Below are 135525 nucleotides of genomic sequence, written 5' to 3'. Positions count from 1 at the left end.
ACGACATGCCTCGCAGCAGTCCCAGCCTCTGGAAAAATACTTTCTGTGTCTGTAGATCTCCCTATGCTGACATTTTGTATAAACGAAATTATACAACCTGTGGCCTTCCGTGACTGGCCTCTTTCGTGCAGAATGGTTTTTAAGGTTCATCACGTTGTAGCAGCTGTCAGTACGTCATTCCTTCTTACAGCATGATAATATTCCTTTATATAAATGTACCATATTTTGTTTATCAATTGATGAGCATTTGGGCTGTTTCCACTTTGGGGCTACTATGAATAATGCTACTATGAACATTCACATACCAGTTTTTGTGTGGACATAGATTCCAGTCCTCTTTGGTGGATATCGAAGAGTAGAAACGCCGATCATAGGGAAACGCTAACATTCCAAGGACCCGCTGAGCTGTTTGCCCCGGGGGCTGCCCCCTTTCACATCCACACCACCGACGGTGCACGAGGGCTCCACCTTCCCCACATCCTCGCCGACACTTGCTGTTGCCTTTCTTTTCATCTTAACCATCCTATTGGGTATGACGCAGTATCTCACTGCAGTTTTGACTTGCATTTCGCTATTGTTGAGCATGTTTTCATGTGCTTGATGGAGAAATTCATACAGTCTTTGTTGGAGAAATTTCTATTGGACCTTCTTTGCCTGTTTTCTGTATTTTCCATTTTCTTATGAATGCTTTTCATGTCTTTCTTCATTTCTTTTTACCTTTCTCAAAGTGTTTTCCTTTACGTTTGTCCACTCTTTTGTTCCCTCTGGTGTAATCTTAGTTTCCCCGAATAGTTTTCTTTTTATTGCTTATTCTTTTCTAAGTTTTTCTAATACTGATTTCTACTTTTTTCATATATTGTATCATTTTCTTACCATCTTTAAGTTTGTTTTGCAGTATTAGGCTTTTTCGTCCAAGATGGCTCGTTAATCCTCGGATCCCAGCATCCTTGCTCAGTGGAGTCCCTGCCCACGTTAAAATGAGGTGGACTCGTGTGATCAGTAACACCGGGGGACGTTACAGTGTTGACTCCTGGTCACAGGTACAAAGGGACTGCAGCCTCCCCCCGCTTGGTTTCTTGGTGCGCTCGTCCTGGGGGAGGCCAGCCGCCTTGCTGTGAGGACACTCGACCATGATGCGGAGGGGTCCGCGCAGTGAACCTGACTTGCCCCCAGTGAGCCAGTTGCCTTGGAAGGAGGTCTCGAGCCCCAGTCCAGCCTTCAGATGATGGCGACCCAGGCAAACATTGACCACACGGGGGACCCCAAGCCTGAGCTTCCCAAATGAGCCCCTAAGGGCCAGCCCACAGCAAGCATGACAGACGGTGGCTGGGTGTGTTGTCATGACCACCGTGTGGTGGGTGGTTCCTGTTGCAGCAAAGGAAACCCATGCAGTCGGCTGCGCGGGCGTCCTTCTCGTGTCTGTCCTTGTCTGCGGGGCTGCTGTGCTACGCCTGGCCCTCTCTGTTCCTGGAGTGTCTCTGTGCAGGTTTCTCGTGTCTGTTCTTGTCTGCGGGGCTGCTGTGCTACGCCTGGCCCTCTCTTTTCCTGGAGTGTCTCTGTGCAGGGTCGGGAGCTGACGACACGCCATTTCTGTTGCTCACTTTTATGTTAACCGGGTTCCCTGTGCTTTGGAGCCGGATGTGGTTCAGACGTATTTCCAGCTCACGACCCTCGAGCTCCCCCTGGTGCTGATGTTGGGAAGTGCTCCACCCGCGGCGGCAGCTCCGACGTTCCTGCCCTTCCTCGGCCTGGACTTCTTCCTACTTCCCTGTGCTTCCCAGTTTGGGTCTATTCCCAGCACTCTCTCCTCTGAGAGCTCATGGGCCGGCCCGACTCTGCTGGTCCCCTAACGAACGCACCCCACTGCTGTGTCAACCCCTCCCGGCATTCGCTGCTGCTTCCACGGTGGCTCCTGAGCATTTGAGGAAGTTCTCGCTTGGACTTTGGCTTCTCAGGCCCGCCGCATGCCCAGCTGCTTCCCCCCGCTTCCTCCTGCTCCAAGGCCACAGGTCTCCACTCTGCTGGCGGGGGTTTCCTGCCACCAACAGAGGGATGCCCTGACGCCTGGCTTCTTGCAGATGGTGTCCGAGCACTTTGGTTTTGCTGTCCTGGTGGATTTGTGGGTTTGTGGGGTTTGGGGAGAGCTAAATCCTACGCCACTTCTAACACATCCTTCCCCAAGTCCAGGACGTTAGAATGTTTCAATGCCTTAGAGCAACAAGCATCACCTATGAGCCAGGAATCCAGGCTATAGTGGTAATGGACTGTTGTCTTGGGAAAAAAAAAAAATTAAGGAAATAAAATGCTTGTAAACCACATTGACGTCTTCTTTTTTTGGCTGCATTGGGTCCGTTGCTCCACGTGGGCTTTCCCTAGTTGCGGCGAGCGGGGGCTACTCTTCGTTGCGGTGTGTGGGATTCCCATTGCGGTGGCTTCTCTTGTTGCGAAGCATGGGCTCTAGGCACGCGGGCTTCAGTAGTTGTGGCACGCGGGCTCAGTTGTGGTTCACGGTAGGCTCAGTAGTTGTGGCGCATGGGCTTAGTTGCTCCGCGGCACATGGGATCTTCCCGGAACAGGGCTCAAACCCGTGTCCCCTGCATTGGCAGGCGGATTCTTAACCACTGCACCACCAGAGAAATCCTTGACTTCTTATACTATGTGTATGTATAAAGTTGGTAGAAGTTAGAACTTTAAAAAAACAGCTGACTCTTGGATCTATGTAGGTGTGTAAATTTGATAAAAATGAAAACTTTAAAAAAATTAAAGAGAACTGCAAACATAAGCAAGGTACACGAGACTATCAAAAATTATCAGACAGATTTTTTTTTTTTTTTTTTTTTTTTTTTTGCGGTACGCGGGCCTCTCACTGCCGTGGCCTCTCCCGTCGCGGAGTACAGGCTCCGGACGCGCAGGCTCAGCGGCCATGGCTCACGGGCCCAGCCGCTCCGCGGCACGTGGGATCCTCCCGGACCGGGGCACGAACCCGTGTCCCCTGCATCGGCAGGCGGACTCCCAACCACTGCGCCACCAGGGAAGACCCGGGAAGCCCCTAGACAGGTTTTTTAAAAGACTGTTATAGACTTTCAACTTATGTATCGTCACTGAAATCTGAAACTTGATTGATCGGTTTAACAGCAGATCTGATGTAGATGCAGAAGGAATGGTGAACCGGTGGACAGTCCGAGAAGGCCCCCCAGGATCCAGCAGAGAGAGGAGGGGTCACAGAAGGGAGAACGCGAAGGCGCGGCGCTTCTGACTGCTTCTCCGAAAGGCAAACACATGCATAATGGGGAGAAGCAACAGGCAAGGGGCCGTGGCTGGGGACTTTCCAGAGCTGATGAACTATTGGAACCCAATAATCCTGAGCAGGATAAAGGTGCACTAACTAGATCCCTCATGATGAACCTGCAGGAGCCCCATTAGAAGGAGGGGCCGCGGACCAGGGTGGTGGCGGGAGCCGTGGTTGCGACAGAGATCTAGGGAGCAGACAAGCCCCTCCGCATGTGAGGGTCAGGAGCGAGGCCTGGTTTGGAGCTCCCCCAAAGTGTTGGGGTGATTTATTGGGATGGAAAAGCCTGCAGGGGGAAGGGGACGGGGCGGAGAGAGGGTCACGGGCTCTCTTCTGGCCTCGGCAAGCTGTGCTTCCCCTCGGGCTTATACGGGGAGAGCGGAGGGAGGGTGGAGGCCTGGCAGAGCTCAGGAGAGGGACCCAGGGTGGAGGGACCCCTGGGGTCAGCAGCAGGCAGGCAGTCTTCACAGACGGGCAGGATGCAGCCACCCACATGTAAAGGGACAGAGAAAAGAGAAGCGGCCCAGGACCACAGCCCGGGCACTCGGGTCTTTGGAGGCGGGACAGGGACTGAGATGCTGCAGCCAGGGAATAAGAGGATGTTCTGGATGGAACTGTGTCCCCCCAAATCCACATGTTGGAGCCCTAGCCTCTAGTGTGACTCTATTTGGAGACAGTGTCTTTGGGAGGTCATAAAGGTTAAATGAGGTCGCGGGAGTTGGGCCCTAATCCAACAGGACAGTGACCTCACAAGAAGGGGAAGACACCAGGGGCACAGGTGCAGAGGCAAGACCTTGTGAGGACACTGAGGGAGGCAGAGGGGAGAAACCAACCTGCCGGCACCTTGACCTTGGGCTTCCAGCCTCCGGGCCTGTAAGGCGTTCATTTCTGCTGTGTGAACCCCAGCCTCCGGGCCTGTGAGGCGTTCATTTCTGCTTTGTGAACCCCAGCCTCCGGGCCTGTGAGGCGTTCATTTCTGCTGTGTGACCCCAGCCTCCGGTATTCTGTTGTGGCCGCCCGAGCAGGGGACAGAGGGGAACCATGACCGTGTGGGCCGGCACCCACAAAGGCGGGAGAGGAACCGGTCTACAGCCTGCAGAAAACCCCCAAACGACTCCTCAAGGAACGGCGGGGGCAGGGAGGCGCAGCCTCAAATCCATATTCAGGAAAGAAGCATCTTCCCGGCTCCCGCAGGTGCTGCTGAGAGGCGGACGTGCCGGGACAGCCTCCACCCCACGGGGCAGCTGCGTTTCCCAAAAGTGGCCGCACAGTGTCTCCCGCCCCATGTGTCCTCCTAGCACCTGGTCCGGAAGGAGAGTCCCCTCCCCTTGAATCTGGGCAGGCCTTGGCAACAGCAGGGGTGATGCTGCATGGCGTGGAAGCCCCTCCCCGTGCTCTGCAGGGAAGGCCGCTCTTGGACCGGCAGACCCTTGCTCACGTGTGAGTGGACCACCAGAAGCGGATCCTCCAGCTGCCAGTAGAGCCACCCTGGCCGTTGCCATGTGGACAGAGATGAGGCGACCCTGCTCACTGCAGATCTGTGAATCAGAGAAGCGGTCACTGTTGTTTAAGTTTGAGGACAGTTTGTTCCGCAGTAACAGATGCACTTTGCCTGTGGCCGGGCAGCCCGCGGCAGGACTGGTTACTCTGCAGAGACCCAGGCACCCCTGGGTCCTGGTGCTGGCGTCGGGATGCCCCGTTTCTCTGTCAACAGTATCCTGGTTTGGGGCTTCCCTGGTGGCGCAGTGGTTGAGAGTCCGCCTGCCGATTCAGGGGACACGGGTTCGTGCCCTGCTCCAGGAAGATCCCACATGCCGCGGAGCGGCTGGGCCCGTGAGCCATGGCCGCTGAGCCTGTGCGTCCGGAGCCTGTGCTCCGCAACGGGAGAGGCCACAATAGTGAGAGGCCCGCGTACCGCAAAAAAAAAAAAAAAAAAAAAAGTCTCTCAGCAAATTAGGAATAGAGGCAAAGGAAACATTCTCAACTTGGTAAGTTCACTGAAAACCCAGCACAGGGCATGTCTTAGGGCCTATTCTGTGCAGCACTGAATGGTGGATACAGGGCACTATGATTTGCACCATCCATAGAACTTTCCAGCAGGAGAGCAAACCTTAGTGTTTGCAAATTTAAAGTCATTTAAGAGGTCTGGTGCCCTGGGATGGGATGCAGACAGTGACAAGAGAATCTAGCCATTATTACAAATGTATGAAACAACCTCTTGGAAGCCCGTGGAAGAGAAAGATGCTAACCTAAGTAACCTGGGGAATGAGCGGAAACCGGAAAACTAAAGCCTGTGAAACTTACAGAAGTACGTGAGCACGGTTGTTTCCCACGGGGGTACAATTCTGAAACCACTCACCACGGACACTGGAGTGTAATGATGAAGTAAGTGGGAGGTGGGTGGGGCCAGTGTCTCACTGGTGGGTGGGAACTTTCAGGAGAGCAAGGGGAGGAGTTCAGAGCGACCGGGGATTTGAGGTGGAGATGCCTATAGGAACTCACGTGTAGCTCAATAGGGATGCAGGTGGGCGCACATGGACACACGTGCAGACATGCGTTTATGTACACGGGTTAGTACACACACGTATTCCCTGGCTCTGTCAGCCGAGAGGGCCAAGAAGCAGCAACACCCCAGGAGCAACCAGCACGCCCAGGGCCCAGACCTTGCTTTCTACCAGGATTCTCCAGTAAGAGGAACCAGGGCTCCCTGGAGCAATGGCTGATCCTAGGGCTGGGCCAGAGAAAATTCCAGGGAACCTGCAGCTTCTTGTCGTGCCAGAAAGTGAGAAAGTGTCAACAAATAAGCACGTCAAAGACAAGGGAGCCACCCAAAGGGCTCAGTGGCCGAGATGGGGACAATTTGAACTAAAATAAATAGCACTGGATTCTAATCCAAAGTATAAAATAAGTATGCAAAGGGCATAGCCATATATGGCTATACGTGATTAAATACATAATTGAAGAAAAGAGGGAAAACTCCCTGTGTAACCAAGCAGTACCTTATGGGGCCTCCCCAGGACAGGCCTACCCACCCCCGCAATGCCCTCTGCCTGCTTCCTTTCTTTTTGATAAATTTATTTATTTATTTATTTAATTTTTTTTTGGCTGCGTTGGGTCTTCGTTGCTGCGTGCGGGCTTTCTCTAGTTGCGGCGAGCAGGGGCTACTCTTCATTGTGGTGCATGGGCTCTAGGAGCACGGGCTTCAGTAGTTGTGGCACACAAGCTCAGTAGCTGTGGCTCGCGGGCTCTAGAGCGCAGGCTCAGTAGTTGTGGCGCATGGGCTTAGTTGCTCCGCAGCATGTGGGATCTTCCTGGACCAGGGCTCAAACCCGTGTCCCCTGCACTGGCAGGAGGATTCTTAACCACTGAGCCACCAAGGAAGCCCCTCTGCCTGCTTCTTGTTTGTAGAAAAACTTTAGCCTCCTGGGCCTTCCCCAAGTTCCAAAGAACAAATTTAATCAAAGAAATGAGAAAATACAGAAAAAAAAAGGAAACAAGACAAAATAATAATAGTTTAGCCATTAAGCAAAGTCAAGGGCTTTTAGTTCCTCCTCAAGGGCAATACGTACTATTCTGAGCCACGTCCTGTGAGCTGTTTTGCAGATACTGAAACCCCCACCAGGTGGAAGAAGTTAACTGTATGCTGCCCAAAAGCACGTAGACCCCTGGAACCAGAAGGACCGGGGACCAGAGATTTAAGGCTCGGATAACGTTCCAATCACAACTGAGATGTGACAGCTACTTAAAGCCACATAATGGAGACAAGCATCTCTAAAAATAGAAGAGTACCCCCTCCCCAGCACGTAGCCCCTTCCTCTTTTCCCTGTATAATCTCCAAGCAAAACCCGGGGATGGGGGGGACTTGGTTCTTTGGGACGTGAGTCGACCTTCTCCCCAGGATTGCCAGCTTCCTCAGTAAATCTGTCTTTCCTTTTACCCAACACTTGTCTCTCAGTTTTGGATTCCTGAGCGACGAGCCACTGACCCTGAGTTGGCTAACACCTGCAGAAGAATTCCAAATAGTTTATGCAGATGCTCAGGGAAGTGGAGGGTGACTCCCCAGCCCTCAGGTGTGGGCTGCAGGGTGACCTCCCTCCAGAGGACAGTGTGCCAAGTGGGGAAAGAGTCACTCAGCAGAGGAGACACCTGGCAAGCACACCTCAGCCAGGTGGTCAGGATCGATGTCCAGCATGACACGTCACGGTAACACTGAGTCCTCTTGGAAAGAAGTGATGGAAGCAGCACATCTGTGCTCTTCTTCCCCCAACCTGTGACGCCAGTGTAACCACGAGGAGAACATCAGACACACCCCAGTCGAGGGACGTTCTACAGATACCTGCCCAGTTCTCCTCGAAACCACCCACAGCAAGGGCAAGTGTAAGAACCGTCTCCACGCAAAGAACCCTGAGACCACACGATGACCAGTGGAATGTGGGGTCTGCACGGGGTCCTGGATGGAAGAACACATTCGTATAAACTAAGGAAATCTGAATAAAGCAGACTTTAGTTGACAGTAACCCGTCGAGGACTTCCCTGATGGCGCGGTGCTTAAGAATCCACCTGCCAATGCAGGGGACACAGGTTCGAGCCCTGGTCGGGGAAGATCCCACATGCCATGGAGCAACTAAGCGCGTGCGCCACAACTACTGAGCCTGCGCTCTAGAGCCCGCGACCCACAACTGCTGAGCCCATGTGCCACAACTACTGAAGGCCGTGCGCCTAGAGCCTGTGCTCTGCAAAAGGAGAAGCCGCCGCAATGAGAAGACCGCGCACTGCAATGAAGAGTAGCCCCCGCTCACCACAACTAGAGAAAGTCCGCGTGCAGCAATGAAGACCCAATCAATGCAGACAATAATTAATTAATTAATTGATTAATTTTTAAAAAGTAACGTATGGATATTGGTTCAGTGGTCGTGACAAAGGTCTCCCTAACGTGAGGTGTGAACATTAGCGGCATTCGTACAGGGTAGACGGGAATCCTGTACTATTTTTGCACGTTTTCTGTAAATCTAAAACTCTTCTAAAGTAAACAGGCTGTTTTTTTTCTTTTTTGTTCTTGCAGCGCAGCTTGTGGGATCTTAGTTCCCCGACCAGGGATCAAACCCAGGCCCCCATCAGTGGAACTGCAGAGTCTTAACCACTGACCACCAGGGAAGTCCCAAACAGGCTATTTTTAAAGTACATTTAGTACAGAATCTTTTAGACCCATTCCCTCCAAAAGCCAGAACAAGGAACGAAGAAGGAAGTGGGGAGCCGGGCCCTTCCCCGCTGCCCTCAACCCCCATCTCCAACCAGGGCTCCCCCCTGGCTGAGCTGGTGAGAAGTTGGAGGGTCCTCAGTCCACAGACAGTCTTTCCAGCCAGGCTCCCAGGCCAAGGCCAAGGCCAGAGGCTGGAGTGGGCAGGACAAGGGCAGCCAGCCGCCCAGCCCTACTCAGCTAGTAGGTTATGCAGGACTTTCAGCTTAAGTTCAGAGGAGATGGACAGATTCTCTTTTCATACATTTACCTGGTTTTAGAGTCAAGGTTGATTCTAGCCTCATGACACAAGCTGGGCCACCTTGCTTGTGGTTCTTTTGTCTTCTCTTTTCTGAAACAATTTGTCCAGGAAAGGAATTAACCGATCCTTTAAAGTTCGGTAGAATCCCCTGTACAACCACCTGGGCCCAGGTGTGTGTTTTGGCGGGGGCAGGGGGTGGGAGTCTGACTACCGTTTCCATTTCCTTAGTACTTGTTAGTATTTAAGCTCTCTATTTCCTCTCGTGCCAACTTTAGCGTTTCACATTTTTCAAGGAGTTTACCCGCTTCCGTCTAGGTTTTCAGATCTATCCTCTGAGATGACGGTACTGCGCACAGCCTTCCTCTAATTGGGAACCTTTTCAGATCTATCCTCTGAGATGACGGTACTGCGCACAGCCTTCCTCTAATTTAGAACCTATTGTTTTTTATAAGCTTCTTTCTAAGGACTGCACAGCTGGGCCTTGCAAATCTTGGCACTTGGTGCAAACATTATTTAATCCTAAGAATGGACAATTTCCTGTTGGACGCAGCGGTCCTGAAGCAGACGTAAGTGTGGTCGCGTGTGAGACATGGGATGTGCCGTGACTCACCTATCCTCCCAGCAACTCTGTAAAGTTGGACCTTTATCGCCCCTGTTTTACAGATGTGGAAACTGAGGCATAGAGTAGTGCCGTGCCTTGCCAAGGCTGTGCAAGTGCATTAGCCGACCCCCGGTGGTGGGGGCGGGTGTTAGCCTTTTCCACAGCCCCTCTGGGGAAGCCTGCAGATTCCCTTCCCAGAACTCGATTTGTAGATACATAAAATAAAACACATAGAGTTGCAGAGGAAATCACTTACACGGAAACACGGTTGCCAAAATAACACAAAATGTAATTTCTTACACGGTAAGGAAGGAGCCTTCCCACTAAGGTATTAGGGGAGACCCAGAGGCCAGTCTCATGACCATCAGCGCTGAAACATCACCCTAAGGGCCGCTGAGCCCCTGCGGCGGCTGGACCGTGACAGGGCGTTCGGGGCTTCCTCCATCCTCCCAGGCAGGCACGGACGTCCCGAATTCCGCCCCCAGTGCGTTCCAGCTCGGGCATTTGGTGTAGTTTACACCCGAGTGCTGTGAATACAGGGCTCCTCTTCCTTTAGTCCTGAATGTTCTCGGAGGACCTTAATCTGAACGAAGGCGTGGGATAACCCTCCTTCCCACATGCCTTGTGGGGGAGGAGGGACGTCCTCCTGGATTCCTTTCACTCCCCGCTGAGTACTTCCTCCAAAGAGGTTTTCCCTGCGGGCCTCTGTGGAGCAAACTTCCTGCGTCTTTGTGGCCTGAGAACATTTTCTTTCCCCCTCGAGTCTGGCTGTGGTTTGACTACAGGCTCGGGTCCAACTCTGCCAACACTGTTCCGCTTCTCGCACCCAGAATTGCTGTTGAGACCCTGGGTAGCAGCCTGACTTGTGCTGTTTGGTGGGGAATCTTCTTCTCCGTTTTTTGGAAACATCTAGAATTTTCTTTTTGTCTCCAGTATGTGGAAACAAAAACATGCCAGATGCCCTTACCTCTCCCGTCCACATCTGAGCCCGTGAATTCTCCCAGCACAGATTCTGAAAAGGTCTCCTCCTTAGGTTTTCAAATGCTCCCTCCCACCTACCACCCCAGAACTCCTGTGTCCCAGGACTGGCATCTCCGCTTTGTCCCCTGCGTCCCTCAGCTTTTCTTGCATATTTTCAGTCTCATCTCACCACGGTTTCCTGCTGCCCTCGGCGGCTTTCTTGGCCCTACAGCCCGCTCGTGGGTTCAGCTGTATCCATCCCGCTATTTGTCTTACCTGTCGTGCGACGTATTTCGACAATCGCGGTTGTCAAACCCAATATTTCCGCTAGGTTCTTTCTTTCTCAATTCGCTGCTCGCTTCTCATCATTGCTCTCCTCCTTTAGCCACGTAAGTAGATCTATCCCATCTGCTCCACTTTAATCTCATGCTTAAGTCACATTCCTGGTCCACCTGTTCCGATCATAGCGCCTGACACTGTGGGTGTTGTTGGGTAGCTGGCGTCCCTTCTGGGGTCGTGTTCCTGGTGAGAACTCACGTTCTGGTTCTGGTTCTGCAGGGCTGCACCTGCTGCTTTAGTCCCCAGAGCCCAAAGGAGGACGAGTGATGTGCCGCCCTGTGGCGTTGTGATTTACCATGGAAATATATACATATTTAATCTTAATCCCCGTTTCTGGCATTTTTAGGGCTCCTAAAACCCTCGGCATTTCCTAAGTGAACAGGGTGGTCAAGGTGTCGTCTGTTGTATGGAGGTGGCTTTGGAAGCGCCTGAGGGTGGGGACTGGTTGCCAGGAGAACCAATCACGTGATGACCGGGGTGGAACTGTCAGTCCCCACCCACCCCACCCCCCATCCCTGATCTCCGGGGAGGGGAGAGGGGCTGGAGGTGGAATCAACCATCAGTGGCCAATGTTTTAATCAATGGCACCCATGCCCGAAGCCTCCACGAGACAAAAGGACAAGGTTCGGAGGGCTTCCTGGCTGGTGAACCTGTGGAGAATCGGGGAGAGTGGCTCATTCGGAGGGAGCCTGGAAGCTCCTTGCATTTTCCCCACACCTCGCCCCAGGTGTCTCAGCACCTGGCTGTTCCTGAGTTATGTCCTTTTATAACAAACTGGTGATCTAGTGAGTAAACTGTTTCCCTGAGTTCTATGAGCAGCTCTAGCAAATTAATGGAACCCAAGGAGGGGGTCGTGGGAACCTCTGGTGTAGCCACGCGGTCACAACCTGGACTCGAGACTGGGGTCTGAGGTGGAGGGAGGCGGCAGTCCTGTGGGGCTGAGCCTTTAACCTGTAGGATCCGACACTGTTTCCAGGTCCAGAATCGAGTTGAATTGTAGGACAACTGGGTGGTGTGGAGAAGTTGTTTGGTGTGGGGAAGAAACTCACATGGGAATTGATGTCAGAATCATACTCCCCCCATACCTGTTCTTCCAGGAAGCCCTCCGTCGGCACCTGGCCTTCCCCCCCCACCCAAGTGCTCCCTCCCACCAGCACGTGTAGGTGCACCTGCCACGCGCACCCTGCAGCCTGGCCGTGGCTGCCCCCTACCGCGTCCACCCCATTGAAGACGACCTCGATCCCAGGGGTTTCCCTGGGGTCTTGCTGGGTTTTTACGGTTCCCTAGATCCATCATTGCCTGCCCTCTGTGGTTTCCCGGGGTGGACGGGGGAGGAGCCCATACTGACCATGAATCCAGACAGGATGGGGAAGACAGGCCCCTGGGGGTACCTGCATGGGGAAGACTGTGGACCCCCAAATCCACGAACCCCCTCCTGTGCTGTCTGAAGCTTCGCCAGGTGACGATGTCTTAGCCTCTGCAGAGCAGGCACCTGTGGCTGGTTAAAGGGAGACCTGCCCGGAAAGGATAGCGCGGATGAGGGCATCCTCCCCACCGTGGGGCAGGGCATGGGGAGAGAGAAAGGGGTCCGCTGAGGGGGTCTAATGCCCAGGGGGGCTGGGCCACCCCGTCCCAACACACACGTGTGCACGGACACACACACACACACACACACACACACACACACAACCTTCACACCGCCCTCGTGCTCCCGTCGCTGGGGGGCATTTTCCACAGTGTGATTAGCGGGGAGATCTGCGGGGGAATCCAGGGCAGGGAGGGGCCAAGGTACTCATTAGGCTCAATAAACAAATAGGAACCCAAGCGCTTAACAGAGGGCGCGTTCACTTCTCGGTGCGCCCAGAGCAGTAATCCTGCCGCGGGCAGGTGCGTTCGCTCTCAGGCCCGGTTCCGGGCTCCCCCCAGAATCAGGCCCCGCCTCCGAGGCCAGCACGGCTTGGGGGCTGTGCAGAAGAGCAGCCTGGGCTTGGAAGGACTGAGCCGGCAGAACTGCGGGGGTCGCGCCTGGCGACACCTGGTGGGGGAGGTGAGGAGCCCAGGACTCCGCCTGCAGGAACCACCCCAGCAGGGCAGCGGAGCACGGCCACCTGCCCCGCGGGCCCTGGCCCGGTGCCCGAGTGTTGTGCCCCCCAACTTCACTGGTGAAGCTCCACCCCCAGTGTGACTGTATTTGGAGACGGGGTCTATGAGGTCGGAAGGGTGGGTCCCGATTCCACAGGGCTGGCGTCCTCCCTCATAAGAAGAGGAACAGACACCAAGCTCGAAATCTCTCCCCCGTGTGCACGGTGAGAACGCAGCCGCCTGCCACCCAAGGAAGGAGGTCTTCCCAGAGAAATAAACGGCTGTGGACTAAGCCACGCAGTCTGTGAGGTTTTGGCAGACACGTCCCCGAGGCCAGCTGCAGCCCCCGGAACCCGGCACTGCGCTCCGCCCCCAGACTAAGCTCCTCTCCCCCGAGTCGGCCCACCCTGCCTGCCACAGGGCGTGCGGCAGGTTAGAGGCGCCGCCCGCCCGAAGCCGTGCAGCCCCGGCTGGGTCCAGGGAGCAGCTGACACTTGGCCGGCAGCTCAGAAGGAAGTGCCCCGCCCCCCCCCACCCCAGGAATGCAGCGTTGCTCCTCTCCCGCCTCCAATGCAGGGCAGAAGACGCCTCTGGTACAAAGGTCTTCTGTCCCTCTGGCCAGGTGACCCCAAGCTGACACGGGAGCCGGGGGGTGGGGGGGGTAGCCTCGGGCCGGGCGGGCCCCTCCCGCTGCAGAGCCCCCCCCCACCCGCTCCCCAGGCCAGGCCTCTTTCCCGCAGCCGCCCGCCCGGCCGCAGGGCCCGGAGGTGGGGAGGATGTGGACACGCCTCCCTGAGGACCGGCTGCAAACACAGCTCCTCTGATCCGTGTTTACCCACGGTTCGTCTTAGGCCAGAAAGAAGCCCCGGGGTTTCAGAGGAGGTGGAAACATGCCTTGTTCCGGGTGAGGGTTACACGGGCTGTTTATTTCTCAAAACTCATCAAACTGCACACTTTGGTCTACACATTCTACTGTATGTAACTCACGCTTCAAAAACACAGAATCAAAAAATAGTCATTATTTAAAAACTCAGAAAACACAGACAACCAGAAGATACTAAACAACTGCGCCCTGAGTCCACGACTGCGCGAGCAGGTGCGCGGGCCCCTCCCCCAACCCCGCGGCGACGTGCCCACGAAGGCTTCAGACCACACGCGGACTCGGACCCTGCACACTTCTATCAACAGTGAAGCCCGAGCGTGTTTCCACCACATCTGCCACCATACTTTTAACGACTACACGACTTCACACTCTGCATAACCCAACATTTGTTTTCAACAAGTTACCAATTGTTCTACAGTTTTTCTTTCAACATTCGAAGTAGTACTGACGCAAACACCCTGGCGGCTTGATATCTGAGCACATTCGAAAGTCTTGCCTTGAGATGAAGTCCCAGGATTGGTATGCTGGGACAAAAGACACTCGCATTTTTTTTATGTATTTATTTTATTGGGACTTCCCTGATGAAGCAATAGTTAAGAGTCCGCCTACCAATGCAGGGGACACGGGTTCAAGCCCTGGTCTGGAAAGATCCCACATGTCGTGGAGCAGCTAAGCCAGTGCGCCACAACTACTGAGCCTGAGCTCTAGAGCCTGCGAACCACAACTACTGAGCCCGTGTGCTACAACTACTGAAGCTCGCACACCTAGAGCCCGTGCTCCGCAACAGGAGAAGCCACCGCACTAAGTAGCCTGTGCACCTCAACGAAGAGTAGCCCCCGCTCGCAGCAACTAGAGAAAGCCCGTGCGCAGCAACGAAGACCCAATGCAGCCAAAAATATATAAATAAAATCTATTAAAAATGTTTGTATTTATTTAGTTGCGCTGGGTCTTAGTTGAGGCAGGCGCGCTCCTCAGTTGCGGCATGCATGTGGGATCTAGTTCCCTGACCAGGGATCGAACCCGGGCCCCCGGCGCTGGGAGAACCACTGCGCCACCAGGGAAGCCCCGGCACCTGCATTTCAAAGGTTTCTTTTTTCGTTAAACACCAGCCGGGAAGCAGAGGCTTGGACAGGGTTTTTTGTGTTTTGTTGTGGTTGTTGTTGTTTCTGATCTCTCATTAGATCTTTACAATCCGAAGGAGGCTGAGCCTAGAGGGAGCATCCGGAACAATCCACTTTGGATTTGAGGCGAAATGACAGACAGGAAGCAGACCAGAACGGAGATAACAAGTGCAAAAATAATTACTGGACATCCACTTCTGAGGAGGAAAGGGTGGATCCCACACGGAAGGCAGTCCTGAAGACAGCCGCTGAGAGCGGCCGGACACATTACAAAAATCCTGCTGCGGAGGTCAGAGAGCTGTGGCGCCCTGACGACTTAAGGAGCCGACACTCTGGGGACGGGAGAGCTGTCCAGATGCGCAGATGGCTCACAGCCGTCTTGTCCCCTGGGGACACATCGGTCTGGGCGCCGGGCCGAGGACTGGGCCTGGCCCCAGAAGCTGCAGAGAAGAGGAATCAGCAAAAGTTTTGCACAGTCCCAGGAGCAAAAGTGGCCAAAGTAGAGAATTCAGGGGCCTTAAACACACCGCTGGCCTCCCACCCCCACTACAAAACGTTTGTAAGGTCGTGGTGCTGCATTCGGCAGGAGGCTGACCTGCAAGCTCTCAGGTGAATCTCTGAAGAGACCAGTCCCCAAACCAGACAAGCCCCTTCCTGCCCCGGGTCATTCTTGATCCGGCTGCGGGATCTGCCCTCCTCCAGCCCTGTGACTGCCTGAGGGTTTGCTCCCAGTAGCGGCCAGGTGGCTCCAACGGGACCAACTCTTGCACAGATAACAACTACAATTGCTGGACACAAAGACAACTGTCTGACAGCACTGGAGAGCAGCCAGGACCAGACAGAGGCTGTAGGGGATGGACACAGGGGAGAAGGGAACAGCTGGGGTTCCCGTGTTCCGAGGGCAGCCCCATCTGGGCCGCACAGGGTAGCTAAAACCATGATGAAACATACGGTCTTACTGACGTGAAGAACCAGAGGACAGAGTTTGGGGTGACTAGAGCAGCTAGAAAGTGAGGGGAAATCCCAGAAAAGAGAGAGCCACAGGACTTCCCTGGTGGCGCAGTGGTTAAGAATCCGCCTGCCATTGCAGGGGACACGGGTTCGTGCCCTGGCCTGGGAAGATCCCACATGCCACGGAGCAATTAAGCCCGTGCGCCACAACTACTGAGCCTGTGCTCTAGAGCCCGCAAGCCACAACTACTGCAGCCCGTGTGCCTAGAGCCCGTGCTCCGCAGCAAGAGAAGCCACTGCAATGAGAAGCCCATGCACTGCAACAAAGAGTAGCCCCCACTCTCCCGCACGCAGCAACGAAGACCCAACGCAGCCAAAAATAAATTAATTAATTTTTTTAAAAAAAGAGAGAGAGCGCCACAGACAGGAAGCCCCAAATACTCCACAATAAACTCGTCTCAAACCTCTGGCTGGTCTGTGAGCTGTGCTCGCACAGGACGGATTCCAAACAGCTCTGCAAACAGAACAGAGATTTTACCCACCAACCACCACGGGGGCGACGGTGTGTATGGTTCGAGTTCAGTCGAGTTAACCACGGAATAAAACAAAGAAATTAATCTTAAAGAGAACACAGCAGAATCCAGAGTCCCTACAACAATGTGCAGGGGAGAAAACCACGAAACCAATGCGCATGCGAAGAAGCAGGACAGTGTGGCTAGACTCAAGGAAGAGAACTGATGGAAGCCAGGAGACAAAGGAATACACCACCAAGGTGCTGAAAGGAAAGAAAACAGCCAACCTAAAATTCTGCACCCTTCAAAAATATCCTTCCAAGATGAAAATGAAATCAAGACTTCAGAGAAAGAGAGCTCCCTGGTGGCACAGTGGTTAAGACTCCGCGCTCCCAGTGCAGGGCTTCCGGGTCAATCCCTGGTCAGGGAACTAGATTCCACATGCTGCAACTAAGAGTTCACCTGCCACAACTAAGCAGCCCACGTGCCGCAACTAAGACCTGGCACAGCCAAATAAAAATAAATAAATAAATAAATATTTAAAAAAAAACAAACCTGAGAAAATTTAAAAAAATAAAAAGACCTCAGGGCTTCCCTGGTGGCGCAGTGGTTGAGAGTCCACCTGCTGATGCAGGGGACACGGGTTCGTGCCCCGGTCCGGGAAGATCCCACATGCCGCAGAGCGGCTGGGCCCGTGAGCCATGGCCGCTGAGCCTGCGCGTCCGGAGCCTGTGCTCCGCAGCGGGAGAGGCCACAACAGTGAGAGGCCCGCGTACTGCAAAAAAAAAAAAAAAAAAAAAAAAAAAAAAAAAAAAAACTTCAGAGAAACAAAAACTAAAACTATTCATCTTTGCCAGATCTGCATTGAAAGGAATATTAAAGGAAATTTACTTAGGCAAAAGGAAAAGGATCCCAGAGGTAAACATGAAAATGTAGGAAAAAATAAACAATACCAAAAAGGATAAAATTTGTGGGTAAATTGAAATGAATATAGACTGCAAAACAATACTCATAATATCGTTTTCTTTTTTTTAATAAATTTGTTTATTTATTTATTTGGCTGTGTTGGGTTTTCATTGCTGCGTGCAGGCTTTTCTCCAGTTGCAGCGAGTGTCGTTGTGGTGCGCGGGCTTCTCACTGCGGTAGCTTCTCCTGTTGTGGAGCATGGGCTGTAGGCACGTGGGCTTCAGTAGTTGTGGCATGCGGTCTCAGTAGTTGTGGCTCATGGGCTCTAGAGCGCAGGCTCAGTAGTTGTGGGCCACGGGCTTAACTGCTCCGCGGCATGTGGGATCTTCCCGGACCAGGGCTCGAACCCATGTCCCCTGCATTGGCAGGCAGATTCTTAACCACTGTGCCACCAGGGAAGTCCCTCATAATATCTTATAGAATTTAAAAATATAAGTAAAGCTACATGCATAACAATAAAGGTGGGGGATATCTGCAATACACGTGCAGCAAACCACCAAAGACTTAATGTCCAGAACATACACATATATAAAGAACATCTACAAAGCAACAAGTAAAGGACAGACAACTCCATAGAAAAATGGGTGAAAAGACCTGAACGGACACTTCACAGAAGAGGAGAGTCAAGAGATCAGTAAACATACAAAAAGTGACCCAATATCATTAACTGTCATGGAAATGCAAATTAAAATCACAATGGAATATCCCAAACCCACAGAGTGGTCAAGGTGATATAGATGAAAACTTCCAATTACAGTAAGTCCCCTACATACAAACAAGTTCCTTTCCGAGAGCACATTCATAAGTCCAATTTGTTCGTAAGTCCAACCAAGTTAGCCTGGGTATGCAACTAACACAATCGGCTATATAGTACTGTACTGCAATAGGTTTATAATACTTTTCACACAAATAATACCTAAAAAACAAACACAAAAACATTTTTAATCTTACAGTAGAGTACCTTGAAAAGTACAGTAGTACAGCACAACAGCGGGCATACTGGGGCACGTTCGCGTCTTTTAAAGTTCTCAACTTGAAGGCTCGTACGTAGGGGACTTACTGTATGGGCAAGGATGTGGAGTAAGAACTCATGATCACTGGTGACAGGAAAAGCCGGTGTGACCACTTAGGAAAACTGCACCTACACAGACACACACCTAAGATTTACCCAACAGAAAGGTCCAGACCAAAGACAGGTGCCTGAGTGTTCAGAGCGACAAAAGAGGCCAAGCTGGAACCCCTGCAGTGTCCATCAGCCTTCAAACGAGATGCCGGGGGGGGGGGGGGGGGGGGGGGGACAAATCCGGGGCCATGCACGGGGAAACAGCATTCGGCAAGGAGGCCAAGAGCGACACCCCCACACCTGGTTCTGAGTCCAGTAAAGGGAAAGCAACCGAACCTGAAACTCATGGCCCTCCCTGGGTGGGGTGCTGATGGGAGGAGGGGTGAGGGGCGCTCTGAGGGGGGCTGGGATGGTCCCCTTGATCTGCATGTGGTTACGGGTGTGTTCAGGGTGTGTGAAAATGCATGGGGCCCTGCTTACGTCGGAGCACTTTCCTGTGCGCCTATTACACGCGGAAGCAGAGGGAGGCGTGTGTGTGGCCAGAAGCCCGGAGGTGCCTCCCCTCCTGCTCCTGGGGGCTCAGTACCTCTGGATCGCTGTCCATTCCGTGGCTACATAAACATAAGGACGCCCAGATTTTAAAGCATGACTATGGAAAGCATGCAGATCTTTCAGGGACCCGTCTCCTTTGTTGTCATAAAATATATTTGAAATTCAGCAACCCCTTCTATTTAAATGCAAATACAGTCTGACATTTTAGAGTAAAGCGCTATAGTATTAGCCCAAGCTGCTCTGCAGCTATTTCCAACCCTCTTCCCTCTGTGTAATTGTGAAGCAAGATGTCTGGGTTAGGGTGGGGCAACTGAACGATGGTTACCTCTTAGTGCTGGGATGTCAACTGACTTTTGCAGACTTCCTTTTCCGTCATTTTTTGCATTAATAGATATTTTAATAATCAGCATTTTTCAAGATGATGAAACTGCTCTTTTGTGCCCCTGGTTTAGCCACTCCTAGCTGGGCAACCTTGAGGAGGTTCCTTAACCTCTCTGAGCCTCTCTGTTTACAACTTTAAAATGTAGACAATAATATTACCGAGTTCATAGATTTTTGTAAGAATTATATTAGATCATTTTCCAAAGCACCCATAGAGTGGGAGAGGCCCCGTACGGCGCCGCAGCAGCGGCTGCTGTTGCCAGGCGCGAACAGGGGATAAAACAACAAACGGACTCAGCCTTTGCTGCAAGGAGATTCTAGACCAGCAGCGCGAGATGGGGGCAAACACCCACGCCCAGCCCAGTCAACCCCCTGCTGCCTTGGGGGTGGCCAGCGAGCAGCTGTGAGGGGCAGAGAAACGGGGCCAGGAGGGAATGGAGAGGTGGGCCAGGGCCGGGGGTGTGAGGGGCGGCAGGCCTCCTGAGGGGCCCGAGACCACACAGAGACAGCATCCCACCCCAGGGGCACGGGGCACTCAGTGCTGGGCAGGGCCCCAAGACCAGAAAGTCAGGAATACCTGCACCCAGATTCTCCCAGCCTGAGAGCGAGGTGGGGGTCCTGGACTTCTCTTTACTGTAGCTGCAACACTCCTCAACGGTGACGCTATGCTTCTGCTCACCTGGTATAACCAGCACTAACCCTGTGCCCAGCACATGGCAGCCTTTCAATAAATGTTCGGGGGCTTCCCTGGTGGCGCAGTGGTTGAGAGTCCGCCTGCCGATGCGGGGGACACGGGTTCGTGCCCCGGTCCAGGAAGATCCCACGTGCCGCGGAGCGGCTGGGCCCGTGAGCCATGGCCGCTGAGCCTGCGCGTCCGGGAGCCTGTGCTCCGCAACGGGAGAGGCCACGGCAGTGAGAGGCCCGCGTACCGCAAAAAAAATAAATTAAATAAAAAAATAAATAGAAAAAATGTTCAGTAGATGGTTGGATGGTGGGTGGATGGATGGATGAATAGACAGAAGAATAGATGGATGGATGGGTGTTGGGTTCTGTACAGGTTTTAACACTAACCAGCCGTAGGTATCTCGTGACAGAGCGAGGACAGGAGCAGAGGAAGCGCTTGCTGGTGGGAAGACCCCTAGCTCTCACACATCTCACTCTCTCTGGCACCGTCCTTTTCAGCTTCTGTATGTGTAAACGGGAAGGCTCTGTCGTGCCCCAGACAAGAGGAAGCCAGGGTGCCAGGGCATAGGCTGCGTGCTCCTGACACGGGGAGGCGGGTAACGTGACTTGCCGGCAGCCTTCAAAGCCCCGCTGAGATCCCTGACTTCCCAGCCTCGACCTTCACACAAAGGTGACCAGGACCAAGGAGCTGCTCCCAGACAGCCGCCCACGCCCGTGGCCATGGCCAAGCCCGCCAATGTCACCCTGCAGCCCTTCAGAGGCCTCGTCAGCCCTGGTGTCCGGGAGGACACACCTCTCCCGCCTCGGGGTCGGGAGCCACGGAACCGAGTCTTTCCACCTGTCGGGAAGGACCCGTGCCAGGTGCATCTTGCTACCAGCTACGCCTCCCTCTTTTGGAGAGCTGCCCCCCATAAACCAGGCATTGAAGAAAAGGTCCCCCATTCACAGCACCTTGTCTCTCCTCCCCCAGGCCACCCCAGACTGCCCAAGGGTGGGGTGGGACCCAGGCTGTCCTGAGAGTCCATCCCCAGGGTTCTTCCTCCGAGGGCCCCAGGCAAGGAATAGCGGGCGGCAGCTACAGGAGGACGTGGCACCAGCCTGACTGGGGCACCAGTCGGGTGGGGGAGGACGACGCTGACGGGGCAAAGCTGAGCCAGGGGATGGAGGGGTCCTCCCGACCCACGCACCCCTGCCCTTGTGACTCCCGTCCGTCAACTCCTCTTTCTCTCCTCCACCAGGTTGGGGTTCTGACCCTGGCAACCAAAAGGCTCTTGACTACTTCCGCATCCCTGGACAGGGACCACAAACGGTCCCCGGCGCTGCCCCTCCCCAGGACTGGGCCCAGCCCAGCAGCGCCTCTCCCGGCCTCTGGGGTCGCTGACACCATTCCCACCTGGTGGCTTCCTGCTGACTCTGACCCGCCTCAGGTGCAGCAAGGACCATGATGAACGTCCTCTGCCCGCCAGTCCCGTTTCAGACGGGAAACCTGAAGCTCAGAAAGGTGAATACATCTAGGAAGGGGCGCCCCACCCACGTCTGCTCGAGGGGGCGCACAGCGCAGGGCAGGCTGAAGCTCGGCTCTCAGGCGTCAGCATCTATATCAGCTCTCACCGGACAGAGGTCTCGCTGCTGAAATACGCCGAACGCTCCACACCTTAGAACCCCCTGATCCAGCCCAGCTCCTGTTTTTGCAGCCGCGGAGAGACCTGCAGTGAGACCAGGGGTCCAGGAGCCCCTTCCCCTCTCAGGCCTCAGCTGCCCCGTCTGCACATACCATGGCAAGGGGAATCTGTCATCATTTCAGGAGCCTAAGGGGGTGCCCCAGTCAGAAAGAGCATCCCTTCCACCCACCCAGCCCCACGGGGAGGGGCTGCCACAGAGGCCAGAGGAGGGGCTGCAGAGTCACCCCACTCATACCCAGCCCCCACCTGCAGAGCGGCCAGGGCGGTGGTCTCAGGGACGTGTTGAATGGGAGGCTTGGGGCTGCTCAAAGGCTCTGAGTCAAGGCTTCCCAGCCCGGGGGAGGGGGGACATCGGGTCAGGGGTGGGGGCAGGGCAGTTGGCACCCTGCACCGGGCTGGGCTCAGGAGAGCCCTGCAGGCTCTGGGGTCCCTGGTGAGGGAGTCCCCAAAAAGACCCTTCACGGGAGCGCCTGGCGTGGCCTGGGTTTGCTATGCTGAGCATCAGACATCCGTCCCTGTTGACTTGCGGGGTCCCTCTGGGGGCTGAGGCAGAGCTGCTTTGGGGAAGAGCCTCCGGGGACAGACAGGGAAGAAAGGTCCGAGGTGCGGCCCCTCCCCCTCCCCCTGCCCCCTGCCCCCTCCCCCTGCCCTCTGCCCTCTCCTCTCCGCGCCCCCGCATCTCCTCCTCCTCCTCCTCTTCCCGAGGAGCCAGATGGTGGTGGAAGCGGCCTCTCATTTTCCGGAGCATGACTCAGATGCAGCTGCCTTCTCAGCCCCACACACCAGCCTGCAGCCTGCCCTCCCCCACCCCAGCAGGGGCCCAGGGGCTCCCAGGCCCCCCCAGACTCCACCTGGGGGCCGCAGGGCGGAGGAGCTGGAAAATCTCCGCCAGGACCCCCACCCCAGGCCCGGGGGCGGGGAAGGGCTGCGTGTCCCCCCCAACCTGGGCTGACCCTGCGGAGGCCTCTCCCGCCCCCCTCACCCTCTGGCACCAGCACCCTACGCCCAGGCAGTAGGGAGACGGGCATGTTCTGGGCCCCCCTAGGTGTCTGAGGCAGGGGGAGAGGCTTGGGGAGCGGGGCAGTGGAGGGGGCCGGACTGGCCCAGGTGCCTGGGCTGAGCTCCGGTACTCAGGGACACTGCCCTGGCCCGGCGGAGGGCTGAGGGGAGGGCCTCGGGGAGTCCCAAGCCAGGACTAGAGAAGCTCCAGACGCAGGAAGTCTGACCTGCAGGGGTCCACGCGGAAGCAGGCAGGCTGGCCTCCTCCCGGGAGAATGTGGGTCAGAGGGGAGCAGGCGTCACCCAGGAATCCCCTCGGGTCATTACCTGCTCTGAGCTCAGGACAGCGTCCCCTCCCCCCACCAAGTCCTCTCCCTGGAAGCCCCCAAAGACACTCTTGGGTGGGAACCCGGAAACCTCTGGGCCACCACTGAGACCTCCGGCAGCTCAGGGCCCTTCCAGGGCAGGGCTGGGCCTCGTCTCATTTGCCCACCTGGCTGCCCCCTGCACGCTCTGGGGCCCTGGGTACCGGCCCACATCCATCAATGAGCTGAACCACGAAGCCAGGCCACACTGAGCCACCCAGAGAAAGCCAGAGAAAAACCCAGCTCCCAGGGTCCCGGGCCTGGTATGTTTCTGTCGCTCTGATGGCTTTAAGTCCAGGACCTGCCAAGGGCTGGGGGAGAGCCGGCCACCCCTGCAGGGGTTTCTGGCCTTTCTCTAGGCGGTCACGGGGTGAGCGGGGACTGAGGCCCCAGGGGAAGGCGGCACCCTAGTCTCTCCCAAGTATCCCCATCCTTTGTAAATTGCCCGCTGTCCCCAGAGTCCTCAGCTTACTTCAGCCTCAGTGAATACCAAGGGCCTGGCAGCCTCCACCGCTGGGCACCTGCGTCTGTTCCTCAGCCCCCCCCCGCCCCCGCCCCCGCCGGAAAACTGACCTCTCAACAGGCTCCCACACGTGCACTCACGTCTAACCCCACCAGGCCTGCCAGCACGGCCCCTGCGTCACAGCCTCGCCTGGCCCCGCCCCCCACCGTCTGTCCCTACGCCAGGGGCTCTTTCACACCATAAGTCAGGGTGCCCCACGCCCACCCCTGCTTAAACCCCTTTGCCTCCTTCCCCGATCTCAGAGTAAAACCTACTCTCCTCGCCCTGCGCCTGCCTGATATTCGCACTGGTTCTTGCCCCTCCCTCCCCCTGGTGTGTCCAAAGGAACTTTCCCTGCCCCCAACAAAGTGGCCCAGCACCCCCACCCCTGGACTTCGGCCAGGTCACTGAAGGGCTGCTGGCAGCTCAGCCCCATCTCCCACCCACACCTCATGACACTCAGCTCCATGTGGCTCAGAGGACCCCATTCAAGCCTCCGTAGCCCCAGGCGGGGGACCCCCAGCTCCAAGCAGCAGAAACAGGATCTGGGCCCAGGCTGTCTGGCTACAGGGTTCCTGGGCTGGACCATTGGGCCACACTGCCCACTGCCCACAGGGGTGTACCTGGCCTCCAGCAGGGTCCTCCCTACACAGGCCACGACAGGCTCTGAGCTCTGGAATTTGGCCTGTGGGCGGCGCACAGGGCCCTGCTGGGCAGTGGCGAGGCTGCACCCATCCCCCAGGGCCTCTGCACGCCCCCAACCTAGGCGGAGCCTGCCCCTCCCCCAACTCGCCCCTCCCCCCTCAGCTGCTGTTCCAGGGGATGCAGGCCTGAGGCAGCGGCTTCAGGAGAAGGGCGTGGCCACTTCTTTGCCAACACGAGGTGGCGGGGTGGGCGGGCGGGGGCTGAAGCGCCCAGGCTCTGTTAGCTGGGATCAGCAGGGACCCCTGGCCACGACTGAACCAACCACACCGTTGCCCCTTCCCAGAGCCCTGGAGGCCTCTCCCGGGGAAAACGTACACACACACAAGGCCCACCCTGGGCGGGAGGTGGGGCCGGCCCAGCGACAGCCCAGCCCGTGGAAGAGGAACCGGGGACAGTGAGGTGGGGTCTCCCGGGGAGGAGCTCTCTGGGCTCATCAGCCACATGCCCCCCAACCCATACCCAGCTATCTGCCCATCACCCAGCGCCCTCCGAGCCAGGCCCCGTGCTGGGCACAGGAGCAAATGAGGAAACGGAGCTGTGCCTTGGGAGGTGCGAGGTGGGAGGGCAGCACGTGGGGGTGGGGGGATCCACAGACGCATCGCGGGAAGAAATAGCGCTGGGGTTAGGGCCTCCCGAAAGCTACAGCAGGCAGGGGGCATCTTGCTGCCTCTCCTCCGCCCCTTACCGGCTGGTGACTCCGGCTCTTAAGAATGTATTCAGTGTTCAATTAGGAAACTGATCCAATTTAAAATGCGAAAAAGAAAATCCCTTGAGAGCCATCAAGAGAAAGCTTGTCCCTCGCCTTCGTGGCACCAGATGCGGTGCTAGTTGCGCCCCAGCTGGGCTCGCGTGGCCTGGGGAGGGTCGGGTAGGACTCATTGTAGAGGGGCCCCGGCTTAGCACCCGGCACCCCGCGCGCCCCGACGTGCGCGCCCGCGGAGCCTCCCACCCCAGGGCGCGCAGGGAACAACCCGCGTCCCTAACCGCCTTGGAGTTACCGCCTGCTCCAGGTAGTGCTCAGTCCCCGCGCCGCTCCTCAAATTAGAACTTGATTTCTAGTTAATTTCAAGAAAAAAAAAATATGGCCAAGGTAATTAAGGAACTGATGGATGAAAGGAAACGGTGACGCCTCCCAGGACGGCCACAGAGGGCCTCCCTGGGGAGGGGAGGGGCGGGGTGCCGAGCCGCGGGAGGCTGGAGGACGCGCAGGGCACGGAGAGCCTGGCGGGGGCCTGAGCTGCACCGCGGAGTGCGGCCAGTCCGGGGCCCATTCTGAGGCACCCCGCAGAGACAGAGTGGGGGGAGCTGGGGGTGAGGTAGGGGCTGGAGCTCACTCGTACCTCCCACACCCCCACACACCGGACACTCCAGGGCCGCCTGCACCCTGACTCTCAGCCACAGCCCGCCTGGAACTCACAGTCCAATCAGGGACACGGATGACGGACGCCCACACGGGCCTGTGCAAGGAGAGCAGAGGTCAAAGTTTCCTGGGAGAGAGGGGAACACAGTGATTCCTCCTGGGGCTGGAAGGGCGTGGAGAGGTGGAGCGTCCCCGTGGAGGGGGTCCTTGCGCAGGGCCAGCGGAAGTTCCCGGGGAGTGGGGGTGGGGGACGAGGGCAGTGGGCGGCAGCCCGTGCAGAGCCCACGGCCTGTGCAGAGCCCACGGCCTGTGCAGAGGGACTGGAAAGATCGCGAGGTCTTGGGCTAGGAATCGGCAAGCCAGGCCGGTGTATGCGGAAGAACCATATTCGGGTTTGGGTTTGGGGGTTATTTTTAACCCTTAAACCTCCCCACTGGGCTGGAGGAGAAAAGGAGAGTTGTGATGGGGTCAGGAAGATGCTGAGGAGGAGACAGCGAGGGGGTGGGGGCGGGAGGGGGTGGGGTAGAGCCCTGTCCTGGGCGCTGAGGGAGTGGAGCCCCCTCCTCCATCCCCGCCTGAAATCTGTGAACTCTTCCTCCCCGGGAAAGCTCAGATGCCAGCGGGTTCTTTTCCACACAGGAGAAGAGGCTGGGAGCCTAATTCAAGGATGGCTGGGAGCCGAATGGAACCGGTTATCCTGGGAGGAGCAGGGGACTGCCGCGAGGGGGGGCCTGGAGGCCGGAGCCCGGAGCCCGGAGGGGTAGGACGCAGCGAGGCAAGTGCGCCAGGACAAAACCTCCAAGACCTGGGAGGCCCAGGCTTGGCGCTGCGCCTCTGAGAGACACAGCCCAGTGGCCAAAACCAGCATCAAGGATTCCGGCCTTGATTTCCACCTCTCAGCAAACACCAGGGGGGACCCGGTTCTTCAGCCTAAATGCCCTGTCCCCTCCCTTCCCCCCAAGTCACCTCTGCCCCTCAGCCCTCTGCCCAGAGCCCTGCCTCTCTAGAGGGGAGAGGGAAGACCCACCTTCTGAGTTTGCAGCCTCAAGGCCAAGGGCAAGGTGAGTCGAAAACTGCTACGTGGACGGAGACACTGGGTTTGGGGCAGGGTGGGTCTCAGGCACCTCCCCACCGTCGAAGCCCTAAGGAGGCCCCTGGGATTCCAGCGGGTGTGCCTGCCGGCAACCACCCCTGCCCCCTGCAGCGCTCCCAGAGCCAGGGCTGCACGGCCCTGGTTTCTTGCCTCTTTTCCTGCAGAACCTTTATCTTGAGCTAAAGATGCTTCCCCACGCCCCATATAAAGAAGTCAACACTGAGCTGCTGTGTGCCCCCGTCACACTGGGTTATCTCTGCAGAACCAAGGAGAAAACCACAGTCCCAACTAGACGTTCGCTGGGTAACTGAGGCAACGAAGGGAGTCCAGGAGGCGAGGGACAGTCCAAGTCTTGGTGGGTCAGCGGAGGCCCCAGGCCAGCCCCTCTCTGCTCTGCAGGCTGCATCTCTGGGCATGGCCCCAGCACTCCCCAGGGATGGCCACCCACTGCCAAGGGGACTGCAGGACTACTGGCCCAGCCGGCTCAGAGAGGCACCAGAGGGGAGGTGGCCATGGACACAGAGAGCAGGAGCCCAGAGGTCGGCCCGCTCTGCCGACACCCCCGCCCCTCTGCCTCGTGGCTTCCTTGGCTGGACGGGCCCGCAGATGCGGGGAGGTCCACGCGGGAGCCCATGGGCCTCTTGCTGCGACGCGAGGCGGGAGCCACACAACATCTCGGCCAGCCCCAGGGCGCAGCGGTTCTGGTCTATAGAGTCGCCACAAACACTGAATATTGGAGAACTGAGCCATTGCCCAAGGGGGAGCCCAGGGTCAGGGTCCCACCAGCCTCGGACCACATTCTTTCAGCCAGTTGATACGTAAGCTGCTTCTGCATATTCTTGTGTTCTTGTTTAAAGACACTGTATTTGTTACGACTGTGTTGTTCATGAGTGTTGAACCCGCGGCGGCTGCCCTGTAGCTCACGTGGACAGGATGCCCCTCGGACACAGGTGTTTTCTCTGTGAGGCACGTCCAACCTCCCTGTGCTAAGAGCCACTGGACACGCTTCAGGGCTATGCTGGGGGCCACTTTAAACGGGGAAATCTCCTCCCGAAAAAGCACAAAAATGTGGAAAACTGAACACTAAATTGGCCGTGTTTGCAGCATGCGATTAAACGAGAAGGCACAGAGCATCGCCTCGTCCGACCTCAGCTGGGGACTCACAGAGTTTTTGCCGGTCTACACATGTCAGCAAAAGACTGCAAAACAAGTAGTGATTTTTAGGGTCACAAACAGATTTTAGCGAGTAGGCAAGTTCCCAAATACAGATCTGCAAATGATGAGATCTCCTGAGTGTGTGACTGCTACCCAGAGGAAGAGGCTGGAGGTTACTGACCCACCCGAGCCTCTGACTGACCGGCCCACCCACTGTCCCTTCTGAGAATCTGGTCCCGGGTCCCACCTCCCCTCTCCAGACCAGGGATGGGCCCTGACTGACGTCACCTCTGGCCACGAGGGGGTGTTGAGGCTACAGTGGCCAAAGCTGCTGGGCTACAGAGGAAAGGCGCTGAAGGAGAGACAGGGATGCTGAGAAGAGCGGGGCCCAGGGCCGGAGCCTGCAGCTTGGGCCGCACTACAGCCCACCTTTCTGGAGGTGACCAGCGTGGTCAGGTTCCTGTCAACAAGAGCAGAAGCAGAACGGTTGCCCGAGGTGCCGTAGCTGCTCTGTAGCAGAGCTAGGTACCCCAGGTCTTACTCACCAGATAGACCTAGTCCTGCAGTGGATGAGTGGATGGATGGATGAGTGAGTGAGTGGGTGCGTGGAAGGAAGGATGGGAAGATGGATGGGTGGATGGTGGGTGAGTGGATGGGTGGGTGGGTAGGTGGATGGGTGGGTAGGTGGATGGATGGGTGGTAGATGGGTAGGTGGACGGGTGAATAGGTAGATGGGTGGTTAGGTAGGTAGGTGGGTGGGTGGGTGAATGGATGGGGGGCACAGTTCTGCTGACTTCATTCTGTAGCAGTATCAGGGGTCACATCAGGGCACCCCAACAGGATAAAAAAGGAAAAACATTTCAAAAGGCAAATACTGCAAAGCATCCTGGGAGCTGAACTGACACAGGAAATGAAACCCAAGGCCAGGTGGCTGCTTGGGGTCCCGGGTGGGCCCCAGGCTCCCCTCTTGGCCCACGAGTGCCCGCCCACTACACTCAGGTCTGTCCTGGCATCAAACATGGGGCTGGAAGGCCTCTGTCTCTGAGAAATTCCCGTGCCTGCGGGGCTGCTCCCAGCGCTCACGCGTCAGCGCCCGAAGCCTGCGCTGCTCCCTCCTCCGGATCTGTTTTCTGCATCCCAGCGGGAGGCAGTGACAGGCTCTCCGCAGGCTCACTGTGGCCCAAGCACGGTGCCGTGGGTGCGCGCTCTCTGCGGGTCAGTCTCAGGCCTGCGCGAGGGCCACCGTGGGTGTATGCTGGAGGGGGCCGGGTGCGGTGAACGGACCGGACCCTCAGGTAAGGCCACGCAGGACACCCGCCAGACCAGGACAGCCGGGACTGTGCCCACCTGCCCCAGGCTGGAGCACAAGGCAGAAAGCCCTGGGCAGGAGCCAGCTCTGGGGGCGAGAGAGCTTCCCTCTTTTCCATCAGGGGAGGGGTCCTCATGCCTGAGTGTGCCACAGAAGGGCTGACCCAGTGGCCAAGCCATAGATCCCTGGCCAAAGCCAGGCCTCCCGCTTCAGCGACTTGGGGAGGCCCAGGGTTCTGCCTGCTCCCCGCCCCCGATGGTAAGGGCTGGGGGCACAGGGCACCGGAGGCCCCGCTCCACACTGCTCTCCCAGCTGGGTCACCCTCCCCAGCCCAGCCTGAAGGCTGGAAAGTCACTCCCCACCTTCCCCCCCTGCACTTCTCCATCCGCTGGATCCACAGACACACCCACTGACCACAGCCGGCTGCAGCCAGGAGCCAGGTTGGGGAAGCAGTGAGTCAGCGACTGGTGTCACCCCCAGAGGTGCCCACTGCCGGGATCCAGGAGGGCATGGAGGGGCCTGAAATCCAGCTCGGGGAGGATAGGAAGGCTTCCAGGAGGAAGCCACACCTGCTCCACGGGAGGGTCGAGGAGAGGGGCCGGGAGCCAGTAGGGGCGCTGGCCAGCCCTCCAGGCAGAGGCAGGCCCGGCCCTTAGAGAAAGGACTGGCGCATTCCAAGAACAGCAGAGTCCCGGCAGCGTCCCGTCAGGGAGCGGCCTCCACATTCACACGTCCCCTGGCTGGAGGGTGTCCGGGAGCCAGCGCACCCTCCTTGGCGGCTCACCTGGGCGTGCCCAGCCCTCAGGGGCCCTCGTTCCACACCGGCCTGTTGCCAGAAGCTGCTCCTTCACTGGGGCCGAGCCAAGGAGACTTCAGGCGCTGTACACGCTGCTCTTATCCCCAGCCGACAGGGGCAGGCTGGGGGCCGAGGGGTATGGTTGGCCCCAGGGAGAAGCGGGAGCAAGGTTGTGGAGCCGCCTGGACCTGGCGCTGCGCCCTCTGCCCTGAACGGCCCATCATGAGCCCTCTCCACCCACACTACCCCCACCATGGTCCAGACACTGCAGGTCTCGGGAGAGATTTGGCAGGACAAAACCACAGTGGAGACACTTCACCACGTGTGCTCATCTCACCTGGTTACCTTTAGGCGTAATTGTCAGTCTGTTTTACAAATGGGGGAGCAGTGGAGCCCAGGGAGGGGGCGGACAGTGAGGGCTGAGGTGGGGAGACCACTTCCAGATGTTTCCCAGGACGCCCCCACCCCTTCCCCGCTCTGTGTGTCTCACTCCCCAGCGCCACCTCGGCCCACGAACAGCGAAACTGGCAGGGCCGGGAACCTGTCGAGCCGCGGCGGAGGCGGCCCGGGTATTTATAGCCGCGGGGAGATTCCCTCTGCGCCCCGGCCCAACTGGCAAGAGCGGGCGGGGCCTCTCCCGGCGCCCCCCCCCCGCAGACTCCGCCCCGGCCGACGCCCGCTCCCCACGTGGCCGCCGGCGGGCGGGGCTGGGCGGTGCCTCTTCTTCCTCCCGCGCGCCCAGCGGTGCCGGAGCCCTAGCTGTGCGGAGCCCCGCAGTGGGCCGGCAGTCCGCGGCTCCTGACTCGACGCGGACCGAGCACTGGCCTAATATACCCGCTCTCCGCCGCCGTCCCCTCCCGGTAAGTCGGCTACCTCTGGGCCGGCCAGGAGCCGCGGGGAAACTGAGTCCGGGCCATGGGGGCGCTTGGGGTCGGGGAGTGGGGTTGGGGGAGCGGCGTGTGCGCCCGGGGTGGCGCCCAGCAGCCCCGCGCCCAGGGCGGCGGGATCCCGGCTCCCAGGCGGGGACCCTGCGGCGCCCCGGCCCCGACGGTTCGCGCCCCACCCCGGACTGCCGGCCCCGGTGCGGAGACGCCGCCCGAGCGCGCGCTGCCCTCGAGTGGTGGGGCCGAGGGTCGGCCGGGCCTCTGCCCTGTCCGGTGCCGGCAGAATTTACCCGCCTCGCGGCTGCTACATCCTGACCATGAATCAGCCACAGTTGGGGAAATAAACTTCAACTTCAAGTGGCACCACAAGGCATGCGGCGGCCTGCGGCCCCGCCTGGGCTGCTGGGTCTGTAGCGGCCTGGATGCAGGTGGGCGCACACGGGGCCCTGGCACCCCCATAGGCAGGCCTTGGGGGAGCGAGCCCCCGTCACTACTCCGGGTTCCTCCAGGATGGGGCTGGTAGTCTGGCCCCGTGCTGCTCCGGTCCCACTCCTGGGCCCCTTTCCTGGGGAGGAACCCGGGAGGGACCGTAGCCTCAGGAGGGAATCCGCGCTTCCACCAACACTGGCTGCTCCTGGGGAGGCACGTAGGGAGACTTGCCTGTCTGGCCTCCTGAGCCTCTGTGACCCAGGCCCCAGGCTGCATGGTGGCCGGCCTCAGTTGTGACCGCAGCTTTAGTGCCCCACCCCAGCTGGACACACACACCAGGAGTCAGGGCACCTAAGGTGGCCATGACCCCGCCGCAGCTGGGAATCAGGAACGAGGCCAGAGGTCAGGCACACCCACGAAGGAGCTGGAGTTGCGAAGTCCCCTCCCCACCAGCCCCGCCCCCTTCTCCCTCTGGCAGTGGGAACCGACCAGGACTCTGGCCTTCTCTGGGCCTCAGTCTCCCCACCTGCACCCTGAAGGGTGGGGACAGTTGCTCAGGCGTGAACCTCCTCTGTCGCCCAGCGGTGAAGGAGTTGGGGACCCAGAACAAAGCCCCAGACCCCGTCATGGTGCTTCCCAGGGTGGCGGGCTCTGGGTGGGGCACGCTGCGGCCCTCTTGTAGCAGCTGTGGGTGGGCGTCTGGTTCCAGGTCTGGAGTCTGAGACTTCACACTGTCCCCACTCCTCTCCAGGCCGGCATCAACCTTCTGCTCAAAGGGCCAGGTTGGTGCGGTAGACCCGTCCCGACCGCTGCCCAGGCCCACCCTCCCGTCTCTTCCACAAGAGTTCCTGGCCCCCAGCTCGGGGCTGACAGGTCATCGGGGCGGGTGGGCAGGCGGAGGGGGCACTGCCGGGGGGCGTGAACCCAGGTGACCAGGTGGGGCTGCCCCTCCCGTGACCCATCAGGCCGCAAGTCCTTTGAGGCTCCGCTCATCGGCGGCAAAGAGTTAACCGTCAGGTGGGGGCCCCCGCTTTGTGGAGGTGCTGACAGGCTGTCGGAGCTAATTGCATACACCTCACATTTGGGACCTGGAAGCTGTACCCTGAATAGATTCCATTGGCCTTTCGTCAAAGTGCAGTTGTTTTCCAGGTTGGAAAAGTTAGTGGTTTGTGGAACCGCAGGAGGGATGGATGGTAACTGGTTGATGATGGGCCGCCGCCCTGGGTGCAGGTGTGACCAGCTGGCCTGGCCTGGACCCTGGCGGGGGGCTTTCCCTGAAGTGAGCTCGAGCCCCTGGCTTGTGAGGGCACCCAGAGGAGGAACCCCGAGGCGAGGTCCCCCCACGGTCTGAGGGTCTGTGGGCTGAATGAAGGAAGGAGAGGAGGGCCGAGTGAACCAGCCTGCCGCGTTCCCACCGTGATCTCTGACCCTCACGCCGTCCTGGGTAAGGGTGGGTCTTGGGATTCTTGTCTGTTTCACGGGGAAGAGGAGACTGAGACACGGGGTGGTTCGGGGACAGAACCAGTGCTGTGCTCCTGGCAAGAGATGTCCGTGAAGCCCCCGCTGTGTGCGTCAGGCTCATGCTCCCCTCGCCGCTGTGGTGGCCGGAGCGTGGCATCCACCACGCTGGGCGTGCGGGACGTGCTGCCCCGGGGGCCGGGGGAGAACTGGCCGGCCCCCGGGGAGCACTTGGAGGCCAGGGCTGTCCCCCTGCCCCTTATCACCGCCGCAGTTCCCACAGGAAGAGCAAGCACATGGGTGCAGCAGCCTCTGGGTTCCAGGCCTGATGCCCTAGGAGTTAGGAGAGTTTTGTCCTGGCCAAGCAGCGCCCCCTGCCCCTGGCCCCCAATGCGGGGAGGGGGTGCCGGCCCACCCTCAGGGCACCCACCTGTGTGAGTGCAGAGCAGAGCAGCCAACGCGGATGGACAGCTGCCCTGGAGCCCGGGAGCCGCCGGCCCATCAGGGCGGTGGACCCTCCTGGCAGTGGCCGGGGGCGGGAGGGGCGGAAGCAGTCGCAGGTGGGTGACTGACGAAAAGGCCCCTCTCCCTGGGCTGTCCGAAGCAGAAGGGCAAGGGCCAAGGCCGCTTTTTTCTTCCGCCTGCCCGGGCTGCCCGCCCCATCGTTCTTCTGCCTGCCCGGCCTGCCCACCCCATCGTTCTTCTTCTGCCTGCCTGGCCGGCCCCGTCACAGCCCTCTGCCCCAATGCAGCTTTCCCAGCGGCACCTCCCGGGTGCCCTGGGCAGCGGCCGCTGCTCACAGGCTGCCAGAGCGTCCTCAGCCCCCCCCATCCTGTGAGCTGGGCCCAGTGGGAAGGGAGGGGGAGGGCAGGCTGGAGGACCACCGGCTCCCAGGAGGTTGTGCCCGGGCCCACCCGCTCGGGAAGGTGGAGGCCTCCCTGGTAAGGGGTGCAAGGCCAGCGCTGCTGGAGGCCGGCTGGCCGGGGCCATGGAGCGAAGCCCCGCCTGGGTGGGAGGCGCACGCCTGGGGAGGTGGAGGCTGTTTCTGCTTCCTGTTTTGCAGGTGGCGCCGCCGAGGCCTAGCATCGAAGGGGAGCGCTGCGGCTAGGGGGTGCAGTGGGCCGGGGGCGAGGGGCGGGGCCGCGTCACAGCCCTGGGCGTGGCTTCCCTGCGTTTCCTCTGAGACCCCGCTCGGCTGTGAGCAGAGGCCGGCCCCAGCCCCCGCTGTGCCACGCAGTGCTTCCCCCACTCCACGCGCGTCACGCCGTCCCCGCAGACCCAGCGGGTGGGGCAGGGGCTTCTCCATCCCTGAGCTTGACCTTGGTCCTCGCCAGGTGCTGGTGGATGTGGGCGTGAGTGCCAGCATGGGCCCTGCCCAGCTGGGTGAGAGGGCCTCAGTCTCCCCGTCCGGCCTGGTCCCGGTCCTCTGGGGCCCTGGGATGTGGCCTCGGTGTGCAGCCTGCCTCTCCCACCATCCATGTCCCCGAGCCCGTGTCCCCATTTTTGCTCCAAGTATGTACAGCTCGGCACTGCCGCCTGCGCGCCACAGCCGGGAAACCGACATCTGCTCTTCACCCAGCCCCGGGGTGGGGAGGGGGTGCTGCCCGTCCCCCTTCCCGGCCTGGCTCCGCCGCCCCACGTGCACAGGCGTGAGTGGCCTGAGAACGCCAGCCCCGTGTGCCCAGATCGGATGCTGCCCGCTTTGGGGACATCCATGGCCCCTGCCTGGTGTTTCCAGGCTATCGACGCAGGGGCCGGGCCAGGCCGTGCAGCTGGAGGCAGAGCCGTCGGTGCCGCCTGTGGCAGGGGGCAGAGCGATGGGAGGGACGGCCGGGACGAAGGCCCAGGGGTAGGACCTGGGAGGTCGCCTCCGAGAGGAGTAGGGGAGCCGCCTGGGAGGGGCCTTACTGGCCAGGCAGGCCCGGCGCCTGTGCAAACCGTACTGGCCCAGCCGACCCACGGTCCCTGGACAACATTCTGGCCATTTTGCAGACGAGAAAACCAAGTCCAGGATGGGCCTGGCCCCTCGGTGCCCGGCAGGGAACAGCACACAGCGTCTTGTGCCCGATGCCCAGGGTCCCACTTGCCCGGTAGGGCCGGGCTCCTGGCACGGGCTCTCGGGGGTGGGTGGCCCAGGGTCCCACTTGCCCGGTAGGGCCGGGCTCCTGGCACGGGCTCTCGGGGGTGGGTGGCCCAGGGTCCCACTTGCCCGGTAGGGCCGGGCTCCTGGCACGGGCTCTCGGGGGTGGGTGGCCCAGGGTCCCACTTGCCCGGTAGGGCCGGGCTCCTGGCACGGGCTCTCGGGGGTGGGTGGCCCAGGGTCCCACTTGCCCGGTAGGGCTGGGCTCCTGGCACGGGCTCTCGGGGGTGGGTGGCCCAGGGATGCTGAGCGGGACTGGAGAAGGGGCACGCGCCGTTCCAGCTCAGTGTCGGCCACGGCAGCCTGGCCGAGGTGACGTCACGCACAGTGGACTGGTAGGCAGCGGGGCACAGCGCTTCCTGGCAGTTACGGGCCCGCTTTGCAGGTGGCATCCGTGGATCTGTCGGCAGACTGGGGCGGGGAGGTGGCACCAACATGCTCGTCCCTGTGTGAGGACAGAATCCAGGGCCCAGCAGGTCCTGTGTGTTGCCCAAGGGACACGGCCAGTCAGCAGCAGAGCCTGGTCTCAGCTAGAACTTGAGCTGTCCCCTGCCCCCAGGCCCTGGCTGCAGCCCGTGGCAGTGCCAGGCTGTGCAGGCTGGGCCCCTCCCTGCCAGTCTGCTGCTTTGTTCTCCCTACTCTGGGCAGGCAGCCTGGAATGGGGACGTAGGACAGGCGGGGGTGGGTGGGTGGGGGCCCCCTGGGGCAGGCAGTGGGTGGCCTTCATGTCCTACCCCAAGACCCTGAGGCCTAGACAAGCACAGGGCGATCAGGGCCTGAAGCTGGCCTACCCCTTCCCTTCCCTGGACACCAAGGGTCCTCCTCCCTGCTGGGAGAGGCCTTTCCTGAGGGCAGCAGGGGGCTGGGGGGAGGGACACGGGGCTTCCTGGAGGAGGCTGCTCTGAGCTCTGTCTGGTCTTGGGGGAGAGAACCCATGCAGAGGAGACGCTGGTGGCGAGCCTGAGGTCTGCGTGCGGCCCAGCGGAGCCCTGCAGGTGGAAGCTGTGGCCAGACGCCGCCTTGCCACCCGCGGGGCCACCAGGTTCCTCGCCCTCGCTCACTCCCTGACCGCAGGTCTGCACCCATCACTTCCCTCAAGTGTTCGTTGTCAGAGCTGACTCACCGCCAGAAGGCGGCAGTGGCCTCTGTCACCGTTGGCCCCTGAGCCGGTCCCCTCCCTCCCGGCCTGGGATCCCCCAGAACCTGGACCAGAGCCCTGAGACTGGCAGAGGTGGCCAGGCCCTCTGGGCGCTCCCCATTGGCTCTGCCTGTGTGCAGCTGGGGAGGCCGAGGCCCAGAGACCAGGTGACAGCAAGAGGCGAGGACAGACCCGGTTCCTGTGAGCCTTCAGGGCAGTTGGAAGCAAAAGCCTGGCTTCCTGGTGTGGGTACCTCCACCCTTCCTGTCCTCTCCCTGCATCCGAGCTGGCTCATCCCCAGGGAATAGGGCTCCCAGATCACCCCCAGCCCCTTACCAGAAGCCCAGACACCCACAAGGCCCAGCTCAGGGCTGCACTGCAGGGACCCTCCTCCCAGTGAGCCCAGGTAGGGCGGCACCACCTGCCCCAGCTCCGGCTGCTTTTCCTGTTCACCCGAGTCAGTTCCCTGCTCCAGGACCCTCCCTGTGTGGCTCCCACCAGCTTCTGCTCCTAACAAGGAGGGTGTGAGCCTGCCACGTCGGTCATGACTCCAACCTGGTCCAGATCCCTGGGCACGGTGGGCCACCCGGGCCCCCGGCCCTTCTGCACTAACTAACCGTACAGAAGACCCAGCTCCCAGGTCCATCCCTTCACCCCTGGTGCCCCGAGCTGGGGGCGGGCCTGCTCGAAGCCCAGCTCCCTCTGTGAGATGCTGCTGGTCTCTTTCTGTCATGTTGCTTGCTCTGTCCCTTTCTAATCATGAAAATGACCATATTCACCGTGGATGCATCATCTCTTAGCGTTTGGCACGTGTCTCGTGCGACACGTCACATTTCACGTGGCTGGAATCCCACACAGTGCGCCTGGCACCCTGGTTGTCACCTCTGGGTTTTAATTTGGTGCTGCCGCGAATGTCTTGGCGCCCACCCACCTCCCAGCGGGCCCCTCTGTCCCGCTGCTGGATGCAGTGAGGGCTCCGGAGGCAGGGGCCTCACACCCCATCCTGGAGACGGCAGGTGGGGCAGGCAGGAGGGCTCCTTGGACGGGAGACGGGCCAGGGACCCGTGAGGACCCTGCGCACTCCACGCCCAGGTACGGGCAGGCGATGGGTGGACGCGCAGTTCCTTCCCGGGGGCCCACTGTGCACAGGACCCCCTACCGGGGATGAGCCCACGGGAGGTGACCCACACAGTTGAGTTGAGGCACCCTGAGGGCTCGGGGCCTGGTGAAGATGACACAGGAGCCGAGATTCTGGAAAGGAGGGGTAATGGGGTCACAGCAGGGCAGCCTCAGCTCCCCCTCCTACCCAGCAGGGCCCGGGCTGCCCCTGAGCTCCAGGAGCTGCCAGGAATGTAATCCAAGAGTTGCCAGGCAGTGGAAAAATTTGGGTTCTTGTAGGAGCTAAAAATACAGTGTGGCAGCCCCTGCCTTCCAGTTCCGGAACCCCCCTCTTGCCGTTTTACGCCCACCCCGGGGGAAGACGAGCTAACTCTTTGCACCCGCCCCCGCCCTCGCTGGCTCTGGGCCCAGAAGCACCCCAGCCCGTTTGCTGATGCTGGCAGGGCTACCCCAAAGCTGTCTCCCCAGCCTCAGGCAGCCAGTCCCCCTCACCGGCACCTTCCTTAGCCCTGGCCCCCGCTCCGGCCCCAGAGCCCCTCCTCTGCCAGCCCTTGCAGGGACTGAGGAACAGAAGGCCTCACCCACCTCCACAAGGTGCCAAGTGCTTACCCCGAGTCTGGGCTTCCCCACCCTACCATGCTGCTCAAAGTCCAGTGGATCCGTGCAGGGCCTCCCAGCAGCCGTGCCCAGGACACAGCTCAGCGCCCAGTGCCTGCCTGGACCAGCTCGCCCTCTCTGGCTCAGTTTCTCCATCTGCAGGGGCTGGTCTGGGAGGCCAGCTTTGACCCTGCCCCCGCCGTAGGCACGCACTCAGGTTGATGACCGCCAGGCAGGGGCGGTGGCTTCCCGAGAGTGCCCCGCTACCCAGGCATGAGGGTGCCCAGGTGGAGGTACCAGGCTGGCCGGGTGCAGGAGGAGGGCCAGACGGGCGTCTGACGAAGTGGCATCTGTGTGGGCTGGGCAAGTGCCCATGAGCAGGACACCCGGATCGGTGGGCTGACCCTGGGAAAGCTCAGAGGGAGACCCTACCTTCTGGAGTCCCCGTCCGAAGGGGAAGGCATGACCCGGTCCAAGTGGAAACTCCACGTTAATGGAAGGAAAAAGGTGAACGTTAAGGATCAGCCGGCAGCATCCCACTGACGTCAGCCTCAGGGTCTCTCTGCAAAGGGTCACTGCCCCTGTAGCTTCGGTGCAGGGGTGGGGCGGACTGCTTGGAGGACAGAGGGGGGTGCTTCAGTCGCCAAGGGACGGGGGCTGGCCTGAGCCACTTGAACTTGAACCCCTGGGAGCCCCAGGTGGTCGTGCTCTTCTTAAGCCTGCCGCGCTGGCTGCATAAAACGGTCTGCCCTTCCAAATTCCCGTGCTGGCCCTGCTCTGGGCAGGCTGGCCACACCCCTCATCTGGGGGGGACCCCCCCCCGCAGAACTGGGAACACATTCCTGAGCTTGGGGCCCCGCCTTGACTAGACTACACTGGCTTGGTCCCCGTGGCCCCGCCAGGTCTCGGCGCCTGGACTGGCTGCGCGGTGGGCCAGGGCTGAGCGGGGCCCGAGGGCAGAGAGGCAGGCATCCACGGACAGGACGACAAGAGCCGGGAGAGCCTGCGCGCTCGCTCTGCCCACCGGGTGCAGCCCTCTGAGACACTTCACAGATGGAGAACAGAGGGGCAGAGTAACTTCCCTGGGCGCACAGCCGGTGAGCCCAGGAAGGAGGCAGCAGCCTTCCACCACGCTCCCTCCCACGCAGCGTCCCGGGTGTTGTCAGGAAGGGCCGTCCCCACAGCCTGTGCTCCTGAGGGCAGTAAAGGTTGATTTCCTCCGGTGCTCGCTTTGGAAGCGCTCAGCCACCGCCCGGACGGGAACAGGCAAAGGCTGTTTATTCCAGGCTGCTGCGGCCAGGGAGTCGTCTGCTGGCTGGTTACTACAGACCTAGAATGTTCCATACACACATAGCCATCTACATGCGTGTTATATAATATATGTTAATACGTTAAAATATCTTCTGTGTACAGAAAGCTTCTTTACAGGAAAAAGGGGGCCTCGGTCGTGATGGGGGCTGCGGGACTGGGAAGCTGGACGGCCCATAAGACACGGGGCGTCCACATGATGGCTGGGGGCACGTCCGGTTTTCTCCGGTTGGTCCTCAGTCAGAAGCGAGAACAAAGACCATGGACGCCGTGGGTTACGGATCAAGTCCCGGCCGTGGGGGGTGTCACAGGGCGGCTGTAGGGCTTCCTGGGCTGTCGCTAGAGATGGAGGTCTGACTTCCTGCAGCTCTGGCGCGGAGGGAGCTGCTTCCTGGGCTGGTTCCTGTGATGGTGGCTGGGTGTCGCGGGCTGGTGGCTGCAGCTGTGGCTCAGAGTTCCGTGTTTATATATGGTCTGGTCGTGGTCCATTTATGTATTCAGTCTTTATCCTGAAAAGCAGTTGGAACATTTCTAGGAGGATGTCCTTGGCCCAGGGCCTGACAGCCCTGGACGATGTTGGGCACCCTGGTGGGCATCACAGAGGGAGAGAAGCCACCCCACCTAAGCCTCTGGGTCACTAGCTGAGCTTGCTCTCCCAGCTGGATGCCCTGTGCTCACTGGGCCGTGGCCAGCCGAGCCCTGCGCACCGTCGCTGCCCCACGCGGCGCCTGGGGCAGAGCTCGGTGCCAGGGCACGTGGCGTAGGATCCTTCGTGGGCAGGTGGCGGGCAGGGCTGGTCCCCTGCCTTGCTTCCGCTCCCGCAGACCCAGGGCTCCCGTGGGGGGCGTCTTTCAGGACAGCAAGCCTGTGGGCCCGGGGATTGGGTGTGCACTGGGAGGACGGGGCAGCACCGGGAAGGGTGGCTCTGGTGACATGGGCTGCCTCTGCTTCCAGGGACCCCTGGGGCTCTTGGCTGGCGAGGACACTGGGAGGCCAGAGCGCTGGCCTGGGAGAGTTCGCGCTCTGTCCACTCAGCCTGTGCCAGGCAGCCAGGGACTCGGGCCAGTGGAGGCGGGGCGGGAAGGGAGGGTGGGTTCTGGGTCCTCCTTAAGCGGCAGCACCCGCGGCGGGTGGCAGTGTGTGCGGAGGTCCGTCTGCCGCGCTCTCCGTGTGCTGGTGGGAGCGGCCCCCTCCCCTCCACCGAGAGGCTGCCTGGGAGGGATCGGGGCCACAGCTGGTACCGGGCAGCTCCGTGGTCAGCAGTGATGAGAAGCCAGGAGAGTGTGAGGGGCAGCCGGTGGCAAGGCCCAGAATCGATGGGCCGAGGCAGCCGGAAGGTCCTGAGAATCTGGGTGAGTGCCTGGGGGTCTGAGGCGGCCGGGCCTGGGAGGGTGCAGTCACGGGGCGGGCCCCGGCTTTTCCAGCCGGCCTGGCCCAGCACAGGACCCAGGCCGTGGGGGCCCCTGGGGGAGGGCTGAGGGGCACCCCACAGGCCCCTCGCCTCCCACCCCTCAGGATGCTGCCAGCAGCCCGGCGCTGGTGCAGATGAGGGAACAGGCTCGGCCAGGGGCTGCTGGGAGCGTCAGAGCTAGGGGCACTTGGGGGTCAGCCCCCTCTCCCCCCGGCCAGGCTGCTTCCTGGAAGGACCCCGTGGGTCCCGCAGGGCAGGTGGGCAGGGGGAGGATGAAGGGTGGGGGGGGGGTGCTGGACTCCTGGTGCGGACCCCCTGCAGACAGAGGAGGGGCGAGGAGGCCCAAGACCCTCACCCAGGCGGAGGGGGAGCAGGACCTCCGAGAGAGACAGCAGCGAGCGCTGGGGCCGCGAGCCCCGCCGGGGACAGGCCCCTGGGCTCCTGGCCCCATTCAGCCTGTCTCCTGTGACCTCAGGTGGCCCCGCGGGTCTCCCCTCTAAGCTACCAGGGCCAGCAGCCCTTTGGGTGACGCTGCACTGGACATCCAGCATCTCGAGGGCCTCAGGCCGCCCTCCGGGGTCCAACCTCAGCTCTGCCATTTCCATCTCTGGGGCCGTGGGCACGTGATCTGGTTCCCCTGGGTGCCGCCTCCGTGTCCGCTCCTGTGAAGTGGGGGCGTACTGTGCCCGCCTGCCGGGTGGTGGAGGCCAAGGGTCGGGGTGGGCAGTGCTGGCACCAGGCCCTGGGCATGAGGCACAGTGGTGTTGCCGTGCCCTGCCCCTGAGGCCTCCCTCCACGCTGCCCTTCTCACACGCTAAATATAAGACCCAAGCCATACATGGTCGCAGAAGAGCCTGGACTGCCCCTGATCTCTGGGGGCCAGCCCCAGGGTCTGTGGCTGGGGACAGCGTCACAGCCCAGGGCCCCAGGGAGGGGCCTCGGTGGCTGTGGTGACCTGTCCCGCTGTTCCGTTTGGGGAAGGGCACGTCTGGGGGTCGTTCTGGGCTGGGCCACCCCTCGGCCGCCGGGGGATGTTCTCTGGGCTGCGATCATACCTCCTGCAGTTGCATCCGGGTCAGTCTCCGAGAGCCACAGGCCTGGGGGACGCCGGTCTTCCACTGCACGCAGACTGACAGAGTGAGGCCCACAGAAACTGGGGCCTGGCAGGGCTGCTCCCCACAGGGCCCTGGCCTTGCCCCGAATTGGGTGGGCGGTGGACATGACCCTCGAGTCAGCCCCCCTCCCCAGGCACATTCCCGATGCTGTGGGCAGGCTAGAAATGACCAGGGTCTGGAATTGTCCCCGCCCACCCTATTGTCCCCATCTGATTCTGTCCACTGGGCAGGGGAAGCACCCTGGGGGCCAGATAAGGGAGCCCCGGAGACCCCATTTTTGCTGCCTGATCACCGCTGGGTCAGTGGTATTCCTGCCAGTGTAGCCTTCTGGGGTCCTGGTGCCTTCAGTGAGGACAGCGGTGCTGCCTCCTTGGTTGCCGTGATGATCGAGACCGGGATGGGTGTAAACAGAGCCTGGCACAGGGGAAGCCCGTGGGCAGTGGCAGCCCTGGTGGGATGAGGGTTTGCCAGTAGTGTGTCCCCCGGGCAGGCCTGGGCATCAGCAAGGAACGCAATGAGTCCCAGTTGGCAGGTAGAGGCCTGGAGCAGGGGACGTTGCCTCCACTGACCAGCCAGGGGCCAAGCTGGGCTGTGGCTCTCCTCCGGGCCTGGGGCCGCGCTCCGGGCTGACACCCCTCTCCTCTGGCCCCGCAGTTCAGCAAGATGTCGGTGAAGGAGGGCGCGCAGCGCAAGTGGGCAGCGCTGAAGGAGAAGCTGGGGCCTCAGGACTCGGACCCCACGGAGGCCAACCTGGAGAGCGCTGAGCCCGAGCTGTGCATCCGGCTGCTGCAGGTGCCCTCCGTGGTCAACTACTCGGGGCTGCGCAAGCGGCTGGAGAGCAGCGACGGGGGCTGGATGGTGCAGTTCCTGGAGCAGAGCGGCCTGGACCTCCTGCTCGAGGCCCTGGCGCGCCTGTCGGGCCGCGGTGTGGCCCGCATCGCCGACGCCCTGCTGCAGCTCACCTGCATCAGCTGCGTGCGCGCCGTCATGAACTCCCAGGAGGGCATCCAGTACATCCTCAGCAACCAGGCCTACGTGCGCCAGCTCTCCCAGGGTGAGGCTTCGGGCTGGGGAAGGCGGTGGGAGGGCTGGGGCACAGGAAGAAAGAGCTTGGCCCAGCAGCCAGGGAGGACTTCCTGGAGGAGGAACCAGTTTCCCATCTTCCCAAGTCTGAAGCCTCCAGGTCACCTTGGAGCCGTGATCCTCTACCAGCTGTACCTAGTTGCCCCCTCTGTTCTGTGCCTTTGCCCTGCTTTTCCACCTAGCCCTGTGCTAGTTTGGGCCCTGCCCCCTCCCCGGTCTCTGGCCTCCGGGCCCCTGTCCACACCGTGGCAGCTGGAGTCACCTGGGTCAGAAACACACGTCCACCTGAGGGGCCCGCTTCCACTCTGCCGGGCTCCGAGCTCCTCGGCCTCAGCCCTTCAGGTCTGCGGCCCCTGCCAACGGCGTTGTCCTCCACCGCCACCCCCCTCCCCGCCCCCATCCCTGCTCTGGCCACCTGGGGCTTCTCCTTCCCCAGCCGCCGGTCTCCCCGTCTCCACCCCCTGCTCAGGCTGCTGTGCCCTCGTGTCCTGCCCGCCCTTCAAGTTCTGGCTCACTGTCACCTCTTTCAGGAAGTCTCCCCGGACTGCAGCCAACTCAGTCCTTGGGAGAGACCGCAAGCGGCCCTTGGTGGACAGTGGTCACTGCGTGCTCTTTGCCTACCAGGCTGTGCTGCTCCCACGATGCTCGGGGCTCCGGGCCGGGCAGGGCCTGTGTGGGCGAGCGAACCAGAGACCACCCGGCCCAGGCCCGGCTGTTGCTGTCTATAGAGTCCTTTGTGCCTCAGTCTCAGCAGGGCCAGCCGAGAGACACCCCCAAAACTTTCCCAGCTCCGGGAATGCAGTGGGAGGCAGGGGTACATGGGGACAAGCAGGCATCGCAGGCTGTGTCTGCTGTAAACACAGTTGGTCTAAGTTTGGAGAAAACACGGGCTCAGCCCTGGGAGGGCTGCCAATGTTGGCCTTGGGCCCGGAGCCCACGGGGGCCCCCTTAGACCTGAGGGCCAGCGGGAGTCGACCCCGGGTGACTGGGGCCGTGCCTGCCTCCACACCCCTCCCCGTGGTCCCGGGGACGGTCAGTGCGTCTGCAGAGGCCAGCGCCTGCTGTGGGCGGTGGGCTGATACAGGGCACCCCGGCCTCCGCCAGCCAGGCACTTGGCAGCTAAAGTGTGGGAGCCCGGGCTGGGCAGTGGGCACGGGTGGGGGCAGGGCGGGAGGAGGAGAAGCCCGGGCTGGGGTCGGTGGGCACAGGTGGGGGCAGGGCGGGAGGAGGGAAGCCCGGGCCGGGGTCGGTGGGCACGGGTGGGGGCAGGGCGGGAGGAGGGAAGCCCGGGCCGGGGTCGGTGGGCACGGGTGGGGGCAGGGCGGGAGGAGGGAAGCCCGGGCCGGGGTCGGTGGGCACGGGTGGGGGCAGGGCGGGAGGAGGGAAGCCCGGGCCGGGGTCGGTGGGCACGGGTGGGGGCAGGGCGGGAGGAGGGAAGCCCGGGCCGGGGTCGGTGGGCACGGGTGGGGGCAGGGCGAGAGGAGGGAAGCCCGGGCTGGGGTCAGTGGGCCCCTCTGAGAGGCCCCCTGCCTTTGGCAGCTCTGGACACGTCCAACGTGATGGTCAAGAAGCAGGTGCTGGAGCTGCTGGCGGCCCTGTGCGTCTACTCGCCTGAGGGCCACGCCCTGACCCTGGACGCCCTGGACCATTACAAGGTGAGCGGTGGGTGGCTGGCGCCTGGGTGGGGCCTGGGGGCACGCTGACCCCGTCCACCCTGCAGACGGTGTGCAGTCAGCAGTACCGCTTCAGCGTCATCATGAACGAGCTCTCGGACAGCGACAACGTGCCCTACGTGGCCACCCTGCTCAGCGTGGTCAACGCCATCATCCTGGGCCCCGAGGACGTCCGTGCCCGCGCCCAGCTGCGCAGCGAGTTCATCGGTAGCCCTGCCCGGACCCCCGCCACTGGGACCCTGGCCGCCCAGCCCGCGCTGCCCCTTCTGGGGAGACGCCCCGTGCCCTCCACTCCAGGGCCCCAGAGGCAGGCTCTGCGTGGGCCCGGGAATCCTCCTGCCCCCACCTGCTCCCTTCGGTGGACCGAGGGCCCCGGGACCCCTGGACATTAGCCCTGGAGGGCTCTCTGTGCAAGGCTGCCGGGCAGTGGAGGGAGGCGGGTCCTCTGACGTCCAGTTCCAGCCCTGCTGGCTGTGCCAGGGACCGTTTACTGGGGACCACTGTGCGTCCAGTGTGGTCTCCCCCGAGAGCCCCATATCCCCAGTGTCCCGAGGGAATGGGCGGGGTGCTTTGGCTGGTAGGAGTGAGCCCAGGGAAAGGGTGGAGATGCAGGTGTCAAAGATGCGGGTGACCCGAGGGTGGGCTGCCCGAGCAGCAGCCTCGGAGACTTACCGCACCCGTCCGTTCCCAGGGCTGCAGCTGCTGGACGTTCTGATGCGGCTGCGGTGAGTCCCCACTCTGCTCCCCAGAACCAGGCCCCCCTTCCCCCTGGGTCCCAAGCAGCGCGTCCAGATGGGCAGGGAGGGGGCTTCCTGGAGTGGCCCCAGCAGGCCCACCGCTCCTGGGGCCAGGTCCCAGGGAGAACCCAGCTGGCCATTCCTAGCGCTGCTGGACAGGCCATTAAGCAGAACTTCCCACCCCGGGGCTTGGGAGCTGCGCCGAGAGACTAAGTTACCAGGTACGGTACAGGCCGCCCAGTTAAATTGGATCGTAGGTAGACAACAGATCGCTCTGTCAGCATAAGGACGTCCCACATGTCGCACGGATATACTTGTGCTAAATGTCGTTCAGTGTTTACTTAAAATCCAAGTTTAAACGGACATCTAGAAACCCGTGTAGCTGAGAAGCCCATCCCAGGCCTTGCCAGGACCACGCTCCAGGGTGGGGCCTCCACCCCCAGGGAGGTGGGCAGGGGGCCACCCCAGCAGTAGGAGCCCCAGCTGGTGCGACTGGGGCTACGCCGGCCTCCGCCAGAGGTCTGCCGGGCGCTGAGGGGGCGGCTCGTTGCCCAGGCTGAGGACGGGCCTGTGCTGGGCTCGGTGAACGCACAGCACCCCGCTCAGGCCAGAGCCCCACACCTGCTCGCAGAGGCCGGGGGGACGCCTCGGGGGCAGCCTTGGTGCCGCCCTCCGGCACCCAGAGGAGGGCCTGCCCCCCCTTCCGTGCCCCCCGCGGCACGGCCCCTCCGTCTGTCCCTGCGAGTGTGAGAACTCGCGCTTCCTGTCCCGAGGGGCGCGGAGCTGACCGGGGAGGCCGGCTGCCCCTGGCTACGGCGGCCACCTGCAGGCCTCGGGCCCTGCTCAGGGCTGTGTGCGCGCCTGTCGGGGGCAGGGAGGCTGGGGGAGCAGCGCTGAGCCCGCCGCCCGCTCCCACCCTCCCGCCGCAGAGACCTGGAGGACGAGGACCTGGGCATCCAGCTGGAAGCCTTCAGGGAGGCCAAGGCCGAGGACGAGGAGGAGCTGCTGCGGCTCTTCGGGGGCGTCGACGCCAGCAGCCACCAGGAGGTCTTCGCCTCCCTCTTCCACAAGGTGGGCCGGGCGGGCAGCCCCTCCCGGGACTGTCTGGGGGAGGGGCCGGCGGGCCGGCGGGCTGGAAGGGGCCTCCTGTCCTGTGCTGGCCATACCCTGCCCTGCTGGGGCCGGGTCTGGGCTGTCTCCGGCCAGAGCCAGGGCCACAGGACCCAGGAGGACAGGCTGGCTGCGCTGTCCTGGGCCCAGCCCACCGGCCACCGTGAGGGGTACCGAGGGGACTTCGGGACCAGCGAGTCGGGGTGCTGGGTTCTGGTCCAGCTCAGCCGCTCCCTTCACGGAACCCAGCAGCTCTCAGCCAGGGGCCAGCGTCCCCGGGGGCATCCAGAAACATCTGGAGACATCTGGGGTTGTTGTCACAACTGAGCACGGGTGCGACTGGCTTCGAGTGGGGGGAGACCAGGATGCTGCACATCCCACAGGGCACAGACCGCCCCCCGACGCTGACCTGACCCCAGGTGTCACCGGCGTGCCCGTCAGGGAGCCCTGACTCAGGCACATCGCCAGGGCCCCCGTGGGGCCTAGAGGGGTGACAGGGTGGACGCTCCTGGGGAGGCGATGGCTGTGACCCGTACTCCTTGCCCACCCCGTCCAGGTGAGCTGCTCCCCGGTGTCCGCCCACCTGCTGTCTGTGCTGCAGGGCCTCCTGCATCTGGAGCCCACCCTCCGCTCCAGCCAGCTGCTCTGGGAGGCCCTGGAGAGCCTGGTGAACCGGGCCGTGCTCCTGGCCAGTGACAGTGAGTGGGTGGGATGGGGTGTGGGCAGGGGCCCCGTGCCTGTAGCCCCCGCCCGCGTCCCCCTCCCTGACCCCAGCCTGGTGGGCACACTGGGTTCTTAGCCTGTGGGGGGAGGGGGCCAGCCTCGGTCCTTAACCCGCCTCTGCCCGAGGGAGGGGGCTGCACCTTTCCGGATGCCCCCCACCCTGACCTGGATGTTCCCACCCCAGCCCAGGAGTGCACCCTGGAGGAGATGGTCGAGCGGCTCCTGTCCATCAAGGGGCGGCCCCGCCCTCACTCCCTGGACAAGGCCCACAAGGGTGTCCAGGTCAACCTCAGCCAGAGTCGAAGGGGCAGCTCCCCCCAAAACACCGGTGCCCCGACAGTGGGTGTCGGGGGCCAGCAGCCAGCGGCAGCCCTCGCCGGCCTGCACGTTGCCAGCGTCCAGGGCGAGAGTGGCAGGACGGCGCCACAGCCCACAGCCCCGGAGCAGCTGGAGCCCACCCCGCCCCCAGCTGCACCCCCCCTCCCTGGCACCGCAACCTGTCCCCCGCCCCCGCCCCCCCCCACCTCCTCCACCCCCGCCCCTGCCGAGCCTGGGGGCCGCGTTTCCCTCACCCCCACCTCCCCCACTGCCTGGCCCTAGTGGGACCATACCCCCCCCGCCTCCACCCCCAGGCCTGGGGTGCCCACCCCCGCCCCCGCCCCTGCCGGGCACCTCCGGGCCCCCTGCAGCGGGCGGCATGGAGGAGATCACCGTGGCGCACAGCCTGGGCTCCGCCTGGGTCCCCAGCCACCGGCGGGTGCAGCCCCCCACCCTGCGCATGAAGAAGCTGAATTGGCAGAAGCTGCCGTCCAGCGTGGCCCGAGGTGAGTCCACGCCCCCAGGGGGCTCCCCTCTGAGGGCAGGGGCTCGGCCGCCATGGGGGGCAGCCGGGGCAGGGGCAGGTCAGGGGTCCCAGCGTGGCCCGAGGTGAGTCCACGCCCCCAGGCGGCTCCCCTCTGAGGGCAGGGGCTCGGCCGCCATGGGGGGCAGCCGGGGCAGGGACAGGCCAGGGGTCACCTCTGAGGCCCCTCTCCTCGCACAGCTGCAGGCCAGTATGTGTCTCTGATGCCGCCCAGGGGCTGAGTGCTGATGGCTCAGAGGAGGTCAAGGCCGAGGCTGGCTAGAGGCCAGGTCACCTGCCAGCCTGGACGCAATCCCCCCCCCCTACCCAGTGCAGCCACACCCACATATGTGGCATGGCAGCAGCTGGAGGGCTTCCTTTGCCAGGCATTTATTAAGTGCCCGCTGTATGCTTGCCCTGGGCTGGGCCCCAGGCAGGGCATCCCTGCCAGCCCTCCAAGGCCCGGGCCACCTGCACCCCAGACTCCCGGGGTAGGTGTGAGCCTGACTGGCGGCCCCTTGCCCGCAGAGCGCAGCTCTATGTGGGCGTCACTGAGCAGCCCGGACACTGAGATGGTGGAGCCTGACTTCTCCACCATCGAGCGGCTCTTCTCCTTCCCCGTGGCCAAGCCCAAGGAACAAGCAGTGGCCCCAGCCAGGAAGGAGCCCAAGGAGGTAGGGAGGGGCCAGGGCTTAGACAGGGCTCCGTGGCTGCCCTCCAGGTACTGATGGGTCAGGGATGTTTTTCAGATCACTTTTCTGGACTCCAAGAAGAGCCTGAACCTCAACATCTTCCTGAAGCAGTTTAGATGGTGAGCTGCGAGGATCTGAGAGCAGCTGGTGTCGCAGAGCCGGCCCCTCCCGCCAAGCCCCAGTCAGACTCCCAGGCCCCGCCTGACCCGGCCCCGCATCTTGGGCTCAGCAGTGCCCTCTGCAGGCCACCCTGGGAAGTTCACATGCCATCCCTGGGGCTAGGGACAGCGCGGGTAATAGCCACAGAGGACCCCAGCTGGGGGCTCTGAAGACCACTAGGCCAGACTCCCTGGGGAAAATGAGACCCAGAGAGTGGTGGGGACCCTTTAAGCCACAGACAGGCGGTGGCCAAGCCAGGCCGAGGACGTGGCCCAGCCTCCCAGCCCTTGAGTCCTTCCCTGCAGCAGGTGTTCCGCCCGGGAGCTCACTGGGTACCGCTGAGCCAGCCCACCTGTGTCCTGAGCAGCCCCCTGGAAGGAGGAGGAAGAGGGCGCTCTGGCAGATGGGGAGTGTTCCATTCAGCCGCCAGCGTCATTACTGTGTGACCCCGGGCAGGTGGCTTGCCTTCTCTGTGCCCCGCAGCCCTGGCCCCTGCGACCTCCTAGGTGTGGGAGGCAACCTGGGCATGACCAGCAGAGGTGTCGTGGGCCAAGGGCCGTCCCAGGCTGGCAGGGTCCCGAGGAGGCCAAGAGGGGTGCCTCGTGTGACCACCCCCGTCCTCTCACCCCTCCAGCTCCAACGAGGAGGTCACCGCTATGATCCGGGCTGGGGACACCACCAAGTTTGACGTGGAGGTTCTCAAGCAGCTCCGCAAGCTCCTTCCCGAGAAGCACGAGGTGAGTGGACCCAAGAGGTGTGTGTCGGGGGGGCCCAAGGGGCCTGCAGCTCCACCCAGAGCTGTGCCCGGTGAGCGGGCACCTCAGCGAGCCGCCGCAGGTCTCCTGGGTGAGCACGCGGGGGCCTCCTGTTGCAGGTTGAACACCTGCGCTCCTTCACAGAGGATCGAGCCAGGCTGGCCAGCGCCGACCAGTTCTACCTACTCCTGCTGGACATCCCCTGGTGAGCTCGGCGGCCCTGCACCCGAGGGCCTGCCCACGGGTGGGAGCTGGGCCCAGACCCAGAGGACAGAGCAGGGCTGTGTAGACGCGACCCAGGGTTCCACGAAGAGCAGTCCCTAGCCGCGGGGCCCTCCAAGGACACCCTGTGGGCCGGGGCCTCCCTCCCGGCCGGCGACGGCATTGGGGGTGGGCAGCGGGCAGGGCTGTGTGGCCTCCAGCAGGCAGGCCCAGGCCCCCCCGTGTGACCCCCGGGAAGGCCCCTGTTCTAGGAGCGAGGGGTGCCCCGCGGGGGAGCGCCTGCCCTTATCTTCGGCAGCCTGGGGCTTGTCCAGAGCGCCCTTCCCGGGCCCGCGCCAGGCCCGGGAAGCTGCATGCTGAACAGGGCCAGGCCGTGGGACCACCCCCCACCAGCGCTGCCGAGAGGACCCTGCGGGCCCAGGGCGGGTGGGTGGAGGCCCCCAGGCCCTGAGCTCCCGCCCTGCCGCCCCAGCTACCAGCTCCGGGTCGAGTGCATGCTGCTGTGCGAGGGCACGGCCGTCGTGCTGGACATGGTGCGGCCCAAGGCCCAGCTACTGCTCGCCGCCTGCGAGGGTGAGTGGGGCACCCGGCTGGGGGCGGGCAGGCCCTGGGGGTGCCAACCTTCCCCTCCCTGTAGACCACCGCCCCGTCTTGAAGCCTGAGCCGTGCACGCACTCACGCATGCCCACGCCGACACACGTACACGCACACACGCACACCGCTTTCCTTGAGCGAGGAGTCCCCAGCCAGCGGGCAGGGACACGGACGGGCCTGACCACCGAGGCATGGCTCGGTTCCGCTGGGGTTGCACGCCGGGTGGGGATGTCCCCTGTCGTCTTGGCCACAGACTGAGAGCCAGGGTGGCTGCAGGTGGCAGAGGTTCCCCTCTGTCCTCGCCCCCAGAACGGGCAGTGGTCACCTGCCCCCGGGGGCGTGAGGCTCAGTGAGCGCCCATGTCGCTCCTGCTTCCGGAGCCTCCAGGCTTGCTTTCAGTCACGTTTCCGCTGCCCTGCCCGCTCCCTCGTGCCCTGGAGCCTAGCGGGGAGGTGGGGTGCGTGGGGTGCGGGGAGGCAGTGAAGGGACGCCATCCTGCAGGCCTGCTCGCCAGCCACCGGCTGCCCGTCTTCTGCCTGCTGATCCTGAAAATCGGGAACTTCCTCAACTACGTGAGTGGGCAGCACGCAGCCCGCCCTTGCTCCCTGATCCCCACCTGGCCCCGGGCCCAGGCCGAGAGGCTCACTTCCCGCCCTCGCAGGGCAGCCACACCGGGGACGCGGACGGCTTCAAGATGAGCGCGCTGCTGAAACTCACAGAGACCAAGGCCCAGCAGGGCCGCGTCACGCTGCTGCACCACGTGCTGGAGGTGTCCGCGGCCTGGGGGGCCTTCGGGATGGCGCCCACGCCCCGCTCTGCCCGCAGCCCCTCGGGGCTCCCATCTGAGCCCCCGGTCTCCCCTTCACACCACTGCACCCCCCGCAGTCCTCACCCACTCCAACTGGCCACCGTCCCTCCCCAGACCCCAAGGAGAGCAAGACCGGCAGAATCCGGCCAGGCCCGAGGGAAGGCCTTGGAGGCCCAGGGTGCCGAGGGCTTCCGAGGGCCGTGAACCACAGCTGCTGAGGGTGGGGAGTTGCAGGGTGGCCTCAGCGGGTCTCACCGGACACGTCATGTTGCAGGAGGTGGAGGAGAGCCACCCAGACCTCCTGCAGCTGCCCCAGGACCTGGAGCCGCCCTCCCGAGCGGCAGGGTAGGTACCTCCTGCCCTGCCCCCCACTGCCCGCTCCCCAGCCAGTGGGGCGGCTGGACTAGGCTGGGTCGCACGTTGTGGCACCACCCCGGCCCCCCAGGATCTGCTGCCTGATAGACACTCTCACCCTGGGCAAGACCTCGCGTCCGCCGTGGCCTGTGCCCGTGTGACCTAGAGGAAGAAACCGAGGCCTAGGATGTTGGGGAGCGACCTGACTACGGTCACGCCAGGGGCTGGTCTAACATGACCTCTTCACAAGGTTAACCTTCAAGATGAGGCCATGCCACCCCACTGTACAAGGAGGGAAACTGAGGCCTGGGGAAGCAGGGCCGGGTCCATGGGGTCACATAGCCCAGGTGCAGCTCTGGGAGGGCAGCCCAGGCCATCCACCTGCAGGGTCCACACTCCCAGCACAGGCCCTGCCCGGCACCGTGCCACCGTGGAAGGTCCTCTTGTCGCGGGGCTGCTGCGCCTTGTGGAGGGTCAGGCGAGGACAGGCTGATCCGTGGGGGTTACTGTCCTGACGCCACAGACGCAGCACCTTGTAGGCTGGGCGCTTCATCCCAACCCACTTAGGCCATCTGAAGGCTCTGACGTGTTTCTGGCGGCCAGTGGCTGTGCAATCTGGGGTCCCACTGTCCCAGTGAATGTGCAGTCCGAGGGTCCCACTGTCCCTGAGGCTGTGCAGTCCAAGGGTCCCACTGTCCCTGAGGCTGTGCAGTCTGGGGTCCCCGCTGTCCCTGAGGCTGTGCAGTCCGGGGGTCCCCGCTGTCCCTGAGGCTGTGCAGTCCGGGGGTCCCCACTGTCCCTGAGGCTGTGCAGTCCGGGGGTCCCCGCTGTCCCTGAGGCTGTGCAGTCCGGGGGTCCCCGCTGTCCCTGAGGCTGTGCAGTCGGGGGGTCCCCGCTGTCCCTGAGGCTGTGCAGTCGGGGGTCCCCGCTGTCCCTGAGGCTGTGCAGTCGGGGGTCCCTGCTGTCCCTGAGGGTGTGCAGTCGGGGGGTCCCCCCTGTCCCTGAGGGTGAGCAGTCCAGGGGTCCCCCGCTGTCCCAGCAAGCCTGGACACCAGCCGTCCCCTGACTTTAACGGCCCTCTGGCTCCTTCAGGATAAACCTTGAGATCATCCAGTCGGAGTGCAGCAGTAACCTGAAGAAGCTTCTGGAGATGGAACGGAAGGTGTCTTCCTCCATCCCGGAGGTTCAGGAGCAGTACTCCCAACGCCTCCAGGCAGGTGCTGGGTGGGTGGGGCCCTGGGCGGGGGGCAGGTGAGCGTGGGGAGGAGAGAGCCAGAGTAAGAGACCCCCCTCCGGGAGGGCAGCCCCCTATTCCTGGTCCCTGATCCTGCGGCCGCAGTGCTCAGACCCTCGGTCCTGCTCAGAGACCACAACGCCGGCAGGGCCTGTGCCGGTGGCCATCCTCCTGCGGCCATGGGCCCCACCGCGCCCTCCCTGGGGCTCCAGCCTGGGCATCTCCCTATGACAGCAGGTGGTGCCCTGCGTGGGCCCCCTCAGGGCCATGACCCTGCCCCTGTGCCCCCAGGCCGGCATCACGGCCTCCCAGGAGGTGGAGGAGGTGTTCCAGGCCATCAGGCAGAAGCAGCTGGAGCTGGCCACCTACCTGTGTGAGGATGCCCAGCAGCTGTCCCTGGAGGACACGCTCAGCACCATGAAGGCCTTCCGGGACCTCTTCATCCGCGCCCTGAAGGTGGGCCCCCGCCATTGCCGGGTAGGGCGGGCGGAATGGGGGTGATGGGGGGCCGGGCTCACGGGCCGCATCTGTCCCGCAGGAGAACAGGGACCGGAAGGAGCGGGCGGCCAGGGCTGAGAGGAGGAAGCAGCTGGCGGAGGAAGACGAGGCCCGCGGGCTGCGGGGTGAGGGCGGGAAGCCTGGTGAGGCTGTGCCAAAGGCAGCGGGGGGGGGGGGGGGGGGGGGGCGGGCCTGGGCCATGGCCACTCCTCCTTCCTTGGAAGTCTTGCAGCACTACATCCCCTCCTCTGGGGCGATTCCGCGGGTGGGCTCCAGGGACCCTCTGAGCCGCGTCTCTGGGCTTCTCAGTCAGGCAGGGAGGCGGGAAGCAGGAGGAGGTGTGTGTCATCGACGCCTTGCTGGCTGACATCAGGAAGGGCTTCCAGCTGCGCAAGACGGCCCGTGGCCGAGGGGACACGGCCGCAGACCCCCCGAGGAACAAGGCACCTGGTGAGACCCTCCCCCGCCTCCCTGTCACCACTTGCTTCCCGCCACCCCCGCGCTATGCCATCCTTGCAGCCCGGGGCCTCCCTTCCTCCAAGAAGCCCTCCTTGATTTCACAGGAGAGCCCACTCCTCTCCCCTGCTGCCCTGAGATAAGGGCCAGCTCACCCCCACAATGCTTCCGCGTGTGTCTGCTGCAAGAGGGCTCCCCGGCTGGTGTGACGGCCACCCGTCCAGCCCCCAGGCCGGCAGAGGAGTCGGGCCAATGGGCCCTCTGACAGATGCCCTGGGGCTCAGAGGGGCTCTGTGGTGGTGGAGGAGGCAGGCATGACGCCCCGGGGTGGGACTCTCCACTCCTGAGAAGGCTGCCTTGGGCTCCTTGGGGACTCTGGGGGCAGGGGTGGCGACGTGCCATCGTCTCGGGGCCCAGCGTCCCCCCCCCCGACCGTGGACAGACCATGGACATCAAGGCCTGGGCCTGCCCTGTGGGAACCCGCACTCGGCCACCAGGAAAAGCTTCCCGAGGGGGGGGCTTTGCAGGGTGGGTGGTATTCGACTTGGGCAGGCTCTAGGGATGGGGATCACTGAGGGGCCCCTGCCCTCCACTGATGGGTACTCCATCCACAGCAGCCACCAGGGATCCTGTGGGAGGCACCAGCCTCCCCACGTCGGAGCCTGGTCTCGATGCCGCAGTGGCCAAGGAGCCCCGCGGCTGGGGTCTCACTGATGCCGCCCCCAGCAGCCCCCAGCCCGCTGGAGACTCATCAGAGAAGGGTGGTCCTGGGCCCCTGGAGAGGCGTTCTTCCTGGTACATGGATGCCAGTGATGTCCTGGCCACCGACGACCCTCTGGGCCCCCAGCCCTCATTGGTGCTGGGAGGCACTCAGGCCCTGAAGCCGCTCAACTTCTCCAGTGACAAGCTCTCCAAGGCAACGGGTTTGAGCCAAGACACGGAGGAACCCACGGCCCCTCCGGGCGCCCGCCAGGCCGAGGCTGACACCACAGGCGAGGGCGCAGAGGATGCAGCTGCCCACGGCCGCGGTGCTGGCCTCCCTGCCGCAGGCCGTGGCGGGGACGGAGACGAAGATGATGAGCACACAGCCCCGGACTCCGCCCTGGACACCTCCCTGGACAGGTCCTTCTCCGAGGAGGCTGTGACTGACTCATCAGGGTCTGGCGCCCTCCCCAGGGCCCAGGGCCGGACGTCAAAGGGCACAGGCAAGCGAAGGAAGAAGCGCCCCTCCAGGAGCCAGGAAGGTAACTTGGGGCCCCCCTCCCTCCTTGTACCCCGAGCAGGAGTACCAGGCAGGCGAGTCGGCAGGGCTCCGGGCATTGGCGCGTGATTGGAGCTCATTCGTCACATGCCAGGGCCCTGGAGCTCCCCTTGCGGCCGGCCGCTGCCACCCCTTCCCCCCCGCCCGAGTGTGGGCGATTCCCGGGGCATCTCTGTGTCCTGCCACACAGGAGGTGGCAGCGCCTCTGCTCCGGGAAGGGGCAGCCTTGGGGGGCACCGTCCAGCCAGCACACCTCTAACCCGCTGACGCCTGCCTTACGTGGGCCACCTGCAGCAGGGCGCGGCGAGGGGCCTGGGGTGCGACTGTGTCCGGCTCAGCGTCCACGCTCTGAGCTCAGGGTCGCTCGCGAGGGGCGAGCTGTTGAGCGCGTTTCTTTTATTTGGAAGCAGAGGTTGCCCTTGACCCTGACGATAATAAAACAAAAAGACTCTGTGTGATCCAGTAAGGTACGTACCAGCCTGGCGCTCAGCACTAACGGTGGCAGCAGAGGCAGGGCCCGCGCCCGGCCCTCCTGGACACTAACCCAGCTCCCCCAGCCCTCCAGCCAGCGTCCCCCGGGCCGCGGTGCCCGGCTTCCCCTCCCTCTCGGAGAAGGGCGGGAGCTGTGCCTCGCCTAGTTGGGGGAGGTGCGGCCTCAGAGCCTCCGCCGGGCCGACGGGGTGGACAGGGCCAGCCAGGATGCCCTTGGGGAGCAGGGCTCCAGGGCCCGGAGGGTGGGGACGGCGTGGCCCTCGGCCCGGCCACCAGGCTGAGGTCGCCCTGCCGGAGCCTCGTGCTAACTCCCGGCCGCCAGGCTTCGCTTCCCCCAAGTCTATCCACAGGGCACCCGGCCCTCCTCTGGCCCTGGCTCCAGCCACACGTGTCCCCAGGGAGACCGTTGAGGGACAGGGAAGACCCTGGAGACCGCTGCCAGGGACAGGCAGGCCACCAGCCCCTGTGGGGATGCACAGGCGTCCTCTCCCTGGAGGCAGCGGGTGGGTCTGTGGGCACCTCCTGGGACTCCCGCGATGGGGTGGGACAGTCAGGGTCTTTGCCGAGGCTCACAGCTGCAACCGGAGTGACGGGCCTGGGTCCCCATGGCGTCCCGGCCTGTGCTGTGGGTCGTGATCTGGTGCAGGGCCCCGGAGCCCCGCCTGGGTGGGAGCTCTGTGTGTGGGGGGGCGCCCTCTGTTCCTCACACACCTGCTGCCCGATGTGCCCGGGGCTTGGCCAGGGCATCGAGGTGCGGTCAGGCTGGTGCCGGAGCCCAGGGCAGGGGTGTGGTCCAGTGCAGCTGTTACCTAGTTCAGCCTTGCTGCGGGGCTCAGCCTTCACCCTGCGCTGCGGGGTGTTGCCCCCCGGGGGGTGCTGAGCTGGGCTGTCTGCTTTCACGAGGGCACCCGCCTGTCCCTCGGGGCCAGGATTTGTCCTTGCAGCCCCAGCTGCTGGCCCTAGGTGTGGGGGACATTGGAGTGTGCAGTCCATGCGTTCGGGGACAGCAACCATGTGTGGCCACTGTCTGGTGAAAGACCGCTGTGCCCGGTGCAGGGTCTGCGCTCCCCCAGTCCCCCCCCACCCCCGGCCAGGCCTGGGGCTCCCAGTCTGCAGGCTCGTGGGCCCTGTCATCCCAGTGTTAGGACGGGAGGAAGAACCCCTATCCTCCTTGTCTCCCCAACTTCTTATTTGGAGAAAAACTTCAACTCGACCGGAAATTTGTGAGGAGGTCCCAATGAACAGCACCTACCCTTTACCCTGAAATTACAAAAATGTGGAAAACATAGGAGAATTGCTGACGTCTGCTGCATTGCTCCCCCACCCCCCACAGCTTTACGGACCGACGTGAGGGTTGCTTATAGCCATCAGGATACTTTGTGCCGGGGTTTGTCCCCGGGGCCCCCAGGTCAGGGCCATTCTCCCGCGCACCCAGACACCGAGCTGTTTTTACCTGCAGCCCCGGCCGGGGTGACCCCTGGTCCCAGTCTACCTGTCATAGTCGTTGCTTTGCTTTTCTGGAAACAAAGTCCTGCCCAGGACCACACGTCCAGCCCCTTTTGTCTTGCATAACACCGCAGACACGAAGTCACTTTGGAGGTGTCCTGTTTGTCCCCCACCTGGGTCCAGGTTGCATTTAAGGCAGGAATCCTACACCCGTGACGTGAGTCCTCCCCAGAGCATCGCGGGAGGGGCTCAGGGGCCTGTCTGTCCCGGCGTCGGTGGCATTGACGCCGACCCAGACGTGTTACAGTGGTGGTTGTGGCAGAGCCCCGCTGCACAAGGAGTGTTTTCCCTCTGATTAGTAAGCAGCAGGTGGGTGATGCCCGGAGTGACGGCCCCCAGTTTGCACCAGCATTTCTGTTCTGTCGTGCCATCTTTCAATCGTGCAAGTGTCGAGCGTGGGTGGTGTGTTCCGTCCTCTGCTGCAGTGCTCGCGTGGCCACGGCAAGAGTGGGAGGAGTGGCGTCAGGGCGCCTCCGCCCGCTCCTCTGGTCCTTTCCTGGGTGCAGCCCCGCCCCCGCTCCCTCTGCCCGCCCCGGCCCGGCCCAGGCCCACCTGACTGTCCCTCCTGGGCCTGCAGCCACAGTGTGGGGGACTCTGATCCTCTACTCCTGCCCCATCTCTTTTGAGCTCTGGTCCCCGAGTTCCACGCTGCCGCCTGGCTCCGGGGTGCCGTGGGCGCAGGGCATCTGGGGGCAACAGCCAGGCGAGGGCCCCGGGACTAGAGAGCATGGAGGGCACTGGGTGGGCGCAGGGCCGGCCTGGGGCAGGAGCCACAGGTGTAGGGCCCAGTGCCCTGAGGACGGAGCTGCAGAAAGACACGGCAGGAGGCATCCACATGAGGGGCCGGTGGGGAAGTGACTGGGGCCTCCAGGGAGAGCTGGTGACAGTGGGGACCCGTGAGTACAGACGGAGTGAGACCTGGGGAGACCCCGCCCGCCTGGTGATGAAATGTGCTTTGTGAAACCCGGTCTGGACAGGTGGACGCGGGCAGCAGTCACCTGCTTCCTGTGTGAGCCTCGCTGCTCCAGAGAAAGGGCCTGCCGTCCGAGTGGACCTGGGGACACGTGGTGCAGCCCACTGGGCAGGGGGCAGCAGGGGGCAGCAGGAGCCTGGGGACCCGGTGCGGGCCCCCTGCCACCGCCCACAGCAAGGCTGCTCCTGACCGAGTTCTTTCCTCTCCCTCCCCGCAGGCCTCAGGCCCCGGCCCAGAACCAAGTGAGAGGACCCACAGCAGGACCGCTGGACGTGCTGCCGAGCGGGGCTCCTCTGGGGCCAGGCTGGGACCGGCCCCCGGGAAACCGAAACCCTGTGCCTTACCCAGCCAGTGCCGCGGTCTCCCGGAGCCCTGGCAGGGGCTTGCGGCTGGGACCCCAACGGGCACTGGGGCCCGGCCTGCCTGGCGCCTTCCTGGCCTGCCTGAATGCCCCCAGCCCCTCGCGGTTTGCTTTCTAAACGCCGATGCCCAGCCCCGACCCCACACCGCATGCACCACGGCACCCGCCCGCAGCCTGCAGGGGGCAGGGTCCGGTGGCTGCGGGTCCAGCACCACTGAGCTTGTCACCCGGCACCCAGCTGCTTCTGGGGACAGGCCCTCACAGACCCCCTCCCCCTGCAGCTGCGGTTAGCCGGGGCGGGTGGGGGCGCTGGAGCCCCGGCACCACAGCTCAGCCCCTCAGCCCACTCAGTTGGTCTGAAGCAGTCGTGTTTCACTGAAATGGGATTGTTTATGCGTTTCCACAGTTCTGTGGTGGCCCAGTCGGGGATAGGTAGGTGGGTGAGAGGACCCCAGGGCCTTTGGGTAGAGGCAGGCTGTCTGACAGTGCATGGGAGGGCCAGCGTCCCTCTACTCAGAAGCGGGGGGGGAACCCCATGGAGTTGACACGCATCCTAGCATCTCCAGCCCTGAGGCAGGGAGGGGTCTGCCCTTGTGGCCACAGCCAGGACCTGGTCCCCTCATGGACAGCACAACCCGCCCTGCGAGCTGCTGCTCCCACCTCCAGACCCGGCTGGGCTGAGGGGAGGCCGGGATCCAGGCCTAGGGGACCGGACGGATCTAGCCAGAGGGGCTCCCGTCTCTGACCCCGTGGCGCCCCTGCCCACACTGCGCTCGCCCACCCCCCATCCTCCCCATCCCCCGCTGTGTGCTGCTGAGACTGGAGGAACTTTGGCCAATAAAGAGCAAAGCTTGCCCAGCACGTGCCCGTGTTGTATTCAGAAGCCGTGGGTGGGTATGGTTTGATCACAGTGGCTGTGACGATGCGGGTGGGTGGATGGATGGATGGATGATGGACAGACAGGTGGATGGACAGACGGGTAGATGGAGGAAGGGAAGGACAGACGGGGGGGAGTGAGAGGGTGGGTAAATGGGTAGAGGGGGGTATAGCTACATTAGCACATAGGTGGCTGTGTGCAGGGGTAGACAGGCGGATGGATCAGGGGAGGGCGGGACAGCGGGAGGGGTGGGCCTGAGGGGCCCTGCCTGCTCCCACAGAGCCCCTAGAATCGGGGCAAGGTCCAGGACAGTGGTGAGATGAGCACAGCTCTACGGGGCCGTAATTTACAGACATAAACCTCACCTGTTGTAAGCGTATGTTATTCCAGCAGATGTACAAGATACTGCAGTCACCACCGTGACCCGCTTTTAGTATATTTCCATCATGCCCCCAAAGTCCCGCATCCCCGATGTGGCAGCCGCTCCCCGTTCCCCCTCCCCCAACCCCAGCAACCACTGAAGTGCCTCCTGTCGCTACGGATTGGCTTCCCGTGGACATTTCATGGAAGCGGGATCAGACAATAAGTGGCCTTCTGTGACGGTTTAGCATGTTTTTGAGATTTAGCCAGGCTGTAGTGTGTCAGGACTCCGTTCTTTCGTGTGGCTGAAGAATGTTCTGTTCAGTGGCCAGACCACACGTTGTTCATCCGCTCACCTGTGGACGCTCCGGTGGTCTCCACGTGAGGCAGCGCTGCCGTGAGCACGTGTGTGCTGCCTGTGTGCTTTCGTTTCTCAGGGTTCGATTCCTGAAACGAGAATGGCTGGGTCATACGGCAAGTTTATGTTCAGCTTCTTAAGAATTTGCCAAGCTGTTCTCCAAAGCGGCCGCGCCCATTCCCGCTCCTGCCGGTGCACTGCTTCGAGTTCCAGGGGCACCTGTGTCCTGGGGCACCACGTATGACGTGAGGTGGGAACCCTGGGCAGCCGAGCCTGTGCGCTTCTGCGGGGGGCTGTTCTAATTTGGGCTGGGCCATGTGACTGGCAGGGCCCCAGCTGCTGGGCCTGGACAGGGCTGTTTATAGAAAAGCCCGACTCCCCCCAGGCCTACTGGCTATTTATAGACCCGGGCTTGGGGGAGTTGGTGCCCCGGCCAGCGTCTGGCCCTGCAGAGCCCATCCGAACCCCCACGGTGCCCCCTGGGCCCCCCTGAGCCTCCATCTCACACCCGCTGGCCCAGAGCCCCGGTCTCCCGCAGGAAGGGCTCGGAGCCAGCAGTCCCCGCCTGGGGCCTTCAGCGCCACCCAGTGGTGGACAGAAGCATCGCCACCGCCCCCCTCTGATGTGACCTCTCCAGGGCTCCTGGGGGCCATCCCAAAGCTCAACTCCTGCATCCGGAGACAACAAAGAAATCTCCCAGAACGCTTTTGGTCCCTCCCGCTACAATCTCGCCCCCTCCTAGTTGACACAGCCAGCCTCCCACGCCCTCACTCCCTGAAACACTCCGCCCCCCGCCACAGCCCGCCCTGGCCAGCCCACGGTTCGCCCCATCCTCAGCCTCCTCAGCCCGCGGTGGCTTCAGAGCCTGGCACCCGGCCCTCCTGACCCTGCTGCAGCCGATTCCCGGGGCTGGTGGCCCACGGAAGGGCGGGGGGGGGGGTGCTGCCCACCCGCGCTCCATCACTGTCATCCAAGGAGGCCTCACACCCTGCTTGTAAGCCCTGGTGTCCCCACGTGAGAGAAGAGGGACTGGGGCACGGAGGGGCCAAGAGCCCTGCCTAGGGTCGGCGCCAGGGCTCTGGCCAGGAGCCCAGGGGGCTGGAGGGTGCAGGGGTGGGGGGAGGGGGGCGGAAGAGCAGGTGCAGCGGTGCTGGGGCGTGAAGCACTGACTCTCCAGGAGTCCGTGACAAGCCCAGGGTCCACTCCCTTGCTCCTGGGGAGTATCTGGTCCCCTGCCTCTGGCTTGGAAGCCCAGGGAGCTCAGTGGCTCTCCTAGCCCTGGGCAGAGGCCAGTGGACAGGCTCCAGGCCCCTCTGCACTGAGAGTCCCCCCAGGAAAGGAACCAGGGGCACTGGCTCCCAGCTCTGGGGCAGGGGCCTAATAGGACACTCCTACCCCCAGGGGCCCATCCCTCGCCCCTTCTCCGATCCGTAGGGCCAGTCGTGTACAAGCCCAAGTCCACTTAGGGTGTGTATGTGGCAGGGTAGAGCGGGCGTTCACTCCGCTGGGAACACAGGAGCCCAGCAGCCCATGGTGCACCCTCTCTGGGCACCCAGTCCCTGCACAGGCTGGGGCAGGGAGGAGGTCTGGTGGGGCCTCTTAGACACCCCGGCCCAGTGCGGCTGGAGTGCATCACTGGCCGCTCCAGTGCCCAACCAGGTGACCTGACGGCACCGTCCCTTCTCCCTGGACTCAGGGCCCTGAGACCCGAGGGCAGCCGGGCTCCTGGATTTAGCCCGCCTGTGATACCAGGGTGCCCAGTGCCAGACGCCGGGGCCCCTGCCCATATGGGAGGGCGAGGGGAGGGGGGACGTTGGTGGGGGAGACACTCTGTCCTCTCTCTGCGCCCACCAGAGGGCGCCCGCGCCAGTCTGGAGAACCCGGGTTCACCGCGGGGCAGGTGCGCACCCCGTACACCCCGAGTGGGGCGCAAAGACGCAGCTCCCCTTTGGCAAACCGCACTCCCGCCCTGGAGGGGACCCCCGCGGTTTCTGGAACGCCGAGGTCCTGGACCTAGCGTGGCCGGCGGGCTGGGTCGCGGCGTCCAGGCCTCGCCTCGGGGAAGGCGAGCGCGATAGCCCCCAAGAGCATTCCCGGGGCTCCCCCGGCCTGGCCGCGTGGAGGGACCCCGTAGTGCGCCGTCGGGCCTTGCGCCCCCGCCAACCCTGGCCCGGCCCGCGGCCCCACCCGGTTCCGGGTGGTTGCGGGGGCGGGACCCGGCGGCCTGGAGGTCACGGCGGCGCGTCACGGCGCCCGAGAGCCCGCCCCCGGCCCCGCCCCCCGCCCCCGGCCGGTTCCTTTTAATGGCGCGGCGCCCTGGTGCGGCGGGCTCTCGGGCGGCCCAGCGCAGCGGAACAGTTGAGCCAGCATGTCGGGGACCCGAGCCTCCAACGACCGGCCCCCCGCCGCAGGCGGCGTCAAGCGGGGGCGGCTGCAGCACGAGGCGGCGACCACCGGCTCCCGGGTGACCGTGGTGCTGGGCGCGCAGTGGGGGGACGAGGGCAAAGGCAAGGTGGTGGACCTGCTGGCCACGGACGCCGACATCATCAGCCGCTTCCAGGTGCGGGCCGGGCGCCGGGTCCCTCCCCCACCCGCCCAGCGAGCCCCCCTCCCCTCCCCTCGGACCCAGACGGACCCTGTCCTCCCTGCCCTCCAGCCCTCCTGGGACACGCCTCTTGGACGCCTCCCCTCCCGGGACACCCTTCCCAGCCGCCACCCCCGCCCCCTCACACGCACACACCACCCGCTCACAGCCCCCTGCCACTCGTGGGAGCACACGCTTCCCTCCCCCACTGCCTCCCCCAGGGACCCCGCCTTCCCCACCAGCCCCACCCCCCAGGGCAGTGGGCCAGGGGCAGAGCTATAAATACAAGTCGCTGAGTTGGGGACACCGGATCCTCAGGGGGTGGGGTGTGCCGTGGGTGTGACACTGGGCCCTGCAGTGTGGGGGGCAGGGACCCCAGCTTCCCAGTGGTTTGAGGGCCACGGAGACACCCTCCCTTCCTGGTTCTGTCTGGGTCTGGGACAGGGCTGGCTGACCACAAGGGGTCAGTGCACGCCGAGGAGGCTGAGTGCCCAGAGCCCAGGGTGGGAGCCAGCAAGGCCCCTCTGAGAGGGGTGGCCCTGGAGGGTCAGCCAAGCAGAGGCAGAGGCCAGGGCAGGACAGCGGGCCAGGTCCTGACGGCAGGCAGAGCAGGGACAAGGAAGAGAGGGGGGAGCCTCGGACTTACGGCCGGGGCGACCCCGTGGCTGGCAGTGCCAGCCAGGAGGCCAGACACAAGCTCCGTCCCCTGAGGGCCCAGGGCGGGGCCTCTGCCGGCTGCGGGCTGCTCTCTGCACCCGGTCTGTCCTGACTGCCACCGGGCAGTCCCTTGGGGTCCCGTGCCATGCTTGCTGCCATGGGCTGACCTACAGCTCGGGGTGCAGAGGGGTCAGCTTTGGGGTGCGTGCATTGGCGCTGCCAGGGTTTGCAGCCACGGGCGGGAACGCCGCCAAAAGTGAGGAAGGGGCGCCCTCTGAGCTCCTCCTCCCTGGCTCTGTGGCCTCATTCCTGAGCTCCCGCCAGGCGGCCTGGGGCTCCGGCGCCCCAGGGGAGACCAACGTGCCGGGCCTGGGGAAGACGCTGCCATCCGGACCACTCCTGCCTGACGCAGACAGTGGGTTCCTGGAAGGTGCTTCCTGGGGTGGCGAGAAGTCTCCCACCCTCTCTCTGCCCTAAGCCACGGCGAGCAAGTCCGCTCCTCTCCCCTGGACCCTGCAGCCGGGCGCGTGGTCCATGTCCACTCTCCTCCCTCCCCAGCTCAGGGCATCCCCTCCTGGGGCCTGTCTGCTCCAGCAATGATGCCCAGGGCTCTCCGTGTGACCTGCCAGCTCTGGTCAGCCTCGCCCACCTGCCTGTGGCCGTCTCCCCCCTCGAAGTGACCTTGGGGCTTTGCAGGTACCCGTGAGAGCCCTCATCTTGAAGCCACCGGGATGTCCTGGCTGTGGAGATGGTTCTGGAATGAGGCCCTCCCTGCTCTACCACCTGGGTCAGCAGGCCAGGCCCTGCCCTCTTCCATCGCTGGACAGGACCAGCCAAGGGCAGAGCAGGCTGGACCCCCCAACCGCCTGGGGGGCCCCCTAGTCACCCTCTCCCCCACCCATATTCTCCAACTGACATCAACTGACATCAACTGACATCATTTCCACCTGCAGGTCTCTGCTCTGCAACATGTGGGAATAATTCCCAGCTGTCCTGGGAGCCCGCTGGGGTTTCTCCTCTCCAGCCTCCAAACAAGCTGGTGAGGCGAGGCCTCAGAGGAGTTGAGCAGTTGGAATAAGTAGCGCTTATGGGCCCTCACGTGTGCCACACCCTCATGGCAACAGCGCTGGGCGTCGGGCTGGCACGGGGAGGGTCCAGCCCCTGCCCCGGGAAGGCTGCTTTTACTTAGAGCGTGTATGCGTGAAGCCCAGGGTCTTCGCCGTCACACTGCACCTTGACCCCAGGAGCTGGTCCGAGCTCGGGAGCGAGGGGCCAGGGAAGCTGTCGGTGGGGTCGCGTGCAGGGGGTGGGCTGGGCTGGGCTGGGGCCCGTCTGGGTGGCTGCCTAGAAGGGCTAAAGCCAGCCGGCCCCAGTGGCCGGAAGGGTCCCCTGGCTTGTCACCTGGGCCTGGGGCCATCCTGAGTGGCAGCTGCTACCCCCGTGGCTGCCCTGGTCCCCGGCTCTGGTCTTGCCTCTGCTCACCCTCTGCCACCAGCAGGCCTGTCTTCCGTCTTGGCTCTGGTACAAGTGGGAAGCCCTTTGGTGGCCTTTGTCCACCTGGCTCACCTGGACTCACTTTCCTCCTGCCCAGAGGCGGCCTGGGGCCAGAGCCACCCATGCCCCCAGCGGCCATCCTCGTTTCTTCCCATCTCAGTGGTTTGGGGCCTGTGGTCAGCAAGCACCCCAAGACCCCCAAGACCTTCCTTATGGTCCAGAGACTCAGGCCTTAGGCTCCTCCTGCTGTTTTCTTTGACTCTAGGCCCCCTTTCCTGGCAGCCTCCCCTCTCCCCGAATGGAGGGTGCCCAGCCCTGCCCTTCACCAGCAGCAACCCTTCTGCAGCCTGCGCCCCCGGTCTGCCCCAGGGCTGGCTCCCTTCTCTCCTCATTCGCAGCCCAGCCCCCTGGGCTCAGGGATGGCCGCGCAGCCTCCCGCTTTCCTCTCTCTGGTTCAGCTCCTGCCGCAGCGCTGCGGCAGAGACCCCAGCGCCCATCCGTCAGCGGCCTCCCCGCGCTGGCGCCTCATACCCCCTCTGCTCTTTGCACGGACGGCCGAGGGCTCCGCTTACTCCCTGGGAGTCCCCGCCCTTCCCCTGGGCTCCGGCTTTCCATGTCTGCTGAGCGTCCTTCCTGCTGTTTGCCATCCCCCTCCGCCCGCCCCCCCCCCCCCCCCCCGCCTCCGTGGTCCAGATAGGAGCCTAAGAGCTCACACACCTGGCCTGGCCGTCAGGCCTCGGTGCCAGCCCTCCTTCCATTCCCAGAGTTGCCTTCGTCAGGCTTTGGCCCCCCGCCCAGGACCCCGAGGCCTTCGCACGCACTGGGCAGGGTTTCAGATGCCCCTCCTTCCAAGGGCAGTAAGACAGCTCGGCTTGGCACAAGGGCGCGGGCGGGTTTCCCCGGGGGAGCGCCGCCGTCAGTCCCCAGGGAGCTGTGGCGATGGGCACGGTAGTCTCACTCGTTGGGGGCCGCGTCCTGCGGCTTGTTGGTGCTCTGGGTCCCCTCTTCCTGGGAGGGCGACTGGGAAATGCCTCACCTGGAGCCCCAGGCTAGTCCAGGAGCCTCCGAGGGGGAGGGAGAGTGGGGAAAATACCTGGTGTTGTTCCAGAAGCAGCCCCCTTCCACATGTACACCCTCCGATGACACCGGCCCCCCAGCAGTGCTCCAGGGGGAGGGCCTCCGCAGGGTCGCCTGGTCCCCCGCGCCCTCCTCCCTCCAGGCCTCACCCCAGTGCCTCATGGGACAGAGTAGCTCAGTTTGGGATGAGTGAATGAGTGGGTGAACGAATGAACGGCAGGAGCCCGCCAGCAGAGCAGACACACAGGGAGCTGAGGGCGGCCTGGGTGCGTGCACTCCATGGTTTCACCCCGACCCTGCTGGGGGTGGGGGCAGTTCACAAGGGGCTCCAGCTGGAGGGAGAGCCGGCCCCTCGCTGATAACACCCGCAGCTCCTGCCGCTGCCCAGAGGCCTCCTCCCCCGCCCGTGGCCACACCCTGCGGCATGGGAGCAGCTTCAGGGCCTCGGAGACAGTCGCCCCGCACTCAACCTCTGCCCCCAGAGAGGGTGGGCTGGAAGGACACCTGCAGAGGCAGGTGGGGTCGGGGCTGGTCAGATACCCCAGTGGGTTGGCCTTGGCCCCGTTCCTGTGTCCCTGAGCGAGAGCCCCCCTTTCTTAGAGTTCCTGTGTCCCTGAGCGAGAGCCCCCCTTTCTTAGATCCCTGCGGCCAGGGAAGCAACCGGCAGGAGCGCCCACCGGGGAGTTTGAGTAACCGGCCAGGCCACAGGGGTGGCTTCAGCTCCCTGGGCGCTCAGAGCTGTGCCTGACCCAAAGCTGCGTCACGAGGGGAGAACCTGGAGGCTGGGAGAACCTGGAGGCTGGCAGAGCCCTGAGCGTCCCCCGGGACACGGAAGAGGGGTGAGGCCAGCTCCAGCTCACGCTTGCGGGGCCCCGGGCACGGAGCTTCCAGAACCTGCCCACCCAGGAACGAAGGCCCTGCAGAGGCCGCCGGACTGGGCCTGCGGGGCTGGGGCCTTAAGAGGGCAGGTGGGGTGTCCCTGCCCCGACCTCACCCCTGACTGTGCGGCCAGGAGAGGGCAGACGGGGGCCTCTCTGGGCGGTCACCTGGACCTCTGCAGAGCTGCTGGGAGGTGCGCCCTGCGGGGCAGCAGACCCCGGGCTCAGCGTCCAGGGCGGGCTCACGGCCCTGCGAGTGGACTGTGACCTGACGCCTGGGCCCCGCGGCCGGCAGGGCCACCTGCCTCCCACAGGCCCACAGTGGCCTGCGCCTGTTCCTAGGCGCTGGTGTTTACCCCAAACAAATGTGGTGTGTGCTCAGGCCAGCTGGCGTTGGCACTGGGCACTCGAGAGCAGGGGAGGGAGGCGGGCCGTCTGGACCCCCACCAAGGCAGGCAGGATGCGGCTGGGGGGGGATGTCTGGCATACGGGGAGAGCATCTGCAAGCTGCCATCTGGTCTAGCTTGGGCTCTGCTGCAAACTCCTTTCTTGGGACCTCAGTTTACCCATCTGTCAAAGGAGGCCACGCACCGTGGGCTGACCCACCTACGGTGGGAAACCTGACCCTGGGTGTGAACTCCGCGGAGACCCTCACGTGAGGGAACTCACTGCACGTGTACTGAGGCAAGGGCAGAGCAAGGACAGAGGTCTCGGGGGGGCACAGTTGACCCCCAAGCCCGGGGCCCAGCAGTCACGGTGACTCAGATGGTCAAGGCTGAGCCCACTGCCCTACTCCCCCGCCCCCCACCTCGTCAGCATCAGCTCCCTTCCCTGTCTTCCTCCGTGGCGGCCCCCCCAGTTCACCCCCCAGCACAGTCTGCATCCGAGCCCCCCATGGCCTGACACCGCCTGCCCGCCCTTGCTCACAGGGCACCCCCTCCTTGGCCCCCAGCCCCCCGTCGTGCCCTTTGTCCTTCTGCTTTCCGCGTCATTTGTTCAGAGCCTGCGCTCAGTTCCCGCAGCCAACCACTTGGCTCGGGGCACCTGGGGAGGCGGCAGTCTGGCCTCCAGCCGTTGTCGGCCTTCGGGGGGCGGCTGAGCCGTGGGACCCAGCGCCGTCGTGCAGCGGGGCCTCAGGGATGCACGGCAGCATCGCAGCGACCCCAGGAGTCAATTAGAGGCAAACCCACCCCAGTCCCCCAACCCCCGTGTCAGGCCAGACAGGCCTCCCCGCGTGCGTTTGACAAGTGGAACGCTAGGGTGTCTAGGGACCCCCGTGGAAGGGGCTGCTAGCCGGGCCGTGGTGGGGCCGTCTGGCACAGATCGCGGCCGAGCCCCAGGGCGAAAGGGGTATTGTGGGTGACGTTGGGCTCTGGCCCCGCTTCTTAAATTACCCGGGGGTGCGGTGAGGTCCAGGGGGAAGAGGCCCTGGCCGGGTCTCCTGGCGCCTGCGCCCCCAGCCTGGGCCATCTCGGTGTGGGGGGGGGGCCGGGAGATGTGTAAGTTTCATCCATCCCCAGCCTGAGGAGTAGGTGCTCCTGGCGGGAGGGGGCCGCCCTCATTCAGCCCTGCCTGCACCGGGCGAGGAGAGGCCTCGTATCGGGGGAGCCCCACCCTGCCGGACCCTGCGGAGGCGGGGCTGAAGCCCTCACAGCCAGCAGCCACGGCCGCCTCCACAAGGCTGGGGGACAGCGGGGCGTGGAGGACGGAGGCCCAGCCGTGGAGAGCCTCCGCAGACAGGCGTGTGCTTCTGCAGGAGATTCAGCCGGGAAGGTGGAGCCGGGCTGGGCTCCGAGGCTCTGGGGACAGAGAGGGCCCCACAGAGCAGGCCCACGGCCTCTGGCACCAGCCAGAATGTGCCCCTCCCTGGGCCCTGCTCACTGGCTCTGGGGACCCACGTGCTGGGGCCCACGCTGTCCGCTAGTGGCCGGAACTGGGACTGGAGGCCGGTGCCCCTCAAGGGCAGGGCCTTCCCCTGGCTCCCCCGACTCAGCCCCGACAGCCGCAGAGTGGTTTTTCCCTCTTTATTCTTAGATGGGAGACACAGGCCCCAGGGAGAGTCCCTGCTGAGAGGGTGAGGGGCCCTGGCCCTGCTGGCCCATGCCAGCACCCAGTCCCCTCACCCGACCCCAGAAGGGCTGTGCTGCCTGGCCTGCCCTCTGCTTCCCCGGAGCTCGGGCTGTGTGGCAGCAAGGGCCATGGGGGCCTGGGTTTGCTTCCCGGGATGGTTGGGCCCCTCATTCCTGCATCAGAGGACGAACCCCCAGAGGGACTCATGGGCAGGGCAGGCAGGGCTCTGAGTGTGTCCGCAGCTTCGGGGCTGCACTAGCCAGCCTCCCTGGAGCAGTGGCACGTGACGGTCCTGGGTGTGGGCTAGCCCCTCTCTTGGACCCGGTCCCCTGGCCAGGCCCCTTCACTCCATCCCAGGAGCAGGGCCCTAAGCCAGCACCCCAGACGTGCATCAGAGCCGACCACTGGACCAAACTCCCCAAGTCCAAGCATGGACGGCACCTCACACTCGTTGGGGGACAGGACACCACCCCGGGCAGCCCAGAGGGGACTCCTGAGCGCCTGCATTTAGAGCTGCCTGCAGCGAGGCCGGTTGCCGGGCAGGCCTGCCCAGGGTGGGTCCAGGCCCCTGGGCTCCTGGGTGCTGAGCCAGTTTGTTTTCTGTTCCCAGGGGGGCAACAATGCGGGCCACACCGTGGTGGTGGACGGCAAGGAGTACGACTTCCATCTGCTGCCCAGCGGCATCATCAACACCAAGGCCATGTCCTTCATCGGTGAGTGCCCGCCCCGCCCCGCCCCACCCCAGCCTGGGATCCTGAGTGTGTGAGCAGGAGAGACCTGGGACGTCATCCAGCCCAAGGGCCCGGTGTGAGGCCTGGATGCAGCCGGAGAGCTGGGCTGGACCCCCGTCCCCCCTGCCCTGCCCAGCGTGAGGACCAGGTGCTCCTGGCCAGGAGGGAATAACCTCAGCGGGGCCTCGGCCCTGGGCCGGGAGGTTCAAGGTCCAAGGTCCCCGCCTCAAGCGGGAGCCCTCGCAGAGGCCTCTGACCCGGGATCTGTCCTCAGAGCCCCTCCCAGAGCCCAGGACCCCACCCAGCCTGGTCCAGAGGGAGGGAGAGTGCGGGAGGCTCCTCTGAGCGCCCAGACTCCCGCAGTGTGTGTGTACAGGCCCGTGCGCCTGTCTGTGAGCGAGCGCACGTGCGAGCGTGCATGTGTATGCGTGTGCGTGCGAAGGTGCGTGAGCGTGAGCGTGTGCGTGCGAAGGTGCGTGAGCGTGAGCGTGTGCGTGCTCCTGTGCGTGTCCTCAAGTGAGCGTGCGAGCGGGCTCGGGCCTGGCTCCCCGCCGCGTCGCTGGAGACGGGTCTGTGCAGGGAAGCTGTCCCTGGCCTGCTCGGGCCCCTCTGTGGCGCCTCCCCTCGGCCCCTTCCCGTTGCCTTCTGCTGCCCACCCCCCACGGGACACGCTCTGGCAGCTCCTGGTACTTTTCCTTCTGGCTCTTTCCACGCCTGGGCAGGCCCACGCTCGTGACTTATCTGCCCCGCCCCCTCGCTGGCTGGGAAGCTGGGGAGCCAGGGTGGCGCGGCAGGTGTGTGCCCGGCGGTTGGTAGGGGGTCTGCCCTGCACGTGGGCCCAGGGACACGGCGGCAGAGGGGCCGCAGGGCAATGGGAAGTCAGGCTGAGCAGGAGGAAAGGGTCTCCCGGAGCCTCCGCCGTGGGTGAGGACAGGGAGCGAGGACGCCAGCTCACCCGGGACCCCACGCCCAGGGGCTGGGGCTTTGCTGCAGGAAGCTGCTCAGCGCCAGCCTCGGTTGCTGGGCCCCAGGCCCCTCCGGGAGGGAAACGAGGCCAAGGAGGCACCGCTCGACCAGGGGCGCTCTGCCCGGTCTCCAAGGAGCTGGGGGTGGGGGGGGCCAGCAGTCACCGGGGAGCATGGGCAAGGGCTCAGCTTGGCGGTCAGCACGGCCAGACGGCGACGGCAGCGGGAAGCCCCTTAGCAAGGGCAGAACGAGCTGGCACTCACACGGCTGCCCCTCCAGCCCGGGTCACGGCCGTTTCAGGACTCGTGGCATTTAGGTGACCTTTTGTGCTCGGTCTGAGTCACTCCCGTCTGGACCCATGTCCCGTCTCCCTCGGCCAATCCGGGTGCTCAGGGGACGGGCTCCTCCCAGGAAGGCAGCGGGGGCCCTGCCCAGCTGGTTTTGGTCTTAGAGGAAGGGGCCAGCGTTGGCTTTAGCCTGGGCCCACGGTGACCTCGTGACCTTGGTGAGCGCCTTCCTTCCCTGGCCTCAGCCTCCGCCCTCTGTAGACCCTACTTCAGTTTTACGTGGATGGGGAAGCGTGGCTCCCCCGAGGCCCTGCTTGGGTCCGAGGAACGGCTGGAGGCTGCATTTCTCCGCACCTCCTGCTTTCCCATTTCTATGCCACTTAAATAAAACGTAACAGCTTTATTGAGGTATAACGTACGTACCATGAAGTTCACCCCTGTGAGGGCACGACCGTACCTCCATCGCGATTCAGTTCTAGACCATTTTCCTCCCCCTGAGGGGTTTCTCCTCCCCCCTCCCCCCCACCCCCGACAACCACTGATCTGCTGTCTCCTAAGTGCTTCATGATGGTTTTTGTTTTGTTTTGAGCGTTTTCTTTGTTGTGATAAAACGTACATAATATAAACTGACCATCTTAGCCATTTTTAATTGTGCAGTTCGGCAGCGTTAAGTACGTTCACGTTGTGCAGCCTTCACCACCATCTGTCTGCAGAACTGTGTCATCTCCCTAAACAGAAACTCTGTCCCCATTAAATACTCACTCCCCCTTTCCCTCTCCAGCCCCTGCCCCCGTCTCCATGAGTCTGACTTCTCTATGGACCTCATACACGTGGATCACACAGAATGTGTCCTTGAGCGTCTGGCTTATTTCACTTTATATAGTGTCCTCGAAGTTCATCCATGTTACCACCTGTGTCAGAATTACCTTCCTGTCTAAGGCTGGATAATATCCTATCATGTGGATGAACCCCATCCGCCTGTTGATGGACGCCTGGGTTGCTTCCCCATCTTAGCTATTTTGAACGATGCTGCAATGAACGTGGGAGCGCGAATTTCATGCTGTTTTTGTTTTTATTTATTTATTTTAAAAATAGGCCATTTTATTTTATTTTTAAAATTAATTTATTTTTGGCTGTGTTGGGTCTTCATTGCTGTGCGCAGGCTTCCTCTAGTTGCGGCGAGCGGGGGCTACTCTTCGTTGCGGTGCGCGGGGTTCTCATTTCGGTGGCTTCTCTTGTTGTGGAGCGAGGGCTCTAGGCACGCAGGCTTCAGTAGTTGTGGCACATGGGCTCAGTAGTTGTGACTTGCGGGCTCTAGAGCGCAGGCTCAGTAGTTGTGGCGCACGGGCTTAGTTGCTCCACGGCATGTGGGATCTTCCCGGACCAGGGATTGAACCCGTGTCCCCTGCATTGGCAGGCGGATTCTTAACCACTAGGTCACCAGGGAAGTCCCTGTTTTTGTTTTTAGATTTCTTTTTTATGTGGACCACTTTTAAAGTCTTTATTGAATTTGTTAACAGTATGGCTTCTGTTTTATGTCTTGGTTTTTTGGTTATGAAGCATGTGGGATCTTAGCTCCTCGACCAGGGATTGAACCCGCACCCCCTGCATTGGAAGGTGAAGTCTTAACCGCTGGACCGCCAGGGAAGTCCCTGTGCTGTTTTAAACGTAAGGCCCCCGCGTCCGTGATGCGATTCAGTCTTGTGTCTGTGTTGCAGGCAACGGAGTGGTTGTCCACTTACCAGGCTTGTTCGAAGAAGCAGAAAAGAATGAGAAGAAAGGTAGGCCCGTGTCCCCGCAGACCCGCCCCGCCCAGGACACGTGCATGTTCCCAGCGGCCAAGTTGCCGGGTGGCTCGCCATGTGGTTTCTCCTGAGGGCGGCGGCAGGTGGGCAGGTGGGGCGGCTTCCACGGCTGGCCCCCTGCCTGGGCCTGCTGGCTCTGTCTGTGCAGGAAGCTGGGAGCGGGCAGTCCAGCGGCCCCAAACTCTGGCTCCAGGCCACAGCCTCAGTGTCGCAGGGGAGCTTTCGTGACACTGGGGACAGGTGGCACTGGGAGATAAAGACCAGGCTGTCCAGGAAGGAGCCCTGGAACCTGGAATATGTCCCTGATGTCTGGCTGAGACTGGGGACCATCGGACCGACCACGCAAGCAGGGAAGAATGTGGTCTCTGGGGGCTGTTCAGGGGCAGGAGGCTGGCAGGCAGTGACCGAGGCCACCAGCCAGGCATCTGGGCAAGTGGGACCCCAGTGACTGTTTAGAGGCAAGATGATGACACAGCAGCCCTGAGATGCCGTGGAGGAGGCATAGCCTCGGCCTCAGGGCTCAGCGCAGGCATGAAGAGAGCGAGTGGGGCCCTGGCCCTGGGACGCGGGCACCAGGAGGTGCCGGGACGGAGACCCCACGGGGAGACAGGCTCGCCGTGGGCACGTGGGTGGACGTCCCTGGGGGGGGGGCCCAGGACCCCCCCCCCAGAGAGGCCACCATGGGGAGGGCCCGCCGCTGACTGGAGGTGACTCTGTGGCCCGTGGCCAACCACGTGCCGTGTCCGCAGGCCTGAAGGACTGGGAGAAGAGGCTCATCCTCTCTGACCGGGCCCACCTCGGTGAGTCTCAGGCCCTCCCTGCCCGCCTGTGAATGACGCCCCCTCCCCACCATGGCCTGGGGCTCCCCCAGGCCTTCTCCAAGGGCTTCCGGGGGTGCCAGGTCGGGATCACTGCCCCCACTGGCAGATGGGGAGATTGAGGCCCGGGGGACCCCAGTGCATCCCCAGAGGCCCTGTAACCGTCTGTCTCTCCCGCTCGTGGTGCCCCGCCGGCCCGGCCGGCAGTGTTCGATTTTCACCAGGCGGTGGATGGGCTCCAGGAGGTGCAGAGGCAGGCCCAGGAGGGCAAGAAGTGAGTAGCGCGTGTGCTCAGCTCGTGGCCCTTGAGTCCATGGATGGAGAGCTGGGGGCGTGTGGGGTGGGGAGCGTGCGTCCACCCGAAGCCCCCGAGGACGGTGCGCCTCGCTGGCCCCGAAGCCCAAGTGAGCCGCCTCTCCCCGGGGCCGCGCCGTCCTCCCCGGCCTCCACCCCGCGGAGTGCCCGTGCTGTCTGTCGCCTGCTGCGCCCCCCACCCCTGCTGGGGTCGCAAGCCAGCCTCGACCATAGCTCTGTCACGGCACCCCGTCCTGCCCACCAGCTCTCGGTGGCCGTTCACTGGTTCTCCAGAGATACTTGTTAGAAGGGGCCGGGGACGGTTCTCAAAGCCGGGACAGGCATGCAGCAGACCAGAGTACCGCCTCTCACACACACGTGCACACGCGCCTGCACTGCCCACATTCACACTGTGCACACGCTCGTCCACAAGCGCACACGTACACACACACACCGGCGCACGCATGTCTGCACACAAATGTGCTCGCACCGCATGCACTCACACGGCACACGCGTGTGCGCACGTGCATGCGCCGCACACATCTCACACGCTGCGCGTGCTCACACACAGGGGCACGCCCGCTCCCACGGAGCATACGCACGCACAAACATGCACGCACACGCACACGGCTTGGCCACGTGCAGGTGGCAGTGCTGAGCCTGGCTGGGCTGTGGCGGGCAGAGCGTAGAGGATGGGCACAGCTGGGTTCCAGCCCCGGAGCAGCAGCCTCCGTGCCAGGCAAGAGGGAAGCCAGGGCAGAAGGCAGACAGGCCGGGGAGGGCACCACTGGGCACTGGGCCTCAGAGCGGGGGTAGGGGAGGGCCAGGGCTGGGACTCAGACCCGCGTGCCACCACCGCAGCCCCGGGTCCCTGGAAGCTGGCCCCGTGAGATGTCCCGTGGTTCTCATGGCCGTCCCAGACCCCCGGGTGCTGCTGCCGGGAGGGACCCTCAGATGCCACCCAGCTCGACCTTGATTTCTGGGGCTGGAAACTGAGGCCTGAGGGGCTGGCCGGGGAACCTGTGTTCCCAGGCTCCTCCCCCAGGCCCCGGGCAGGCTGGCCTGGGCGACCCGAGTTCACAGCCTGTGGCCTGTCTTTTAGCATCGGCACCACCAGGAAGGGGATTGGACCGGCCTACTCATCCAAAGCGGCCCGCACGGGCCTCCGTATCTGTGACCTCCTGTCAGACTTCGACGAATTCTCCACCCGGTACCTGACCTGTCCGTGACCCCAGGGGAGCCTGGCCAGGGAGGTGGGCGCAGGGCTCCAGGGGGCCGGGGGTCTCAGTTGTTGTCGCTTCTGCAGGTTCAAGAACCTGGCCCATCAGCACCAGTCCATGTTCCCCACTTTGGAAATAGACGTTGAAGGTCAACTCAAAAGGCTCAAGGTACAGCCGGGCACCTCGGCATCAGGGCCGAGCCTGCCGAGGGTCCGCGTCCCACCGACCGTCCGTGCACATCCGTGCAGTGCACCTGTCGCGTTATCACAGGTCGCCTGGGCTTGGGGGCTGCGGGCCTCCCGTGGGCGCCTCCTGGCCAGCCGTGCTCATGGTGCCGTTCTCAGCAGGCCAGGGGCTCACCTGCTGGCCTGGGCCCTCGCCTCCTCTCTGAGGAAACTGCCCCAGATGTGCTGGGGGACGGAGGCCGACCCTGTGTGTCTGGGGCAGGGGCAGGCGGGAGACAGGAGGATGTCAGCGCAGAGCCCTTCTGGAAGTTTCCAGGGCTGGGACCCCAGCTCCTCCACCCTCGTCTGGGGCTGTAAATGTGACAGGGCGGGACGAGCGGGGACACCTGCAGACCGAGCCCCTCGCTGGGCAGGAATTTGCTGGAAAAGAGAGGCTGTGGGGAGGAGGCCAGAGCTGGGTGGACACCCTAGTTCCTGCATCTTCCCCCTTCCCCCAGGGCTTCGCTGAGCGGATCCGACCCATGGTCCGAGATGGCGTTTACTTCATGTACGAGGCGCTCCACGGCGCCCCCAAGAAAATCCTCGTGGAAGGCGCCAACGCAGCCCTCCTCGACATTGACTTCGGTACATCCACGGCCACTTCCCCACAAACCCCGCCTTTCAGAGACAGGCGTGGTGCGGCCTGCCTCCATGGCCGCGCTGCCGGCCGTGCCCAGGAAACTTACCGCCCTCGTTTCCCTAACTTCAGCCGAGAGAGGAGAAGGGAGAAGCTGGGCTGGAGGGGAGGGAGGGAGGGCGAGAGAGACCGGCGGGGCCCAACTGCCCCACGTGGGCCTCTGTTCACCCTGTCCCTGACCCAGGGACACACCAGCACCGAGGCCGCAAGGCGCAGGCCGGGGAGGCACGCACCGTCCAACCCCTCCCCCCAGCTCACACCCACCGTGCCCCATGCCGGCCACTCCCCCGGGATGGTCCCCCTGGAGACCCTGCCAAGGGGGACCCCTGGGCCCAGGTGATCTGCGGGGTGGGGGCCTGACCGGCTGTCTCACAGGGACCTACCCCTTTGTGACGTCATCCAACTGCACGGTGGGCGGCGTATGCACCGGCCTGGGCATCCCCCCGCAGAACATAGGCGAGGTCTACGGCGTGGTGAAGGCCTACACCACACGCGTGGGCATCGGCGCCTTCCCCACCGAGCAGATCAACGTGAGTGCCCAGCCCCGCGGGACGGCGTGGGCACCTGGTGGAGGGGCCTGGGGAGGCTATGAGGTGCAGGACGCTGCCGCGCCGTGGCCGTACACGGCGGAGCCCCTCGGCTCGGGAAGGGCACCGGGAGCTGTGTCTCTGCTCCGTTCTCAGGGACACAGGCCACCTTCGTCCTTGAGGGCCTGAGTCCGCCTGGGTTTGGTCTCAGGCAAGCTAGAGCAGGGCCAGAAGCAACCCCGCACCCCGCCCGGCAAGCTGCTCTCCAGCCTCGTGGGTGTTTCTGGAAGCTCAGGACACCGCCGGCCTTCCTCTCACCTGGACTTGTGCCCTCATGGCCGGCGAGCACCCGAGACTCTTGTCCTGGGCAGGTGTCTGAGAGCCAGAGTGGGAAGGGGCTTGAATGAGGCGCAGGGACAGGGATGGGACTCCTGAGAAATAAACACACGCCTGCCCGATGCTCAGCTGCAGGGCCGGGTCCATCCATCCGCACCTGCCCACGAGGCCCAGGAAGTAGGTGCTGGTCAGTGCGGCCCTACCTGTGGGGCCTCAGCTGGGGCAGGTGTGCCGGGGACCAGGGAAGCAGGCGTGAGGGGGGTTATCGTCAGGGGCTGCAGGGGGGTCGGAGGGGAGGGCAGGGGAGGCACTGTGAGCGCCAGGCAGCCGGGCGCACGCTCCCTTTCCCGTGGCACCGGGCCCTCTCTGTCCCCACGCAGGAGATCGGTGACCTGCTGCAGAGCCGCGGCCACGAGTGGGGCGTGACCACGGGCAGGAAGAGGCGCTGTGGCTGGCTGGACCTGATGACCCTCAGATACGCCCACATGGTCAACGGATTCACCGCGTAAGTGGTACTCGCGGCACATCTGCTACTGAGCCCACCGGGTGCCCGTCCAGCCCGGGGTCCGCCCACCCCGGGGTCCGCCCCTGAGTCCCCAGACATGATGGGAGCAGGGGAGCTGGGCCTCGGGGCTCAGGGCCACCGTCTCCCCACGTAGGGTGATGTCACCCGAGGGAGACCCTTCTCCACGGCATGGCCACAGTGGGGTGACGTGGAGGCCCACGCGGGGCACCTTGGAGCTGGCCCTGCGTCCAGCCGTGCATCTCCTCCTGAGCACAGACAGGGCTGGGGCTCCCCCACGAGCTGTGCCAGCGGCAAACGCCATCACTTCACTTCCCCCAAACCCCCAGGGTGACACTGGGCTCCTAAGAAGGGGGCAGAAAAACCCCCGGCAGGAGAGGCGACGCTTGAAGCTTGCGAGACCCCGCAGAGAGGCGGCCGTGAGGACGCAGCCCGCGCTGGTCCTGGAGAGCGGCCAGCTGGGTTTACAGCCCCTCGGGGGCCTCCGCAGGTCCCCCCGGCTCTGGGGCCCCGGCCTGTGAGGCTGTGGACAGGAAGATGACCCCGAGGGGGCCGGGAGCAGGAGCCCCCCTCCTCCGAAGCAGTACCCCCAGGGGGCAGGGCGGGCCCCCGACAGTGCCCCCGAGACCAGCCAGGCAGCCGGGCTGCTCTTGGTGATGGTTGTGGTTCCGGCGGCTCAGACCTTGCCCGGGGAAATGAGGGGCTTCATGCGAACGGAGGACTTCCTGCTTCCTCCCCAGAAAGACGGGCCAGGGTGGGAGGTGCACGCTTGTCACAGCGCACGGCCCACGAGTGAACCACAGCCGCGCTCGGTGTGTGTGGGCCGTCCGTCCGCGGGAGGCACAGGGACGAAGTGGCCGAGGACACGGGGTCGGAGGCCCCCGGCCCGCAGTCCTTGTGTGCAAAACGGGGAGATGCAGCCTCCCGGGGCCCCGAGGGTAACAGCCCAGCCCGGGTCAGGGCAGTGGCGCTGCGCACGGTGGCCCACGTGGGCTCGGGAAGCCCAGGGACACCCACCCAGAGGCCCTTGAGGCCTGGCCGTGCAGAGATGAGGAAAGGAAAGGGAGAAACTTGCATGAAGCCTGGGCTCCCTGGCCCTGGGCGGACGGTGCGGGAGACCCTCAGGGGTGGACGACGTCATGGGCACCGGTGGTCTCGGCCCGGGCTCGGGGTCTCCCGGGTCAGAGGGGCATGGACGGGCACAAGGCTCACATGCCCAGACCCTCAACGCGGCCGTGAGAAGGGCAGAAAGGACAAGGCCACCAGATCGGGGTCCCCACGGGGTGCTCAGGGCCAGGTGGGCCAGGTGGCTGGAGCTGGGTTCCAGCCTGGCCATGGGCGGCCTTTTCCATCCTCCTCTCGATTCCTGGCAAGTAGAGGAGAAGCGAGGGGTGGAGCCCGACAGGAGAAATGACGGCGTAGCTGAGCGCCGCTCGGCTTCTCACTGTGGTTCTGGACAGGCTGGCCTTAACGAAGCTGGACATCCTGGACGTCCTGGACGAGATTAAAGTCGGCATTGCGTACAAGCTCAGCGGGAAGCGGATCCCCTACTTCCCAGGTACGAGCACGGCGGCTTGCCTGTCCTTGGCCTGTCTCGCGGGACCTGGGAACAGACGTGACCCGTGGTTTCTGGGGCGAGGGGACAGGGTGTACGTGTTGAACACGCGGGGTCAGTGCGTGTCTGGGAGACTCATCCCGATTCTGTCTGTGGCAGGTTCTCACCCCGATGGGAGGCCTGGCCGGGCCTTGGGGCAGTTGCCAGGCATCCATGGTCTGGGAAGGGCTCAGAGGGACCGGCCTGACCCCGGGACCCTGAGGGACCCTCAGGAGCCTGGGGTCAAGGCCCACCTCCCGGGAGCTGGGGACTCACCTGAAATAGCCGATGTCAGGTCTGGACGCTCAAAGCTCTGGGCAAAGAGGAAGACGACTTTGACCTAAGAAAACATACATTTTTGGTTAGACTCCTTAAGGTTCTAACTGGAGTTTCTGTGACCAAGGAAGCATCCTTTCTTTTAAAAAGCATAAAGGCAGTGCTGTTTTCCTGGGGTCACAGTTACTTGTGCATCTGCACCGGGGACACGTGACCCCACCCTCACCAGTGGCCATGGGCGAGCTGACCCCCGCTGCCCCACCCCCAGCACGTGTGTACACCCGCCAGCACCGGCGGCTGTGGGAGCCCCGTGCGTCCTCTCGGCCAGTGTGCCCCAGCCCTACTGACCCTGAGCTTCGAGAGGGCTCAGGGGAGCATTCGAACTTGGAGTGCATCCAGGGCCCTTGCAGTGGACGGCCCCTTGCAGCATCTTCTGACGATAAGGGGTGGTTGGTGTCTGCTGTAGCCCTGGAGGCCCCGCCAAGTGGGGTCCCTGCGCTGAGGAGGGGGATATAGATCCTTTAGGACCTCTTGACACTTCAGGACCCTAGATCCCCTTAGAATTTCCAAGCGGGGGCCTCAGAGTTCCCCTGATGATCGCTGTGGACGTTGCAGCAGAGCGCGTAGTGAATCTGTGTCCAGGGTGGCATGTCCCCTGGGCTGGAAGGGGTACAGCCAGTGTCCGAGAACCACCCCAACCCCCTGAGTGAACCAAGCAGGGCGGCTTGCCTTTCCCGCCTCTGAGCCCCGGGGCAAGCGGACCCCAGGCTGGGGGTCCCGGCCCCGTGGCCGAGCTACTGTCCACAGCACGTGGTTCACCCCCGCCCTGTGTGTCCCCAGCCAACCAGGAGATTCTGCAGAAGGTGGAGGTGGAGTATGAGACGCTGCCTGGGTGGAAGGCGGACACTACGGGCGCCAGGAAGTGGGAGGATCTGCCCCCACAGGCCCAGAACTATATCCGGTTTGTGGAGAACCACGTTGGAGTGGCAGGTGGGTGCCCGGAGCCCTGGCTGCCCCCTCTCCCCGCCGTGCCCTGGGCTGAACCTCCCCTTTCCCTTTCAGTGAAATGGGTTGGCGTTGGCAAATCCAGAGATTCGATGATCCAGCTGTTTTAGACAAAGACAGAGCTGATCCCGGCAGGCCACGTCCACGCCAGCAGCCGCAGTGGTGTTCTTTCCCCAGCCAGCAAAACCAACGCCGTAAACAAAGAGATTTGAAGACTATTTTCTGTACTTTTATATTTCTCTTTAAGCCTTCAGCTCCACCCACTGATTTCTACAACTTGAAACATCTGAAAACCAGCGTTGGGTACATTTTAGAATCTGCTATTTCAATGAGCCGAAGCGCTCAAAACAGAGACCTTTTATGGCACGTGAGTTGTCACATGGTTGTATGCCCGGTTGGAGCCGTTTAGTAATAAACAAATCCGACTGCCGCTGAACGGTAGCGAGCAGTGCCTGTTTTGTTCTGCCTCTGTCGTCGTCATTTTGACTTTTAAACGCTGGAAGGAGCCACTTCGCCACATCAGCAGTCTGGGTGACACACATTTTCTTTTGTTTTTTAATAGATTTATTTATTTATTTATTATTTATTTATTTACTTATTTTTGGCTGCGTTGGGTCTTCGTTGCTGTGCGCGGGCTTCCTCTAGTTGTGGCGAGTGGGGGCTACTCTTCGTTGCGGTGCGTGGGCCCGTCATCGCGGTGGCTTCTCTTGTTGCGGAGCACAGGCGCACGGGCTCAGTAGCTGTGGCGCACGGGCTTAGTTGCTCCGCGGCATGTGGGATCTTCCCAGACCAGGGGTCGAACCCGTGTCCCCTGCATTGGCAGGCGGATTCTTAACCTCTGCGCCACCAGGGAAGCCCTGACACACATTTTCGTGTCATGAAGCCAAGCCGTGAGTTTGCTCAGACCACAAAATGCAACCAGCCCAGGGAAGAGAGACCACGGGCATTAAACAGGTGTTCCAGAACCAAACACTCCAACAGATTCACCCTAGCGCCCCGAGCCCTTCCCCGCAACCAGCAGTGCCCTCCATTTCGGTGGGACAGCCACTGGCTGCATCCCTCCTGAGTCCCCTGGGCTAGGAAGCCGCTTCTCAACTGGCTGAGGCTGCAGAGAGCCTGCGGTGGTTTCTGCTCAACCGGAAGCCGAGTGGTAGCTTCCTAACCCTTCACGGTTTGGGGTGAGTTTAGAAAAATAACAGGTCTTTTGGTATCATTTCAGAGAGGGAAGGGATTATACATATGGAGAGACCTAGAGTCTGCTGGGCTTAAATCCTAGGTTTTTTTTTTTTTTTAACTATTTATTTATTTATTTTTGGCTGCATTGGGTCTTCATTGCTGCGCGCGGGCTTCCTCTAGTTGCGGCGGTCGGGGGTCACTCTTTGTTGCGGTGCACGGGCTTCTCATTACGGTGGGTTCTCTTGTTGCGAAGCGCTGTCTCTAGGCACGTGGGCTTCAGTAGTTGTGGCTCACGGGCTTAGCTGCTCCGCGGCATGTGGGATCTTCCCAGACCAGGGCTCGGACCTGTGTCTCCTGGGTTGGCAGGTGGATTCTTAACCACTGCGCCACCAGGGAAGCCCTAAATCCTAGCTTTTTAGAGCTGAGGATGCCAGCTGGGTTCACTGACATTGGGCCGCTGCCAACCCGGCTTGCTTCCCATGGGCCCTGCCGGCCCCGGGCGGTTCCGCAGGGTCCGGTGTCACCGGCTTGCACCACGGAGTCCCAAACTCATGTGGCAGCATGTTGGGTGAAAGGGCCACAGATCGGGTGTGTGGCTGCACGCCTGCCAGCGAACTTTTCCAAACAGCGCCGAGAACAGCCTTCAGTGGTTTGAAAGATGTCAGGGGCATGCGTGCGGACCAGCTTCCTCGGGCAGCAGGGCTGCAGGTGAGACGCGCCCGCAGAAGCTCATCTTGGCGTTTCCCAAGAATTATTTCCCTCCTCGACAGAGCAAGAGGGGCGAAGGGAGAGGCCGAAGGCAGGGTGAGTTCTTAAGGAAAGAGGAGGTGGGCCCAGTCTCCCTGCCCCCGGGGATACTGTGCTTCTCCTGACCAGATGCCCATCCTGCTACGGCAGAGGGATGCGCGCTTCGGGCCATCAACCAGAGTAGGCGTTTTCCAAAGAAACCATTTCATTCCGCATGGAAAGCTGCGCCCCTGGCTCGGCAAGCTCACCCCGCATAAATGACGAGCTGCACAAAGCCGCTGCGTTACGTGGTAGCTGCTGAATTCTCCACCCGAATACGCGGTGTTCTTTCCTTTGATCTCGGGACAAAATCTTGGGGAGGCAGCCCCAGGCGATGTCTTTGAGTGTCTGCAGGTGTTACACAAGGTGAAAAGACACCAGTTTGGAGGGGAAATCATTCTTCCCCGGCACCAGCTTCCTCACTCCCGTGTGGCCCAGGGATGGGAGGCTCTGTCCTCTGGGTTGGGTTAGGACGCACAGCCCCCCTTTTTCTCAGTATCAGATGTTGTGAGGGTCTGAGTAATTATAATAAGGTGCCCTCTCTTCTTTGCACCAATAACACAGCCCCATTGTACACGAGCTCACAGTGGTCTCAGGTCAATACATGGATAAGAGACAAGTAAGTGATTTGATAACGTTGTTTGATAAAACGTGTTTTTCCAGGGACTTCCCTGGCGGTCCAGTGGTTAAGACTCTGTGCTTCCACTGCAGGCGGCAAGGGTTCGACCCCTGGTCGGGGAACTAAGATCCCATATGCCGCGGGGCGCGGCCAAAATGTAAAAAAACAAAAACAAAAAAGTGTTTTCCCGAACACTTTGGAAAGCTGCTGGTTTGCTCAGAAGTTTAACATTCATCTACCCTACCATCAGATAGCCATTCCACTCCTAGGCACTGACCCACAACAAATGACCACGAATGTACAGAAAAAGCCTTAGACGAGAACGTTCAGAGCGGCTGCCCTCATCAGAGCCAAAACCTGGCACAGCCCAGGTGTCAGTCGACAGGTGAACAAACTGTGGTCCATCCACACACGGAATACACTCAGCAACGAGAGGAATGGACCACTGAGGAGTGCAGGACGGTGGCCGGTCTCGGAGCGAACTGACGGAAAAAGCAGACACAAAGGTGCACGTGCAGAAGAAGACCGAGCCTGGGAGGTTCTAGGACGGCAGCGTCCCTGTAGGGATGAAAACAGAGCAATGGTCACTTCTGCCCGGGGCGGGGGAGGGGCGACGGGGTCATGGTAACTGGCAGAATTGTATATACATTCGCCATCTGGGCATTCCACTGGGTGCAAATACACACAGCCACACGGTAAGCCACACGGTAAGTTACCCAGAGTAACCATACAACCATCTTACGTAACTGAGATGATCATTACAATTTTAGGACCCCGAGGCAACTTTGATGAAACACGTTAATGAATACGTTTCCTGCCAGCCTCACCCACTCTGCATTTGTTGGAGGGGAAGTTTGCTGCACTTCTCGTGGGAAAACAGAAAGCGTGTTCCTTCCTCATCTGACACATATTCACTTCCAGAATGTCCAACTTTCTAAGGTCAAATTATGCCATTCCGCAAATGCTTTGCATGAGTTCGGTTTTCCTGGGATATCGCCCCGCGCCGGGCAAGGCAGTTCTCCTTACTGTGCTTCCACAGCTCCCGTCCTTCCCCTTTTGTGACATTTGTCCCACCAGAGGGCAGGGACCCCGCTGGCTCTGCTCCACACCACCCCTAAGGGCCTTAGCACAGAGCACGGTATCTATTAAGGGCTGAATCGTGTTCCCCTAAACTTCACATGTTGATGCCTCAACTCCCCGTACCTCTGAATGGGGCTGTATTTGGAGGTAGGGACTTTGAAGGGGTCATTTTTTCCGAAGCTTTATTGAGGTATAACTGACATACATTTAGATATAATTGATATAGAACATATAATTGACATATAATGTACACCTTAATTGTACACTGTTGACTAAAACAATAAAAGAGACCATCAAAATGGGTTTATTTGGGAACGGCAAAAAATTGCAATTTGGGACGTGTAATCTATGGCTAACCACAGGCAAGTCTGGAGAACAAAGGAGGGAAAACTCTTGAGAAGGAGGAGATGGAAGGGGCTAGTCTGAGCAAAGAACCCATTGGTGGAAACTGGGAGTTGGACATGTAAGTGGTCTTTCACTGGCTGAGCTGTGACAGACTCTTATTGGCTGGGCTGTTGTCTGGGCAAGGAGAAATTCTTCCTCCTGCTGGGTAGTAAAGTAGTAACCTTCTTCTTTGTAGATGCAAGGTACTCTTTTTCTATCGGGTCTGCAATTAATGTAGTTCAGTAGGGCATGCTTGCTCCCTCTTCTGGCCTCCTGACTCTTTTTTTTTTGGCCACACCATGCGGCTTGCAGGATCTTAGTTCCCCGACCAGGGATTGAACCCAAGCCCTCTGCAGTGAAAGTGCGAAGCCCTAACTACTGGACCGCCAGGGAATTCCCACTGACTCCATTTTAAATGAGGTTTCTCTTTCTTAATTTTTACAACATTAAGGTGTACAGTGTGATGATTTCATACACGTACCTATTGCAAGCCATAATAAGGTTAGATAATACATCCTTCACCTCATATAATCACCATTTTGTTGTCGTTGTTGTTGTTATGGTGAGAACAGTTAAGATCTACTCTTAGCAACCTGCACATACACAATACTTGCTAACTATAGTCACTGAGCTGTACATTAGATCCCTGGAACTTACCTACCATATAACTGGAAGTTTGTACCCTTTGACCAACAGCTCCCCATTTCCCCCAAGCCCAGCCCCTGGCAACCACCATTCTTCTCTCTTCCTATGAGTTTGATGATTTTTTTTTGGTTAGTATTTATTTATTTACTTACTTACTTACTTACTTAGGCTGCGCTGGGTCTTAGTTGTGGCGTGCGAGATCTTCGTTGCCACATGCGGACTCTTAGTTGCGGCATGCACGCGGGATCTAGTTCCCCGACAAGGGATTAAACCCGGGCCCGCTGCACTGGGAGCACAGAGTCTTATGCACTGGACCACCAGGGAAGTCCCAAGTTTGATGATTTTGGATTCCACATATAAGTGATATCATACAGTACTGTATTTCTCTTTCTCTGACTTATTTCAGTTAGCAAAATGTCCTCCAGATTCATTCACGTTATTGCAACTGGCAGAATGGCCTTCTTTTTTATGGCTGAATAATATTTCATTATATGTATATTCCAAATATCACATTTTCTTTATCCACTCATCCACTGATGAACACTTAGGTTGTTTCCATGTCTTGGCTATTGTAAAAATGCTGCAGGGAACATGGTGCAGATAGCGCTTCAAGATGATGATTTCAATTCCTTTGTATACACAGAAGCGGCATTGCTGGATCAACTGCAGTTCTATTTTCAACTTTTTGAGGAACCAGGAGGTAATTAAGTTTTAAAGAGGTCATATGGGTTGGCCTTAATCCAGTCTGACTGGCGTCCTTATCAGAAGAGGAGATGAGGACACAGAGGGACCACCACGTGAGCACAGGGAGAAGACGGCTGTCTGCAGGCCAAGGAGAAACCAGCTCTGCACACACCTTGATCTTGGACTTCCAACTTCCAGAACTGTAAGAGAATAAATGTCTATTGTTTAAGCCCTCAGTCTGAGTGCTTTGTTACGGCACCTCTAGAAAACTAATCAGCACTGACTGGGCCTTCAGCAAATATTTCTCAAATTAAAATTAGGTTGAAATAGAAGAGCTAACAAGATTCTCTTTTAATCACAATGTTTTGCATCTATCTACTGTGTCTTAAACACGATCCTAAGGCAGTTTCAAATCTGAACGCAAAGAAGTCTTTTAAAATTCCCAAGGCCTGTAAGATTAAAAACAATACTACTGGGAATTTCATCTATTTCTGGGCTAAAACCAGTCAAGCGTCTTTTTGTCACAGTGACCGCAGACCGCTAACGGGTATAGTACCAGATCATGCGGTCACGCAACAGGAAAAACGCTGGCCGAAGCCCCACTTTCGGCCTGGTCTCCCTAGACCCTCCATGCCTGGCGGGCCCCATCCCTGCGGGTGTCCTGGGCTGTGATGTGCATCACGTGGGGTGGTGTCACGTGAGGGGTGTGTCGCGTGGGGCGTGGCCTGTAAGACGGAGGCCCTCGGCTTGTCAGCGGAAATCCAGGCGACAGGAACGAGCTGGACGACCTCGGGGGCAGCGGACAGGACGAGGGTCGGGCGGGTAGGCGGCCGGCAGAGGCCGAGGTGGGGCCGGAGCCGCACGGCTCTGTCAGAGCCCGACATTACGTCAGGCCTGCCCCGCATGACGCAGCAGGGCCCGAAACCCGGCCCGTGACGTGTATCCAGTGCGTTCATGAGGCACTCTCCACTTGTGAGGGCGGGGCAGTCCTCCAAATTAAGAATTACAGAAAAGTGAATCAGCCGCGAACTTTTGGTGATTTAAACGGAGAAGTATAACCAGTTTCGAGAGTTGTTTGGGGAGCAAAATTTAAAACAGCCGAGGGCTTCCCTGGTGGCGCAGTGGTTGAGAGTCCGCCTGCCGATGCAGGGGACACGGGTTCGTGCCCCGGTCCGGGAAGATCCCACATGCCGCGGAGCGGCTGGGCCCGTGGGCCATGGCCGCTGAGCCTGCGCGTCCGGAGCCTGTGCTCCGCAACGGGAGAGGCCGCAACAGTGAGAGGCCCGCGTACCGCAAAAAGAAAAAAAAATAAAACAGCTGAGACGCCCTTCCCTTCCGCATCCTCGTACGAGTCCCTCCCACATGTCGCCTCCGACCTATCACGAGCCACCCCTCACACGAGTCCCGCCCCCGATGTCGCCCCCAGCCCATCCTGCGGCGCGTGCGCACCACACCGCCTTCCCGCTTCCACGCCCCCGGGGCGCCCACTCCGACCCTCGCCCTTTCCCGGACTTTCCCGCGTCTCCGAGTCCCGCCTCCCGGCGCACGAGCCCCGCCCCCTCCCCGGGCCTATCCCGCGCCGCGCCGTGCAGCAGCCCCGCCCCCCGCCCTCTTCCCGGGCCTATCCCGCGTCGCGCCGCGCACTAGCCCCGCCCCCGCCCCGCGCAGGGGTTGGCGCACGGCTGTGACGTCACGGGCAGGCGAGGCGCGGCCGCGGAGCTGCGCCGCTGCGGGCCGCGGCCATGCCCAAGCGGGGCTGCCCCTTCGCGGACGCGGCCCCGCTGCAGCTCAAGGTGCGTGTGGGCCGGAGGGAGCTGAGTCGCGGCGTGTGCGCCGAGCGCCTCACGCGGGAGATCTTCGGTGAGTGAGGGGTAGCGGGGTCGGGCAGGCGGTTTCCGCAGGCCGCGCCCCCTGGAGCCGGGGGCCGGGGCCAGTCGCCCGGCCGGGTTTGGGAGCAGCAATTTGGGCGCTGTGAATGCGCCCGCGTCCACGACCTGTCCCCGCCCTCCACCTTCCCGAAACAGGCGGCCTCCGCGTGGGGCCGAGACGTGGCTCTGCCCTTTGGGAATGCTGGACTCGCGCAGGAGCCAGCCCTGGTCTGACCAGCCCAGCGAGAGGCCGGGGAGTGGGATGTCCCGGTGGAATAAGCCGGTAGAAGCACCCGTTCTGACCCGAGAGGCGTTTGTGGAGCGCGCCTTCCTTGCCAGGCGCTGCGGCTGCGGGAGACCCTGCCTTGCTGTCTACTGGGGGGCCAGCCAGAGAAGGACTCTCCAGAGGTCATCAGGGCAGGCATGGGTCGCTGCAGGACCACCTGCAGGCTGTTAGAGGTCTCGTGGAGGAACAGGGTCGAAGGCGAATCCTTCAGGATTAGGCAGGCAGAGAGGGAGAGGAAGGGAATTCCAGGCAGAGGGAACAGCCTATGCAGAAGCCGGGAAGCCGGAGAGTGCTGTCCGGTTCATTGTGGCTGGAGTGTCCAGTTCCAGAGATGTAAGGACACTGACCTAGGAAGCCTTCTCTGGCTGCTTCATGCAGGTTTTTGGGCGCATTGATATTATTGATCATCGCTTTGGGGGGCTTAATACCCTGGGGTAACTACAGAGTGGAATTTACCTTAACTAGTGGTTGGAGGCACGAGGTTTGTGCGTGTGGAACAGTCAGATGGTTACCTGGGTGTCTGACTGAGTGGTGCTGCCGTGTACTAGGGATGTGGCGAAGCGCCTAACCTGGGGAGACCCTGCTTCTCTTTGTCCTGCTGCTCCCCACCCCGCTGCCCCCATCAGCAGCTGCTGTGCCCTTTCTTTTCTTGCACATGCAGGGTTGCAAATGCAAATGCCTTTCAAGGCCGTGCAGGTGATAAAAATGAGTGAAGCTGTGAGTACTATGGCCAGACTGCAAGTGTTATCCTCTCAGGACCTTCAAAAAATGTAAACACTGCAGACAGAGAGAAGAATTAAAAATAAACGCGGGCTAAGTCAGTCTAGCTCTTGACCACGATGTTCTGGAGCATTTGCAGGGGCTTGTCCTTCGCAGGGCCCCGTCACAGAGGGAGTGCGAGGCTCCCTGGACATCTAAGAAGGGCAGGACATAGGCCAGCGTGAACTTGTGTTTAATGAATTCCAAGCCTGAACCCTGGTCTCTTTATCTTGAACAGACCACAGGCCCTTGAAGACAAGTCTTAGCCTCACCACGTGACCTCCCTGCAGTCCCACCCTATTATAAGTGGGGATGGGGGGGATTGGAGGAAGAGGAACTGGGTGTGACGGGGCTGTCATCAGCCACTCCATTTGAGTTACCCAACTGTGTGTTTCTGTCGGTTTCACTTAGCACCAACAGCTTCTAAGGTCTCCACCCTGGCTCTGTTGGGACAGGGCAGAACACCACAAACAAAGCATTTCTGGGGCTGGCGCCTGGCATTTGACCTTGTGAAAGCCCCCAGTGCCCTGATGGAAAGCCACTGCTCTGGTTGCTGAGAAACCACCTCAGCTCTGGGGTCGGGGGGGTGTCCAGGGCCCACAGAGGTCTGGAAAGTTCTTGGGGCACCTTGTTCCGAGCTGGTTGCTGCCACGCCTTCTGCCAGCAGCCCCGTGGTCAGTGAAGGGGTGCGTGCTGGCTGGGGTGTGGGCTCAGCCCTGAGTCTCTCGGCTGTGCGTTGGTTAGCACTCCACAGTGCAGAGCTTCGTCTGCTGGATGAAGCCGGCTTGTGGGTGCTGGGAAGGAGATGAACGGCAAGGAGGTGAGGCCACCCGTGTGGAAAATGAGCAGAGTGATAGCACAGGGAGCCCAGGTGGGGCTGCAGCGTCCGGAACCTTCCTGGAGGAGGTGGCCGCTGAGCCCAGGCAGGAGGCCAGGGTGGGACCCAGCTCGCCAGGGAGCAGCGTGCTCTGGGGTGGCTGGGTAACCAGAGGCCCGGCCACGCGCAGCTCGAGGGACAAGGTGGCCATGCAGGTGCTTCCGTGCTGCAGCGATATAAGCGGGGAAATGGTTGCCTCCGCAGAAAAGACCACGCAGCTCCTCTTCCGCGGGGCCCAGGCCTGCATGGACCCCGCGTGGGAGGAAGCCTGCGCCATCGTCCATACCCCGGAGTCCCCGAAGCCTGGCCCCACAGAAGCCCCTCGGGCCGCACGCGGGCAGATGCTGATCGGGCCCGACGGCCGACTGACCAGGAGTCGAGCCCAGGCCTCCGAAGCTGGTGAGTGAGGCCCACGGCAGGCGCTTCCCAGCTGTGTGCTAAGGATGGGGTGTGGCAGGGGCTTTTCCTACCTGGGCTGGAGGGGGCGGGGCCCGAGTCTGACAATACGAACAGGGCGAGGGCCTGCAGGCTCCTGACATTAGGAGGCTCTGCTGTCACCAACATCCACGTCTGGTAGCTGCAAACAGCTTCTAACTGTTGGATCAGAAAGGAACAGAGACCCCTCTGGGTGACCCTTCTGGGTGTCCTGCCTGCTTTCCACCTGAAGCTCTCCCACGGAGTCCCACCTGGCTGGGTGGGAAAAGCCTGTTCGGGTCCCTGTGCAGTGTGGTGTGCGTCTCAGACTGTCACCTGTGTCGCTGGTTAAAAACTCTCCCGCCCCCGGGTCTGGGTGGGGCAAAGGGACCCCTGTGTTAACCCGTGATGCAGGGACCACGCTTTGAGACGCAGCTGGGAGACACACAAGGGACGAAGGCCTAGCGACTTCTGATGCAGGCGGTCAGGAGAAGGGCTGACCCTTAGGTACCGACATTTGGGTGGTGGGAATTGTAGGTGGGAGTCACGGAAGCCAGCTGGGATCTCTCCCTGGTGAACGGGTCTGGGTGCTGTGCTTATGCACAGGTTGTCGTCTTAGGACCTAGTGGTCAGTCAGGCGCAGGAAGGAGGGTGGCCCCCAGCCCCAGCGCTCCAGGTCCCCTTTGGACTGATGGGTGTTTCTTCCCCACAGACCCAGCCATGGCGGCATCGGGAGCCTGCTCGTCGTGCGTGCGGGCTGTGGACGGGAAGGCGGCGTGCGGCCAGTGCGAGCGGGCCCTGTGCGGGCGCTGCGTGCGCACCTGCTGCGGCTGTGGGGCTGTGGCCTGCACCCTGTGTGCCCTCGTGGAGTGAGTGCGGGCCCTGTCGGGGAGTGGGGGCGGCAGGCCCATCCCACATTGCCCGGTGGGACGACGCGATGCCAGTAAACGCTTTGCTCAGCTTGAGTTTTTCCAAGACCTTGAGATCCTTTCTGGAGGAAGTCCAGACCTTGTAGGTCAGCTCTGCGCTGTCTGTGGTCTGTCCCAGACCATTTGTGCTCTAGTCCTTTGAGCCCTGGCATCAGGAAGCCTCACATGGCCTTCCTGTGCCGCGCGCTCATTAGCGGAGGACACCTGACAGGTGAGGGCAGGAAGTAAGTGTTTTGTCTGTGGCTTGGGTGAGCGCATCCGCCACAGCCGGTGGGCCCCATCTCTGCCCAGGAGGTTTCGGGCGCTGTCCTCGTCCCAGCGGCCACTCCCGGCTGACGGGTGGGGATGGGCAGTGCCCCGTAAGAAAAGTTCTGCAGATCTCAAACCAGTTTAGTCCCAATGGCCTTTGAAACCAACTCACCCCCCCACCGCCAAAAAAAAAAAAAAAAAAAAACCAACCCCAACTGTGGAAAGTTAAAAACACGCCTCCCGAGAGGTGGGTTGCTCCACGGTTGGGACGCGCTGGACAGAAGGACGGAGGCCAGGCGTGGGCCTCCCGTGCTGGCCGGTTCAGGGGTCAGGTGCTGGGCGAGTCATGGGTGTGGAATACTCTTTCTATTGACTTTGCCAACTCAGTTTTCTTTTCTTCCTATTTATATGTAAGCTGAGACGGGCAGGGCCTTGCCAGTGGCTCTTCCCTGGAGGGGGAGCTGAGCACAGCACAAGGGCCAGCTGAGGGGCCAGGTGGGCGCCCCACCTACTGGCAGCTGCTTCCCTCCCCGGGGCCGTCCGCATCCTCAGGGACTCCCGTGGCAGCCTCCCCCGCCCCTGCTCTCTGCTGCCTGGCCCCCAGGCACCCGCAGAGCCCGCCAGGCACCTGCCTGTTTCTCGGGCCCCGGCGGGCGGGGCTCTCTGACCCGGGTGAGAAACAGACGACACGTTCGGGGTCCCCTCTGGAGGCCACGCCTCAGGCCTCCGAGCTTCAGCGCCACCCTGGAAGCGGGCATCCTGCCCGCACCTGGTGGCTGCCTCGTCCCCAGGGTCGGGCACGGCCGCGGGTGGGGCATCGCCACCAGGAGCTGGAGCCAAGCTCCTAGCCCTGGACGTGGACCCTTTGCCGCTGCACCTCAGGCGTGCTGCCGTCTCCTTTCAGCATGTCTCCCGAAGCGTGTCCCCTGCCATTCGCTGAGTTGCCGTGTCCCTACCCTACCTGAGCTGCTGCCCCTGTGAGCCATCCGGGGCCAGTCACCCCTGCTGCACACCTGGCCACCGTGAGACCGGGGCTGAGCCCCGGGGGCTCCTTAGCTGTCAGTCCGTGAGAGCGGCTCCGGCAAGCACCCCAGACGTTTCCCCTCCTGCTCGAGGCAGATGCCTGTCGGGGGGGCTGCTCCTGGCGTCCCGCACTCTGCGGGTTCCGTGCCCCGGCCTCTCCCCGGGCCCTCGAACCGCCCCCCTCTGCGGGTGTCCTTCTCCAAGGACCCGGCCCTGTGGGCCCGGCCCCCTGCGGCAGTGGGGCCTCTTCTTAACTGGTTCTGTCTGGGCCAACAGCCCCGCCTCCAGATAAAGTCGAGGGACCAGGTGGGGTCGGCAGCTCCCGTGGAACTCAGCCCTAATGCCAGCTCCTCTCCCCCAACCTCGCGGTGTCGCAGCTGCAGTGACCTCCACGAGAAAGTGCTGTGCGCCAGCTGCACCATGTTCGAGGCCTGAGGCCAGGAGAGGACGGCAGCCCTGCCTGGACGACCTCGCCGCCGTCCACGCTGAGGGACTGGGGGAGGGGCGGGAAGGGACAGCCTTTCTATTTCGTATTTTGTTCTCCTGACCACAGAAGAGAATAAACCCTTTATATTTGGACAAGAGGACTCACTCGTCAGCGCCCCTGGGGCCCGTGGTCTGCCCGGCTCCCACCGTCAGCGCCCCTGGGGCCCGTAGTCTGCCCGGCTCCCACCTGGCAGCGCCCTGAGCTTCATGCCAGGTGCCGCCAATCGCCCCGTTGACAGGTGGGGACACTGAAGTCCAGAGCGTGTGAGCCCAGGTGGGGCTTCAGTGCCCCTCGGGGGTGGGGCCGCGTCCCAGGCTGTCCCTGAAATGCCACTGTCATGCGCCGCTGTCTGGGTGGCTGGGCCCCAGGTGACCTGCCTGCCAGTTCCGTCTGGGTGGTGCGGCCCGTGTGGCCCGAGGGAGGGCAGTGGACGAGAGGGGGAAGGGAGGGGCACAGCCCTGCACGGGGCCTCCTCACCTGGGTCTCGGGCCCGGTTCCCACGCGCGGGGTCCTTGCGGTGCCATGGGCCCAGGCCCTCAGGGTGAGTCCGTGGGTAGTCAGTCCCAGCCCCTCCAAGAAACCCTGGAGGGGAAGAGAGGTTCTTTGGGGTGGGCAGCGGGGGCACCCACTGTTGGAGGGTCAAGTGACTGACTCTTGGAGGGGGCTGGGCCAGGGTGGGGTTTGCCCCCAAGTGCACAGCCTAGGACCCCTGAAGCAGGAGCGGGGGCGGGCCACAGGGAGGCATGAGGTCTTGGGGGCGGCTGCAAGTGACCCCATGGGTCTCCCTGAGCTGAGAACATTCAGAGGCCTCTCCAGCACGAGCCCTCATCGTGGGGTCACCTCCCCTCACCTGCTTCCTGTAGAGGCCCTGGGCCTCCGTCCCAGTGCCCACCTGCAGACCACGACCCCAGCGAGCACGTGAAGAGATGCTCAGCGTCGCTCAGCATTAGGGAAACACAGCTCAGTAACAAGAGATGCTGCCTCACCCCCGGCAGGGGGCTGCTGTCCAACAGAGAACAAGGGCCGGCGGGGGGGCCGTGCGGACCCGGGAGCCCTGTGCGCTGCTGTGGGGATGCAAGGGGACGCGGCCTCTGTGGAGCAGAATGGCAAATACCCAGCAGGGATTCGAGCAGATGTCTGTACGCCTGTGTTCATCGCAATAGCGTCCACAAGAGTAAAAATGTGGAAACAAACCACGTGTCCACGAAGGGATGAATGGATAAGCAGATCATGGTCCATCCATACGATGGAATATGATTTGGCCTTAAAAAGGAAGGAGGTCCTGACGCAGACTGCAGCACGGATGGACCTGCAGGACGTCAGGCCGGGTGAAGTAGCCAGTCACAAAGGAAGGCCCTGTGTGATTCCACTCCTGTGAGGTCCTTAGAGCCGTGGGGTTCACGGAGACAGACGGGAAGGGTGGGGCCGGGGGAGGGGCAGTGAGTGTTGAAGAGGAGCAGAGTTTTAGTTTGTGAAGATGAAAAGTTCTGGAGACGGTGGTGGTGCTGGTGCCACAGCCACGTGAATGTATTTAATGCCACTGAACTGGCCACTTAAAAATGGTTAAAGCGCTAAATTTTACATATATTTTACCAAGTAAGAATATTTAAAATGTTAAAAACACAATTGTTGAAGGCAAAACTAATAATGTGTGTTGGGGATTTTGAACATGTGGAAACAAAAGTGTCCACAGCACGGAGACGGCAAGTGGAGGTGTGTGTTCTGAGGACCGTGCGTGTGAAGGGCTGAATTTCACTCCAAGGCAGGCTGCTGAGTGAGTTATGGACTGACATCGACAGGCCGTGGCTACAGTCGTTCCTTCGGGAGAGATTTGTTCTAAATTCCACATAGGATCCTGGGTTGGATCCTGGAACAGAAAAGGAACATCAGTGAGAGAGTTGGTAAAGTCAAAATAAGCCAGTAAAAGAGAGAAAATGGGGGACTTCCCTGGTCGTCCAGGGGTGAAGAATCCGCCTTCCAATACAGGGGACGTGGGTTCGATCCCTGGTCAGGGAACTAAGATCCCACATGCTGAGGAGGAACTAAGCCTGCGCGCCACAACTCCGGCGCTTGCGCGCCTCAACAAGAGAGCCCACGTGCTGCAACCTACAGGGCCCACGCGCCCTGGAGCCCGAGTGCCACAACCGGAGAGAGAAAACCCACATGCCACAACTGGAGAGAAGCCCACGTGCCGCAACTAAGACCTGACGTGGCCAAAAAAATGAAATTTTTTTTTAAAAAGATAAAATGGGTTGTTAAAAAATAGTTATTTAATCCAAATTGAGGGTGAAAAAGAGGAAGGAAGGCACAAAGATCTAAAGGGACGCACAGAGGAACAGCAAGGTGACGTTTAAGCTCAGCCACGTCTAGATCCCACTCCTGTACGTGACCTAAGCGCCCCCGAGGGGTGGAGACCCACAGATCGTCAAAACAACAGTTGAGACCCAGCCAGCTCTGTTGTCTGCAACAAATTCACCTTGAGTATGAAGACAAGCAAATTCAAAGGGACAGGGTAGACTACCTGTTGAATGATGACCCGTCTTTGAGCAGACATCCCCCGAGTGGCATTTACTGGGAGGCAGACCCCGCCCCCATGCCGTCCCGACACCCCAGCCTGGCTGGCTCCTTGCTGGGAGCTGCTGACCTACCCGCAGCCCCCAGGGCCTCGGCTACAGCACGCAGCCATGCCTGCTGAAACGTGGGCACTACAGGTGCTAAAGGCACCTCTGTTCCTGTCTTGCTGTCCCTCCGGAGGCCCGGCCTGCTGCTTGGAAGGGCTGGGTGCGACATGGGAGGGCGTTCGGCCCCCGTGCAGGCCAGGCCGTGGGACCTCCACCCTGCTGGTCCTCACTGCCCCAGGCCGCTGTTCACCAGGCCCCTCCGGCTCTGCTCTGGCCCTGCGGCCGGGACCGGATAGCGCCCAGGAGTTTCCTCCCCGAAGTGCCGGTCTCCCTGCACCCCTACCACTCCACCCCGAGGCGCCTGCGCAGCCCCACCTCCGCGAAGGCTGGGAGGCCCTGGGGTCTCCGGCCTCGGCTCTTTCCTTCTCGGCCCCACCCACCCGGATGGGACACACCATCAGGGTAAGTTTGTGCTCATGTCCATGCCCATGACCTTGAAGCCTGTCCCAGGCCAAGGAACGTCCCTAAGGCCATCACCCGCATCCCCGTTAATCCCCCAACCATCCCCCCATCATCACCCAAGGAGGCCCCACGAGAAAGCACAGCTCGTGCCCCTCCGCCTGGCCAGCTGGCCGCCACCCCCCCACATGCCCCAGCTCCAGCTTCAGAGGCACCTCCCGGTTTTCCACACCACATCTGATGCTTTGGGGTACCATTTGCTCGAAGTTCGAGGATAATGGAAAGGTACTGCTGTAGGTTCTGGTGTCTACAATATACATTTTTTTTCCTTTTTTTATGTGTTAAAATACACACCTCTTCAAGACCCTGCCTTCAGCTCTTTGGGGTATATGTGTACCCAGGAGTGGAATTGCTGGGTCACATGGTAGTTGTTTTTATTTTTTTGAGGAACTTCCATACTGTTTTCCGGAGGCTGAGCCATTTTACATTCCTACCCACAGTGCACAGGCTTCCAATTTGAAGGACGTTTTTACGTATCTGAAATCTGGATCCAAAGCATCATTTAGCAGGTAACGTTTGGTGTGTTTGTGGTTTCCAAAAAAGCTGTGGGAGTGAAATAGTTCAGAGCCTATCAACACTGAGCAATCGGGCACCGCCCAGAGAGGCACCCGCAGGCCTGACTGACCCCACCCACCTCATGCCCCGCGCAGGCGCCCCTTCCAGCAGAAGGGGCAGCCACCCCGCCCCAAGGAATGTCTTGTCAGGGTCACGGGCCCCGGAGCCTGGAGAAGCAGGCTGCTCTGCCCCCTCCCCCGGGCCCAGGCGCCAGGCCCAGTGAAAGGTCCGGCCCCGTCCCGGCCACGCCTGCGGGGTTGAGTCCCCGTGAGAGAGGAGGAGCTGAGGCTCCGCCCACCCCTCTCTGGGCAGGCGCCTGGAGGCCGACGCGCGGGCCAGCGCCGGCAGCCGGCTCCTCTCCGCACCCACCAGGTGGCGCCCGCGGCACGTCCCGCTGGGCTGCTCGGGCGCCCCGGACCCACTCCCGCCTGTCCCGCCTGACCCAGGCTTGCGGTGTGACCGCCGGCAGGCCGCTCTCTCGGTCCTCCTCGGGCCCTAGGGCCTGGCAGTGACCCGAGTCTCGGCCTTGGCCAGCTCGGGGCCCTGCAGGATGGCTGGTCCTTCCTGGTGGTCGGGGTCTGCGGCATTGCATGGACAGAGCTGGTAGGCAGACGGCTGTGCAGTCTGGGTGGCTTCCTTGGGGCATGGGGCTGGGGTGAAGCCAGGTGGAGACAGGGACGGCCAGGGCATCCCCCGCTCCGGTGAGTCCCGCCGGAGTGGGGTGGGGGGACATCGTCCCTCAAAGGTCATCCCTGGGGCCTCTGGGCAGGAAGGACAGGGCGCTCCCCGCAAGCGGACCGGCCACATGCTCCTTCACCTGCCACCCAGCAAAACAAGCCACAGAGTTGAAAAGCAATTTTTATTGAAGAATTTGGAGGGAAAGTCTCATAATAGTAAAAATACTAAAGTTGAGTATAAAAAAACGCCACGGTGCAGCGCAGCGTCCAGCCGGGAGACACGGAGGGTGCAGCGACGGCCCCTCCGAAGGGTGTCAGGTGGGGCCAGGGCAACAGCAGGAGAGTGAAGCTTCTATAAGGACAGGTGCTACCAGGGGAAGCCATCGGGTGAGACGGTCCCAATGGGGAAGGGGGCGGAGTGAGGGCCCTCTCCTGAGATTAGAAACCCCAGTATGCACGTGAACAGCATAATACTCGGCAACAGATGTCACCTGGCTCTTCTATCTTGCCGGCGAACCCCGGCCCAACCCCATTGCAGGGGCCACCCTCCTCCAGCCTCAGTGCTGGGGCTGCTGCGTGCCCCACCCAGAGCGAGAGGGGGCCAGGCCAGCGCACCACGGCAAGGTGGCTTCTGGGGCCCCCGGGCCGGGCTGGGCCGGGCTGGGCCGAGGCAGGGGCAGCCAGGGACAGCCGGCGAGAGGGACGGAGGGGCCGCGGGCAGGGCCCACCCAGGCCCGATTGCACTTGGCTGCAGAAGTCCTCAACGTTTTCCTACGTGAATCTAATTGTTCCGAAGGAAGGCCGCGGCCACGTCTGGAGAACTGGATGAATAAATTAAGAAAAACCGCAGGATGTCTTCCTCCCGACCTGGCTGGCCGAGAGGACACCGCCCCCAAGGCGGGCAGCCCTGCCCACAGCACGAGGCATCTTCCCATCCGTGTTGGAGGACAGCAATGGTTCCGCCCAAACGCATCCGGAAATAAGAAACATTAAATACAGATCATCCGTGCGAGGCTTCCTCCCGAGTCTTCCAAGCCCTCGTCCGGAGCACGTGGCTGCCCACGGCTGCGTCCCAAGCACGCCGGCTGGCCCCTCAGGCCGTGCCGCTGGCCGAGTAGGAGAACTGGGGGAAGTGAGGCCTCCGCTCGCTGTCCACGCCCTCCATGCTGTCGTCTGCGGGCGGGAGGAGCGGTTCAGCTCCGGGCACCGGGCAAGTGAGGCCGGCTGGCCCCAGGGCTCGCCTCCCAGACTCCGCGTCCAGCCTCAGCGAGCCCCCATCCCACGATCCCAGGGCCGGGGGCCGCGGCCCTCCCGCCCTGACGGCCACCCGTGAGGGAGCCTTCCCAGTAAAATGCTGAGCACGGAGATCTGTTGCCCGGAGAGGAGGAAGGCGTCGGCAGGGAGGCCCCCTCACCTCGGTCGGGCGGCGTGATGGTGATAATCTGGGCTGTGAACTCTTCGTCAAAATACCTGGTGTCCGTCTCGGACGTGACCTGAGGCTTGAAGGGTGGGCTGAGCTGCAGGAAGGGGGCTGCGTTACAGGTCTCACCCTGTACTGCCCGGCGCACCTGGACCTGGACCTGGACCCAACTCAGGACCCACCCAGGAGCCAAGGCTGGGGCCAGGCCTTCCTCTGCCCACGTCCCCTCTGGGGCCTCGCCCTTCAGGGATCCACCTGCGGGGCCACCGGCCTCACTCGCGGCCCCCGGATGGCAGAGTGGCCCGGCAGCGTCAGGCCACAGAGAGGACTCACCACAACGCAGGACGCAAGGGCAACTGCAGAGGGACAGGCTGGCGGGAGGAAGGACCCCCACTCCCCCGACCCCGGGCCCAGGTGCAGGGCTGCCTGGGAACTAGCAGCAACTAGCAGGGGGTCTCTCGGGTCGGGGCTGGGACTAGAGCGCTTGGAGGGCAGGCCCAGGGGGCGGCAGGACCCTGGCTGGAGCAGAGCAGGGTGGAGAGCCCTGTCTCACAGGGACAAAGGCCCAGCCGGCCATGTGTGGCCTGCGGGGGGGGGGGGGGGGCTGGAAACGGGGTGGACGCATGCTTGGAGACAGGCACCCAGCAAGCCTAGGGGCAACCGTCCTGAGCCTGCTGGCCACCCCACCAGCACGGGCCAGGGCCTGGGGCTCCCAGGTCCCTCCGAGGGCAAAGTGCAGAGGCACACGTGCAGGAAGCAGCTGCCTCGCTCCTCGGAGGCCTCCTCACGTGTGCTTGTGGGGTGTGTAAGCAGGTATGTGTGTGAGCAGGTGGGTGTGAGCGGGCGTGTGCGGGGGGAGGGGTGTACACAGGCCCCACGCACCTTCTTCTCATACACATCCTGCCACACGATGCTGGCGAAGAAGCGGTGCTGCATGATCTCCTTGGCGTCCTCGGAGCCCCCACCGAGCCTGCGGGGAGACGGAGGCCACGGTGACGGGGTCGCCACCTGCGGGGGTGCCCGAGGTTCGGACCCCTCCTCCCACAGGCTGAGGTCGGCCGCCAGGCAGCAGCCCGGGCAGCTGCAGGGTGCTGGGTGGGCAGGAGCTGCCGGCAGGGCCGGCTCTTCCCGAGCAGGTGTGAGCAGGCCCTCTGCCCGGGCCAGCCCAAGCCGAGGACATCACACATGGCCACCAGCACGGTCGTTCCCTGGGGGTTTCGGGGGACAGCCCAGGGCAGGGCTCACCGCTGCTTGGGGTCCTTCTTGAGCAGCCCTGAGAGCAGGGACTTGGCCTCAGGGCTGAGCGTGCGTGGGAAGCGGATCTCCTCCATGAGGATGAGCTCGAAAAGCTTCTCGTGGTCCTGGTTGTAGAAGGGCAGGCGGCCGCACATCATCTCGTACATGACCACGCCCAGCCCCCACCAGTCCACCGCCCGGCCGTAGTCGTTGTCCTCCAGCACCTGGGGTTGCAGGGCACGGGCTCAGAGGGCACCTGAGACACGGGGACTCGGGGGTCGGGAGGGGGGAGGGGGGGCTCGGGGCGCGGCAGACGCGCACCTCGGGGGCCAGGTACTCGGGCGTCCCGCAGAAGGTCTTCATGGTGGCGCCATCCTTGATGCCCTCCTTGCACAGCCCGAAGTCCGTGATCTTGATGTGCCCGTCCTTGTCCAGCATGAGGTTCTCCAGCTGCAGGAGGCGGCCTCCGGGTCAGCCCGCCTCCACACCCCGCCCCAGCCCCGCCCCCAGCCCCGCCCCAAATCCCCGGCCCCGCCCACCTTGAGGTCCCGGTACACCACGTTCTTCTCCGAGTGCAGGTAGTCCAGGGCAGACACGATCTCGGCGCCGTAGAACCGGGCCCGGTCCTCGGGGAACACCCGCTCCCGGGACAGGTGGAAGAAGAGCTGCGGGACGGGGAGGCTGAGCGGGGCCGGCGACCTGGGCCAGGGTCACGGGGCGGAGACCCTAACCAGGCGGGGAGCGGGGAGGGCAGCCACCCAGACACCCGAGGCTCAGAAAGGGCCGCCCCGGGACCGGGCCCTACCTCGCCTCCGTTGGCGTACTCCATGACGAAGCACAGGCGGTCGTGGGTCTGGAAGGAGTACTTCAGGGCCTGTGAGGGAAGCAGAGCTGGAACCCGGCCCTCAAGCTGGGCAGGAGCTTCGCCCTGTTCAGGGCGGGGGATACCCCGCTGCCCCACCGGCCGCGCCCGAGGACGAGTGGCTGCACGTCCAGGGACCGAGAGGCGGCGCCCCTCTAGGGCCGCCTTGCTGCCCTCACACCTCAAACCACAGGCGGCCTCGCTTTAAAAGAAAGGCCCGCTGATGACCGCTTGCTCACAGAAACACGGACGGGAGATCCTCCCCGGCTCTGGGCTCCCGCACGGCCAGGCCGGCCGCACCGACCAGGGAATCTGCGGAACGCGATGTTAGCGTCCCGTACGGGGATCCACTGGAGGGTGGAGGGCACGACAGAGCCGGGCCTTTTCCTCACAATCCTCCAGCCAGACAGAGGGAAAAAGGGCAAAATGAAGCAGACGAGGCAAAGCCACGGTGACGCGTAACGTCTGGACGAGCAAACACGATGTCTGCTCTTGAAGTCATGTTTCTCATAAGAAAACGTCTCAGGAAACACATCGCTGCAAGCCTGACCACTGCTCTGCCCCTGCTTCGGATCAGGCCGTCCCCTGGAGCGAGGACACCTGTGCTGAGCGGAGGGGACAGGCCCACAGTGGTCCCGGGCACAAGACCTCGGAGGCCGGCACCGGGTCGCCCAAGGCCTGAGTCCTGAGCCCTGTCCGCCTGACTGCTGACCTTCTGGGGGCGGAGCTGGCTGGGCCTGGCAGCCTAATTCCGGGCACTTCCCTGTTGCTCCAGAAGGCCAGGGGTTTTCCATACACCCCTCCTGGCCCAGGTTCCCCCGGGACAGGGACCTCCCGGAGGGAGCCTCAAAGGGGAAGCAGTGCAAGACCGTGCAGAAGGGTGGGCATGGGGGGCGTGGCCCCCCAGGGTCTCAGCAGGCCAGAGGGCAGGCCAGGCCTCCTGCCCGCTCTGTGCACCAGCGACCCCGCACCACGCACCTCCACCCGCCCCTCCTGGAGGCCCGCCCGCCGTCCACGGGGCCCTGAGCCCGCCAGATTCACAGGGGAGGAGGGCTTGGTGCGAGTGACCGCGCGACCCCAGCACCTGGTGCCCGAGCCGTCCCCCCGGGGTCCAGAGGGGACTCACCGTCAGGAAGGGGTGCCGGGAGTTCTGGAGGACGCGGTTCTCCGTGAGCGTGTGGGCCACCTCGTCCTGGAAAACAGAGCCCACTGAGCCGCCCGCCCCGCCTGGCCCGGCGCCGGCCCCCGCCCCGGCCCTGGCCCCTACCTTGGCCACAATGACCTCCTTCTTCAGGATCTTCATGGCATAGTAGCGGCCCGTGGCCTTCTCCTTCACCAGGATCACCTTCCCGAAGGTGCCTTTGCCCAGCAGCTTCAGGTACTCAAACTCATTCATGGTCTGAGGGTAGCGGGCAGGCACCAGGGTCAGGGGGCAGCATGGTGAGTGCTGGAGGCCCAACAGTGGTGAGGGGTGCCAGAGGCCGGGGCCACCGCGGCCAGCCTCGGGGCCGAGCACAGGTGGGGCCCGAGGGGTCCAGGGCTCGTGGGAGATCACGGGCTGTGCACCCCGACTTGGAGCCCTGGGGTTCGGGGGGATGGTGGGAGCAAGGGCACCCGGGCCTTCCCGAACCTGGCGTCCCTCCCTCACTCCTGTGCGAGGAGCTGGGCGGGGCAGGGCCCCAAGGGCAGGGCCGGGCCTCACCACGCGGTGCTTGGGCTTGGCCAGCGCCACCTCCATCTCCTCGGCCCCTGAGTTCTCGCCAGGCGAGCCCGACCGGAAGTCCATCATCTCCTCCTCCTGCCTCTTGAGCCCGTCGGCCACCGTCTGGATGGCGGTTGTCCACTCCTCCCTGCAGGGCAGTCAGTCGGCTGAGGCCCCAGCCCCGCCCAGGCCTGGGGCCTCCCCCTCCGAGGCCCCTGGGCTTGGGGCACCGGGACTCGTCTCCAGCGCGTACCGCTCCTCGGGGGTCTCTACGTGGAACGTGCGCTCGATGACCGTGGTCCACTGCAGACAGCGGATGATGAAGGTGTTGGGCCGCGGCCGCTCCGTCTTCATCAGCTGGCATTCTGGGGGCAGGCGAGCATCTGTCTGCACTGAGCCCCGGCCCACCCGCCACAGCCCAGCCCTGTAAAAGGGGGCCAGGACCCCCACTCCAGCTGGGACCCTGCTCAGAGAGCTCAGCGGCGCCCCTCAGGGGGTGTCTGGGGGCCGGTCAACCCTCCGTGGTCCTTCCTTGGGTCTCCAAGCCCCCCTGCCAGCCAGGACACGGCCTTCAACCAGCCGGAGGGTGAGGGGTTTGGGAGGGCAGCTCGCCCTCCCCGAGCAGAACCATCCCACCACTTTCCCAGCCTCACGATGACCAGCGCTCTGCCTGCCCCCTCTCGGCGCAGGGCCAGTCCCAGAACAGAGGGGGATAGTGACTCACCCTCCGGAGAAGCTGCCTGTCCACCCCCGAGGCCACTTGGGCTGCACCCTCCCCACACTGCTGCCCATGCCCCCAGGTGCACACGGGAGTGAAAACAGGCACATGCACACCTGGAACACGCACACCTGCAGCCGAGGAACCGTGGAGGTGCCCCAGGCCCGGAGAGGGGCTGGATTCCAGCCCAGCCTGTATGAGGCGGGAGGGGCCGCGGGGCCAGCGCAGGGGTCTCCGACATTCCAGCATCTAGGCCCTGGCAACCGCGAGGGGCCCCGGCCGGGCTCAGCCAAGCGCAAGGGAGCGAGGAATGGTCTGCCAGGCCGCGGGGCCAGGAGGGGGCTGGGGCCCAGCCTTACGCGGAGGGAGGCCTGTGTCTACACGGGGCAGGGAGAGAGGAAAACCTGTGCGGCCAGCCTTCTGGGTCCCCACATGCCCCCTCCCACTCGCTCAGCCCATCGGAGACCACCAGGAGCCCCCAGGGCTCAGGCGCCTGACACCCACCCAGGGCCTGACTTCTCATCTCTCCACCCTGGAACCCATCCCCAAGGAAGAGCCCCTGGCACAGAGGCCCCCGCAGAGCCGCTCCCCCCTCCCGCAAGCCTCTGCTCCTGCGCCTGAAGCCCCTGCTGGCCTAATGCCCGGGTCAGGGCCCCAGTCCCACCCACTGCTCAGGAAGCCCCTCTGGGCGGTGCCCACCTCCCACGCGCCTCCTGAGAGCCCCCCCCCGTGCTCCCCTGCATTCAGCCTGGGGAACACTCCCGAGGGGCCTCAGCCCCCCAGCAAGGCAGCATCCCTCTGGCCGAGGATCCTTCCCAAGCCCGGAAGCCCCCAGGCTGACCCAGGAGGCCCTGCGGGGAGCCAGACACACTGCAGTGAGGCTCCCACGCGGCCACAAGGCTGCGGGGACGGGGGTCTGCCTCCTTGGCCTCCCCTCACCCCCAGGCCCCCGTTCTACCTGCTGCTTTGCTGAGACTTGAGGAGCCCGGGAGGGGGTTCAGGGCTCACAGGGACCAGGCCCTGCTAAAGCACCCCCAAGGGAGCCTCCCTTGTGGCGCAGGGCCTCTGCTCCTCCCACTAGAAGCCCTGCAGCACGGGACCAGGCACACCAGGGGGTGGGCAGGACGGCCCCCATCTCAGAATATCTGCAGGCGCGGAGGCTGGGAATCCTTCCCCGTCAGCCGAGGACGGGCCCCCTGTGCTATGCCCCCTCCTGAGACCCTGGACCAGAACCTGCGGTCTGGCGGCAGGGGGTGTGCGTGCACCCAGAGGACCCCGAGCTCCCAGGCACGTGGCAGGGAGGGCAGAGCCAGCCGGAGGGTGGGGGTTGAATGAAGGAGCCTGGGGTGGAGCCAGGACTGTGCTCTGCAGCCCAGACAGCAGCCCAGGCGGACCCCGGGGTGTGCTGGTCGACAAGCCCATCACTAACTCACCCATCAGGCCCGTGTCCCGGGCCAGCCCGGGCAGAGCACTGGGAACAGGGACCAGGCCGGAAGGCCCGCCCGGCCCAGCATCCCACCCACCCACCCGTCCCCATGCCTGGGTGCCCCCCACCATGGGTAGGGTCACACCTGCCGTCCCCCTGCAGGTACGTAACGAGCCCACAGTAGCACTTGGTTTAGAAAACGTGCAAGTTTGTTCAGCGTCCTGAGACGCCCCAGGCCAGCAGTGCTGCACCCACCCACCTGGCACCCCAGCTGAGGGTGGGAACAAACGCACTGCCACAGTGGACTGGGGTCTCTGAAAACCTGTGGTGGGCACTCGTGCTGGGGCGACGGAAGCCCCGGGAAGCTGGCTGCCCCCCACCCCCACACCCTCTTCCTGCCTCTGCCGGGGGCTTTGGGGAAAGAGGCCCTGGTGGGCTCGTCTGGCCCCCACTGGAGGAGGGGCCCAGGTCGGCCAGCTGCCCCAGGCCAGGCCCTCCGGTCTCCAGAAGTCCACCCGGAACAGTGCTGGGCTCGGCTCGGAGATCCCTGGCAGCCGGAGCCGACCACTGAGCGGTCCCTGAGGTGACACAGGGCCTCAGGCCCAGCCTGGTCCCCGGAGGGCTGCTGGCCCCAGACACAGCGGCCGGGGGGACCCCACGTGGGGCCGCTGGGCCCAGAGGGCTCTCTCCGCCCCGCCCACCAGCCCAGCGCCCTCATCCCGACCCAGGGCGGCCGCCGGCACACTTACGCGCCACGGAGAAGTTGTTCAGGGGCGACTCGCGCTGCTCCACGTCCTGCGGCCGCTCCTTGTAGCCGATGAAGGTGCCGTCGTTCTTCAGGAGGAAGTACCGGGGCCGCCAGGTCTTGATGTACTCACCTGAGGACAGGCGGGCGGGCAGCACTGAGGGGCTGCAGCCGCCGGACCACGCTCCCCCTACACAGCCCGCTCCCCGGGGTAAGTCACAGCTGGTTGTGCCGGGACAGATGCACCCAGGATGCCCCAACTCCGGGCACTGACCCCGATTCCCCTGGGGCAGTCAGAGGGTGGGTGGGAAGACGGGTTTCACTGTATGAAAGCACCGCCTCTGACCAAGTGCGAACCCTGAACCTGTGATTGAAAGGGGGCCAGGCCGGCACCTGGGCCTGGGGGAAGCGGTACGACTGACAGGAGGCCGGCCCGATCCAGAGGGCCTTCCTGGAGGAGGTGGTGCCAAACCAGCCGGTCTCCAACCAGAGCGCGGGGACCAGCTACAGCCACCCGCCATGGGCTTCAGGGCCAAGAGGCCTCCCCACCCACCCTGGGTGCCGCCAGGGGGTGGACGCGGCAGCTACTGTGATGACCGTGGCGACTGGGCTGCCCACCGCAACTGGCCCCTGCCAAGAGGATGGAGCCTAGCTAGCATCCAGCAGTGAGGGGCCAGCATCACACTCAGAGTGCGATCACGGGGGCTTGCCTGGCAGACACGAGCCCACCTGCAGCACGTCCCCAGGATGGGCACTCGGGACAGAGCCCCCTCTGCCCGCGTGACAACACTTGCTGTCCAGGGGCCCTGAGCGCTGTTGTGAAGCCAGGACCAGAGGCGGCTGTGTGGTCCTCGGGCTGGGACCTGCCGTCCTGGGCCCCCGCACCCACCCACGGGTCACCCAGGTGCCCAGGAACGCTCCCCCCGAAGCTCTGCAGCATCAGCCGTGAACAGGCGCCCGCGCTCAGGAGGCAGAGCAGATGTCCTCTGCGACGCGCCGGCAGTGCCATTTTTCACGTTGACACCCGGAAAAAACGCCTCGTTTACATTTTGCCGAGCCAGGAGTTTGAACACCGCCGAAGAACTTACTAATTAGGCGCCCGCTTCAGCAGAGGGCCACCGGGCAGCAGGAGGGGAGGGGGCCGGACTTTCCCCACGAGCTGAGCCCCGCACGCAGCCACCTGGAGGGCGAGCAAAGGCCCAGCGCCCCGCGCCTCGGTCCGCTCTGCCCCTCCCCCCGCCTCACCGCCCAGCTCCCACCCTGCACGACCCAGGGCCTCTGGGGGCTGCTGGGCAGTCGGGGCCTCCAGCCACTCCCTTCCTTCCCCAGGGAGCCCAGGCAGGGGTCCCCACCGGGCCAGACACCACTGGGCCAGGGAGGACCCGAGCGTCGGCCGGTAACCTGCCCTCACCCCGACAGCATTTAGCGGGGTCTCCACCCAGGTCTGAGCCCCCCAGACCCCTGGGGACGTGGGCTGGGAAGGTGGTGAGGCCACCCTTGAATGCTGCCTCCCGTCCCGGGCCCGGGGACCGCCCCCTGGCCACTGGTCCCAGCCAGCCTCCCCGCCCGGCGCAGGGTGGAGCAGAGCTGGTTCCGGGGGCTGAAGGCGGCCCACCCCGCTCCATCCCGGGCGCCCGCTGCTCGCTCCCACCCGCCTGCGCTCGTCTGGAGCTGTCGGCCCCTGATGGAGTGCCTCCCATCCCGCCAGCTGCCGCTCCCCGGGACGCTAAGTGCGCGGGGAGAGTGATGAGCGCCTCATCCGTGCAGCCCCGAGAATCCATCTTGATCACCAACTGCTGGCGGCCCCCACCGTGCCCAGCATGGCGGCCCCCAGCGCCGCACCCCACGCGGGCAGTCGGCGCGCGTGTGCCCACAGAGGCGTCCGCGCTCGGCAGGACCCGCACGCCCCGGCCTGGGCCTCGGACCCCACTGTGGCTGAGGCCCTGGGAGGGGGACCCGCCCCCAGCCACGTGACCCTGCACCCGCCCTCCAGCTTTCACCCCACAAGCCCACCCAGGGCGCTGAAGGGGAGCCAGGCGACGGGAGCTGGGCAACACACGGGTGGAAGCGACAGGCGGGGAGGCAGCCCCACTCGGGCCCTGGCCCTCAGCAGCCGGCATCCGGACCCCCGGAGGAGAAGCCAGGACCGCGGCGGGGGCGGGGGGAACGGGCGGGGGGACGGGCGGGGGAGGCCGGGGCGGCCAGGGCCACGGCGCTGAGACCCACAGACCCCTTTCTTCAGCCTCTGGGGCACTCCCGCCTGCAGACATCCAGCCAGGCCCCCAAGTGACCGCCAGCCGCAACCTGGGCCGTGGCCTGCATCTGAACGAGTTCAGTGCGGACAGGACGCCGGTGGGTGGCCGGTCCAGGGACGGGGGGGCACAGGAGGGGCGAGGGGAGGAGGTGGCCGCCCTGTGCCTGGCCGCGGCTGCGCCCTGTCCTCTCGGCAGTAACACCTGTGGGCCAGCGAGGGGGTGAGGCAGCACAGACACAAACGGCTCCTGCTGGGAACAGGCGAGAAGACCCAAGTCTGCTCTTCAGATGCCGCGCCGTAAACTGGCGGGTGGCGGGGGGGCCCTGGTCTCTGGGGCCAGATGACCACCCACCACCGGGTGGCCTCCCAGCAGCGGCCACACCAGGGGTCAGCAGGGACTGGCCTGGACCTGGGCCCAGGTCGGGTCCCCTCGTCCCTGCCACTCCCGCCCAAGCCCAGGACTCCCACCCACCCCATCCCACCTGAGCGAATGCTTCAGACCGGGGCCCTGGAGCCCCACATCACAGCTGGCCCAGCTCCCCTCCGTGCAGGGCAGGACAGCACCCCGGTCGGGAGACCGGAGCTGGGGGTGGGCACTTGGAGGCACGCGTGGTCTGGCGCCCACCCCCACCTGGAGGGTCCATCCTCAGCCCCCCCCCCCGAGGTGGGGGGCTCTTTCAGAAGCCCAGCCCTGGGCCAGGGCAGGGGAGGGGCCCTACAGCACCACACCCACCCCTCCCAGACACTGGCGCCCCACCCAGCCACCAGCGAAGGGGACCCACGCCCCCTGAACCCCGAATGCCCAGGCCTGGCCACCTGCCTCCCAGGCTCCAGATGAGGAGGCAACTGCCCTGGGTGGGGTGGGCGTTGGGGGGCGCCCAGGTCAGCCGGGCTCCTGTGCCCAGGGCAGGGCTTCCCTCCTCCTCCTGCCCCCCTGGGACTCCCAGCCCCCAGCCCCGGCCCCCTCAGCGTCCCCGTGTGTCGTCCAGCGGGAGGGCCCTTCCGCCATCCCAGCTCATCCCCAGGAAGGGGCTGCAGGACCCTCAAGGAAGGGGGATTCCTCGCCAGCATCACGTGCCTCCCACAGCCCAAGTCACCCTGACGGGGCCACACAGCCAGGATCAGGGACAGGAAGGGTGCCGGCTGACAGCCTGCGCCTCTACACCTCCCAGCCCGGGTCCCAGGCCGCGCTGTGGGTCAGGGCACCCCCGGCAGGAGACGCGGAGGCCAGGACCCGAGCCGCTGGGGGCCCCAGGGGCGCAGCGCGCAGGCTCCCCGCACCCCAGGCCTGCCACCCGCGAGTCCTCCCCTGCCTGGCACCTCAGCCCCTCTAAGCCCCCAGCGCAGGCCGCCGGCTGCCACACCCTGAGCTCCATGGACGGTCTGAGTCCCCAGCTCCCGGGGAAACTGCTGGATACACGCTTTGCCGCAGCGGTGGCAGGCGGCGCTGAGCTGTTTCTCCACAGCGAAGGGAGCCCCAGCAGGCCGGGGGAGCGGGTGCCAGCTGACGGCGGCCACCACGCGGTCCCCCGCCACCGCCACATCCGTCGCTCATGGACAGCTGCCGCACGCCATCACCCCCCTCCCCGGCGCCGCGGGGCGGGCGCGGGCCTGGCTCATCGCGTGTCCCCACGTCCCTGTGCCCCCGTCCCACCGGCAGGACACCAGACCACGGACAGTCAGCGAAAGCCTGAGAACCGGTGCCAGGGAGGGGGCGCGCCCCACTCAGCGGAGCCCAGGCCGGGCGGGTGAGCCACGCCGCCTGCTCCTGGGGACGCTTTCCCAGGGCAGCTCTCTCGGGGTCCTCACGGGGGCACGAACGGCCAGTGCGGACAAAGGAGAGGAGAGGTGGCCACTCCCGGCCCAGCAGCGGGGGGACAGGTGGAGGACGGGGGTTCCCCCGGCACAGCCCCCCGAGCCCAGCTGGGCCGCCCCCAAGCTGCCTGGCAAGCCGAGAAGGTGGGATCATTATGACCAGTCACTCCCGGGGGAAAACGAGGCCCAAGGGAGAGGGCTCTCAAGGTCACGGAGAGGCAGATGGTGGCCAGAGTCCCAGGTCCGGCTGCCCAGGCGGGGCTCACTCCTCGACACAAACCGACAACTCTTCGCAGGTCGTTGGTTCTGCCGTCGGGCAGGCAGGGGCCCAAGGCCTCGGCCCAAGGCACACAGACTCAAGAGGAACGTGGGGAGGCGGGGTGGGAGGGAGGGATGCAGTCAGGGAGCAGCGCTGTGCCCCGCCCCCCACCGTCACGGTGCAGCAGACAGCTCTGGGGTCTCCCCGCCCCTTCCTGCTGCCCCAGGACGGCGCCAGCTTTCAGGCCTCTCACCAGCGACGACCAACAGCCCCTCTCACTGCAGCTGCCCGCATGTCACCTGGGCCTGGACGTCCCACCCTCCTGGCCGTCCTCGGAAACCCTCCTCCTCGGGCACCACACATCACCTGCTGCACAGGCCAGAAAAAGGGGCCACCCCGACCCCAGCCCGCCCCGCCACCCGCCTCCCCCGCGCTCTCTGCCTGATGTGACCTGGCCTCACCACTGCAGGGTTCAGGGGGGCTGCGTGGAAAGAGCTGGGCTGGGTCCAGGGCTCAGGGCGGCCACAGCCATACCTCTGCCTGCAGGGGCACCTGAGGCCTACACTTTCCAGGCCGGGTGGGCCTGGGAGGCAGGGCAGGCAGCCCCCAGGCCTGTCAGTCCACCAGCTTCCCCCCATCTGCTGGCCCCTTGCGTCACAGGCCCTGGCAGAGGGGACTCTGGCCACCACCGGTCCTGGCCCAGGCCCTCAGGCAGCGTCTGCCCAAAGCCACACGGCACTTAAGTTCTAGGTTTCCAGAATGTTTCCCTAGGGACATGCCTCTCACTCCTGTGCTGAGAGCCCAGGATAAACCCAATGAAACCAAGGGAGGTGTCGGGGCTCCCCGGGCAAGGCAGAGGCAAGGAGGAGAGGGGGGTGGTGAGAGTGAACAGACGGGCAGCACGGGCTCCCGGGAGAGCAGGTGGGGTGGCAGCAGAGCCCTCCCTGCAGACACAGCTGCAGGAAAGGAGAGCCCCGTGGGCACCGGCCCTGCCCAGACCCCCCTCCCTGCAGACCCTCAGAAGAGGCAGAGCAAGACCCTGGCGTCTAAGTGACCCCCAGCCTCCGTGAGCCAGGGCCCTCCCCGGGGCACGAGGGGCTCCAAGCACCAACTCCACCTCCCCCAGGAAAAAGCACCACCTACACAGGGGAGGGGGCAAGGGAATGAGGGACAGGTCGGGGGGACCCTCCAGAGAAAGGGCCTTCCACCTCCCAGCCGCCCAGCTCTTATTTACTTATTCCCTAACTGGGAGCCACGTCGTGGTGCGACAGCCGTGAGGACAGCGAGACCTGGCTAGGGACGTGGTGGGGACATGGGGACATGGTGGCAGGCTGCATCCTCCCAGCTGCCAGCCCTGTCACCTCATGCTCCCGGCCACACCCACCCTGGCCCCAGCCCCGATCGAGCTCATCACAGCCCCCAAACTCCAGCTCACAGCATACCCCGCCCCCCAGCCCGGGGTGGAGCGCCAGCATGGGGCCCCCACCCCTGCCAGGAACAGCCGGCTGAGGCCTCTGGGCCGGCGAAACCAGCCGGGAGGAGGCTGGGGGCCGGGGCTCTGGGATCTATGCGCCCAAACCAAGTGCCCAGGGGGACCGCACCCCAAGGCCCCCAGGGGTGGCAGAAGAGGCACCAGACAACTCCCCATCAATGCCAACATTCCTGAAACACGAGCGTTATTTCGGACGGTTAAGGAGCCCCGCGTGACGCACGAAGAAAGGCAGCAGGGGCGTGGCCGGGTGGGCGTGGCCGGGGGAGCACACGAGGCCCTCTGCCAAGCTGCTGGGGGCCAGGTCGGGGCCGGGCTGGGGGCCTACCCGTGGGGGTGAGTGGGCGGGGGCCCGGGGCACCCACCGCTACGGGTGCAGAGGCGGCAGGCGGCCGCCGGCTCCAGTTACGGGAGGGCCCGCGGGGAGGGCGCTGGCAGCGAGGCTGGCCGGGTGCGCCCGGGCAGAGGGGATGCCAGCCGCGCCGGCGCCCCCGCCCCCACCCTCCCAGGGCACTTCTAGGAACTGGCCTGACGCGACCCGGCCCAGGCCCCTCCTGAGGGCTGGCAGTGGGCAGGGCCCGGACCCAGGGCCCCCTCCCCTCCACGCACAGGGCGCACACTCAGCTCCCTGGGGCGGCTGGGCGGCCGGTAGAGGCCCCCTCCTCGCCACCACAGGACCAGGAAGCAGACAGGAACACGGCCCGCTCAGGGCCCCTCAGGCCCGGGGCAGCGGTGACCCCTCATCCCCCAGCGCAAGGACGCCCGAGCTTCCTCTTTCGTTGTTTGTTTTGAAGGGAAAACTCAACCGGCTCACAAAACAGGAAACTTGGTCCCACACAGGCCGGCAGGCCTCGGCCTCAGCCTCGTGCCACCGCCCGCGGGCTCACCCCTCCAGGAACGTGCCCCCCTCCCAGGCACCGTCCTACGGAGCAGAGGCCCCCGCACCTGCCCCCACCCTTGGGCCGGCCGCCTGCACGCACCTGCCTCAGTGGACCAAGGGGACCCCCTGGACCAAAGCCACGGCCGCTGCAGCGAGACATGGAGGGGACCTGGGCATCCCTCGCCTGAGCCAGGGACGCTGAGGTGCAGGGGGAGGAGGGCCCAGGACAGCTCCAACCTCCAGCCTGGGGCACCGGGCGAAGGGAGCAGCCTGCCTCCCCTGACGGTCCCGTGAGCCCCTTGCCCGGCAGAGTGGCCCGGGGCCGTGCACACAGATGATTCCCAACGACGGGCCCCCAGGCAGGTGTGCTCAGAAGTGGGTTCAACAGGCCCCTGCAGGCCTTGGCCCCTGCTGTCGGCTCAGCAGAGCCGCGCCCCCTCCACGGCCCCGCCCCATGGGAAGCCCAGGACTGGGGATGGGGGGAGTCTGTGTCAGCAGCTTAGAGCCACCTGGGGGGCAGGTGAAGCCCAGGGCCGCAGCCAGAAGCAGGACCTGGCCAGGACCAAGGGAGGGGAGGGGGGAGGGGCCACCGCAGTCCGGAAGCCCGCCCCCCACCAGGATGCCTGGGACCCACACAGCAGGATGGTAAGGGCCTGGAACCGGGGGAGGGTCTGGGCCAGAAATGGGCTGCGGGGGGGGGGGGGGGCAGCCAGGCCTGAGACGTGCCAGGGACCAGCCCCACCGAGCCCCGTGAACACACGGCGCCACCAGGCCTGCCGCTCCTGGGGTGGGGGGAGTTAAGCTGACGCACAGATGCTAGCCTCCCACGTGTGCGCGCACCGGGCAGACCTCACTTGGGGTCACGTCCAGGGAGGGTCCTGGACGGGGGACCCCGTGCCCACAGGCCCGCTCTCCTGCACCCCGCCCCTCAGCCCCCACCTGCCGGGCTGCGGCGTGGTGGCTGCCCTAACGGGCCCTCCTGGCCAGGCCAGCAGCTGGCCCACGTGAGCCCAGGGGTCCCCGAGGCCGGTGCCCCACCCCCACCCAGACCCTCAGCCCCTTCCTTCACCCCGTGGACAGCTTCTCGCTGCCGTCCTCCCTTCTCCCGGCCCGTGTGGCCCAGCTGGCGCGTCCATGGGCTGGAGACGACTAGGACGCCCACAGACCCTGCGCCCTCCACGGGCTCCAAGGGTGGGACCCGCAGGTGGGGCTCTGCTGGGGCAGCTCTCCGTGGGGCTGGGCTGCAGCCGAGGTGGTGCACGGCCCGGCGGGCACCAGGGCAAGTGGGCAGGGACGACGGGGCCCTGGGGACACGTCCCAGAGCAGCTGCACGGACTCAGGCCCGTGGCCTCGCGCACCGCACACAGCCTAAAGACAAAACTGGAGGCCGCAGGCCAAGTCCAGCCAGACCTGCATCCTGAAGGAGGACACGGTTTTTAAACTGTCAACCTTCAGACATCAGGAGAGTGCACAGAATAGACCAAACCTTTGGAAAGGCGACTTTCTGAGCCACACCGAGCCCACCGGCCCCCAGCACCAGCGGCTGGAGCTGCACGGCAGCTGCCCACCGCTCGGGCTGTCCACCCACAGCCTGGGGGGTCTGCCCGTCACTCGGGATGCCTGCCTGTCACTCAGAACGTCCCGCTTTATCAGGAAGGCTGCCCACCTCTGGGGACACCCACCCATAGCTCGGGCTGTCCACCCGTCTCGCGGGACATCTGCACACGGTCCCTGCGGCCCCACCCGGCTCAGCCCTCCTCACCACCTTCTGAGCCTTGGGCAGCTGGACCCCTCTCTCCTGGGGACAGCCGGGGACACCGAGGCCCAGAGGGCCTGCTGGGTGCCGCAGGGCAGCACAGCGCTGGGACTCGAGCTGCGGCGTCAGCCGCCAGCCCGGGCTCTCCTCTGCCCCTCGGCGGCTCTGGCCCAGAGTACACGCATCAGGACACCAGGGCCGCAGCCCCGGGCCCTCCCCAGAGATGGGAGGGAGGGAGCCCATGTCCCTGAGGGGCGGGAGAAGGAGCTGGGGGCCGGGGGTCTGTCCTGCCCCGACCCTGGCCGACGGGCCGTTGGGTCAGCTCTCAACACCCACTCAGCCCCGAAGGTTCCTTCGCCCCTCACGTGCAGGGCCTGGGCTGGACGCAGGGCAGACACAGCACGGTGGGCAAGGCAGGCCCTCATCCCACAGCAGCCCCCCAACCTACGTAACAAGAAGCAACAGCGTGGGGGGCCTCGGGTCTGCGAGGAGCTGGAGGACAGCCGGAGCTCCCCAAACCCCCCTGGGGATCAGACCCCCGGCGGGGGAAGGGGGCAGGGCGGCGGTGGCACCTCACACCACTGCTGCAGGAGCCCCCCGCCCGCTCCCAGCCCAGGGACCCCCAGCTCTACCCAGAGCCACCCCACAGGAGGCCTGGCTCCCTCTTCCAGCCAGTCCTGAGAGGCGGGGGGCAGGGCCGGGGGTGGGCGTGACGCTGCAGGTGAGGGAGGGTTCTGGGAGCGGAGCACGCACACAGAAGCATCTTCAAACCGTCCACCCTCCTGCCCGTGACGCGGGGTTCGGCCTGCACGTCCGCCCGCCCACGACCAAGGCCAGGACGCTATCCACACCCAGGAAGGGTACGCGAGCCCCCCCACCCCAGTCTCAGGAAACGGCACCGCTGCGTACCTCCAGCCCCAAATCGGGGTCCTCCTCGATCCCCCAACATCTAACCCAAGCCCACCCATTTCCCACCCCTCGGCCACATGACCCCTGTTCCTTTCACCCAGTCACCCCAAAGTCCAGCACACAGGAAGAGCCCACGTTTGTGGGAAAGCACAGATTCGTAAAAGACGGACAAGAGGACAGAGAGAACGAGACAGCAGTGGGGGCAGTGGAATGAGCCTGCAACACACAGAGGTTCCCACGGGGTCACTGGGAACGGGGAGCGGAGGGCAGGCAGTGGAGGTGGGACACGGCACAGCCCCTCCCGGGCTACAAGAGGGCCAGGGCCACATCGCCGCCCCACACACCGCCTGGGCTGGCACGTGGGCTGGAGAAAGAAGAGTGGAGGCACGTGGCCACGTAGGACCCTCTGTCCCGGCCCAAGTCTGGCTGCACTCTGCCCCAGGGCAGACCCCACCAGGCCCTTGCCCACCACCACACCCACTGCACCCGTAGGGAAACCAAGGCCCACGGAGTCAACAGACTTGCCCTTGGAGAAGGACACAAGGATGGGGCAGCCGAGTCAGGTCAAAGCCCAGCTCCCTGGATGCCCCGCTGGGCCCGACACCCCGAGCCCCCAGCGCACAACCCAGGGCGGCAGTCTAAACGTCACCCAGCGTGAGAGGGGCACTCCCACCCGAGCCTGGCTGGCCAGTGGATGCCCCAGTAACTGGGACAGGAGCCCTGGCAGCCCTGAGGCCTAGGTATCTCCTAGGTCAGTCCTTAATCGAACAGTCAGTTAACAGTAGCCAAGGATTAAGGGGTACCGGTCCCCGTGTGCTCTTGTGCTGCCACCAGGCACACAGGGGAGGACGGAGACCAGGGTCAGAGAGGGCATCCTTGCCACCAAAGAGGGCTGAGGTGAGGCAGACAGAGTAGGACCCGATGGGGAGCAGGGGTGGGAGGCTCCAGGCACAAGAAGTGGTACTCCTGGGGGTCAGGAAGGGGTAAACATTGGGGGAGGGGATCCAGAAGGCCGCTGGGTGCAGGAAACCTTGGAGGGGCTCGCCACGGACCACAGGCCCCTGCGGCCACCTCACCTCCGTCTTGAGGCCCAGTGCACTGTCCTCCCTGCAGCCGCCTAAGTGAGCTCTAAAAACACACAGCAGACCACATCCTTGATCCCCTGCTTCGCGCCCTCTGCAGCCCCTTGAGGTCTCAGCTCCATCCCTCCTGTGCTGCCCACCGCAGCTCCTGCAGCTTCCCAGCCTGCTCTGCCGGGAGGCGCCTATGCATCCCACAAAACCCAGTCTCGTGACACCCACTTTTGCCGTGCCTCCCTGTGTGCTCCACCTATGTCTGAGGCTCCCCCTCCCAACAGCCCGTGGGATCCCGAGGTGGGGACGGGGACACCCTCACCAGAGGGTGTGCATGAAGAGTGGCGTGGCTAGCGGCTAGCTAGCATGGGATCGCCAGAGCTTTGGGAGGGAACAGGTCTGGAGGAAGAGCAAGTTGGGGGAGCAGGTGGTGACTGGCCAATCCCCGCCCTGGAGCAGGAGGGAGTGACTTACTCAGGCACCTGGACAGGAGGCCTGTCCAGCCCCCAACCACCGGCCGCTAAGCAACAGAGGGCCGTGGGGCAGGCAGGGCCAGAAGGTGAGGGGCCCAGGCCCAAGCTCCCGTCCCAGCAGCTCCTCACTGAGCCCCTCCCTGGGCACAGGGCCATATGAGTGAGCACAGGGGAGGCTGAGGGGGCTCCAGGCCAGCTGGCTCAGCAGCTCCAGTGTAAACCCGCCCCGAGCTGGGCCACTGGGTGGCACGGAGCCCCCTCCCGCCTACAGCCAGGCCAAGCAGCCCTGCCCTGCCCTCAGGAGCCCTCGGGCAGCGCCCCGGGCCACTAATGCGCCAGGCCTTGGACCGGCCCCAGCGTCCTCACTGCCTTCCAGGAAAGCGGGTGGCTCTTCCCGCCCACGGCCCCAGCCAGGCAGCCACTCACGGGCTGCACGCCGGCCCAGGGCACACGTCCCCGCCCGGGAGGTCCCACGAGGCCATGCCCTCCCGGCCGTGGGGACACTGGGCCCCAAAGCGCACCCGGGCCGGTCCAGGAGGGTCCAGGAGCCCAGGGAGGCCTCGCTCGCCCGGCAGCCACGGCCCAGGCCGCCCCCAGCCACTGAGGAGCCGCAGGCCCACTTGGGACCCTCACCCCCGGCCGGCCCCGCGGGCACTGACCTCGTTTGTGCAGCCAGCCCTCCTTCACGATGGCCACGTCGTTCATGGTGCCGGGGCTCCCGCAGGCCTGCGTGGCCCAGACCTCGCTCACACGCCTCTAGCAGGGTCCTCCCAGAGCCCAGCGGGCTGTCAACAGCCTCTGGAAGAAGAAGAGGGAAGTGTGAGGCTGTGTTGGGCTTGGGGACACTCCTCGGACCTCGAGGTGAGCCCAGGAGGCCCGTAGCGCCTGGGGACTCAGCCTGGGTGTGCCTTCCCACACGACCTGTGCCCGCTTAGCATCCAGAGCCCCCGCTGGCCCCCGCTCTGCCTTCCCGCCACGGCACCTGATACAAAGTCACTCACACTGCTCCCTGGGCCCAGGCCTCCCCTCCCCCTGGGCTTCAAGCCCCTGCCACCACCCCTCCTGGAACCCCAAGCCCGCAGAGCTCACTGCCCCCCTTACCGACCCATTCCCACCTCCCCTGACCTTTGTACAAATCACTCCTGTCCCCAAAAGGCCCTCCTGGTATATCCCAGCCTCCCTAACCTGCCGGCCCAGCGGAGGCCACCTCTTCCAGGCAGCCCCTCTGACTGCTTCAGCCCACACCACTCAGCCTCCCCAATCCCCTGGTGAGGGTGCCCAGTTCTCCCTGTCCATGGTGTTCCTGCCCAGAGGCTGGGGTTCCCAGGCAGAGTCCAGAGCTCCTCTTCCCTGCCCCAGACTGGGAAAGGAGAGAAATTCAAGCGTGACGCCTCAAGAAGGCAGGGGCAGGAGTGCAGCTAATTGGTACAAAGGAGAGCCCAGAGCCCTCCAGGGTGACACGAAAACCCCCTACACACGCCCACCCACAGAAACGCCGAACCCCTCCTAAACCACAGCACCCCCGCCAGTCTGAATCTGGTTCATTCATTCGGCCAATATGTGCCGGGCATCTCTGGTTTTGCCAGGCTCAGCGCTGGGCACTGGGGACAAAGAGAGGTTCCGACGAGTCCCGTCTGTAAGGAGTACCCAGTCCAGGGTGGTTACAGACCCGTAATTACAGCTTCCAGGAGGCAACAAATGGGGAGGACTGTGCAAACTCAGAGGCACTGGCACCCGCCCTTTGGAGGCCCACCAGCAGCCTTCTCTTGAGCAGACACTTTGGCCATTGATCCTTTGTGGCCCACCCCATTGCTCCCCTGCTGGATGAACTCCTAGGCATCCCTCAAAACCCCGTTCTCACATCACCGGTTCCGAGCATCCTGGGAAAGAGCACTCTCCCCATGAGCAGTCCTCTGCTACCCTTCCAGTTGGGCACTCATGAGGGCAGGCCAGGAAAGACTCCTCTCGGGGACACCCAGGCCGGGCAGAGGCCCTGAGTACCTCCAACATGGGTCTTCCTACAGCCACCTAGACACTCTCCCGCAGCCCCCTTTACTGGCCTCCTGAGGCATGGGCTAAGCACCAAGAGAAGGCCGCTGTGCACTGACTGTCTTGGGCTAAATTTGGAAGGACAGGAAGACCCACTCACTGCCTTGTGTCTGGGACAGGGAAGACGCTCCTTGCCCAACACACTCAGCAAGCCCACAGGCAGGGATGGCAAGTAAGACTGGAAGAGGTACCACCAAGGACAGGGCTCTGAGCCCCACCTGGCAGGCACAGGGGGCTCTGGTGACACTTGAGTAGGCGTGGCCTGGAGGCAGAGGGCTGGACTCAAAGACCTCGGGATGTGCCCCTACCCCCACCCGGGCCTGAGCAGGGCCGGGTGCTGACAGAGTCAGACAGCTGCCGACGGCCCCGTGTGTAAAAATATATCTGCACATACACAGGGTGGTGTGCATGTGCACAGAAACACACACACCGAGCCCACCGAGCCCAGGCCTGGGCTGCTCTGGGCACAGGGTGGGCGGCACGGATGGGACCTCTGCTTCCCGCCGCTTCTGTCCTGTGAGTGACTTCACCACAAAGGTGAATTACTGCTATTATTAAGTCACGACCTTAAAAAAATAATAATAATTTGTGCTCTGAAGGGCCCCCTCCCCCTGCGTCCAGAACACTGGTTTATGCACCGGATGCTCAGCTGGGGGGCAGGGAACCAAGCCCCACAAGTGTACCCCACCCTTCACCTGGACCAGAGCTCACAGCAGTTAGGGGTGGCCTGAGCAAGGTGGGAGAGGGCCAGGAGTGAATGTCGGGGGCCCTCTGGCCACAGAGCACAGGCCCAGGGCCCCAACTCTGTCCACCGCGACAATACTCGGGAACCAATCCCACCCACCAAGTTCATCAGCTGCCCCGGGCCTCTGGGTTGGGTGGGCAGCACCTCCAGAACCCACCCAGCTCAGGAACAAGTCTCAGGGCCCAGGAGGGCTGCAGTCCTTTGTGGGAGGGCCTGGGCACCCAGCCACCATGGACAACTTTTTGTCTATGGGAAAATGAGGTCCCTTCCAAGGGCCCACCCACAAACTTCAACAAGGGCCGGGGCGAGCCTTTTCCTCGGCCCCCTGAGCACCTACTGTGCGCCGGGGCCCCCCTGGCCGGGCGCCCGGGCAGCTCCCGGCCGCAACGGTGCCCCGGCCCCCCGCGCGCGACCGCACCCCTCCGCTCCGGCCCGGGCCTCGCCCGGCGGAGCCGCTTCCCCAAGGTCATGCGGGAGGCCGGGGCCGGAGGCACGCACCCCCAGCGCCGGCGCGGCCCGCGCCCTCCCCGCCCAGGCCGCGCTCGGCCACTTCCTGCTCCCGCTCCTCCATTCCAGCCGCGCGCGGCCCTGGCCCCGGCCCCGGCGGCCGCGAACAAAGCGGCCGGGCCGCAGGGAGGAAATCCGGGCCCCGGCGGCGGGCGGCGGGCGGGCGGGGACTCACCGGGCGCCGCGTCCGGCGCGAGCGCGGGCCTAGCCGGGCCGCGGCCTCCGGCGCCCGCCGCTCCGCATCCCCGCGGGCCGGCCGGGCGGGGCCGGGCTGGAGGCCGCGGCGGGCGCTGCTCGGGCGGGCCTCGCGCGCCGCCGGACCCGGAGCTCGTGCGCGGCCGCCGGCTGGCTCCTCCGGGCTGCGCTGGCTGCGCTGCTGCGCTGGGCCGGCCGCCCGCCCGCCGCGCTCGGTCCCGCCGGCCCGCCCTCTCCCCGCCCCGCGCCCGCCCCGCCCGGCCGCCCGCCCACATCCGCCTCCGCCGCTCGGGGCGGCCCCACCGTGGGCCGAGCGAGGGCGCGGCGCCGGGAGCGGGAGCGCGCAGCGGGCGGCCCTCGGGGACGGGGACCGCTGCGCTCCTCCGCGGGGCCTGTCCCCAGGCCACGTCCTCTCTGGCCTTGGTTTCCCAGTTTGTCCGGTGAGCCCGCACTTCTCGGCTCAGTACTGCCCCGACTCTGTTAAAAGGGCCGGTCTGGGACAAATCCTGGGCTTCTGCCTCCGTCGGGCGGGGATGGGGTTGGGGTGTAGGTTAGTGTGACTTTTAGAATGTGCCCCAAGTGGGTAGTTGAAGCTCGGGAGCTGAGGGCTGCAGGGGCCGGGATGGTCCTAAAAGACCCAATCCAAGGACCCTAACTAGTGCAGGTCCCCTGGGGGTCGTGCAGGAGGCTGGCTGGAAGGTGGGCGATCGGTCATCTGTCTGTGTGCCGAAGGCCTACTGTGGGTCTCGCCCTGGAGTGACCGGCAGTGCGAGGCCTGCTCCCTGGTTGGGGTCTGCCAGGAGCTCGCCTTCCCCGAAAGGAAAATACTGACACCTGGCAGCTACGAAAGTGGACGGGGACTTCATGTGGTGACAGAGGGAGAAGAGGGCCACAGGGGCCAGTGGAGGGGCGTCCAACTGGCACCGCTTCATCCAGCACCGCTGGCCTGGAGTGGCCGCCCCGAGTCGGGCACAGACACCCAGACGGGCTGCTGGAGGGGGCAGACTCCAGAGAAGAGCGGTCACGGCTGAGGCAGCCCAGGATCCTCCCTAATGTCTGGTTGGGCCCCAGGCACTCACGGTCCACTGGGGGACAGCTAAGGGGCCAGCAGGACACTGCAGACAACTCCCCACCCTGACCCCTCCCTGGGCCCTGTTGATCGCAAGTTTCTCCAACAGCTGCCCCTCCCCCCAACCCTGAGGCCTCCAAGTTGATGGTAAGCCTTTTGTAAAAGGAAGACTTGTGGGCTACCTTTCTGGGGTTGGTATGTATTTGGGGGGAGGAGGACATTTTTGTTCCTCGTCCAGGGTCAGAGTTCAGCCTGGGGGGTATAGACACTTCATCTGGGTCAGAGGTAGGAGCAGCTGAGCACCCAGGACAGCGTCCGCAGCCGGCACTGGGGCTCCGCCGTCCCTTCCTCTTGGGGCTGACCGAGAGAAGGCCGCTCCTGAGGGAAGGACTGCCTCCCCTGCTCGGGGGGGACACTCGCTCCTCCGGGGGAGGACACCCAGTTCTGGGCCTCTCCCCTTGGCACCCCGCCCTCCCACCCCAGCCAGCTGCGTGGGCTCTGAATGTGCACCCCCAGGCCCCGCCTCCAGGGGCCAGGGGAGAGGCCCGACTGGCGCGTGCTGCTGGGGCACCTGGCCGTCGCTCACCCCCTTCTGGGGCCATCCCACCCACCCACCGTTCTCCCAGGAGGGGTTTCCGCACCCACCACCCATCCTGCGCTGGCAACGCTGAGGAGAAGGCAGAGGAGGCCCGGTGGCCTCGAGGGCCACTGGGGGCCCCGGGAGGGCGCCCTCTCGTGGATAACGTGGCGACTCCCTAGGCTGTCCTCGGGCCTGCTGGCCATTTGAAGACAGCATCTTGGCCAGAGGTGTCATCACGGTGGTGCAAAACCTCCAGGCTTCCTCACCGCTGGCCCATCTCCAGGAGGCCTCCCTGCCTGGTGCGCCCACCAAGGGCCCGTGACCTGCAGTGAGCCCCACACCCCATTCCGTGCAGCGCCTACATGAACCTGCCCTGTGGCTGGGGCATCTCTTCGGGCAGGGCCAGCGCCCTCCTCTGGCCTCCGGAGGTAAAGCAGAGTCCCTCTCTAGAACACCTCCTGCCCGCCCCCCCCAGACAGAATGTCAAGGAGCGGACCCAGACCCACCGGCCACCCTGGCTGAGGCTCAGGCCGCGGAGGAGCCCATTAGACAGATGTTCGCAACAAAAACTGCTGCACCGGCCCCTGGGGAGGAAGGCCACCTGCCCCCTCCTAGAGCACAGGGTCCTCCGGCCCTGTCACCTTCCGCAGCTGCCGGCCATCGGGCAGGACTCTGGGGCCGGAGCCCCGGGCTGCCTAGTCTCAGCAGCAGCTGCAGGGCGGGGCCTCCAGGCAGCTCCCGGGCCAGATGGCCGCCTGGCTGGCTGCGTTCAGGGAAGCTGTGCCCGCACCACTGCGACAGCCTCCTGTCATCCTGGTACCCGAGACCGTACCAGGCCAAAGAGGGGATCTGGGAGCCGGGGGCTGCTCGCTGCCGAGTGCCATCTCGGGGCTGCCTGGGACGGCCCCTCCTGGGCCTTAAGGAAGACTTAACTCCAGGAAGACTTAAGACCCTCCGACCAGAAAAAGGCAGGGGCCTCTCTCCCCCATCCCCTCCTCCCAGTGAGGTTTCTCCTCCTTTAGCCATCCCTACCCAGCACAACCCCAGCCTCTTGCTGGCAGCGTCCCCTGCTGCTGCTGCTGCGATCCCTGTCCATGCCCCACAACCTCTGTCAGGGCCCCAAGGAGCCCTCTGTCCCACCAGCCAAGCAGGGCAGGCCAGGACACCCTGCCCGCCCCGGGGCCTCACTCCTCGCCTGGCTGGGGAGGTGGGCACGACGGGGCAGCCGGGGTTAGGTTGGCAGCACCCGTGGGCATCCCGCACAGGTGCCTCTGCCCCGCTTTCACTCAAGAGACACAACGGCACCCGCACTTTGTGCCACGCCAACTTCTTAGCAGCAAGGATACAGCGGGGAGTGGGGGGTGCCAAGGTCACATTGACATGGGGAGCACTCTGGAGAAGGCTAAGGCCACAGAGGAGATTGTGGGTTTGGGGGGACCTGAGCGGGGGTGATCAGGAAGGACCACTCCCAGGGGGTGATGCTGGTGCAGAGACAGGACTGGGGAGGAGCCGGGAAGGGCTCTCCGGGGAGAAAAGTGTGGAACCTGAGGACTGGCCGTGAAAGGGCCTGGAGTCTTGCTGTGTGCCAGGCCCCGCAGTTAATCTACCCATTCTGCAGGTGAGAATATTAAGGTTCGAAGAGGTTAAGGGTCATGCCCAAGGCTGGGAGGGGGCAGGGGCAGGGCTCTGATGCAGGCAAGACCCCAGGAGGCAGTCCCCTCCAGGTTCACTCTGAGCTGACTTGAAATCAGCTCCCCCCGCTGGGGTGGGGGGGCGTGGGTGTGGGGGAGGAGGTTGGCCCTCCTCAGGAAGGGACCCCCAGAGCGCCTGGGCCGTGGGAGCCAGGGCAGTCTCTGTGGCTCTGAGCACAGTGTGAGTCCAGGGTTCCAAGCTGAGACTGCCGAACCTAGGAAATAAAAATGCAAGCTGTCCGGTCAAGTTTGAATTTCAGGTAGATAAGGAACAGTATTTTAGTATAAGAACGTGGCTTTCCTTCCCCCAGACTTTTGGTCCTAACTGCAGTGGGCCCTGGGGCCTCTGGCCACGCCTCAGGCCCCCAGCCCACCAGGGTTTGAATAGGATCCCTGGGGGCTCCCACCCCACCTCACAGCCGGGAACCCCCTCCTCCCAGGGGTCCCAGCCTTGCAGGAGCGTGGCTGGAGGGCTCCCCACACCTCTTGCCGCTTCCTCTGCCCTGGCATACCTGGCCAGTGGGGTCCCGGCCTTTGTAATCCAGCCCCTCCCCCAACACCACGCCCACTTCTGGTCAAGGCCCCCTTTCTACTCCTCCCCGGCTGCTGGGCTGTGCAGGTGAGAATTGAGGACACTGCCAGCTCTGAATCCTGGTTCAACAACTCACTGCCTGCTGCGTGGCCCTGGGCACCTTAGCGAACCTCCACCTAAACAGGTGTCATAATCAGAGTACCTGACTAGCAGGATTGCTGTGAAGAGCTGAGCAATGGTCCGCAGTGCCTCAGTCCTGCTCTGCGCAGGGTGGCTGGGAAAAGACCCCCACCAACAGCACACCCCGTCCCAGGGGCTCCAACCTCTCCAAAGTCACTTCTATTTTTCTCGGGCTCTTTCCTTCACGCAGCAGATCTGGGTGTCCCCTCACACCTTCACGGTGCCCTTGCGCCTGAATCGCCAAGCCCCGGGGGGCGCCAACCCAGCCCCTCCAAGGCGTCTCCTCTCCCTGAACGCTTTCCCGCTGGCTCTGGGGTCGGGGTGCACATTCCTCTGTCTCCATCACCGCGATGGTCCCCTCACCCCCATCACTTCTTCTGGGACGTGCCCAGCCCCCAATGCTTTCCCAGTACATCACTCAGCGCCTGGCTCCCAGCAGACGCTTTGCTGGGTGGGCTGACAAGATGAGAGTTCTCTGTTCAAGACTCCAAGGTCGAGAACCCGGCTGTTTGGAAGAGGGTCCCAGCTAAATTAACCTGAATTCAAAACGAGGCTTTCAACGAAAAGGGGGTGTCAGCTTTTCCATATTTACGACCCCCCACTCCTCCCTGCTCCATCCCAGGGCAGGCGCCCCGCGAGGTGGCAGGAGGCCGTGTCCCGTCTGTGCCTTCGGGTGATTTGCTTCAGCGCTGGCCGGGAGAGGAGCCGGTCCTCGGAAGGGGTCCCTTAACAGACGGGCGCAGTTGGGACCCCATGCGGGGGGGGGGTACCCTGAGGACGAGACGGCAAGTATCGCGAGAGAGCCCCCTCCCGCCCCCCCGCGCCGCGCCCCGCGTCCCCTCCCACCCCAGCGCCCCAGATGGCGGCGCGCGGGGCCCGGCCGGGCGGGGCGGACAGGGAAGGGGTGGCGTGGGTGACCTCAGCGGTTCCGCCGCTCCGGGAAGTCGCCTCGGCCCGCCCCCTCCAGCCCCCGCCCCGAGTTTCGCTCTCTCCGGGGCGGGGCGAGCGGCGGGTGCTGCCCGGCCAGCCAAGTTGGAGCGCGCCCCGCCCGGCGCCCTCCCCGTCCCCGCGCCCTCCCCGCCGGGGCGCGCTGCCCGCAGCTCCGCGCGCGCCGGGGCGGCACCGGGGAGGGCGTGCGGCGCGGGCAGCGGCCGGAGAGACGCTCGGGGCGGCGGAGGTGAGCGCGGGGGGCGGGCGCCCGGCTCTGCCCGCCCCGCCCGCCGGCCCGCTCCCCGCGGCCGCGCTGCCATAAATGGGGCCCACGGCGGCGGCGGCTGCATCTGGCGGGCCGGGCAGCAGCTGGAGGCGGCGCGGGGGCGCGGGCCGGGGGTGGCGGTGGCGCGGCGACTCTGGCGTCGGGGGACGCGGCAGGCGGCCGCCCGGGAGTGAAGTTCAGAGGCGCCCTGGCGGGGAGGGGCACTCCTGGCGGGGACGCGCGCAGGTTCGCGCGACTCCGGCCCCCTCCGCCCGCGTCCCGGGACCCGCCCCCGCGGCGGAGCGGCTCCTGTTTACTTTCGATCGAGTTTTTCCTGCTCCGGGCAGGTGCCCAGGGCGGCTCCAGGCGGGCAGTTGCGCGCGGAGCCCCGCGCCCCTCTCCCCGCGCTGCCCGCACCCGGGAAGGGCTGGGGGCTGGTCGGGCGACTGGGGGTGAGCGGCGGCCGCGGCGTCTCCAGGCGCGCTCACGGGAGTCCCGTTTGTGCCCAGGTGATGACCGCGGCGGCATGGAGTTCCCGGAGCACGGCGGGCGGCTGCTGGGCCGCCTGAGGCAGCAGCGTGAGCTGGGCTTCCTGTGCGACTGCACCGTGCTGGTGGGCGACGCGCGCTTCCCGGCCCACCGCGCCGTGCTGGCCGCGTGCAGCGTCTACTTCCATCTCTTCTACAGGGACCGGCCCGCGGGCAGCCGCGACACGGTGCGGCTCAACGGCGACATCGTCACGGCGCCCGCCTTCGGCCGTCTGCTGGACTTCATGTACGAGGGCCGCCTGGACCTGCGCAGCCTGCCCATCGAGGACGTCCTGGCTGCGGCCAGCTACCTGCACATGTACGACATCGTCAAGGTCTGCAAGAACAGGCTCCGGGAGAAGGAGCGCGCACTGCCCCTGGAGACGCCTGCCCCTGGGGCAGAGCTGCCTGGCCAGCCCCCAGGGCCCTTGTCTGCCTGGTCCCCTGCACTCTGTCCAGCCGCCCAGAAGGCCAGGCTCCCTCCCGCTGGGGTCAAGGCCACGCGCCCTCCACTGGCACGGGGGCCTCCCCCCTGGCAGGCTCCTGGAGAGTTAGACCGGGCCCTGGACCTGTCGCTGAAGCCTGGCCCGAGGCGGGAGCCAATCCACCCACCCTGCGTCCTCCAGACACCCCCTTGCAGCCAGATGCAGCCAGGGGCCCAGCCGATCGTGAAGGACGAGTCAGACTCACTGTCCGAGCAAGGGGACAGCAGAAGCCCTCGGTGCCCCCACAGCCCCCTGCAGCCACCCTGTGTTCCTGCAGCCCCGCGCCTGGCCGGAGGCTTGGAGCCGCTGCCGGTCAGCGAAGTGGGCAGTGGGGAACTGGAGCTGGAGGCAGAGCGGGGGGCGATCGAGGATGTGCTGCGGCCGGCCGGGCGCCTCTGCCTCTGCCCGCTGTGTGGCAAGCTGTTCCCCAGCGCCCACGTGCTGCAGCTGCACCTCAGCGCCCACTTCCGCGAGCGGGACGGCGGCCGCGCCCGGCTCTCGCCCGACGGCGCAGTGCCCACCTGCCCGCTCTGCAGGAAGACCTTCTCCTGCACTTACACGCTGAAGAGGCACGAGCGCACGCACTCGGGCGAGAAGCCCTACACGTGTGTGCAGTGCGGCAAGAGCTTCCAGTACTCGCATAACCTGAGCCGCCACGCCGTGGTGCACACGCGCGAGAAACCCCACGCCTGCCGCTGGTGCGAGCGCCGCTTCACGCAGTCGGGGGACCTCTACCGCCACGTCCGCAAGTTCCACTGTGGCCTGGTCAAGTCCCTGCTGGTGTGACCTTCGCTGCAGGCGTGAGGATGGAGTGTGAGGGACCGGAGCTCAGCAGGTGAAGCCCCTGAGGCTGGGCCCGCCAGGGGTAAAGAACCCTGCTTCCCTGGGAGCGCGGCCTCAGACTTGGGCCGACTGGGAGCCCCACGGACAGCCCTTCTCCAGCCTTGTGCCTCCGCCAACTCACTTCTGCTCCCGGCCGTGCCCTGACCAGACACCGTCCTCCTCTCCGTCCCCTCAGCCAGTCCCGAGGAGTGTCCCCAGCTCGAGCAGGCCCGTTGGCCCTCCACCCGGGCCTTTCCTGACCAGCTCCCCAGCAGGCTCAGGGGTACCCTGCGAGCCTGGCACCACGCTCGGTGACGGATGCACACTCACAGCTGCTGCCAGTGGGAGGCCCCGACAGGGAGCTCTGATGGAACCGGCTACTCCTGGTGGGTGGCAGTGGAAGCCCCTGTGAGGGAGGCCCCGGGCACAGTGAGAGCCAGCCGGGCGCAGCTGGCGTGACGGGGGTGCAGGCCCCAGCAGGGTCCCCAGGGCAGCAGAAGCTGCGCGTTACCGGCGCTGGGGTGGCAGGTCGGCCCTCCAGAGCTTTCGGCCCTGACCGCAGCGTGTCACAGGGCAGAGAAAGTGGGGACTTGGAAACGATTCTCTCTAGATGCAGAAGGAGCCCCGGAGGTTGCCAGATGTCTGCCCGTGGGTGATGGGCCATGCCGCTCCCCTGCCTGAGCACAGGATCCAGGGTGCCTCTGAGTCTCCCCAGGGCGGGACTGAGGGGGCTGGGAACGCAGCTGCCCGCCTTGAGTACCGCAGGTCAGCGGTAGGCCTGACCTCGAAGGTCACTTCGCCTGCTCAGGGTCTCCCTGGAGCTGCTGGTCATTTCCAGAGCACTGAGCAGGGGGGCCGAAGGCTGCTGTCTTTACCAGGAGCCGTGTTTGCAGCGATTCCCTTCCCTACGGCGGGGCCTGGGTGAGAGCAGCCGTCTCGCGAGGAGGGGCGGCGGGGGGCCTCTGGGCTGAAGCTCCTAAAACGCAAAAGGCCACCACATTCGTGCTCGGGGCGGAGCACCCCGCCCTGCCTGCCTGCTCACCCAGCAGGGCTCGCTGCTGGAACCCGAGGGGGTGGGCAGGGGTGGGGCTGCCCCAGCTTCTGGGGGTCCCGCAGGTGGCAGAGCCACCTGGGCTCCTGGTTTCCCCAGACTGCATGGGCTCTTTCTGCTGTGACTGGAAGTGGCGCTGAGGTCAGAGTTCAAGTTTAAGTGATTTTCTCGGCCCCTGACAACACTTGATGTCGTATTTATTTGTTTGCCTGGTCTGGAGTGAGAAGACCATTGGCCTTTGCAGCAGGTGGACAGGCGGGGACCGTCTCCCTGCAAGCCCTCGGCTCTCCCGGTGTGTGGGCAACTGGCCTGCGGACCAGAGAGAGAGCTGGGGGAAGGGGACCTCCGCTTCTGACTGTCCTGCCCCCCCCACCTCTGGAAGGGCTGGTGGGACCTCACACTTGGCGTGATGTGCTTCATGATCGGATTTCCGTGTGTGTGTGTGTGTGTGTGTGTGTGTGTGTGTGTGTGAGTGTGAGTCTGCCTGTGTGGGCACCTGTGTCCAGCAAAGGCGGGGCCTGAGCCGGACCAGCAGCCGCGCACCCACCCCAGCAGGCAGCGGGGAGGTGAGCGTCGGGCCTGGTTTTCCCCAAGGAGTTTCCACCGGGGAAGAAATTTATTTTCCTGGGGCAGGAAGCCTGCTCTGAGTTATCAACACTGGATTCATTGTCTTTTGCAAACAGTTACTGTGAAGTTAACGTACAGAGAAGTGGTCAGTTTTACATTTAATAGCTGCCGCGGTTCAGATAAAATAGATGTACACACACACACAAGTATATTTAAGACGCTAATCGTGTGCCATCGTGTAGCACAGACGTGTGTAAATGCACTTCGGGTGGAGCCTGCCGTGTGGGGCCCTCCTGGGCGGCCCGGCCTCCTGCCCCTCGGTCGCTGCTGTCCTGCCCCTGGGGGTGGCTCTGGTGCCCAGAGGACAGTTGATGCTTAGCGTTCGCGGGAGGTTTCGTGTGCACATGCCCGCCTGCTGTGAAGGTCTGGAAATCAGTGCTGTCTTCCCATGTTCTCATTCATCGTCTCAGTGACAGTGGTAATAAAGCCCACCCCAGGTGGAGATGGCCGTGATTATTCCTGGGGACAGGAGTGCGTGTGGGAATTGGGGGCACTGCCGGTCTTGCGGGGGACCCAGGTGGGGGTGGTGGGCAGTCTGGGCGCCCCGTCCCAGATGCTACCTGCTGTGTCTCATGGGTGGAGTGGACTGGGGCAGGGCGTGGACAGGTGACAGACACTCTCTCCCCAGATTTGTACCCCGTTAACCCTGAATTGGGGGAGGGGAGTCCCGGGGAGCAGGGTGCGGCTTGGGACCTGGTGAGAGGCCTCGTGGCTTCTCGCTTGGGGTGACTTCTGAGCACCCGCAGGCCCTGGGACTCAGATCTGAGGCTCCCAGTCCTGTGGTTCTGGATCTTCCTGTCCCCCTGTATCCAGAGGCAGCCCCAGCTCCCCTGCCCTCTCCCCTCCCTCCCCTCCCCAAGCCCACCCTGTGCCCTCTCCCCCCTCCCCTCCCCTCCCCCTCCCCCCTCCCCCCTCCCCCCCCCCACACCTCATTTGTGCCTCTCCCTCCCTCTGGGCGGGATGGGTCCTCACGAGAGGTGGGCAGGCCTGGGAGGGGGCTGTGTGCCTGCTGCCCCCCGTCCCCACCCCGTGGAGCCCAGCTTGATGTCGAGAGGGCCGGGGGGTCAGGCTGGCTGGGTGGCTGGGCGGGCCTGGCCCCTTGGTGGTTCCAGGATCCCCGAGCCAGCCCAGCTGGTGCCCGGGCTGATGGGCAGGTGTGTACGGGTGTTCCAGGGCCCACCACCCCCCACCCCGCGGCTTCACGGAGGGGCGTGAAGTTGGTGCTTCCCTGAGCCTCCTGGGAGCCGTGCCTCCCTCACCAGGCCCGGGACAGATGGCAGATGGCCTTACGTGTGTCCCAGGCCTAGTCCTGGCCAAACACCCTCCAGGAAGAGCTGAGACAGACCCCAAGGGCAGGGCGGGGGGACCTTGCTTGCCTAGAGGTCCCCAGAGGTTGCCCCAAGCTGAGCTGGTGCCAGAAGGGCTGCTGGTTCTTGGGCCAAGCTTCGAGGCCTCCCCAGTCCTGACCCCAAGTGCAAGGCCTTGCTTCTGGGAGGCTGTACCTGGCACCTTCCCTCCCTGGCCCAGCCTGGCTCCTAGGAGTCTCCCTCCTGGACCTAAGCCACTGTCCTGCAGGGAGGCCCTGTCATGTTCCCAGTTGGGCCCATGACTCAGCCCAGGCCTTCTCAGAGCCCCGCGCCAGCCGCGTTCACACTCTGCGCACTGACACGCCCACCCCCGAAGCTGTTGCCCCGCTCCTGGGGTGGGGGGAGGGCATCCAGCCTGGCCCCTGGGAGGCTCGTGGAGGGGCCCGCTGGCCCGCAGTCCCGAAGCCAGGCCCTCTTTGCACAAACTTCGGGAACACCGGCGGTGCTGGACGCGGCCCCCGGTACGGAGGAGCCCACGGAGAGTGCAGAGGGTCGGACTCCGGGGCAAGAGGGGCTCCCCAAGGCCCCCTGGCAGGGTGAGCGCTCAGGACGCTCCAGGTGGACGCGGAGATGGGTGCTCCAGGCCGAGGGCCGCCGCTGCAGGGGCGTCGGAGCGAGGGGTCGTGTGCGAGCAGGCGCAGGGCTGTGACGGCCGGGGCGCTCCGGGGAAGCCACCGGCTTTGAGGCAGGGAGAGGCCAGGGCAGCTCGGGCCAGCCTCAGGCCTCCCTCCCCAGTTTCCTCCATCCCGCGCAGGGGGCTCAGCCAGCTGCCCGCTCCCCCACACCTGGTCTCGCCCCTCCCTGGGTTCATCCCCGCTGCTGAGGGAGGTTCATCCTCAGACAGCCGAGGACAGACGCACAGGCTTCGGACACGGCTCCAGCCCTGCTTCCCAGCTTCCGCTGGGCCCCTGGCGCTCCTCTTCCCACCTCAGCCGCGTGGTTCATTTCTCAACGCCCGACCCTGCACGGCCATTGTCATTGTCAGGGTCACTATACCTCCCCTCCCGCTCCTCCCCTACGTCCACCGTCACCTCCACCACTGCCTTTGTGGCGGGTCCCCACGGAAACTGACCCCTCATCTAGGCCAGTTTCCAAGCTGAGGGCCCGGTGCTCGATATCTGCAAGCCGAGAAGTGGCGGAGACGGTGACGTCCTCCCAGTGGCGCTGCAGCATCTGCGCCCCGCTTCCTGCGCCCTCAAGTTCCAGGACCTTCTCAGTCCCTTCCCCCCCCACCCCCCTCTCAGAAAGGAAGATGTCTGTGCCTTCCCCACCCGACGCAGGCCACCTGGCCTCCCAGCAGCAGCACGGAGAGAAGCCCTCCTCGGTCCCTGTCCCCGGGTCCCTTCCTCTCCCCCTCTCCGTGTCCTCACTTGTAGAACAGGCACCGAGGCGTGGCAGACAGCTGCTGAGGGGAGCCTGGGGCACCGTCCGATGGGCACACGGGCAGCGTTGCTGCTGACAATGCCACCCAGGGCAGAGGGTGGAGGGCTTGGCCACAGCGCCCCACGGAGCAGGCAAGCCAGTCCCTGGAGTGCTGGCCAGGCTGGGTCGTCGTAGTGTGACGGGAGGGCAGTTGGAGGAGCGTCGCCATTGGCCCCAGGCCTCCTGGGCCACCCTGCATGCTCCCCCCGCAGCTGTCCCTGCCCGGCCCCCGGAGGGCTCTGGAGTCGGGGGCGACGTGGACCGAGGAGTCCAGGACAGCTGGCAGGAGGGCGGGGGCCGGGCAGGGGCTGTTCAGAGAGGAAACCGGCTGGGCTGACAGTGTCCAGGCCCCCTGACCCCGGCTCCGGCCAGGCTAGCGGGTAGCCCCGCAGAGAAGTCAGTGACCTGAGGGATCTCGCGAAATCCGGGGGCAGGGCCTCGCCTCCCTGAGTTGGACCCAGATGGGTTTGTTTTCACCAATTTGAACAGAAATCTGTGTAAAGAGAAACCTGTTCCCTTGCCTCCTTGAGCAGACAGCTGAGGCCTTGAACGTTAGGTTCTGGACCCAACTCCATTCCGTGTGTGTGTGTGTGTGTGTGTGTGTGTGTGTGTGTGTGTGTGTGTGTGTGTGTGTGTGTGTGTGTGTGTGTGTGTGTGTTGGGGGGGGCGTTCACACTCCTCCAGCAAGCAATTCTCTAACACCGGCTGGGCATCCTGCAATTCAACTCCATTCCGACACTATCTATCCAGGTAAAGCCGGATCCCACAGCTAAGGGTTCAGCCCTACCAGACCGCCCACCCACTTGAGACGCAGGTCGTCACCTGTGCTTCTAACCCTCGGGCTATAGAGCAGAGGTTCCCACGACCCCTCGCTGGGTTTGATTGATTTGCTAGGGCAGCTCCAGAACTCCAGAGAAGCTTCCTCACTAGATCACCGGCTTATTATAAAAGAATATAACTCAGGGAGAGCCAGACGGAAGAGGTGCCGGGACGAGGTGTGGGGAAAGGTGTGAGCCTCCAGGCTCCCCCTGAATGAGCCACTCTCCCCTATTCTCCACGGGCTCACCAGCCAGGAAGCCCTTCTGGGGTATCGTGGAGGCTGCATGTGTGGGCATGATTGATGAAAACATTGGCTATCGATTTTTTTTTTATATTTATTTATTTGGTTGCACCGGGTCTTAGTTGCAGCTCGCAGGCTCCTTAGTTGTGGCATGCATTTGGGAGCTAGTTCCCTGACCAGAGATCTCACCCGAGCCCGCCCCCTGCGTTGGGAGCGTAGAGTCTTACCCACTGCGCCACCAGGGAAGTCCCTGGCCATTGACCGTTGATTCCACCTCCAGCCCCTCTCCCCTCCCCGGAGGTCAGGGATGGGGGGTAGGGGGGGGTGGGGACTGGCAGTTCCACCCCTGTCATCACGTGGCTGGTTCTCCTGGCAACCAGTCCCCACCCTCAGGTGCTTCCAAAGTCACCTCATTCACACAACAGAAGACACCTTGACGACTCTCTTCACCTAGGAAATGCCGAGGGTTTGAGGGGCTCTGTGCCAGAAACAGGGACGAAGACCAAATATGTATTTCTTTTTTTTTTTCTGGCTGCGCTCGCTGCGTGGCTTGGGGGGGTCTTAGTTCCCCAACCAGGGATTGAACCCGGGCCCTCGGCAGTGAAAGTGCAGAGTCCTAACGACTGGACAGCCAGGGAATTCCCTGTATTTCTTATTATAAATCATAATATCACAGCTTGTCATTGGCTTCTTCACTGGTGGTGCTAGTTTGCTAGGGCTGCTGTCACACAGCACCACAGGCAGGGGCTTAGACAACAGGCATCACTGTCTGATACCCTGGAGGCTGGAATCCCAGATCCTGGAGGTTTAGGGCTGGCTTCTCCCGAGGCCTGGCTCCGTGCCGCGTAGACGCCGTCTTCTCCGTGTCCTCACGTGGTCGTCCCTCTGTGCGTGTCTCTGACCTCATCTCTTCCTCTTATAAGGTTGTGAGTCAGACTGGATTAGGGCCCACCCTAGTGACCCCAGTTTAACTTGATTACCTTTGTAAAGACCCCATCTCCAAATGCAGTTACGTTCTGAGGTCCCGGGGGTCAGGGCTTCTACATGTGAAGTTGGGGCACAAAGTCCAACCCGCACCTTTGGTGTTTCAGAAGGGCATGGAGGCCGGAGGACCCTGGCCTAGGAGCCGGGAGGCCCAGATCCCAGCCTGGCTCTGCCCAGATCCAGACGAGTCACTGCAGTTTTTTGTCAGTGACATGTGTTGATGTTTCCATTTCTGCCCTCCAACCCATGGGCTGTGGGCCGCCCGGCACTCAGAGCCACAGCTTTGGGGACATCGCCCTCCTAAGAGCCTGCAGGCCCGACACCATTCTGCCCACACCCCCTCCAGGGGCCGCCATCGCCCCCGTTCCGTCGCAGGGCACTCCTCCTCCCCAGGGCGGCCCCTTGCCCGGTCCCACCTGAGCATCCCGCGCAGACTCTGCTTTCCTTCAGGGGGCACGGACGAGCCTTTTCTCCCATCAGCCCCCAGCAGCCGGGCCAGGAAGGGAAGTACATGTGTCCCCATCGCCCTTCACAAGACCCCAGCCCTCTGGAGGCTCGTGCCATCCTTGCCCCTCTGGGACCTCTGCCTGTCTCCCCTCCGCCATCTCCCTCTCCCGTTGCCAAGGCCTCTGAGATTCAACCCTGTGCAGGAAACGCAGTGCCTTCCCTGGGCTCCCGGGCCTATTCCATCGCCCCCCAGGCCACTCCTGGCTCTGTCGCCACCAGCAACAGCATCTGCTCTGGGATCTGAACCTCAGACTCCCTTGCTCCCCGTTGACCTGATCAAGCTTCTCCGTAATAATTCTTCTGCCTCGTGGTTGTGAACCCCCTGACCTTGCCATCTTCTCACGTCTCCCACCCTGCCGCCCTCTTTACTCACTCCCCCTGCCCAGACCTTGAGTCACTGGCCCTCTTTTTCTGTCAGACTCCTGGGCAAAACCAGAACCTGGTCGGCTGTAAACATTCCCTTCGCTGTGGAGTCCAGGGAAAAGGCAGGCCTGATGGCTCTGCCTGACCTCCTTCATAACGGTATCGTAACAGAGAGACATGCAGATGAATCTCACAGCGTCTGCGATGCTGGCGGACCATGGCTGGACTGCCGCCCACCCCCACAGATGACAGTCAGAAATGCTGGACAGAAATATATGTTTTAAATAACACCTTGAAGGCACTGGAGAGCGAGAGAAGCAGGCAGAAACTGGACAGGAGCCCATCCTTGAAAAACAGAAGCTGCAACCAGCCAGACGCGTGCGTTTGTAGCCGCAGGGTCTAGGCACGTCCCAAGGGAAGTTACACACATAAGTGGCCGAGAGGCACGTAGAAGAGTGTGAAATAAAACCACAGCGAGCCGTCACCACACGTCCATCCTGAACCTCAACGACCGACACCACCAAGCGTGGGTGGGGGACTTGGAGCCTCCGGAATGCTCCCACACTGCGTGCAAAAGGGATCGCGTTTCTCACCAAGGTCAGCTCTGCTCCGGGGCGCAGCCCAGGAGAACTGACACCCGTGAGCACGAAGGGACCCGACTCCGATGTTCACAGTGGCTTTTCCCCATTACCTGGAAGCTAGAAACAGCCCAAATGCCTGGGAATGTGATGGCAGCGCCCTCACACCACGGCATAGAACGGACCCGAAGGGGACCAGCGAGCAAGGCACAATGTGGGTGAACGTCACCGTTCGGAGGGGAGAAGGCGGCCGGCCACGCACACTGACGGCAGGAAGCTTGAGGGCAGGAAGAGCTGTCCAAGGGGGTCTGGGCGGAGGGGAAGGACGGACTGGGCAGGATGTAAGCAACCTTCTGGGGCGACGGACACTTCTAGAGCTTATTGGGGGTGTGCTGTGCAGGTGTAGCGTTTGTCAAGAGTTACAATTAAGCTTTGTGCATTTCAACGCATGTACTGTCAAGACTAAAACAGTTGCAGGAGGACAAGAGCAGGTGAAGGTCTAGACACAACTAGAATGGCAGAAAGGGGGTGGTCGCTGAAACTGGTTGACGGGTACAGGGAGTTTATTGTACTTAAAAGACACTTGTGTATTTGAAACTTTCCGTAATACGTTTATTTTCAAAATTTTTAATTTATTTTATTTTTGGCTGCCTTGGGTCTTCGTTGCTGTGTGCGAGCTTTCTCTAGTTGTGGTGAGCGGGGGCTACTCTTCCTTGTGGTGCACGGGCTTCTCATTGAGGTGGCTTCTCTTGTTGTGGAGCACGGGCTCTAGGTGTGCAGGCTTCAGTAGTTGCAGCATGCGGGCTCAGTAGTTGTGGCTCGCGGGCTCTAGAGCGCAGGCTCATTAGTTGTGGCGCACAGGCTTAGCTGCTCCGCGGCATGTGGTATCTTCCCGGACCAGGGCTTGAAACTGTGTCCCCTGCATTGGCAGGCGGATTCTTAACCACTGCGCCACCAGGGAAGTCCCCCGTAATACATGTTCAGAGTAAAAAAAATACAGAGATACATTTTGCATCCGCCTGCCGAAGATAACAGCCTGGTACCACCCTTTCTTGGGGAGGCTGTGGGCATGACAGGCAGGGTGCAGGCTGGCACGTGTCTGATGTGGAGGGCGACTTGACAACTACTGTCCACGTCACAATGGCAATGAAACGTCACAATGGCAATGAATGCTTGGACCCAGAAGTTCTAGGAAGCTGTCCTACAGATAGGCTCACATATGTGCCGACGACTTATGTGTAAGAGTATTTATCCGAGCGTTGTTCAATGTAGCAAAACACTGGAAACGGCTTAAATGTCCAGGGGCAGGGGACTTCTTGTGTGTATTCTCCATTGTTTCTTTTGTAAATACAGGCAAATATTCTTTATCACCCCCCAAAAGTGGCATACTATGTATGCTGTTCTGCACGTTGCTTTTGTTTTCTTTTCTCACTTAAAAAAGGACCATAGAGACCTTCCCGGGTCAGCACACAAAAATTTCCTTGACCCTTTTATTTGTCAGTGGCTGCTCGGTGCCCCCTGGTGGGGCTGTACTATTGTATTATTTGGTCGCCTAGAGATGGACACCTGGGTGGTCTCCATGCTTTCGGTGTCACAGCAGTGCTTCGGCTCATAACCTTGACCGTGCACCCTTCTGCACAGGGGGTATTCGGAGTACACTCCCAGTAGGTGAAAGCACCTATGGTCCCATCAGGGGCCAAACTGCCTCCGTGGAGGTCGCACCTACCTTCACCCCCTGCACCTGCTTCCCTACCACC

General features: G+C 63.4%; 5 protein-coding genes across 9 annotated transcripts; 4 read left to right on the top strand and 1 right to left on the bottom strand.

The window, feature by feature from the left end:
- Window positions 1–40213: 40213 nt before the first annotated feature.
- Window positions 40214–58107, top strand: INF2 (inverted formin 2). The gene is given in 24 exon segments (XM_060003830.1): window positions 40214–40273; window positions 42102–42501; window positions 44070–44185; window positions 44251–44410; window positions 44895–44928; window positions 45870–46011; window positions 46607–46748; window positions 46958–47294; window positions 47296–47597; window positions 48143–48288; window positions 48364–48425; window positions 49100–49202; window positions 49340–49425; window positions 49915–50015; window positions 50538–50608; window positions 50698–50805; window positions 51119–51189; window positions 52291–52411; window positions 52724–52888; window positions 52971–53055; window positions 53240–53380; window positions 54001–54630; window positions 55058–55114; window positions 57836–58107. Coding segments are annotated over 23 exon segments (3615 nt in total). The 5' UTR covers window positions 40214–40237; the 3' UTR covers window position 55114; window positions 57836–58107.
- Window positions 58108–61857: 3750 nt separating this feature from the next.
- On the top strand, window positions 61858–80018 carry ADSS1 (adenylosuccinate synthase 1). 2 transcript variants are annotated; one of them, XM_060003828.1, is made up of 13 exons: window positions 61858–62134; window positions 68945–69047; window positions 72037–72099; window positions 72873–72923; window positions 73149–73215; window positions 74338–74445; window positions 74542–74623; window positions 75138–75264; window positions 75692–75846; window positions 76560–76684; window positions 78163–78260; window positions 79413–79533; window positions 79635–80018. In XM_060003828.1, exons 1-13 carry the CDS (start codon window positions 61943–61945, stop codon window positions 79984–79986), a joined length of 1644 nt encoding a protein of 547 aa, XP_059859811.1. In that variant the 5' UTR covers window positions 61858–61942; the 3' UTR covers window positions 79987–80018. The 2 variants fall into 2 exon arrangements, with proteins under 2 accessions (XP_059859811.1, XP_059859812.1); XM_060003829.1 differs by having other exon boundaries at window positions 61860–62134; window positions 79413–79562; window positions 79635–79836.
- Window positions 80019–86646: 6628 nt separating this feature from the next.
- SIVA1 (SIVA1 apoptosis inducing factor) lies at window positions 86647–91932 on the top strand. 2 transcript variants are annotated; one of them, XM_060003826.2, is made up of 4 exons: window positions 86647–86811; window positions 88946–89140; window positions 89868–90024; window positions 91734–91932. In XM_060003826.2, the coding sequence occupies exons 1-4, from the start codon at window positions 86694–86696 to the stop codon at window positions 91789–91791; spliced, it is 528 nt and encodes a 175-aa protein (XP_059859809.1). In that variant the 5' UTR covers window positions 86647–86693; the 3' UTR covers window positions 91792–91932. The 2 variants fall into 2 exon arrangements, with proteins under 2 accessions (XP_059859809.1, XP_059859810.1); XM_060003827.1 differs by having other exon boundaries at window positions 91633–91762.
- A 4451-nt stretch (window positions 91933–96383) lies between these two features.
- Window positions 96384–118919, bottom strand: AKT1 (AKT serine/threonine kinase 1). Of its 2 annotated transcripts, none has more exons than XM_060003825.1 (14): window positions 118709–118919; window positions 115892–116030; window positions 104329–104457; window positions 101689–101800; window positions 101436–101583; window positions 101001–101132; window positions 100860–100925; window positions 99677–99745; window positions 99411–99536; window positions 99193–99321; window positions 98881–98996; window positions 98518–98605; window positions 97630–97732; window positions 96384–97388 (listed from the first exon to the last, which is right to left on the bottom strand). In XM_060003825.1, exons 2-14 carry the CDS (start codon window positions 115935–115937, stop codon window positions 97309–97311), a joined length of 1344 nt encoding a protein of 447 aa, XP_059859808.1. In that variant the 5' UTR covers window positions 115938–116030; window positions 118709–118919; the 3' UTR covers window positions 96384–97308. The 2 variants fall into 2 exon arrangements, with proteins under 2 accessions (XP_059859808.1, XP_059859807.1); XM_060003824.1 differs by having other exon boundaries at window positions 98881–99095; window positions 118709–118918.
- Window positions 118920–123853: 4934 nt separating this feature from the next.
- ZBTB42 (zinc finger and BTB domain containing 42) lies at window positions 123854–127923 on the top strand. 2 transcript variants are annotated; one of them, XM_060003822.1, is made up of 2 exons: window positions 123854–123957; window positions 124485–127923. In XM_060003822.1, exon 2 carries the CDS (start codon window positions 124502–124504, stop codon window positions 125771–125773), a length of 1272 nt encoding a protein of 423 aa, XP_059859805.1. In that variant the 5' UTR covers window positions 123854–123957; window positions 124485–124501; the 3' UTR covers window positions 125774–127923. The 2 variants fall into 2 exon arrangements, with proteins under 2 accessions (XP_059859805.1, XP_059859806.1); XM_060003823.1 differs by lacking the exon at window positions 123854–123957 and having other exon boundaries at window positions 124485–124553; window positions 124663–127923.
- Window positions 127924–135525: the final 7602 nt, after the last annotated feature.

The sequence above is a fragment of the Delphinus delphis genome, chromosome 2 (assembly GCF_949987515.2).
Source record: "Delphinus delphis chromosome 2, mDelDel1.2, whole genome shotgun sequence".
NCBI lineage: Eukaryota > Metazoa > Chordata > Mammalia > Artiodactyla > Delphinidae > Delphinus > Delphinus delphis.
The sequence above is the reverse complement of the archived record's forward strand: the minus strand, read 5'-3'. Positions and strand labels throughout refer to the sequence as shown.

Coding starts and splice junctions, on each gene's coding strand:
- ADSS1 (XM_060003828.1), top strand. CDS start 61,943: ATGTCGGGGACCCGAGCCTCCAACGACCGGCCCCCCGCCGCAGGCGGC. Junction 62,135..68,944: donor ACATCATCAGCCGCTTCCAG/GTGCGGGCCGGG, acceptor TTCTGTTCCCAG/GGGGGCAACAATGCGGGCCA. Junction 74,624..75,137: donor GTCAACTCAAAAGGCTCAAG/GTACAGCCGGGC, acceptor CCCTTCCCCCAG/GGCTTCGCTGAGCGGATCCG.
- AKT1 (XM_060003824.1), bottom strand. CDS start 115,937: ATGAACGACGTGGCCATCGTGAAGGAGGGCTGGCTGCACAAACGAG. Junction 101,584..101,688: donor GTAGAGACCCCCGAGGAGCG/GTACGCGCTGGA, acceptor ACTGCCCTGCAG/GGAGGAGTGGACAACCGCCA. Junction 98,606..98,880: donor AAGAAGGACCCCAAGCAGCG/GTGAGCCCTGCC, acceptor GTCTCCCCGCAG/GCTCGGTGGGGGCTCCGAGG.
- ZBTB42 (XM_060003822.1), top strand. CDS start 124,502: ATGGAGTTCCCGGAGCACGGCGGGCGGCTGCTGGGCCGCCTGAGGCAG.
- SIVA1 (XM_060003826.2), top strand. CDS start 86,694: ATGCCCAAGCGGGGCTGCCCCTTCGCGGACGCGGCCCCGCTGCAGCTC. Junction 86,812..88,945: donor CCTCACGCGGGAGATCTTCG/GTGAGTGAGGGG, acceptor TTGCCTCCGCAG/AAAAGACCACGCAGCTCCTC. Junction 89,141..89,867: donor AGCCCAGGCCTCCGAAGCTG/GTGAGTGAGGCC, acceptor TCTTCCCCACAG/ACCCAGCCATGGCGGCATCG.